The sequence below is a fragment of the Eublepharis macularius genome, chromosome 10 (assembly GCF_028583425.1).
Source record: "Eublepharis macularius isolate TG4126 chromosome 10, MPM_Emac_v1.0, whole genome shotgun sequence".
In the NCBI taxonomy this organism is placed as follows: domain Eukaryota; kingdom Metazoa; phylum Chordata; class Lepidosauria; order Squamata; family Eublepharidae; genus Eublepharis; species Eublepharis macularius.
This window is the reverse complement of record NC_072799.1, coordinates 33,995,867-34,140,045: the sequence shown is the minus strand read 5'-3', so window position 1 is coordinate 34,140,045 and position 144,179 is coordinate 33,995,867. Positions and strand designations below refer to the sequence as shown.

At 43.4% G+C, this 144,179-nt stretch overlaps 3 protein-coding genes across 6 annotated transcripts; 1 reads left to right on the top strand and 2 right to left on the bottom strand.

Moving 5' to 3' along the window:
• Positions 1–25,726: 25,726 nt before the first annotated feature.
• ALPK1 (alpha kinase 1) lies at positions 25,727–93,823 on the bottom strand. Of its 3 annotated transcripts, XM_054990250.1 has the most exons (14): positions 93,574–93,823; positions 67,196–67,386; positions 63,908–64,062; positions 44,770–44,968; positions 43,511–43,570; positions 40,539–40,625; positions 38,544–38,620; positions 37,538–37,633; positions 36,595–36,699; positions 33,723–35,799; positions 30,704–30,857; positions 29,311–29,473; positions 27,731–27,917; positions 25,727–26,464 (listed from the first exon to the last, which is right to left on the bottom strand). In XM_054990250.1, exons 2-14 carry the CDS (start codon positions 67,314–67,316, stop codon positions 26,265–26,267), a joined length of 3,681 nt encoding a protein of 1,226 aa, XP_054846225.1. In that variant the 5' UTR covers positions 67,317–67,386; positions 93,574–93,823; the 3' UTR covers positions 25,727–26,264. The 3 variants fall into 3 exon arrangements, with proteins under 3 accessions (XP_054846225.1, XP_054846227.1, XP_054846226.1); XM_054990252.1 differs by lacking the exons at positions 67,196–67,386; positions 93,574–93,823 and adding an exon at positions 65,843–65,871; XM_054990251.1 differs by lacking the exons at positions 67,196–67,386; positions 93,574–93,823 and adding an exon at positions 65,230–65,275.
• Positions 93,275–97,398, top strand: TIFA (TRAF interacting protein with forkhead associated domain). The gene is made up of 2 exons (XM_054990253.1): positions 93,275–93,416; positions 95,806–97,398. Exon 2 carries the CDS (start codon positions 95,830–95,832, stop codon positions 96,355–96,357), a length of 528 nt encoding a protein of 175 aa, XP_054846228.1. The 5' UTR covers positions 93,275–93,416; positions 95,806–95,829; the 3' UTR covers positions 96,358–97,398.
• A 6,225-nt stretch (positions 97,399–103,623) lies between these two features.
• AP1AR (adaptor related protein complex 1 associated regulatory protein) lies at positions 103,624–140,870 on the bottom strand. 2 transcript variants are annotated; one of them, XM_054989861.1, is made up of 10 exons: positions 140,516–140,870; positions 124,030–124,078; positions 122,664–122,690; positions 119,760–119,785; positions 118,989–119,085; positions 117,453–117,551; positions 114,407–114,468; positions 113,934–114,007; positions 112,858–112,986; positions 103,624–106,031 (listed from the first exon to the last, which is right to left on the bottom strand). In XM_054989861.1, exons 1-10 carry the CDS (start codon positions 140,593–140,595, stop codon positions 105,766–105,768), a joined length of 909 nt encoding a protein of 302 aa, XP_054845836.1. In that variant the 5' UTR covers positions 140,596–140,870; the 3' UTR covers positions 103,624–105,765. The 2 variants fall into 2 exon arrangements, with proteins under 2 accessions (XP_054845836.1, XP_054845837.1); XM_054989862.1 differs by lacking the exon at positions 112,858–112,986.
• Positions 140,871–144,179: the final 3,309 nt, after the last annotated feature.

Genomic DNA, 144,179 nt, shown 5'->3' with positions numbered 1-144,179 from the left:
TATAAAGAGAGGAACTAGACAGGGATGTCCTCTATCCCCAGCCCTGTTTGCACTAGCTATAGAACTACTGGCTATTGCAATTAGGAACCACCAACTTATAAGAGGTATCATATTGGGGCCTCCTCTTTTAAAATTAGCATGTTCGCTGATGACATGTTACTGTATCTTACAGATCCACACTCATCCTTATACCATCTACAGCAACTACTAACAGAATTTGGAAACATTGCAGGCCTGAAAGTCAATATCGCAAAATCTCATATTCTCTCAATTAATTTGGATAAAACAATGTGTAAACAAATCTCAAAAAATTACAAATATCAAATAGCCTTGAAGCAAATTCACTATTTAGGAGTAAACATTTCATCCAACATCAACTCACTCATTAAACTGAATCACACAGAAATAATGAAACAAATTAAACTACTTTTTAACAACTGGACCAACTTGCATCTATCATGGTACGATAGGTTACATCTAGTAAAGTCATTTGCTTTTCCCAAAATACTCTACCTGTTGAGGACCATTCCAATTGATATTCCAAGAAAACAATTACACCGATGGCAAAGTATGCTAAACAAATTTCTCTGGGAAAACAAAAGGCCGAGAACTGCCTTTGAAATACTGCGCCAGAAACGTCCGAATGGAGGCCTTAAATATCCAGACCTTTACAACTATCATACTGCAGCTAGATTGGCTAATGTACTACATATTCTCAATCAAGCAAATCCTCCAATTTGGGCTAAAATATTTCAACCTGTCTTAGGAAAATATACCATAAGTGATATAATTTGGAAACGTTCAATAGACACGTCCTAAGAAAATTTAAAAAAACAATGATTTAGCTTCCCTACTGAGAATATGGGACAAGAATAGAAAATACCTAGTTCCAGTGATATCAAGATATTCTACATTCATGCACCAACATTGGTTGCCTCAGAGTCATGATAAATCCTTTTCAGAATTTTGAAGCCAAGAAAAAATAACTAGATTAATAGATATAACCACGCATAAGGGATTAGCAGAAAAATCGTAAATAGAGAATATAATGAATCGTAAAACCCACTGGTTTAGGTACTTCCAATTACAAAATTTGGCTGATCACATCAATTTATCAAAAATAATTACCTCCCCCCAAACAGTTTGAATGCCTATTAGACTCTCCTTCTCTTCATAAAAAAGGTTTGTTATCCAAAATTTACAATATAATGATGTCCATCCAAAAACATAAATTATGGAAATTTCAAGCCCAATGGAACAAGGATTGTCAAATAGAGCAGTCTACAGAGAGATGGGGAAAAATTTGGTCTTCCAATGGCTATACCTCAAAGTCAATTGTCACTAAGATGCAAACCTATAAAATAGTTAACAGATGGTATATAACTCCAAAGAAAATAGCCCTGATCTCTTCCTCATCCTCCCCTAATTGCTGGAAATATTGTGGAGAAGAAGGAGATTTTGCCCACTGCTGGTGGAGGTGCAAGCATATAGAAACATTTTGGAAAGAAGTGCTAAAGGAAATCCAGAAAATAACAGGATATGAAATTCCTCTGGCACCAGAAATTATCCTGTTAGATCAATGGGATAATTGGCAGACCCATATTCCCACATTAAGGAGAAACCTAATAACCACCTTACTGGTAGCTGCAAAGAGTGCAATAGCTACACTTTGGAAATCTAAGGCTACCCCCTCAACTGACAACTGGCAAAAAAAAATTTGGGACCATTATATATCGGAAAAGTTGTATGATAAAATCTATCAAGTAGAACACTTCCCAATTACAACTAATTTTATGGAGAAATGGTTTCCATTTTTTGAATATCTGGAATATAACAGCTCCGTGCCCGGCCTAAAATTTTTTCATACATATGCAAATATATAAAATACCTCTTAGTTTCATAGAATATCTGGTGTACTTTGTAAGAATTCCCTCTCTTTACTAGATCAACTATAATTCCTTATATTGTAATAAGCATCACTTAGTATAATTACTACTCATTATTAACATAGACTTCTTGTGAGTTATAAATCTTTGTATATTTAATTGTTACTTATTACTTGCTTTGACTTTATGCATGTTTTTAAATTTTGTGTGCTTATTGTTTAACAGTTTATAGTTGTGTTTTAGTTTTAATAATTTTTTTTAAAAAACTTGGTTGTTCTGCATACTCCGTGAGAACCTCAAGTCAATCACAAAAGTATGGGCTTTGCAAGATTCCTGCCTCGAGACAGTTATGGAGTGTTATGAGGCCAAGACCTTAGAAAAATTAGAGCCAGTCCTGATAGGCAGACTTAACTGTATGTTTTCCCTCCCATAGTTTACTGGCTTTTTTCCTAGTATAAGATGCCAGGTCTTTGATGTTTGGTGCCCATTTGCACAGTTGATAAGACTGTTGTGCTCATTTGGACCATTGATAGAGATGAGTGACCATAATCATATTTTAGTATTATACTAAAGTGCAATAACTGACATCTTAGGAAATTTTTGTTTAATGAAAAATGTTGATCCAAGTTAGTGACATGTTAGCAAATGCTTACCTGTGGCCAGTTTGGTGTAGTGGTTAAGAGCGCAGGACTCTAATCTGGAGAACCGGGTTTGATTCCCCACTCCTCCGCTTGAAGCCAGCTGGGTGACCTGGGGTCAGTCACAGAGTCGAACTACACGATACGAATTACACGAGAATGACACGCGACAGAACTTACACGAGTCATCGACACTGCTCTCCCATACACGTGCTCGCGCCGCAAAATCTAGTACACGTGTTGGTAGGCGTTTCCTTTTTAGTCCTCCACGGCCTGTGGCAGGCATCCCATCATGCATTTCCATATGGCGCATGCTTACTGAGTTCTCCGCACCAGCACTCTGTTTCCTGAAAATCATTTGGCGATAAGGATTCATTTCAAAATTTGGACACCAGGTGGCGTTTCTTTTAAAAATCCCGAAAAGCATTTTACCAGCACTCCTCGAATGAACGACCATTGAAAATTCCCACCCACCTTTTAATGTTCTGATAGCTTCATCATTGTTCCCCGGATGATATTTCCCGCAATTCCACTTTTCTTTCCACTGCCGATGAAGCTTGACCTTTAATCAGCATGTTGGCGGTGAATGCTTAATAAAATATGTTGCAATCAACCACCGCACAGGTGCAAAACCATCATAGATGCAAGGTTTCATGCACTATGAATGGGAGTGATGGCGCTTTCATGCTTTAACGGCAAACCTGATGTGGGAATGGCAGACCATGATTCTGCGCTCTTAATGTGGCAACGGCAATGCCAACCCTGCTGTCTTTCCGTAAACAACAATATGGCACTCTAATTTCCTGTGATGCCTCAACGGAAAAATGTCACAGGAACTCAGATTGGCAGTCGCTGTCTTAATATCCTTAACAATTCTGCATGCATAGCAACGATAACAGTTAATTATTGCTTTCCCTCCAAGCGCTAATTTTTCCCATGGAAATATCTTTCAAAAGCGCAAATAATGTCTACAGAACTCATTTATGCATGGTTACTAATAACATATTATTCTTCTCTTTTCGATGTCTGAACAGAAGTTGTTTCATTCATTGGGGGAAAATATTTCGAGTGCAATGTTAGCCATGAGTTGTGCTTTTTGTCGAACTTAACTCTATGTGCTCATTGGAAAATGCTTGTAGAGGAGTAGTTACAGATAATTTGACAATTTTTAAAAAGAAAACTATTATTTTTGACTGGAATGTTGTACGCTCCCAAAAACTAAATTTGTTTTAAATATGAATGGTTTGGATGGTCGTCTGGCATTTATGATTCCATAAGTTTGTGAACAAAAAGGAAGCAGACGCACACCAGTGATGACGTCTCGTTTGAATTTCTTTTCGGCTGTATCTGTGTCTACTTGGATTTCAATTACGTCGTTTTGGGTTTCCGTGGCATGGTTGGGGTATGTCATCGGTCGCCATGGATGACTAACTCGGAATTAACATACAAGTGCAGCCTTACACAAGTTAGAGCGGGACCAAAAGTGACACCTGACATAGGTTGGACACTAGTCAGCTTCCCTCAAGTTTTGATGGGAAATGTAGGCATCCTAGTCTTGCAGCTTGACTCTCTGACTGCTGTCCAATGGACTATTCAACTGTCACTTGTCCAACATTCCGCCATTTTTTTAAGAAATGAAAACCAGTGCATGTCACCAAACAATTGTAAACTTTATTGTCAAAGAGGAACAAAGAACATATTTAATAGTAGTCAGCCGTTCAATGGCAATGAAATAAATCGCAATAAACCAGATTTCCTATAAACAATTCTAACATCATGTAACCATCAAAATCTAATCAATCTCTCATCTGTTGCACAACAGAAAAGGGAACACAACATAGTTAGCTTTTTTTTTATTGACTGAAGTGCGTCTTCTCCTCCACTTGAAAGCAAAAAAAAACACTTTGCAGTCGATGTGGTGGAGATAATGGGTTGGAAATTTGTGAGCTTAACTACATTCTGAAACGAGAGGGAAGCATTCTTTGACGCTTCCTAAACATAAAATCACGAGGGAGTGGCTCAGGATCATTGAGAATGCGAAGTTGACGTCGGGGCCGAATTGCTCGTTTTTCTGCCGCCACCTCAGGCCGATTTTCCTTCCCAGATGGATGAGGAACCTCTGCTGACTCGTTGCATGGCTGATGCACGGAGGGAGTGATTTCGGCGGCTCCCATGACAGGAACTAATGAGGCGGTTCTTGAACTGGTATCCATATGCCTGTCTGAAGGTTGGGGGATTACAGCACCTGTGTTCATGCAGGTGACCATTCTCTCCAACAGACAGTTTTGTCTTTCAAACTGTGCAACTAACATCTCTTGATTTCGTTTTAGCACTTGAACCATGTCTCGTATTCCAGCTTCAGTGTTAAGGGCATGTCGCTCGGCGGCATCTGCCGTTCGAGCTAGGATGCTCTCTTGACGCTGACGTGCCTCCTCTTCCTTAGAGTTCTGCTCCGTCAAACTCCCAAGGAAATCACGAATGTCCTGTCTTGTCGCCTCAAGAGAAACAAGTGCCTCATTTCTGGGACGCTCTCTGCGCCGAAATCGCATGTTCGCCATTCGCTCTGCTGGTGTGTAGCAGCGTGTTCTTGGCTCGGAGTCATTTGTTACTGTTTGAAAAAAACCACAAGAATGTGCTGAAACACACAGTACTCAGCTTTGTGATCATTTGCTTAATAACAGCTAAAATCAGGAGAATGAATATGATCTTGTTTCCCTTTTTTAAACAAGCAACGGCTTCTTTTTTGAGGGGAGATGCATCACGGGTGTTCAGTATGAGGACGGCATGGAGAATAAATGAGAGTGTGCTTACAACGGTGCTCTAAAATACTCATAACACAAGTTGTGATGCTAGGACCAATAAATGGTTCCTCCCAAAATTAAAAAATTCTAGAAATGTTTGAAAAGAAGGCTGAGTTCAGTTTACACGGTTGATACTCCTATGACCTCGGAAAGCAGCTACAGGATTAATGGAGGGAAAGAGTATATCATGAAACTGCATGGGAACTTCACATACAGTGATTGAACGTTATTGAACGGTGATTGCAAGTCGAAAAAAAAAAACCTATAATATCATGACTAAAATCTCAATCATCTCATTATCGTTGAATGCACACTCACCTGGTGGGTCTTGTGAGAGGACACTTGTCTCTGCGACACTATTTTCTCTTTCGGGGAGAATATCCCCTGCTGGCTCCTCAAATGTGTCTTGAGAACTCTCATCAAACATGAGTAAAGCCTGGGTCGGTGCTCCTTGCTCCTCACCGCTGGAGTTAACTCGAGCAGTCCTTCGTCTTCGATCTACCATGGTTGGAGGAACACCACTTCCAATTACCCGTGGAACCACAAGATCTTGTTCCATTCGCAAAAATTGGTTTAATGCGTCAAAGAATGGCCAAACTCTTCGACCGTGTCCAGAACGATTATTCCCATCAACGCATTCCTTGTATCCCCTTCTGAGAGACTTTGCTCTCTCTCGACACTGTTCCCAGTCTCGAGTGAATCCTCGCTGAGCCATTTCGCTGGCAATCCATTGAAATTTTCCAACATTCCTATGATTTTGGGAAAGGTAGCTTTGGACCGCGTCATCTCCCCAAATCTGTATGAATGCCCGTGTCTCCTCGTCTGTCCACGGAAGGCCCTTCGCAGGTCTCCTCCCCACATTTGAACCCTGCAGTGATATCTCAGAGGAGGTGGCGGTGAGATTGATAATCAGAGGAAGAGAACAGGAGTTCGGAGGAGTGTTGCTGTTGCAGCCAGATCCTTCGGTCGCTGGCGAGTGGTTGCCTAGTTGGTCCATTGTCGCTGTGCAGGATGAGTTTCCTTCAAGCGAGAATGGCAAGAATGGTCAACAAGTCCTCTCTTCCAGCCTGAAGTGGAAGTGATGGGACAATTTGGGCGGGAATTTTTGAAACTTGAATTGATTTCCGTTCTTTCATGGGCCTGTTAACAGGAGGCACATTTGGCGGACCAATAGGATTGAACTTGTTAGATTCAAACCTGTAATTGATATCAGCAACCTCACATATTCCTGCGGACTGCTCCAGAGTAGAACTTCACTGGCCGATAGCGTCACAATACATGGAGATGGATCGCAGTTTGGGTATTACGAGAAGAGAGACTGTTCGCAATATGGCAGTCAGAGTCGCACAGCGTTGCCTTTTGAATAGTGGAAGGATGGTCAACGAGCAGTTTCAGAATCTGAGTCTCTCTGTCATACGGATGTGTTCCTGGATACAAGAATCTAAAAATGCTATGATAAACCTGGAAATGGAGCTCCAGGGACTGCTCCCTGAAATCATGGGTGCCCGGAGGAGGGGACGCTTACGGAAGGCGCTTTCTTTCCTCCTATACCAAGTAGAGATGGCCCATGGAGCTTATCTTTTAATGAATTCAGGCAGATCTGCTTGGGTTCTATCTCGACCAGACCCATACTGGTGGCCATGGTGGATTAAGCATCAATATGATGATGAGCAATGGATGGAGCAGTTCCGAATGACACGTTCGACATTTGAATTTTTGGTGGAGGAGCTTCGTGAACACCTTGTGAGAGAGCCTACTCAGATGAGGGAGCACATTGAGCCGGAGGAGTTAGTTGCGATCACTGTGTGGAAGCTCACCATGGGAACTATTGACGCCGCACTCATTCCAGTTTTTGGAAGAGGAAAGTCCACTGTTTGTGCAGTGTTTGAAGAAGTTTGTGAGATAATCGCTGCAAAACTAACCGAAAAGTGGATAAGGGTGGATGACATTGAGTCGATTTTAAGAGGATTCCGTGATCGAGGGTTCCCACATGCATGGGGGGCCATTGATGGGACACATATTGCAGTTAGAGCCCCGCCATTCTCCGGTGAGCACTACGTGAACAGAAAGGGATACTGCTCAATGATTCTTCAAGCAGTGGTCGATTCCCGAGCACGCTTTCTAGACATCTTTGTGGGGTTTCCAGGCAAAGCACATGATGCCAGAGTGCTGAGGAATTCACCAATTTTTAGAAGAATGGAAGAGGGAACCCGGATACCACCGATAGAGGCAACTGTTGCAGGGGTAACCTTTACACCGGTGATTATTGGCGATCCCGCATATCCATTGAGGCCATGGTTGATGAAACCCTATCCTGCGCCCTCAAATGCTGCGCAACACCGGTTTAACTTCCGCCTGAGCAGTTCGAGAATGGTTGTGGAAAGGTCTTTCGGAATTCTGAAGAACAGGTGGATTTACCTCCAGAGACCCCTTTTGGTAGGTGAAAGGCTCATGACAGCAGTGATCACCACATGCTGTGTTCTGCATAATATCTGTCTGAGTCGAGGAGATGAGATATACGGTCCGTTTCCACGTGAGCCTTTGGTTGAATCTACTGATGAGAGACCTCAAATCCCTTGGTCCGAGGCCGAGGTCACCAAAAGGGCTCTCAGTATTCGCGCCGCATACTGCTCCCATTTCAGCCAAACCAGAGACCGCAGTTCAGCACACAGGTGATGGGGTGGTGAACATGACAGTTTGCTGCACATTGTCAAATAATTTGATGCCATCATAAACGGCACCGAAACTAAACATGGCATCTAATGTTAATTGTTGAGACAGGACAAGTTTTATTCTAATTTCATTACACACTTTGGTTTGGCGTTCATTAAATCGCTCATCTGTTACCTCCTGAAATTTTTCCATTAAAAAAAAATTTACTGTCGTTTCCAGAATAATTTTTTCTATTTCATCAAAATAAAAATCACCTTTTCTTCGTTCAATGTATTATAACGCTTTGTTTTCCTAATGATGAAGCACAGACATAAGAGCAGAAGTAGAAGTGACCAATGACACAGGTTGAACACTTGTCAGCTTCCCTCACGGTGTGATAAGACATTTAGGCATTCTTGTCTCGCAGCTTGTTTCCAAGAATGCTGTCCAATGTTCTTTTGAACTGTCACTTATCCAACATCCCTCGAATCACCCCTCAATTTTCGTCATGACCGGAGGGAAAATGAGCGGTGTCCAACCCGCTCAGTTTGTCAATTTTAGTTCTGCTCCTGTTCGCAACCATCCCCACACAATCATCGGTGTTGTCTCTCGAGGTGATATTGGGCTGCCCTAACCATGAACCTCTTATAAAAATTGTTGTTGTTGCATGTTGAATCTTTTGGCAACAGAACATATGGTAAAATGGTCTTCTGTGATTTTTAACTGTATTGGAACTCTTGGTTGAGCCAACGCAGAGCGCTGGAGGGATCCAATCTCCTTGATACTGTGGTGGAGTGGTTCATGTAACGATTGTCTTCAATGCCCGGTTGGATACTGAATTCCGTCAGTGTTACTGTTAGATTAAACAATTGATAAATGACACGTTGTATCAATCACCCACCTCTCTCAGGAATGATGACTTGCGTGGGGGGGTGGGTAAGTTTCACAGAGTGTGCAGTGGCGCATTAAGGTTATATCTAAGATCATAACTTGAACTGAATGAAATTATTGTGTTAATTGCCAGTATACTCGTTGAAATGAGCACACACGTGACTGCGGAACACAGTCTCTCTCTCCAGTTTTCAAGTCACATTTAAGTTTTGAGATGTGCCTTGTAACAAAAAATTTTTTTGAGGGGAATAAATATTTGACTCTTATTTTTTCCCCTCTTGACAAAATTTCTGACCACAAATAGCAAATGGACTATCACTGGAGAGGTGTTTGAGTGTGGACATTATCTGTTCATGTCGGTTTTGCCATTACCTCGCCCATCACCTCATGAATTGGTTCTCTAACATAGCATCACAAATTTGGATTACACGTCCATCACCAGTTTATTCTCCCATATTTCTATTACAATTTACCAATTTTATTTGTATGCCGTTTGCTCCACGAAATCGCAAAAAAAGTATTTATGTATGGGTTGATAAGTTCTTGCCCCGTGTAGTGGAAAAACCAAAAAAAAAAAAAAAGACACATCAAGCTGTTGACGACAGCGGAGAAATATTTTTTTCTTATCCACCGTCAATGGTTGGTCAAAGCATGTAATCATTCTCAACTTGTTTTCTATGTGTCACAATACTAAGTAGAGAAAGAAATCACAATGCATTTTGGAGCAGGTCCACCAGCTTGATCTGGTAAATAGATCACCCATTAAATCCATTTTTTAAATGTTTTTCCTCGGCAGCGGAGATAGTGGCGAGGCCACACTCCCACGTTGCTGCAGCTTGAGTCTTGAAACAGGTGCTTTTGGTAAAACGCATTCCTCACTGACCTCCGCGCCTACATTTATTTTATTTTTTTTATTATTATTTTTTTCTTTTATTTTTTCAAACCAAACAAACAAACAAAAACAATGTACAGAAGTAAAATAGAACAACAACAAGTGCCTACATTTATGGTGCATTGATGAGTTTAAAAAAATTGTTTGCGGTCATTACTGTTGTGGAAATTCCATTCTGCGAGCAACGCACAGGCGTCTTGCGCCTTTTTTTTTTGGCGTCGGATTCCAATTTTTTTTTTTTTGTTAAAAAATTGGGGCAGATCTACAGATAGCGTGATGCAGCAATTGAGAATGAATATTCTGAATTCCAATCGTGCAGAATTGACAAAAGCATATGCTATCACATATAGGGGCAGGAAGTTTTCAAATCTTATGCATGATATTCATTGCTAGACCCATGTATGAAAAAAGACGCCAGAGAATTTCCTGAACTGGAGATCTGCAAAGACCATTTTTGCTCTCGACAAGCAAATTAGCTATTGCTTCCAATCAGAATTATATTTGCTGCAACCTACATTGGAACTTTGCAGGGATTGGTTGTCCTGCGTTTGATCCCCGGGGAAACCGGGGATTGAGGAGCGCCTGCTTCTGCAGCTCCGTCCAACACCAGGGGAAACAACTTTGCAGGGCCAGAAAAAAGATGGACCCTTCCTGGCGACAATTGTTGGCTGCAGAGGTGGCGGAACTTCTCTCCACTAAAGAGCTAACGGTGCTCGAGATGGACACACTTGCAGAGGCAATGGGCCCGTCCCGTTTCGTATCTGCACAGGGGAATCCAGAATTGTCTGCAATGGTGCGAAAGTCCATAAGTAACATCGTGGAGGAGGTGGAACTAGAGTTCTTCGAAAAAGAGATCCGTGGAGAAAGACCACGCAGTAAGTTAACTTCAAACCCACTTCTCATGCACAACATATTGATTTCCACTTTTCTGAGTAAGATTACTCTTGATATGTTAATTGGGTACCCACTAATTGTATTGTTCATCTAGGCATGTTCTGCATCAGACTATACTATTATGTGCTGCAGCAAAATGTGCTCTGTCCACGCACGTGACAAAATTTTTTTTTCCTAAGCCACAGATCGAAAAAGAAGAATGGACGCAGTAGTCGAGGCCCACCAAAGGATTCATGCTGCACGTGAGACAATGGGGGGTGAGTATGAGTACTTCTACGGTGGATTGTTTGCCTCAGGACAATGTCGTGCAGATTCCTGCTTTATAAGTAAAGAAAATGCCCAAATGGAATGCCCACTGAATTGCATGGATTAACAATTTTGTCTTGCCAAATCGGACAGACAGCATCTCCTTTTGCAGTTTGTCACATATGGTGGGAGAATTGCCTTTCGCAATGCTTTAGAGACAGGAATTGACAATATAACCGTCCTTGAGGATGGCGATAGATTAGACCTAAGTTTACTCCTCTGGAGAACACGACGATAGGCGTTTCTCTGGACTGGCTCCTTCCGTGTTCTGTTGCGGTGGTTTTGTCAGGCGCCTCTCTGTTTACGTACGGAAGGGGGAGGGATAACAGGCCAGTGGAGCAGCACTTGCGACTGGGGCACCCTGGGCAAGCCATTCCACTGTGTCTGGGAGTGGAGTCTGCTGTGTTTCCAATCACAAGTTTTGAAGGACAAACGGAGCAGCATTGGATAGGCCAACCACGGGAACAGGGAGCACCACCATGGGCCCTACATGCTTAGTTTTGCTGCATAGCCAATGGCGCCGCCATCCTATATATTCGAGGAGTAAGCGGCACATGTGTGATGTGCCATGCGATGGACATCTTTTCATCTGTAGACGTGGGCCTGGGTCCCATCACTTTCTGCTCTACAAGAGCACCAGGCCTCTCCGCCAAAAAAGGGAAGCTGTTGAGTTTATTTTCAAAGTTCTGCCTATGAATGAGTATTGTGATCTGTTTGAAAGCACCTTGCGTTCCCGCTCAATAAATATTTGACCGCCATCGCACTACACCAAGATTTCTCCCCCCCCCCTTGATAGGAGCAAATAAAAAAAAAAACCGGATTTAGTTTAGGAAATAAAGCTGTAAAACCAGGGCGACTACATTTCCCAACAAAACTTGAGGGAAGCCGACTAGTGTCCAACCTGTGTAAGACGTCACTTGTAGTTTGGCTCTCACACAGTTTGGACACTTCTCAGCTTTCCCTCAAGTGTGGATGGGAAATGTGGGCATTCTGGTCTTGCAGCTGTAATGGGTAGGCCAGGTGTAAAACCACGGCGCCCACCTTTCCCATCAAAACTTGAGGAAAGCCGACTAGTGTCCAACCTGAGTGAGACGTCATTTGTAGTATGGCTCTAACTGTCAGGCCCATTGGGGGTTCTCTGTGACCCTGAAGATAGGAGAGTGATATAACAATGACAGCCACTCTGGGATATCAGAAAACCCAATTACTGCTCATTATTCAACTCCTTTTTGTATTCCACTAGAGTGGAGATCATTTCTTGCATTCTAGATATTCAAACACATTCTTACAGATCTCATCTAAGATCCAACCTTCAAGTGACATCTTCCGCAGGTCGGACACTAGTCGGCTGACCTCCAGATTTGACATGAAATGTGGCTTCCCTGGTTTAATAACTTTGCTCTCCATTACAGCCGCAAGATCTGGATGCCCACATTTCCCATCAAATCTTGAGGGAAGTCAACTAGTGTCCAACCTGTGTAAGACGTCACTTGTGGTTTGTCTCTAAAGCTTCACATGCAGTTGCCCTCTTTCTGTAGGCGCTATATTTCTCTCACAGAAATGCCTAATAATTCACAGTCAGCACACTCCTAGCCTCTCAGACTCTTATTGTAAAAATTTTTCAACATGCTCTGGCAGCACACAGCAGGCCTTTCTATCCCTGACCAAGAGCAAAACTACAAGCGACGTCTTACATTGCTTGTACACTGGTCAGCTTCCCTCAAGTTTTGATTTGAAATGTTGGCATTCAGCTGTAATGGAGATGCAAGCTGTAAATCCAAAGTGCCTACATTTCCCATCAAATCTTGAGGGAGGCTGACAACTGTCCTGCCTTTTTTAGCTTTAACTTCCAGTTCGGCTATGAGTGTCCTTTTACAAACATGAAAAATTCATTCTCCATACAGGTGGTTTTTCTCCCATGGGACACTTAAAAATGATCAGGCATCACACAGCAAGCTGTCTTTCCTCTAACTCCCAACCTTGCTCTCTGGGCTGTCAGTCAAGACTGCTTTTTATCCACCCACCCTCTCTGCCTTCAACCCATCCAATCACTCAGAGCCAAACTACAAGTGACGTCTTACACAGGTTGGACACTAGTCGGCATCCCTCAAGTTTTGTTTGGAATTGTGGGCGCCCTGGTTTTACAGCTTTGCTCTCCATTACAGCTGCAAGACCAGGATGCCTACATTTCCCATCAACACTTGAGGGAAGCTGACTAGTGTCCAACCTGTGTAAGACGTCACTTTTAGTTTGGATCTCAGTCATCCATATCCTTCACCCCCACTCTTCAACCATTCCATTCAACACTTATAGACACATTCAGCCGATCACTTGAAATCACAACAGGCACCCTTGAGACTACAAGTTACGTCTTGCACAGGTTGGACACTAGTCTGCTTCCCACAAGTTTTGAAGGGAAATGTGGCCGCCCTGCTTTTGGGGCTTGTCTCTCCATTACAGCTGCAAGACCAGAATGACTACATTTCCCATCCAAACTTGAGCGAGGCCGACCAGTGTCCAACCTGCGTAAGACGTCACTTGTAGTTTGGCTCTGACCCTTGTTATTCTCCATGGAACATAAAGCAGTCATGAAGCTCTCATCGCTGATCTCATGTTCTGTAAATGAGCTCCCTGACGAGTCACGCCGCTCTTTCAAAGGGAACTGTACCTGCTTGGTTGTTAGCTCAGCAGAAGCAATTCCACTGTCCAGGAGAGCAAAACTCTCCTGACAAGAGATACTTGCTCTGTTCAAAGGATTCCAAAGAATTAGCATTTGATCGGCCAGATCAGTGGTTCTGCATTGAATTACCATCTGAAGCACCGCAAACAACTCTGACTTGAGGGAATTCTAACATGCATCTCTGACATTATGTGTATACGCAGAAAGGATGCAGATTGAGGAGGAAGAAGAGAAGCTGGATCCCATCGACGGAGGATTGTCACCGGCCGCCATGATGGCTTCAAAATATGCATGCGGAGAATTAAGAGTTCAGTCTCAGCCAGCCTCAATGAGTGGTCCTTCTCAGGCCAAAAGACCCAACTTGATGAGTAGGGTCCCCACCTTTAGGTCTGTTCTTGGCAGGGGGAGAGGAGGACCTTCCACTTCCCAGTAAATTTTCTTACTTCCCCCCCGTCAATCATGCATCGGTTTGTAAATGTGTTTGTGTGTTGTGAGTTTTATTCACGGAAAAGTATTGACCGTTTCCATGGTTTGTGTGTCAATTGTAGTTTTGAAAGTTCAATAAAGTCGCTTTATCGTTCTTGGCATTCCATTCCGGCTCCTATGTTTTACGCACGATTTATCATTGTATGGACACCACGTGCTGCTCTCCAATCAAAGGGTGGAAATAAAGGATAATTTCATACTCCCTTTAGGAGAGGGTGCTTTGGTGCCACTTCACAGAGATACCTGCTGTCATGGCCGAATTCCAATAAAATTTAAAAAGGGGAATGAGACCAAATGAAAACTAGGAGCCTATTGTTCGATGGACACAGAACTAAGGCATGCTCCGGATAACAGAAGCCCTCCAATATTTTTTTGACAGAATAAGTTTGCTTATCACTCCAGTAATAACTATCCACAAAAATAGCTTTGACGAAAATTTTAAAGCTCAAAAACATGAACGCTGGTGGTCTCTTATCAAGTTTAATTAACACCATTAACCAATCGGAACAATACAAAAAAAAAAAACACCCAATCTGGGCATCACATTATTAAGCATTCCTCTCTTACTGCTTATTAAAGAAAATTTAAAGTTATCTATAAGAAAATAAACTTTTCTCTTATATGTTGTGAAAGTAGATTGGCACCAGGGCATGCCATCCCCCAGTTCTAATTTGAAAAGAAAAATCTAAAGCAAAGCTTTACTTTTATCCGCATTGGAATCACATTTTAAATCCCCAACAATTGTTCTAAGCGTTCAAAATGTGATCACCCACACAACCTATCTTGTCACAGTAACAAGAGCAGCAATATTTTAAACCATCACAAAGCACTTGTAACATGCATACACAGAGGTAACAAATCAAAAGTCAACATTTAACACCGTGCAACGTTTTCCTGAAGTTTGATATCTCCTTTAAAAACAAGATAAATTCAACGGTATCAATGGAATGCCCACACCAGCTTGGCAGAGTGTCTCCAACATCTTTTCATGGCCAAGTGCAGCGCTGTGAAGAGAGGAAAAGGGGGGGGGGAATCAAATTGAAAATGTGAATTTCATTTTCCCAAGAGAAACACCAATATGCAATAGCTATTTTTGTTTAAAGGCAGACTCTGAGCCAAACTACAAGTGACGTCTTACACAGGTTGGGCACTAGTCGGCTTCCCTCATGTTTTGATGGGAAATGTAGGTATCCTGGTCTTGCAGCTGTAATGGAGAGCCAAGCTGTTAAATCAGGACGCCTACATTTCCCATCAAAACTTGAGCGAAGCCGACTAGTGTCCAACCTGTGTAAGACGTCACTTGTAGTTTGGCTCTGAGGAAGAACACACCAGAAAGTAAAGGTGTCAAAGATAAGTTATTCAAAAACCAAATGATTGAAAACCAGCTTAAATCAACATAGTTAGTGACATGGCATAATGTTAATCTTTGGATCTTTAAGTTTTACTTTTTGGACAACAATTCTCAACTTCTATGTAGCGTGCAATCAGCAAATTAAATCCACACCTTATTTAACCCCTTCGCTCTCGTTTCCAGTAAGATGTCAGCCACGCCCTAGCATTGGCCAGTCTCTGCTCTGAAGTCTCTGCGTGAAATGATTGAAAAGAAAAAAAGGTCCTGTTATTTGAATGCTAAACAATTGTGTCAGGTGTCTCAAAAAGGAAAAGAACAACAAACACATTTCACATTGAATACAGTTGTGGAAGACGTCTTCACATGCACGTGATGAACTGCCAGGGGTCAAAATACAGCAAACAGTTTACATGCACGCCTGTCAATTGAGAGCCGAACTACAAGTGACGTCTTACACAGGTTGGACAGTAGTCGGCTTCCCTCAAGTTTTGATGGGTAATGTAGGCATCCTGGTCTTGCAGCTGTAGTGGAGAGCCAAGCAGCAAGACCAGGACGCCTACATTTCCCATCAAAACTTGAGGGAAGCTGACAGGTGTCCAACCTGTGTAAGGCATCACTTGTATTTTGGCTCTGAAAGGCCTAGAAAGAAAGATGCACAATTTAAGTTGAGAACAGTTACAGGTTTTTCTCAAAGTTTGTTTTTAACAGCTCAAAACGTTGAACACCACACCACAATCCTGTCAAAAATCATTCATGTCATGGGAAACATAATTCCTGTAAAAAACCTCCATTTTGAAACAGCCATTGTGTTACACTTCAGTCAACATCGCAAAGTCCAAACCACAGTACCTTTTTCCCTTGCACCCAGATCTTCCATCTCTTTCCTCCATTGAACCTCTATTCTTAGAATGATGTGAAAGAAACCATTCTCCTCCCACCATTCAGGACTGAAAACTGGTGGCTGAGCAGCCTGCTCGTTTTCTGCATGGAGATGAAAAATGGATCTTATAAAGCGCATTGCTTGTAGAAACATGAAACAAAGAAATCAGAAACACCATTTTCCCCCACAGAAACTTACCACCGTCCACCTTTTCTTTTGCATGACGATCATTAGTGTCCATTGACATCGCTTGTCAAATCTATGATTTCCCAAAATGTGAAAGGAAGGAGTTATTCAGATGTGACTTTGAAAAATTGGGAGATCACCACAACATAACCTTCTATACCACGCCCATATTGTCCCCCCTGCAGTCATTCCTAGAACATGTGATGAGTTCTATGTTCTTTCCGCCTACTTTCAGTGTGCCAGGCATGCTTAATTGCCAAAAAAACCATGCCATGTTAAATGATCAACACTCACTGCTCAATTGACCAAAGCACACCACAAATTTACAATGTTGTCCGTTCGGCGTGCGACTGGCAATGTTGATCCATCTAACCACCCCGTTCACCGTCCCCAAATAGCGATCTCGCATTTTAATTTTTTTTTAAATGGACTGCGTTCGATCTACTGAGGACTATGAGAGTAAAAGTCCGTGAACGTTCTTCGATCCAACGCTTTATCAACTTGAAAAAAGGCTGATGGTTCAGTGAATAAAATGTGGGCACATCCCACCATTCGAGAACACATGACAATCCAAAGAAACCACGGGGGTAAAGTTTTTTTGTCAGGAAAAAAACAATAGATGGAGCGCTGGTACCTTTTCCTTTAAGTTTTACAACAACAAAATTAAAACCTAAATAAAAAAAGTCCGAGCAGCTCTTGGAGACAACTCTAGCTAGTGCCGACGTGCAGTCCTTAAAAAATTCTGAGTATTCAATAACATTACAGACAACCAAACTAACCTTTGCTTGCAATTATTGACTTCTGCGTAGCAAATATGGGTGCAGGAACAGGAACACGTACCTACAGCACGCCAAGTCTGTAAACCGCCAAAAAAAAGGGCGGGCGTCTAGAAAAAATTTCCGCGGAAAGGGACCAATGGGTGGGAACAGTGTATAAGAGTGGCAGACAGCCCAACGCTAAACGAACGATTACATTGCATATGTTACAGTGCCACCTACCAGCACATGCGATAATTGCATTACTTAAGAAGAAGGCGCGCAGCGGAAACCAGCTCAGATGACGCTCTATGGTGCCGTCTTTGTGATTGATCAAGCGTACTCGTGCCAGTGCGACTGGCTGACTGGTTAGCCCGTGTTCAGAGAGGGCGCGTGTCAAGCAAGGGGGACACTGAACACGGGTAGGTAAGTGTATACAAATCCGTTGACACTCGCTTGTTCTCGTGTAATTCGTATCGTGTAGTTCGACTCACAGCTTCTCAGAGCTCTCTTAGCCCTACCCACCTCACAGGGTGTTTGTTGTGGGAATAATAAGAACATACTTTGTAAACTGCTCTGTGTGGGTGTTAAGTCGCCCTGAATGGCAGTATATAAATCAAATGTTGTTGTTGTTATTCTGCGGAATAGTTCAATTGACTCATAGGAAACTTTGTATGGACACTGAGCATGTTGCTTTCCTATGGACTGGGGACCCCAAGGAATGGCATGAGGGGGTCAGAGGTCTTCAATGGGAAGGAAATCTATAAACATTGCCCCCATTGATTCACAGAAATCCTCTGCTGGATCCAAGCCAATGAGCTGAAGACGTAAGTATATGGAATGGAGCAGGCACGGTTGACAATGTATTTCAAACCCTAACAAAAATGTAGCACAGGGCATAAAAATTTGCAGTGTGTTCCTATACAGTTACTCCAATTTAAGTCCATTGATTTTACTAGGCTTATACTGGGATAGTTTTGCATCTGATTGCAGAATTTTCCCACTCATCTAAAGGCAAGTGGCATGTACTAATCCTCTAGGCAGTCACATGGATCTGGCTCATTTGCAAGTTATCAAAAAGGAATTGCACTGTAATATAATTTACTACAAGGCAAATAATGACCTCTGAGTGAATTCAGAGCTAATGCTACCTGTATACACCTGTGGACATCTGCTTCTCATCGTAGGGTGAACTGCAGCCACTGTTTCTGGTAGCATAGCAATTCATCCCAGCACACAAACAACTATATTTGGATTCTGAAATGAGGTATGATGGGTTGGGATACTGGGCATTATTTCTGCAAGGCATCATTTCTCTGAGCCAAAGTTAACCTGGGCAACAATGGCCAGATTTTTTGGTAGCAAAACGTGTGATGCAAATGTATTATGAGCTAGAGGATTATAGTAAATTTGGTCATTTGAATGGCCCATTATCATTTTGTTCCCACATTTTGTCCTCAATAATAATAATAATCACAAAGAGTAATAATTTTTACAAACTGTGAAGAATCTTGGGAACATGCTTGCCAAAAAGCTTGGGAACATGCTTGGCACAACAAGCCAAAAGGCAAGAGCCAAAGGTTCTTGGTCCTTACCCTATGGCTCACAGTCAGCAGCCATGAATGAGCCAGTGCAGTGGATTCAAGATCAGCTCAGGAGTTGAAGTTGTACAGTATATATGTTGTGGAAAAGAGCAAGAGTCCAGTAGCATGTATAAGACTAACAAAATTAGTGGTAGGGTATGAGCTTTCGTGAGCCACAGCTCACTGCTCACAAAAGCTCATACCCTATCACTAATTTTGTTGCTACTGGACTCTTGCTCTTTTCCACTGCTACAGACAGACTAACACAGCTGCTACCCATCTTGTATATATGTTGCTATTGTTGTTTGCTTATCTAAATTATATCTCTGTGTTTGTCCGTGCAATGCTATGAGACCCCATTGGGGAGAAAGGCCAGACAGAAATACTTAAACAAATACAATGGTAACAAAAGTGGAATCTATATTTCTACCATGTCTCACTAGTAGTTTAATCACAATGGTTTGGTTACAGATGTCAGTGGTGAATTCTGCTCATGGAATGGGGCTTTCCTACCTTCTCCCTTCCTCTGAAAAAACATTCCTGATGATTGAGAAACCCTCTGGAATGGGATGGAATATAGACGGAGGCTGCAACTAGAGGACAGAATCCATGGAAATCAGTAACCGCTTGTACTAGAAGAAATATGCACCATTTGTATAAGAAGCCCTTGAAATCCCAGTCATTGTTTATGGACAGGATTAATATAATTCTAGATACATACTGAAATGTGAACTGGTCATTAATCCATCCTGGGTATATCCATACAGCAAAGTGCTTACACATGCATGCATGCGCGTGCCCCCGCCCGCGCGCACACAGAGTGTATATGTGTATGTATGTGTGTAGTGAAACAGTCACCCATCCTCTTCTCTGCCCGAGCCCAGCCTTCAAATTGTCAACTCACATTTTGGCAGGCACCCAAGGTCATGTGAAGTGGCCTTTAGACCTGTTCAAAAGAAATCTAAATGACAGGGTGGTATAAAACAGATGTCTTGTCTATAGCGGAGATCCCACCATTGTTAAGTGTGGAAAGGGGAAAAATCTAGGCTCACAATCCACTGAAAAATTCTCCTATAGCAGCCCCACTGAAATGAATGGGAGTTGTGCTACAGAATAGTGGTGCAATTTTTGCAATGCCCATTCATTTCGATTGGCAGGAGAATATACCATGGATTGTGCTCTAAGACAGAATAGCATTGCAGACATTAGAATTCTCCCCAGTAAATGTTTCGAAAATGAAAAAGCATAATTCCGCTTCTGCTTGTTTCCAGTTCTCCAGGTGGTAGCTGACAAAAGTCCAAGGAGGTCACATCCATGAATTACAAGCTTTGATCTAAAAACACAAAAGGTTGCTTCATAAGAAGTAAAAGAAAAAGCAGCAGCTGCTTTTACCCAGGGCAAGCACTGTTGACGCCTGTGGACAACACACATACCACAAAACATTCAAAGAGGACGAGTGTCAAAACCAGGAGTGGTCTGAATATATCATATAGCTGCGAGCAAGAGTGCAACACATACAGACAAAAAAAAGCCACAAATGCTATGCTAATGGTCAAAGCATCCTTCCTAGAATACAAGAATGGTAACTTGAAAGCAGTTAAATTAAACTGAAGTCCAGGCAGCTAGAATAAGAGATGTTTTGGAGTGACAGTGTCTGCTGAAAAAGGCTGGTTGATGACATATCTGGTCTGGTAGTGGAGCATATTTCTTCTCAAGATGTAATTTTGGTAGCTATACCATTTTATTTTTTAAAATGTGTAAATAATCTCTATTTCAGCCTATTTTGCATTCCAGATAAGTTTTTAATTTCCTTGTACGGTTTATTGAAGGCCAAGATGGAACTAAAGTCCCCACCAGATATTTAATTAAAAACTATACAATGGTATAGACAGCTCAGCTTGGTTCAGAAATAGCCCTTCCATGGGGTTTCTATATGTACACTGTAGCAACATTAAATGAAATGGGAAGACGAAGCCTCTTAAAACAGAACTAATACAAATGTTGACATAAACCAATGCTGATTCTCAGATGTTCTCAGTGCAGAAAGAACATTTAGCATTATCAGTCACTTGATTTGTAAGGTATTAGCGTGTTTCAGCCATAATGACAAGCCATGGTTTGGAAATGGTTTGGTCATGATCTCATCATAGTTTGTCATTCTGTCTGAACTTTCAGACCATGGATTGAGAATGAATGTCAGAACAGGATCCAAAACAGTGAATTGAAGTTGCTTTGCAAACCACAGTTTGGACAAACTGTCTCTTGGCGTTACATTGTCATAAAGCCAAGGTTTGAGATAGAACTCTGCCTTAAAAAAGGACTATAAACAAAGGAATCTCCAAATGAGCAGAAAATGAAATCACTCTGGTAGGTCTCCCTGGCAGTTCCCTGAAGTGTTCCCTTTTCCCATCCTCATCACAACTTTGACTCCACTTTCACTGCAGCTTTGTATGTTAAAGAAAATTATCTCAAGTAATTGCCAATCTTTGCAGCTCATAGGCTTCATTCAACCTCCAGCTTCTTGTTATGATGGATGGTTTCAAGTTCTGCCATTCAGGACCCTCAACCAATCACTTTTGAACTGTTGATTGTAATGCTGAAAAGGAAAAAAAAAAAAGGAGGCATTTGGCTGTCCAACTGCTGGCCTACTAACAGAATTGGGAGTTGCTGGATTTTGGTGTGAGGTCGGGTTAGGCAAAGTGTACATTAGAGACCTTAGGTATTTTCAGATAGATACATATCAGGCTCTGACTCCCTAGAGTCAGAGTACAGGTTTTCCACACCCTCCAGTATCCTTTTGAGGTAGGACATAGGTGGTGTCTTGATCACTGGGGAAGAGCAAATCAGGCCCCTCTCTCCTTTGCCCCTACCTCTTGCCTACCAGCGAGGTAGTCTGGCGCTTCCTCTTCAGCTCTCCTGAGTCTTACCTTTTGAAAGAGCTTATGGGGCTGGGACAGACCCAGCGGGGATTATCCAATACCTTGTGGCATGGGGCAGGGCTCTGTGTGGCATGGCCAATAGGTACATGTTAGGGGAGTCTGGGATTCCAAAGGGTTGGAATCCCATCCTCCCCGCTGGCCTCCTCCCTCCATATCCTGCCCTTCTTCACTGCCTCAAAAGGCCTCCTCCTTGGTCTAAGGATGCCCAGACAGGCAGGAATGCTGCTGGCCTCAACCATGGGCTTGCCAGAAAGAGTGGCTGGAGCCCCGCTTCCTTGGTGTGTTGTGTGGTGGGTGTGGCCAGCTCAAGGAATGTCACATGCCCAGCTTGCTTGGCTGTTTCTCCCTTGCCTCTGGGCAGGATCCCTGAAGATGCGGGGGCTGCCATTGTTGGAGCCCACATTGCCTGCTCGGGAGTCCCATTTGGTAGCTCCAGAGCAGGGCCTCTGACCCTGGACAGTAGGTTTTGGGTGCTGTTCCTGTCAGAAATAGGTAAAATGGTATATAGGAGCAATAATTAAATATCAGAGAAACAATATTAAGTAAGATAGTTGTTGTGGGTTTTCCGGGCTGTATTGCCGTGGTCTTGGCACTCAGTGTCACACTGTGACACTGAGAGATCTCTGTCTTTTAGTGCTACACCTCTGAAGATGCCAGCCACAGCTGCTGGCGAAACGTCAGGAACTACAATGCCAAGACCACGGCAATACAGCCCGGAAAACCCACAACAACCATCGTTCTCTGGCCGTGAAAGCCTTCGACAATATTAAGTAAAGTTTTCCCATTTTAATTTCTGTTTAAGGCAACAGCTGAATGAGCAGTACCAGAAGATAAAAAATAAAAATAGTTTAAAGGGGGGGCTATCTGCTGCGTGTTATAAAGGTTTGACTGCTCTTCCTGATAAAAACAGTTAAAAGCCTTCCTGTCCCATGTTATAAGTCTGAATCAGCCAAATAAGAAACCTACTTTTTAACTGTTGCATTTTCTTAGTACCCAGCTTTCTAGAAACTTTATTACTGTAATACGGAGAATGCTGGAGAAAAGGAAAACAAGGAAACAACTAAGTTGTGCGAACTGCTGACATAAATCTCTTTCTCAGTTGTTTTAATCAAGTTTGGCTCCTTCCAGCCTACATTCCCCTCATAACAGGCCAAGTGAATGCTGGGTGGCACTCTGAGTCAGGGCATTGCCTTCACTGATGACTACAAGGTTAAATGGTCCCCAAAACCTCAGTTATAAAAATAAAAGTATAAAAAGAAGAAGTTTATAGGGTGTGAATTTTAAGTCTCTAGTTTCTAGGTCTGGAGATGTTGTTGGGAAGCCCAATCCTAAGGGATGTGTGTGTAAAATTCACAGGGAGAGAACTAAGGCTTGCGCGGGCGTAAATGGCTCTTACATGGATGTACTCCCATCTCCACCAGCGCCTGCCTGAGGTGCGCTACTGTGCCGGGGCCGCTGCTGGCAGGGACCTTTGGCAGCCGGGCAGAGGGGTGAGGCACAAGGTCCTGCACCGGTGCTGGAGGTAGCGGGGCAGGGGGCGGGCTGCAAGTTAATTGGCTTCCTAAGCTGCCCCAGGCCTGGGAACACCCCCTGCAGCGGTGGTAAGTCACGCCATGAAAAACAGGCATAGCCCATAGGCACCCAAGGAACGGAAAAACTTGGGCCCCTCTCCCGGTGCTCAGTCCTGCCACACGGCCCGAATGGGGCATAGGATAGCAACTACCATGGAGTCCAATCTACGTGCACTTCTGGGGTGGGCGAGCCCCCCCTCCCCATGCCCAATCACCTGCCCAGGCACCCTACAAAACCTCTGGCTGTGACTCATGCTCAGGTAAGTGGGCAGGCAGCCGGAGACTCTGCCTGTCAACCTGCTGCTGTGGGGACTTTGTGCGCAAGGCGGGAGAGTGAATGTTCACAGTGGAGGGCCATGAGTGCACTGGAGGGACTTAGCAGAAAATTGGGAGCACTTTACACTCACTCATGGGAAGAGGAGCAAAGTCCAGAATGTCTGACTAACAATAATCACCCAAGTCCCCTTGCAGGTTATCTGACTCTGGAGTCCCAGTTCAGGAAGGTGAGAGGGAGCACTGATAGGCAAGAAGGAGCTGGGGCAGCAACTAATCTGGCTCGCTGATTTGTGTCAGCCACCCTCCCCCTCACCTGACCGCCAGCTTCTGCAGGTGAGGCTCGGCTGGTGAGGGGGCGGTGGCGGTGGCGGTAGCCCCTGCCTGCCACAGAGGCAGTTGCCCAGAGAACTACTCTTGACACAGCCATTCCGGGAGGGGAGGTGGCTACCCATTTGGGATCTCTGTTCAGACTCCCTCAGCCAAGGCCCCTCCCAGCAGAGGAGGAAGTGGAAGAAGCAAAGCTGCGGGTCGGGTTGACTGGGTGTTCGTAACTCCGTTGCTGGAGGGTGCTCAGCTCCTTTCTCCCTCACAGGATAAGATCATCCCAAGGCACTTTCTCGCCAGAGGGTCATGCATCATCTGGTTGCGAGCTGCACCTGTGGAGCTGCCGTTGCTGCTCCCAACCATGGACATCTTCCCAGACGTTGCAGACTGGGCTGGGTCACTTGCAACATGTGACTGTTTCCCTTGCAGGCAGGTCACAACTTGTCCGGGAGACCACGGAGCATGGCTGTTTCAGCCCCCGGTAATCCTCCGCGAGTGCCATTCAGGTCCAGCCCAGGGAGCAGTTTCCCAAGGCAGCCCACGTCAGCCTCGCCCCTGCAAGGGCAGGATGAGGGATGGATTCTGCGGCTCTGACTGCCGTGCAAACTACCTTTGCTCCCTTTCCAGCTGAAGAACATTGGCAGGAAACATGTCCAGAGAACCTCTGCACTTTTTCCAGTTTAATAAAGTATGTGTTGAAAAACAACAAACTGCTGTCTGCCTGCTTGCTTGCCTGGCATTGACAGTAGCTGCCCCCCCCCCCCCCGCAACTCCCTGTCCGGAAGCCTTCTCACACATCCCTAAAAATGTTTCCTGGCTTAGGGTTGGGATGGATGGAGTGGGCTCTGCTGCCACGAGGAGCAGGTGTCAAGTGGCACCCCCAGCTTCCCTGCCCCTTTCCCCCTCAATGTAACTTTAGGCAGTGGGGTGGGAATTGAAGTGTGGCCCATGAATGTCTACTGAAGACTTTCATTCTCTGATAGACTAAGCTGCTGGCATCTGATAAGCCAGGTAGATGATCGCTGCATGTGGGGGAAGAAGGCAGTTGCTGCCGGGAGGTGGGGGATGTGGAATGACATTTTGGGATCTCCGAAGCTCCTCCTCTGGGAGGGTGAACCACCCTCCTTTTCAGAGTTTGTGGAAGCAGGGATGGACTTGGGAAATCTGGCATCAGGAGAGGTGGACGACGGCCCCTGGAGCAGTTTCTCTGCTCCTGTAGGCAGTCAGTCTACTCTGGGGGGCATCACCCCAAGACCGGGCCATGGCTCTCGAGGTCCAACCTACGTTCTCGCATTGTTGTGATGCACTGATGTGTTCAAATGGCCCCGCCACAAGTCTCTAGGCACTTTTCAGCGGGGATCATGGCCTCCCCATTGGCTGCGCTGCTGCTTACCCCTCACATGCCTGTCAGGGGAGCGGTGCAGCAATTGGCTGGTGTAGGTGGGGTTGTCAGGGGATCGGCGGGTGGGTGCTCTTGTTGGTGGCTGCGCCTCGCTTTGCCGAGCTCTCATACCGGCGTGGCTTTTCTGCAAAAGTCCATAGGGAGTGGTGGAGCAGCACCACATTTATGTTGATGCATGGGTGGGGGTGCTGACTCAGGGCTTAGGATTGCACAGTTAGTCACACCCCTCCAAATAATTTATTCTGGAATGCAGTTACATGGGGAGACTATAGTTTGAACTCAGCCATTGTCTGATGATTATAGTAATAACTCAAACACACACATACAAACAAGTGGACTCCATAACTAAGTATTTATTGTCTAGCAAGAAGACTGTATAAAACTAATAGATATGATAGAACAGCAGGTTCCACATAACCAGCAACAGAGAGATGGATCATACCAGCTTTCTGCTGGATCTTGCCTGATTTTTCTCCTCACTTCAGCCCTTGTCACACTTGAATTTTGTCCTCATGAAACCCATGAGCCTTGACACAGACTTTGGGATGTGTGTGTGCTCGTTAAACAGTTTTCTTCCTCTTTCACCAGCTGAACCCAGAGAAACATCAGGGAAGATTTGTTTAGACACATTCAAATATATATAATATATTTGCACCTTTTAAAAAAAATCAGAGGACTGTATCCTGTGGTTTTTGGTCCTGGGGATGTTGCCTCTGCCATTTGAGAGTAGCAATAATGGTATCGCTAAGAATATTACAATGTTATATATTAGAACAACACGATTAAAGGTTGACTATCATGGTGTAGAGGCAGGCAACCCAAAACATAATAGAAATGTTTCTTGGGGAAAATTCTCAATCTTTACTCAGTGTCAGCTTGGCTTCTCCACAGTAGGTCTTGCCAATGAAAGACAATGGCAGATTTCATTACATTCTGTGTGCTGATTATTGAAGAAATAGTAAATCCCTTTCTTCCCAAAGTTCATCAGGCATGACACCTCCTTCTGAGAAAGGGAATGGATTTGGGGATCAGTTAAGTAGATGAGGCCTTTTCCATTGCCAGTCACCCAACCTGTCAAAATAACAAAAAATCCCTGATCAAAAACTACACACAAGATGCGTCATTTTCACAGACTTACTAACTGAACAGGCAACATTCCTGTCATTCCGGTAGAGGAAACACTCCTGCTTCTTCCATTTGGCATACCCAATAGCTGTAACTGGCCCTCCTCCCTGGTTTTGGTGTTGTGTGTTGCTGTATTTATATACTCTGATTGAATATTTTTATATATTATTTTAAATCCTGTTTTAATGTTCAAATGTTTTAACGTTTTTCTGTTTGCTGCCTTGGGTGGCAAGTTGGCATAAAAATGTTTTAAATAAATAAAACAAATTTAGGTATCAATGCAAGGAAGAACAAGATTGAGGCATTTTTTTTTGTCTTTAGATGAAGTTATGATTTCAATACCTGACCAAAAAAAGCTGGTTATGACAAGAAGAATGGAAATTAGCAAATTTGCATTACAGATCAGAAACTAGTTTCAGGTGGGTAGCCATGTTGGTCTGTAGTAGAAGAGCAAGATTCGAGTCCACTGGCACATTAAAGAGCAACTATATTTCCATGGTATTTGTTTTTGAGAGCCAGAACTCCCTTTGTCAGATACTCTGGAAATCTAGTTGGTCTTTAAGGTGCTACTGGACCTGAATCTTGATCAGAAACTGTTTGCTGTGTTACTGCAAACTGCCAGGGCATTATCAGGCTAGCAAGTCCATTTATTAAAAGCTTGGTGTAACAAAACGACTTCCAAAAATGCAATCAACAACTACACCCCTGTTCCAATTCAATAGAGAGTGCGTGCAGCAGTTGAGTAAAAGGTTGAATCCCAGCAACCTGGTTTATGGGGAAGAGCAGAGGGGCAGGGGAAGGGGGTAAAATTGTTCCTTTTTTCCTCTTTTATCAATGGAGCTCTGCTCATGCAAAAGGCATGAAAGAGAGATTCTACCTCTTTTCCTCCCCTCTCAGCCTCCTGACATATGTGGCTATTACTCCATGGGGGTCCTGTGATCCTAGGAAGAAACCTGCCTGAGGTTGGAAAGGAAAACTGGGAGGAAGGGAAAACGGGGAAGATTGGCAACCCACAGTGCTTTCCACCGATGGATCATGCGATCCAACTCACTGGGTTTTCAGTTGCCATTTCCATGTACCTTTCAGCCTTTTAAACTCCAGCAATGAATGAACATGCCCCAAAGAGGAATTTTCTAAGGTTTGGAAAAACGGAACCACTCATTAGTCCAATAAAAGACGGCATCTCAAAATTTCAGGCCTTGCAGTACAAACCTTGTAAATCAACGACCACATCTGAGCCTTGAGAAAAGTCATAGCAGAAATGGCCATAGGCCAGTCCATATTCGGTGGCTTTGTACTCTGATTTTACAACTTTGGTGTTATTGGATAACTTCACAAACTCTCCCAGGATATAAGGCTCCGTGCTTATACATCCTTGTATAGATTTACCTTCTAGTATCTGGGAACAAAAGATGATCATGGGAATAACATTTCAGTTTCCACATTGTTGAAGACAGAACAATTCTGTTATTCCTAAGTTATGTTAAGCCATGGTTTAATATTATGTGACAGTGCCCCAGACTCACGCACTCAAGGTATCACTGAAAAGCTTACAAGACAACAGCCATGCTGAAGCTAAGTAAATAAATACTATAATAGTTCTAGGTGTGGTCCCTTCCTGGACAGTTCTTGGGAATCCTATATATATTGTCCTTAAACAATAAAGAAGACAAGCTGCATAGGAATGCAATAAATAATAATAATGTTGTCTTCTCCGTTCGCTCATGCTCTGGAATCCCCTGCCAGATTTGTGGCAACCACAGTTTGCTATTATACCAGAACCAGCAAATGGCACTTACCCTCCAAATCAGACATGGGAACTGGGGCATGAGTGCGGTTTTCAATTCTGGTTTGAAGGGCAAGCACAAACCATAGGGTTGTATTTAGACTAATGATTCCATTGATGCCAGGACTGCTGCCTGCCTAGCGTGATTTCGCCCCTCCCTTTCCCATGGCAGCCCCCCCAAATGCCCCCCAATCCCATTCCTGAGGGAGAGGGGATCCCTGGGAACAGGATTTGGAGGGCATTATAGGCTGACACAAGCGGGGAGGTGTTGGGTTTAGTTAAGGATGGCTGAACCAGTCAGATAGCCCTTCCTTTCCTTATTAACAGAGTGCTCCTCCTGAGCTTCAGCGCAGCAGCGTGGCTTAAACGAATATTTACCACACTATCTTACAAACTGCACAGAGAGAGCCTCTCCCTTGAGTTAAAGAACCAATAATTGTCTATTTATTTATAGAAGTACATTAACTTAAGTACGGTGGAGAGAAAAAATGACTAACTAATCTAGTTAACAAGAATGGCTTCAGATTGATAACAGGCCATCTGCTTCATTTGTCCCAGGAGGAGATACCATGACTCATGGAGGGAAGAAGGAAGGAAGTTCCCTTAGACTACATTCTACCAATCAGAGAAAGTGAGAAATAGCAGAGTAGGCAGGAAGGAAACTGATACTAGCCTCTCTATCTGTCTTACTCTATGGTTCTTGTCTTGAAGATTTGAGCCAGAGACATCGCCAGTCCCTTTTTCTAACAGGAGGCAGGAAATTCATGCTTGTGCCTTTGGAGGTGTCTAGCCTGGATCTGAATTAGAGTTTGTTGGGAGGGAAAGGGAGTGAGTGAAGTGCAGCATGAAGGGAGGAGGTAGCATAAGAGCCCGAGACTCACTCATGTGATAACCAAACCATGATTTGGCCTTAAACATGAACCAAGACTATTGATCCTAAGAGGTCCCAAGCTTACTCATCGTCTTTCACCTGATAGGTTCCTTTGAATGCCTTGCAGCTCCTTACCAAGAGTACTGCTGATGGGATGTAAAAGATTTGTGTGGGGATGTTTTGCTCATACAGCCTTTTATTGAACTCCGTCACATAGTACTGCGCAGTCATTTGCCGTTCCACATCATTGAAATGGTGGAGGAGCCCCTTCTCTTCTTTGTACTCTTTCCCAACGTACCTACGCAGAATATAAAACACGACACCACACACCTGTGTAACTTCTTTGGGAAACTTATTCACTGCTCTTCTTCAGCAGGAGTCAATGCGATGCATGCTTACATGAAATTATACAATACAATCCTAAAGACTGCCAAATTGCAGGGCTGGTCTTAACTGTAAGCTTCCTTAGGCTTTTAAAATAAATAAATAAAATGTGTACTTAGCCCCATTCTTTTCAGTCGTAGAACTAATCACGGAAGAAAGCCAATGATTATTTTTCACCAAAGGGGAGCAATTTTCACCAACTACCCCCTCACACTTGGCCCCCCCCTGCCCTTCCTGAGGATTCCTGTTTCACAAAAGCTGTTTTTTGAGCTCAGCGAACTACAGTGAGAAAGAAGGATTGGTGAAAATCACACCCCTTCCACAGGCTGTGCTTACAATGGCAGGAAATTGCCTTTGGATTCAACTCCATGTGTGGGTACCCCTACTACTGAAATCAATGAAACAAACAGTTCAAACTAGAGGTTGGCTCCAAACACTGCCAGCACAACACATAGCTAACAGAACGGGACTTCTCTGCCTCCCTTCTCTGTCCTGCTGCAGTGTACTGACCTCTTCACATTTTGTACTTGAAGTCAAGGAACCCTTCAGAACAGCATTGGGGGCTATGTGGGAGTCTGTAGTGCGAAAGGAGAATCAGCAAAAATTGCCCTCCCCTCTTCTACTGTTCTGCCAGCATAACAGCCCTATGGATCCAACCCTATGTTTCTTTGACTGTAAGTTCCAATACATTCACTGGGAATTCTCCTTAGCAGGACTGCAGCCTTAAAAATGCTTAACTAGGACTCATGATAAAGTGAACTTACTGTAGCTAAGCAGGCCTGGATATGGTCAGTGCTTGGATGGGAGACCACTTGGGAGCTAAATACATGCCATCTTGAGTTCCATGGTGGAAGAAAGGTGGGGTATACATCTATATTATAAATAAGTAAATGACCTTTGGCTGAATCTTGATTAAAAGATAATTTTAAAAACTGGTAGAGCAGCTAAGCTTTAACCAGCCTGCAAAAATCTAGTGGCGCTGTAGCTTGGTGGGCCTTCACCAGGCACTTCAGAGCTCTGGTACCATTGCTGAGAATGGCCTGCCCTGCCAAAGTCCCTTAAGGAGTGATAGTCGAGAGACAATTCCCACCATGTTCACTGTGCATCTGGACTGATCAACATTTCACGTTGGCTTGAGAAATACCTTCCCAAAGTCTCTTCCTGGTGTAGAAAGTGTATCCAAAAAGCATTCCTTTGCTTGCCTTTCTTTGCCACGCTTAAGTTGTTTCCAATATATACAGCTGTCTCCTGGCCTGTCCATAGCCCAGATTTCTTAGAGTATTTCAAAAGAAGAGCATCTAGCGGAGACAAGGAGACAAACGAATTGAACATTTCTTCGGCAAGGTTGTATTAGGTTTTAGTTAAGGCATGTTAACTAAACAAACTGCATGCAGAAAGCTCTCATCCAAGTTAGAGAACCAACAACTGTTTATTTGACTAAAGAAATATATTTACATAAGTTTAGTGGAGAGAAAGAACTAGTAATTAATCTAACTGGCTAGGATGGCTTTAGATTGTAAGCAGGACATCTCTCTCCGGAGGAGACACCATGCTGCCTCTCCTGGTGTATGCAAGGGAGAAGAGAGAGAGGAGGAGAGAAGGGAAGGAAGGAAGTTCCCCTGGCAGGAAGGAGACTGATAGCAGCCTATCTATCTAACTGACTCTATGGTTGTTGCCTTCCTTTTTCTTGGCTGGCAGTCCTGAAGGCCTGAGCTAGAGACATCGCTGGTCTGTTCTTCTAACAGGTTGTTCTATGCAAGTAACCAAGAGTAGCATGGCAGAGTTGACATGTTTTCTTTTAAGATCTATACCCTTTCTCAAATACAGTCCCAAGACAGTGATACTATGTTTTAACTCCCTAACCCACAAAAAGCTGTATTCATTGTTACAGAATAATATCATAATCAGATTTACTTATAAACAGAAACATGCAATGTGGCAAAGGAAAGTGAATTTGCTGCAGTATGGGAAGACGTTTCTCAAATATATGTTGTATAATAAGAGAAGCTATAACCAGAAGAGTACAAAGAAAAAAGATATTCACGGAAAGGGCTGAAACAAAAACATCTGCTGTGAACTACTTACTAAACAAGCACTTACGAAGCCTTATTCTATATTAATACCAATAAGCATCACTTTATCAAATTGATAAAGTGATGTTTATTGATATTATTTAATATAGAATAAAGTTTCATAAGTGCTTGTTTAGTAAGTAGTTCACGGCAGATGTCGTAACCAGAAGGATGGGAAACTCAAAAACGAAAGTGCTGTTTTATTACTAAGATGATGACAAGGACACCGAGCCATGTTAATAGTATAATCTGCCCTTGGTTCTATTCCACTGTTGTCAACGGGGCAAACAGTGCAATCCTGAGTATTTGTATGTTTTAATTTTGCTTCATTTTACCTCACCTTTATCCTCAGTGGGGCCCCAAAGCTGCTTACGTCATTCCCCTCTCCTCCATTTTTCCTCATAAAAATCCTGTGAGGTAAGTGAGGCTGAGAGTAAGTGATTGACCCAAGGTCACCAGTAAGCTTCCATGGCAAAGGGGGCAATCGAACACAGATCGCTCAGATCCTAGTCCGCCACTAGCCGGTGCACCACGCTGGCTATACCTTAAGAGCAACACCCTGGGTTCACTGAATTCAAGTGGCTTAGAAGAGTGTAATTCATTTTAGGACTGTCTAATGAACCATGAAGAACTTTGGCAGGATGTATAACTCAAAATGGAAAATCATGACAGTAACAATCTCATGTTTGTAAATGCATATCTCTTAGAGTTAAACTTGCCACCACTCTGAGCTTTCCTGCAGGAAACACTTACACTAATCCCAGGAGAAGTTATACAATTCTAGGACAGGGTCAAGTTTAAAAAAATACTCAACATTGGTATGGCAGCTAGACTGTGGGCCTGGATTTGGGGGAAATGCAGCGACCAATCCCTATCCAGATACTGAGTGAGCTGGCAGGTATCACACATATCCTGTATTTCACAGATAGACTAACTCACAGATGTGGTGTGAGGTTAAAATATTACTCTAATGAAGAAAAAAAATAATTTGCAAGCAAAGGAAAATCACTAAATATTGTACTATGTATCAACACTTTCCCCATATATTCCAGTCAATTTTTATTTCTTTTATCCAACATTTTGAATGTTTATCTTTGATTACATTGTAATAAGCTTTCGATATACATCCAAAAAGAAATAAAGGGCAGCAGGGGGTTTGGTAGGGTGGAGTGGAACGGACTAACATTAAAATATTCACTTGTCTAAATAAGAAGGTTGAAAACAATTTGGTGCTTGAGAGTCTCTACACAATACATCTTACATGGGGATGCTCAAGTGTAGGGAGATGCAATGTTAGCTGGGAAGCGTAGTTTAAAAAGCCAGAGCTGGCAGAGATCGCTCCTTAGAGGGTATGTTAAGTGAAGTTGATAGAGCCTTCCTGGAGGTGAAGATGAAATTAACAAACCTTCTAAGGAGCAATCTCTGCTGGCTCTGTCTTTTAAAACTACCCTCCTGTAGAGAGGTGAACGTGAAAGAGCCTTCTGCTCTGTCTTTTTAAACTACACTTCCCAGCTAACATTGTGTCTCCTTATACTTGAGCGTCCCAGTGTAAGATGTCTCGTGTAGAGAGACTCTTAAGGCAGAACCTTCAAATGGCAAGATGTTAAAAAGTAATAAATTAAAGCTGTCATCTACCAAATTTTTATGCCTGCTTTTCCTCCAGGAAGCATACCAGTTCTCTTCTCCCCCGTTTTATCTTTACAGCAACCTTCTCTCAGGTTGAGAGAGAATGAGTAGTTCAAGGACACTCAGGAATCTTCATAACTGGGGGGAGGATATGAAACTGTGGTTGCTTCCAAAGAGCAAGGATTCTCTGTGCTGCTTTCCTGAGAACGCAGAGGTATTGTGTTGGTCACACATGGGAATTTTCTGTGCCCTTTCTTCAACCTTTGTTTTTGATTTCCCCCTTCCACGTGTGCTTTTTCTTGCAGCTAATAATCATCATGGTTGGGGGATGGAAAGAGCAGATTAAACACCTGAATGCTTGATGTGGCAAAAAAATGTTAGAATGTAGTTTCCCTCCATCTTTTAGCACAAACTTTCTGTAATGAGGTGATTATATACAGATACATTTTAGAAAGTTGTACTTACAGTATGCTTTATGGAGAAGTTTTGGCTTAAAGAGCCCGGTATTCTTCAGCCTCTCCACTAGCCAAGTATGTTCAACCCCTGACAAAAGCCTCTCATAGTCATTGTTGCTCAGATCGCGAGCTTGGAGGACTTGTTCTTTGGTCCTTCCTATAAAGCTGAAAGAGCTCCCACTGGAGTCCAAAAACAAAGGACTCTCCAGTTCAGAAAAACTGCTGGAAAACTGGGATGATTTGTACCATGATTTCAGAGAACTGGAGCTGTGGGTCAAAATGGGTCTTCGTTTTTCACCTTCATCTTCTTCAGTGGTGGTACAGTCACTAAACTGATTTACTAAAGATTTGTTCCTCCTTGACAGAGTCTCCGGCCCATGACTTGGCCGATCCCTCATGATGTTCATGTCAGTACAAGAACCCACAAACTGCCTTCCACTACCAGAAACAACTTCCCAGTCGTCTACTGTAACTCCTTGGGTGTCAACTTCAGGCATTTCAAATGAGGCCCCTGAAGCCCCTGTTATAACAGATTTATTAATCCAATTTTGTACAAAATTGTCACGTTCTGCTTTGATCGCACTGTTTATGGAAGCAGATGTCATGCAGTCTCCAGGCAGATGTGAACTCACTGGTGCGTCTTCGGTTTCTCCTTCTGGGTCAACCAATGGGCAGTGATTTATTGATCCTGGATCTATAACTGGTTTGCCACTGTCAGGATCTCTTGTGCTTCCTTTCCTACAGCTGGAATCATTTATGGAAGAGAAGTCAGACATTCCAAACTGATCTTGTTTAGAAGGTCTATTAGAAGAAGGAATTATTAAATCACTTGAAGAATCACAGTCATTCTTGTAGCTGGTGTTATTGGCTTCCGCAAGTGAGTGTTTTAAATTATTCTCTTCATGTTCTGTTCCCTCCAAATGCCCTTCTTTGAAATTTGGGTATAATTCTGATTGACTACTAGCTGAAGTTGTGTTTTTCTTAAAAGAGCCTCTACAGTTGGTTTGATTATCTTGAAGAGAGAGATTATGAGCTTCGGAAGACAACAAATCAAGGTTGCAATCTTCAACATTTTCTTCGGCACCCTCAGTCAAGGCTGCAGAGAGATGCTGACTCTCACCTGTGAAGCCTTTTCTTTTTGTTGCCTTTTCTTGGAGCATTTCATTTTCATTGTCCATTTCTTCCCAACTAGTACAAGAACTAGATTTGGATAATTTACTCCACGATCGCAGAGAGCTAGACACTTCTTCACTCTTGCTTCGAGATGGGCTTGAACCACCATCAGCACTGCTTTGAGCCCCTTCGGATGGTTCATTCTCTGTCTCTTCATCAAGGGAGAGATCCACTGCAGGTACTTTAGATAATTTCTTTCGGATTGGACCCTTCAGACCCTCATGACCTTTCCCCATCTTTTGGGAAACTGAAATCTTCACAGGGCCCTTTCTATGATGTGACCTTTCTTCTGTTGTGCACACAGTGTCTACATTTCTAGTTTCAGTTTTCAAAGCTGTTATACAGGGTCCCATTTTGCCTTCCTTTTTTCTCATTTTATGGCTCTTGCAAGCACTTTCAAAAACTTCACAGATTGATGCATGATGCTGGGAATACATTTTGAGGATTTGTTCAAAGCTTTGTTCACCATTCACAATCTGCTTTTCTACTGCCTTTTTGTAGCTATCTGGAACATAAGACTTGGGGTCTGAATTAGGGACAGTCGGCACTTGCAGTTGCTCCTTAACAGATATAACCAGGCACATGATTTGCTTGGCAAGAATTTCTTTGTCTTGTTCTTCTGGGCGTGGTGAATACCCATAAGCATACATCTTCTCCAAGGCTTCCTGGCATAACTGGCTTACTTGAACAAGTGTAATATTTTCTCCATAGAGCTGCTGATGCACTTTTGTAAGACAGAAAGCTGCCTTGACAAAACTGTGAAGTTCCTGTTTGCTAGTGACTAGCTCTTTATCCTTCTTACTAAGGAGGCCAATTTCAAAGGACTCCTTGGCTTCTGACAAATAGAACTTTCGCTTCTCTGATGGGCATGCATTTGAGTAGCTATAAGATAGCAAACACATTCCACGGATATTCTAGAAAACAAAGACAAATGAAACGAATAAAGTCTTTCTTGTGTCTTATCTGAAGTTCAGATCCTTTGAAGAATCTGAATTCACAGTGCTGGAAAACTTTAATATTACCATTAATTTTGATTAGGATAACCTTGTTATACATTAACATTTCCTCCCAACTGCAAACCTTCTCTTTCTCACTTTCTCATTCACAGTTTCTGCATCATTCTCCTCTCCTCCATTTTATCTTCACAATATCAACCCTGTGAGGACCGTAAGGCTGAGAGTGTGTGACTGGCCCAAAGTCACCCAGCAAGCTTCCCTGGCAGAGGGGGCCTTCAAACCTGAGTCCTCTAGATCCTAGTTCAACACTACACCACTCCTGTTACAGACAACAGGAATCAGAGGAGTTAGCCATGTTAGTCTGTAGTTGCAAAACAGTAAAAAGTCCAGTAGCACCTTTAAGACTAACCAACTTTATTGAGGCATAAGCTTTCGAGAACCACAGCTCTCATGCATCTGACAAAGAGAGCTGTGGTTCTCGAAAGCTTATGCCTCAATAAAGTTGGTTAGTCTTAAAGGTGCTACTGGACTTTTTACTATTAGACAACAGGAAATAGTTTATAGCAAGCATTTGTCCCAAATAACGCACTCCAGAAGAGTGAAATCTTAATTATAGTTCACTCGAACCATTTAAATTCATTTATTTCACCTGAAACTGGAATTTAGACTCAAATATGGTATCAGATTGCAACCATAGATGAAAAAGATTTTCCAGCGCTAAGAAGCAACAGTAACGGGGCGTATTGTACTTACCGTGGCTGTGAGCACGAACAGTGGTGTGAACTGGCTAAAGGCAGCTGCCAGCTTGCAGGCTTCAGCAGCAGACAATAAACGATGGTCAAACTCTTTAAGAAGGTTCTGTTGAAAGTTAAATTAAAACAGGTTTTTTTTATTTATTTGTACAAGCATCTTATAGATTAGAATCAAAAAGAACAATCTGAGAAATTATAATCAACACCAGACCTAATGGGGTGGTCTCGCCCAGTTCTGCTTCTACAGCCACCCACCCAATGGCTTTTGTCCATTCAGATCCCAGATCCTCAGCATAGTCTTGTAGGTGATCAAAGGGGGCCTCCCATTCAAGGGGGGACTTGGACAGAAAAATGCCCCCCCATGGCTTACTTGGCCCCATTCCGCTGAGGGAGGGAGGGAGGGGCAGCCTGTCTGCCCAAGCCCAGTCCCACATCCCCAAAGGAGGGAGGGAGGGAGAGGGGGCCACCTGCCAAACAAGCCTCCTCTTTTAACGCCCCCCCCTCCCGGCTTGGGAGGGCTGGGAACATCACGTGTGGGCATTGTCTGGGCTGAGTGTTACTTCCGTCTGGCTGGGTGGACTCATGTGAGCTGGATGTCATCTCTCTTGTGTAGGGTGAGTGTTACCTTCCACCAGCTGGGCAGGCCTCATAAGGGCCAGGTGCCACCTTCCCTCAAATGGGCAGGCCTTGGACAGGCCAGATGCCACCTCCCCCTCAATCACGTGGGCCTCGTGTGGGCTGAGTGCAACTTCCTTTCTGGCCATGCAGACTTCGGGGTGGTCTTTGATGGGCTGGTTGCCACCTCTCCCTAGCCATGCGAGCCTTGTGCAAGCTGGGCACTGCCCCTTGGCTGGCTAGTATTTTTTTTATCTTTTTGGGGGGGGGTTCTGGTACACTGACAATTTGGGATTAATTAAATGATGTTCGTCTACACAAATAGTTACCAGGTCAACCTGAGAGTTCATTTTGAAACTGTTGTAATCGTTTTCACTCATGGAGACAAAGATGTCAGCCAAAATACCCAATGATGAAGCAATCCCCTGCATGAAAAACACACAGAGAAAGAGAGAGAGAGAAAGGGAGAGAGAGGATTATCAGCTGGAAGAAGATGAACATCCAGCCTCATGAACAGTTCTGGAGAACTCAAAAGCTTGTACACTGTTTTGCATCATTTGGGGTGGTGTTTATCAACGGTGTTGCATGGATTTAGTACATAAGAATTCCAGCTGAGGGAGGGAGGGAGGGAGAGGCAGCCTGTCTGCCCAAGCCCATTTCCTACCCCTAAGCATTTCTTCCCTGCTCTAATCAAGCTGATTACATTTTGCATTGTACTTTTGCATCCCGACTCCCTTGTTTGCAACACCCCACTCACCTTCTGCCTGGGATATAAGGGCTCAGGGATCTCCATTTCTACTTGTATCTGACAAAGGGAGCTTGACTTTTGAAAGCGTATACCCTGGAAATTAAGGTTCTACTGGACTCATATCTTGATTTCTACTGCAGAATAACATGGCTACCCTCCTGAAACCATTCTTGGTTATTATTTCTTTGGGGAGGCTTATTTTAAATGCATTATATAAAGAGAACTAGAAGCACAATGTAAGTCTGTTTGCACACCTTCTGACCAGGACAGCTAACTTTTCTACTGGTTGGGCAGGAATGATTGAAATAGTATGAGCAGCCCTTTCTCATTGGAGAAGCTACACAATTGGTCCATCCCCACATAATAATTGGCTTTCAGGCAAGCTTTGTTCTCTTTCTTTGCAAGAAGATCTGTTGTGGAGATAAATTTAAATTTAGGCATAACAATCCAGGAGAACAAACAGTGCAGACCTCTTTGCAGGGAGTCAGCCCCATTGAGTAGACCTGAGTTTAGGATTGCTCTCAAAATGAATTCTATAGACAGTACACCAGCAAAGCCAGATTACTTTTTAAAAATGAAAGCATTACCTTTTTATCTGGTTGTGGAAGTGTGAAAAAACCTACAAACGAGGCCCAAATCAGCTCTGCTGCTTCATACCACATTCCTGAAATACAGAGGAGGTGGGGAGTGGAGAGAAGGTCCCAAGTATTTTAAGAATAAATGTTCTTATAAGACTTCTTTAACCCTGTAGTTTTCACCTAATCTGATTTAGCAGATTTTTTTGAGAAATACTTTTTATTTTATTAATAAGATTAAAAGTCCAATAAAAGGGCAGAGAAATAGAAAACGTAAAGAAAAAAGAATACAAAAAGAGAAAAAGAATAAAAATTGAAAATAACATATTTCATTTTCCATTTTTCTTAACAACACCTATCATATTTTAACAAACATTATACATTTAGTTTTAGTATCTCCAAAATTTACCTTTTCAATACTGCCCCCTTCTATTTATTTCCCCCCAAATTTAACGTCTTAGAAATCAAAACCACAGATCACCAGTTCTTTTTTCCTCGTCTCACGCAGAAGGTCAATAAGGGATTTCCAGTTAACCATAAAGGTAGACAATGATTTAGGCAATACTGTACTTTTCCATTTTTGCGCATATAAAAGCCTAGCTGCTGTGGTCATATATAGAAATAAGATACCATGTTTATTTTCAAACTGTTTGTCCATTAGTCCCAACAAAAAGGCTTCTGGTTTAAATTGTATATTGATCTTCAACATTTTTTGTATTATCATATGAATTTGTGACCAAATTTTTTTTTGCTTTAGGGCAAGTCCACCAAAGGTGATAAAATGTTCCTTCATGTTGCTCACATTTTCAACATTTGTTTGACATACTTTTACTCATTTTTGCTAATTTATCAGGAGAGATATACCGTTGATACATCATTTTATAGACATTTTCTTTGGGGAACTCAAAGTGAATTTGAGCCGCTCATTTCTAAGAAACATCCATTCCTTCATCCACATTGGATATATGGCAGCATAATACACCTTCAAATCTGGTAAACCTAGGCCGCCTCTCTCCTTCGCATCTTATAGAATTTTATATTTAACTCTTGGGTTTTCTCTTTGCCATATAAATGTTGAAATATCCTTTTGCCACTGTTTAAATGGCATCTATTCATTAATAGTGGTTAACTATTCATTAATAATCTTTGATTTCATGATAACTATTTTTTCAAAAAGAGAGGATATCTGTTAGGGAAAGATCTTAATGACAGTTCACAAGATTGAGTAATAATCATAAGACTGAGTAATAATAGAAATCAAAAATTTTATGGTGCAAACCATTAGCTATCATATGATTATTGATTTACCATCACTACCCAGACTGCCTATTTGTTATCAATGAGCTGACATAATATGGACTTGTCCAGAACAGCAATTGTCACATGATCTACTATAGAAAATCATTCAAGGAATTTAGATTCTAGTAAGGAATTTGGTATTCTTCTGAGAATCTCAGCCTTTCTTCCTTGTGTTTTTTTAAAGCAAGTTTCTGATATACATGGTTCTGGTAGAAAGTTTAGAACTACATGAGCTATATCAGAACAAGGCTCAGAAACTGGATGGGGCTCTCATGGTCAATTGGAGAAGTTTCAGTCTCTCAAGACATCTTTGCAGTCTGCTTTCTGCTAGCCACCCAGCCACAATCTCCATGCTATTTTCTTGCTCCATTCCTTGTCTTTCTTGTCCTATGCAAACCAAACTCATCTTGGCAAACATGGTTTTCAAACATTAATTTATAAAATGGAATAAATTATATAAAGCAATTTAAGACAAGTATACTGAATTAGTATATGGCAGAGTATTTGGGATAAACTAGTTCAGCATTTATATTTGTTTTTTTTTAAATTATGTATTGCTCTGTACAAGCTAGGCGTGTAGCCACATGGGAAATCTTTTAATGATCAAGAATATTTGTCGGCCAGAAAACAGTTATAAAGCCATATATACCACTGGTACATTAGGTGAAACCACAGAAATCACTACATGATTCCAATGAAAAAACCTACCCAGCTTCTGTAGAATTTGTCCTCTGATTTGCATACAGACGGATTGAACAAGAATTCTATCACTTTCCTGAGCATACTTCCACACTCCTGAAATATAAAAGTAAAAGATTGGTTAAATACTCAGTGAAGTTAGTTTGATACACATCTCTGTATTATTTTATTGCAGGTGTGGACTGCAAGACATTCTGTTTGCAGTCCTCCCCCCCAAAAGTCCCCCATAGGACTGTCAATTTCATTACCTCCTTTACTAAATAGACCACAACAAGGAAACATGGCAAACGGGTAGTTTTCAGCAGAAAGTTAAAGGTTTGTTTATGGGCATTCAGTCACTGTAAGAGTAGGAAAATGAGAGGGATGCAGCTGGGGTGGGGGGTAGGGGCAGGCAGTATGCCTATGCCTGTTGTGGAGCTCTCCTGCTAGGTAGGCTGCAGCCATTTTGGAAATCAGTAGGGATAAGTGCAGCTGTGCAGAGAGGAACCTACTTTGAGGGTCTGTAAAATCAAGCCCCTTTGTTCAATCTGCTTGTAATTTAGGAAGACTTTAGATCAGAGGGAGGATTGTGTTCTGGGCAAATTTGGTGCCATTATCTTTACAAACAGCTGCCCCAGACCCTTGAATAGATTGCTTATTGAAAATAATGGTCCTGAAGGGGGGGGGGATCACAGATTTGACTCCCAAACTGGTAATATTCTACCCAGAAATAAGCAATAAATTTCCTCTTGAAGTCTGGATCAGAAATTATAACAAAAAATTTTCTCAATGCATGTCCCTATTAGGTAATTGGTGGTTTGGGCGATAGTCAGTTGATAAGTATTTGTGCACGTGCAGAAGTGCGTATTGGCTATTGATCATAATAGTAACATTCTGGGTCAGAGCCAAGCTACAAGAGATGAATTACATGAGGAGGAGCACGTGAAGGGAGTCGCAATGTTAGCCGGGAATCTGAGTTTTAAGAGATTGGAAGGCTTTGTCAATCCAGGGATATGGCTGCGCATAGAGTTTGTTAATGTCCTCTTTGCCTCCAGAAGGCTCTGTCAGTTTCACCTCAGCTTCTAAGAAGTGAAGAGGAAATAAACAAACCTTCTGAGCAGGGATCTCCCTGGCTCTGTAGAGAGGGGAAATTGACAAAGCCTTCCAATCTCTTTTAAAACTCAGCTTCCTGGCTAACATTGCGATTCCCTTCAGGTGTTCCTCCTTGTGTAATTCGTCACTTGTAGCTTAGCTCTCAGAAACGCAGCAACTTTACATGACCCAAAGCTAAAAATGACAGACACAAAAGTACTCCAAAGACCCTATCATATGGATTTCTGGGTAAGTTTTGAGAAGTGCAAAGCTTGTGATTCGCAGAAGGGATCCAGAAGTGACTTTTCTTTAAATGACCTTTTAAAAAATCATTATTCTTAATAGATCCATTGTGTCTCATTAATTAGCAATTCTGTTGCCACAGTCAACTCGTTAGCCTGAAATTTTACATGTAGCTTGGATGATTAAATGCCATTGACTTCAGGGAGATTCAAACAGCCTCTTGGTGCATAGGTTACAGCCATAGTACATGTACACATAAATATACATTAGTTGCTACAATCTCTGGCTGCTATAGCAGATGCACAGATAGCACAATGACATGGCTAAGGCTAATTACATGAGCTCTTCCGATGGATCTGGCTAATTTCAGAAAGAACGACACAATTGACTCAAAGCATCTCCTTTTGATAGTATCATATAAATGTCTAGAGTGTGGGATCATACCATGTTGAAGTGTGGGTGAATAGCACATGTGTATTTATGGTGTCATGAACTAGTTGTTTTTTTTTGCCTTTCCGCTCATAATTTAAACTTTCCCTCAATCTATTCTTCCTCACAGGTTTTTGCTAGGATAAATAAAGCTACCATTTCAGGATGGAAACAGTAAACTAATGGAACTCTGCCATTACAACAGTTATATATTAATAAATGGAACAGCCAAATTTGAGAGCTGACCATAATGGAAAAATCAACATTCCAATTTAAATAATCACAAAGCTTTTTAAAAACAGATGATGGCAATATTTTAAAAAATGGTCCTATTTATTTCATTTTGGGATGATGATTCTGATGTCCCTATTTCCTCAGCTCAACAAAACATCTGGTGTTTTTTCCCCCATTATTTCATAAAAACTCTGGCTTAGATCCTTCTGCACATGTTAGGATGCCTCTGCAGTGCAGCACGTTTCTTCCTCCATTAGCACTTCCGTGTGAGCAAGAGCTCATTGAAAGCTGTTGACCTTGCATAAGACGAAGCTCTCTCCGTGGCAGAGGCTTACACATGCTGAACTCTTTCATAGGATCTAAGCCTTTATGTTTTGCATTTATTCCAGTTATTATTGATATATGCGCGTAACAATAATATGCCATTTTATTCTATACTCTTACCTTTTTTCTTTAGTTAACTGTAACTAGTTAACTTTAGTTAATTAATTTTTGTCCTGGATGTTGCATTTTTTTTGTTCTTTGTCATTTTGTAGAAAAACCCCAATCAAACTTTTTTTAAAAAAATGCTTATATATTGATGTCATTTATTGACCAAGCTGAAAATTCAGCTACTAGAATGTCAATTTGGATGTCTACAGCTAGTTTACAGCTGATGGCTCCAAATGATAAAATGTACTGGGATATGTAGCAAGCCATGGACTGACAAGCAATTGTCAGTAATGTATAACACAGTCTATAATGTCTGTATAATGGATGCTCAAACCATTGTGTACATGAATCCAAATTAATTGTCATAGGTATCCTGAAGCCATTCTTACTTCATTGTGCACCAAATGGCCTTACAATCTAGGAAAGTTCCTTTAATCTAATACTTCCACACAGCTAAAGGTTACCTCCCTCAGACTCAAAATAAGTTGAAAATAGCTCTGCTTGGATGAAGGCAGTTAATACATTCAATTGTTATAGTTAAAAGATCAGTAAAAATCTTAATCAATAGATACCTGTTGCACCGTTGTCATTAATAAGACTGCTAAGGATATATTCGGCCTTTAATAGTTTACCTGGAAATAGAAAAGAGACATTAAAAAAAAAGACCTGTAAAATGTTCCTCACAAAATGAAGGCCTCTACTGTACCTTTGTTTCCTCATTCCCAATGTTCCTTACTTTCAGTTATGTCATCTAGGAAAAACATTTAGCTAGTACAACTTGATAAGTTATACATATCTATTCAAAAAAGGTTGGTTTAGAGAGGCTGGGCTTCATCCCCTAGGCCTGGTTTTGCTCTGAATTCCAGGATGACAGTTAACCAAACAGGTCTAGTGAGGAATTTAATGGACATGTGTCACTACTCTTGGCCAGAGACACATGAGCCAAATGATAAAGCTACTTCCAAATGTTCTGGGCATTCACAAAGTTTGGAATTAATTGCAGGAGTAATTATTTCATTCACTGGGAGAAAGGCAAGTGACTAATCTGGGACCAAGTTCTTTTACATGCCCAATCTTCTTTTTACATGATTCAACAAGTAATTGCAAGATTAGATACTAGTATTTACAAATGGAGATGAGAACGTTAGAATTGCCTAACATTTCTGAGATGTACTCATTGAAAACAGATGGCAAATTTATTTATTTTATGCAAGCCCCCACCCCATGTAAGCTGTATTTTAATATCAATTTATATCTGACTTTTCTTTACTAAATTATCAGAAATATAAGTATACTGGTCTTTTAAAACAGCCCAGTACTATCCATGCCTTTCTTATAATAAAAGGATGAAACAAAACAAAACAAAAACCCCTTAGGTTTGTCAGATGTATTCTTTGCATGGTCAAGTGGCCGGAGGGTTTAGGGTTTTTTTTTAAAAAAGGGACTGCACATAGAAAATGCCAAGATTGTAAGCTACTGTTTAGAGGCTCTTGCTTAGAAGTACAGCAATTCACATATCCCCGTTTGAAACAGCAGGGCAGATTTGTTAAGAGACAAAAGCGCCAATTAGTATTTTCCACACCCCTTCACAATTTTCTCTCCTGCTTTTCCCTCAGAAACCTTTTATGCCAGGCACTTTGTGCAGGAAAGAAGAGGTGGGAGGGATGTTGCGGGAGGCTTCAGGGAGGGCAAGAGCAGGGTGTCAGTTTAGAAAGATGGTACTGGGATCACAAGAATGTCATCTCTGGAATAGGACAAAGTATCCTCTTGAAAGTCAAGTAGCGCCTAATTGGAACTCAGCTGAGAGGGCCTGCAACGAGTGTTTCATTACCTGCATTTACAGAGACGCGAGCTTGGCGAATCACCAGCTGAGGGGCAATTGGTGTTGTAGGGTGAAGCTTGTGCAGTCTTTTGGCAATCTGAAGGAGCTGGCTGGAGCCATCAACCCAATACAAGAATCGGTCAATGAGGAACACAATAGCAGCGGCTGTTGCATAGTCTCTGACAGTAATGGAGCTTTTTAAATAAACCTGGAAAGAATACCACAAACATGTGATGGTGAGGAACAGGCAGTCCCCAAATTGTGACTGTTTCTAAGGGACCATCCATAAAGTATGTTGCTCATCAAAAGGAGGGAGGGAATAGCAAAGCTGGGACAAAGGAAGGATGTGACATCCATGAAAAATAGGGCAGCATGTGACATGAGGGGAAGGGGGACTTAAAAGGTCTTTTAAAATTGTGACATTTTATGGATGATCCCTAGGTTGATACATTCTGCCAGGTGTTTTAGCCTGCTTTGCAATGAGCAAAATTTCCCTACATCTCCCTGGTTTTGCTCATGCTCAGTTTCTAAACAAAAAAGTGCCAGGTCTGAAGGCTGTATTGCACAATGCGACTCATGCCACTTGTGTACACTGGTACAAAAGACCTTCATCTAATTGCAAAGTCCGCCCTGAGCCCGCCTGGAAGGGAGGGCAGACTAAAAATCTAATATAATAATAATAATAATAAGATATGTTGGTTGGTTTGATTTCATTGCATTTCGTGAAAAGGGTTTCTTTCTCTGTGTCTCTGCATATACCCTCTCATGTTCGTTGCCTGAATTCAAGGTTACTCAAATCAAGCCATGCTAAAACAACTCTATACCACTTTAGAGGACAAAGAAATAGTTGCATATTATAGGCAACTTGCTTCCTAATACATTTCTTGATAAATTGCAGTGACAGTTTGTTCCTTAGTGGCACATTCACTTCTTACCTATTGCAGTTAGCAGCAATTTTGCTTAGCCATTCATTTTTAAGCATAACCCCAAAGTCAGTGATCCATCTTCCATCAGCTGCTTGTTGATGGACACGTGACCATGGTGACCTATTAGATATGCATAGTGCCACAGATCTGTTAAAATCTGGTTGTGTTTTAATATATAGCCAAGTGCCTTGATCTGCTGACTCCATGCACCAAGAACTGCAATTATTCACTGAATTGGTCCCATCCAATCTTTATTTTCCTCATATACAGATTCTAAAAGCACTGGATAAGTTGGAGCCCTGTATGTGCTGCTGAAGCACATAGACATCAATGGGTTTTCTTCTTAATTTCAAAGGATAGGGAAAGCCATCTGCACATAAAGGAATGTGGATGCTAAAAAATATCAAAAAAGGGCATGATTTCAAAAATATATGGCCTGCTATTGTCCTCTAACATCCCTAACAATTTTAATTATCAAACTAAATGGCATAAAGATCTTAATGAAGTACTGACATTAGACAACTGGGAGAAAGTATGGGCATCAAAATTAAATAAATCCTCAACTATATTAACTAAAATACAAAGCTATAAAATTATACATAGGTGGTACCTAACACCCCAAAAAATCTTAATTTATTCTTCAGCATTGCCCTCTTGTTGGAAGAAATGCAATAATGAGGGTAATTTTGCTCACTGTTGGTGGGAATGTCCCTTGATACCTCGATTTTGGTAAGAAACACTAAATATTATTAAGGAAATAACAGGGTACTGTGTCCCTATGTCACCAAAAGTAATCTTCTTGGGACTGTGGGATCAGACATCAATCCCAAATGTTAGAAGAGACCTTATCAACTCTCTCCTGGTGACAGCTAGGAGTGCAATAGCAACCAAATGGAAAGACCAATCTCCGCCTACTACAGAACTTTGGTTTACAAAAATCTGGAACCATTTGATAATGGAAAAAATAACTGACAATCTACATCAGACGGAATATCAATCTTCGGGATCAAACTTCTGGGAAAAATGGATCCCATTTTACGAATTCATAGAAGCAAGAGATCTGCAACCTCCCTCTTCACACCACTCATTGTTAATGTATTAAAGTTGAAGCACTGTGTTAATATTTGTAAATGCAATGTATTATATTGGTTTGTTGTTTGATTATTGTTACAGTTCTAAAATTGAATAAAAATATTTTTTTAAAAAAGGAATGCAGGCACAGAACTGCTCTCTCCATCGAAATTAATGGGGAAACCCCAGTCAATGGAGCCCTGTGGTCACAGAGGAGATTTGAAGCGTTTATTAGATCAAAGTGTTTAACCTGGAAATAAGACTTCCTGATTTAAGTGAAATGGACTTCTGATTAAGTATCTTAGATGGTGTCTGTCTGTGTTTTAAAAAAGTAAAATGAAATATACCTGCTACAGTCATTCCTGAAAAGCAGACGAGCATTCATTCTATTTTCAGAAATTATCAACATTTAAAATTTGTTTTTAGTTTAAAAGGGACTGCAGATGTGTTATTATTGTCTTTTCCCTTCTGGTTCCCAAAGGAGCCCAAGGCTCCCCTGGGGTCCATCAAGCCCTAAACATCAACAAGTTGCATTATTATAGGAGACCAGATCAAACATTCCTTTGTACATCATAGAGAAGCAACTAGGTCACCAATCCAATGTTTTCTCTTTGCAGGCAGCCTTTAATGATTTTAGAAATGGTATTAACTCCACAGGTATCCCCTTCAGTGGCTGATCCATTTTACTGGCATGGAGAATAAGCAGAGCTTATGAAGGAACACACAGTTACGAAAGAAGATAAGCCAGCAGGTCAGCTGTGTGGAGGTACAGAGCCTTCTTGGGTATTCAGAAATCCCCATGGAAGCTGTAACATCTGTCTAAATGCCCTGTACCTTGGGAGAAATGGGGTGGGCAGTATCCAGCTTTCTTCTTCTCATTGAAGGGAAAAATGAAAATGAAAATCCCACAAGCTGGAACCCAAGATTTTCTCTGCTAAATCTTTACATTGGTTAGTAAATATATGAAATGTGGATTTAATTGAGAGAATGTTCATTTCAATTATTTGTGATTGTATACCACATCTACTACAGGAAGCCCAGTTCTCTAAAAGGACGGTGTAGTTTTCGTGCACACAAAGGGCATCACTACAAGTGACACAGCTTTCTGTCCATCCTGGGCCCCATAAATAAGACGTTCTGAACATGAAACCTCCAGCAATGTTTGAAAATTATTTTTCACGTACATAGGGTACAATTCAGCTCAGAACCATGGCACATGGAGAGAAGGTGATTAAGGCTACCCCCTCCATGCCGTTTGTTTTCCAACCTGAAATCATCCCTAATGAGCTACATGCAAGTTTTCCCAACAGGTCAAGCAGCAATTCCTTGAGGCCGTTTCAGATCAGGCAAACATGCAGGGAGAAGGCTTAGACCACCTCTCCACACACGCCACCCCTCCAATCTGAACTGGACCTCCTGAGAACTGTTTCAACATGGAAATCCAAATGCATGCCTGGTTTATGCAATGGAACCTTTGCAAGGCTTTTACTTTTTTTAGCAGCTCAATAGCAGAGGCAAATACTGTTGGCGTGAGCTTTTATGTTGCTCTATTTCTCTCTCACATTTGACGACTTAACTGGGGAAAAGCAAAGGGCCTAGAAGTCAGCTTTTTATGCCCACTCACACCCCGAGGGAGAAGGTGACAGGTTGTGATAATGCAACGGTGAAACAAAGACATTCTTTTTGTTAGTTCATCTGCAAGGCCAGGGAACACAAGCGATTCACATGCACATGCTGAAATCCTCTCAAATGGAACATCATCCGTCACCAAAGTTTCTGCAGAAAGGCACATCAGCTGAATAGAGGTGAAGGGGGCAGGGCCCCCCTGTAGAACGGGCATGGGGGGGTGGAGTCAGTTTGTTACAGAACTGAATTTTTTGCATTTGAAAACTCACATTTTCTCCCTGGTTTTGCTTCAGTGTCCAAAGCTGTATGGTTATCTGCATACAGACATGTGTCCATGCAACACCTGTCTGCCATGTCTCATATATAGTTACATATCCCCTCTTGCCAGGTGAACTGTGAACTGGCTCACAGACCAGCATAACAAGGAGCTGTCCATTGGGATCCTAAACATGACAGTGCTGAACCTGACCAGAAGTCCTGAGGACCTTGCACGATTAGATACTGGAGGACAGTACCACAGATCTCACAGAGGAGTGGCCTGGCACTCCAGGGCTGAAAGTCCACAGGACTCACATTCTGGCCTAGGAAACAACTGCCCACCCTCCTGTCCTCTTCAAAAACAGCTTCTATTCATTTGTTTGTTTATTGAAACATTTCTAGTCTATTTTCTTGCCACAAACTGTGACATCTGTTTTTTTTAAAAAATCAAGCATTAAATCAGCTCTATTTGGGGCTGATCTGGAAATGACTGTCATTTAAAAACACTTGTATAAGAAGCAGAACAATTCTTGATTGTGCTGTGGCTTGAATCAGGAGAAATGCTTCTTGACACCAGCAGCAATACAAAACACATAAAGGAATGTACAAACCAGCTGTAAACAAAAAGAACTGCCAGAAACAAAGACATCATCTAAAAAGAAAAGAAGAAAATTTTGAGTAGTTACTTTTTTTGTCTATAGTCTTTATCTTGACCTCTCTGTTGTCCAGAGAATCAAATCCAGAAAATGCATTATATTCCAGGGTAACTCAATTTCAACACAACAGTTCACAGTTACAATAGTACAGGTATTGTAAAGGCTGGTTTGCGTGATAGTAGCCTTACGTGGAACAAGTTATTCTGTATGAACAAATGAGACTGTTCTCATCCTGACCTCCTTATGGGAGTGTTTCCATTGCTGCTTCCTCAAGCCCTCAGTTCATATATTGAGTCTACCCATTTCATATTTTCTAAATAATCTCAGAGGTCTCTAAGGCAGGAGTCCCTGTATGACATAAGAATAGGCCTCCATGTGAGAAATGTCTTGTTTCAAATGCAAAGACAGGTATTTCAGATCAAAGCATTTGCCCTACTAATCAGGCAAGGAAAAGCGAGTAACGAGCAAATGATTATGTACCTTTCTTTAAGGTACTTGGGGTGAGAAAGGAGAGGTTTCAGTCCTACTGAGAACAGAAGTCCAAAGCTAGTACACTGGTCAGCTCAGCATTGTCTTCTCTTGCTAGCAGTTACTTTCTAGGTTGGGTTGCTACCCTTCAGGTGGGACATGGAGTTCTCCCAGAATTTCAACTGATCTGCAGATGGCGGCGATTAGTTCCCCCGGAGAAAATTATGGCTTCGATGGTGGACTCTATGGCACCACATCCCTGCTAAACTCTCATCTTTCCCCAGACTCTGATCTCCTGAGACACCATCTGCAAATCTCCAGAAATTTCCCACCCCTGAGCTAGCAACCCTAGCCACCAGGAAGGTCTTTCTGAAGCTGATTCTGAAGATACAAGAGACTGAGCTTGGGAACTTTAGCACACCAAGCAAGTGCTCTGCCACTGAGCAAGCACCCCTTCCCCAAAGTGTGGGGTGCACGCCTGCTAATGCACTTATCAAGAGACAGTAAATTAGCACTTTGTCTTCAGGCCAGTCAAACATATACTGGCAGGGCTAGTTCTTGCCTGTCAACAAGCCCCTGAGATTGCCTTATACATTGGAAACCATTGTTCTATGGAGTTGGAAGTAGTCATGAGGCCATGAGATAACGCCAATCAGAAGTCAAAATGAACTTCTGGCAACTAATTGCTTGTGCATCATTCTGCCCCCCCGCCCCGATAAGCAAGTGAAGGATCTCTCTCTCTCTCTCTCTCTCTCTCTCTCTCTCTCTCTCTCTCTCTCTCTCTCTCTCACGCACACACACACACACCCCCCCCCCTAATCTCTGATGTCATGATAATAAAGTGTTAGGAGCTGCCATATCTAGTTAGGTAAATAGGCCTCTGACTGGCTTATCTTAGTACTGAATGGAGCTTTTGCTACTTGAAGTCCTTTAAACTGCCGATGCCAGGAATGAGCAGCGTAATCCTAAACAGAGTTACACCCTTCTAAGACCACCGACTTCGAAAGGACTCAGAAGGGTGTAATTTAGAAGGACAGCACTGCAAGTCTAGGATTCCATACACAGCACATGCTCGATCCCTGATTTCTCACAGAAAATGAGAAGTAGCAAGATGTGGGAAAACATTCCTGAGATTATTAATCATAACATCAGAGGCAAACTCAAGGTACTCACATTAGAGAGAAAAGACTTATGTCCTATGCCTAGTTCCAAACCATTTCAGTTTGGTCTGTGCCCCTCAGAAACTGAAGCAGCCCTACTACAGACTGTGTGGATGGCAATTCGAAATACATATCTAACAACATAAGACAAGGGTGTCAATTGCTAATACTATATTCTTCAATTTAAGCATGGTTCAAAAACTGGTTCATTTTTGGCACAAGGACATTGTCCTAGAAAGGACAGCATGTGAAAAGCATTCCTATTCTCTGTGCACTTCTCGACAATGGAGGAATCCTCATCTTTAAGCACCCGCAAACTACCACTGCCAACTACAAATCCTTCTCACTACTCCTGAAGGCACCACATATTTAAGCATCGAGCCATTGCCTAATGTATTTCCCCCTCCCCTCTGCTTCGTCTTCCTTTAAGAGACTGGAACACAAAAACATGAGAGAGGGTGACCCACCAAACAAAAGAGCCTTTGAGTTCCTAGGAAAAGTAGACTTGGAGGAGGATGGAAAGAATCCAAGTGGCCCTATTATTTCCACTTGCACTAATTAGACATTTTTCTGTCAGCTATTGAGCACCGCTGAGAGGCCAAACTCACTGAATTCATTTCTAAAGTGTTTACAGAAGTTTGCATCTGTTTGTGTCTCTTCAGGAGGAAAATAAGCACTTCAATAGCATTGTGAAAAATCTAAACCAAGTATCCTATTCTGGAGGGCCTGGCAGCTGCATAATTTAACTCTCCTGTTCAATGCCGAAACCTCTTGTGTCCCTCTCCAAAACCAAATGGACACAAAATGGAGAAAAGTCAAAACAGGGCAAGAATATCATCTTCCCCCACTCCTTCTCCTTAACAGAAGATGGCATGCTGTGTCACGCACTCATAAATTTAACTTGGTGTCAATTGCTGCAGCTATGACCCTGGTTTTTTCCCTTTCTAACAGTATTCTTAGAAATAATACCCAAGATGTTCACCGGCTGCCAAACAGCACAATGGTTACCAGTGCACAAAAAATACTGGTATCTTAATGTAAAATGTGGCCCAAGAATTACCTTCACTAACATGTTTTACTGCAAGAATGTGGATTAACTTCAGTAGCTGTGGAATAAAATCCTGGATGCTCCGACGTACAATCATAATTCCAGAGGGGGAACCCCTATTAGTCTTGCAGCAAAATCAATCAGTAATCCAGTGGCACCTTAAAGACTAACAATGTTTTATTTCAGCATAAGCTTTTCTGAGTCACCTCTTTGAATACATGGAGAATATATCTGTAGAAGATATATGCTCCTTGAAACTATGTATAAATAGAGCTCCTTTTGATGAGTACTTCATGTATCTGAAGAGGTGAACTCTGACTCACAAAAGCTGGTGCTGAAATCAATTTTCTTAGCCTTTAAGGTGCCACTGGACTCCTGTTTGTTTCTCCAGGGTGTAAGAATTACTTCAACATGCCCTGCCCCCTCTCCCAAGAGAGATGAAGGCAATAGGAAAGAGCCATTATTGCCAATATTTACTACAACTCATCTTCATGTCTTCTCTTCTGTTACAGTTTTTTAAAACTTGTCTGACCAGCCTTAACATGTTCTACACGTCTACCCGGTAATACCCAGGGTGCAAGTTCAAAGCATGTTTGCAAATTCATTCTGCTCTGAAGTGGCACTGCTTTTACTGTTTTATACAGCACCAAGATGAATTTGGAAATGTGCTGTCATGCTGCCGATATGCACCATCTCTGCACATGCGTAGATGGTACAAAATACAAAGACTGATACATCTGCAGTGCTGAGGTGGTCTCCGTAATTATGGGGCTCTGGACCGTGATTCAACAACAACATCATTTGATTTATATACCACACTTCAGGACAACTTAACACCCACTCAGAACAGTTTACAAAGTATGTTATTATTATCCCCACAACAATCACCCTGTGAGGTGGGTGCCTCTGCCATGTCTACCCCTCGTTACTGGGATCCAAGCCAGGGGTGTCCAATGGGAAGGGAAGCTGCTTCTGCTATGTAAAGCAGCTGCCAGAGCCTTGGATGGGGTGGGTATGAGCATGGCGGCATGGGTAGCCACGGTCCCTCTCAGTGTGTGGCTTGGGGTGGCTGCCCCCTGTTGCCCTTTGCTTAAGACCAGCCCTGTGGAGTGCATGTGCAAAGTTGTCCTTAGAAAAGAGTGCCAATGTGCTTCAAAATCGACTGGAAATTTTGATCTCGAAAATATATACAACTCTTACAGTCTTAAACAAAATAAAGAATTGGTATAGTCTCTCCCACGTGGCAGATTTGGTTAGATTGACTAGTTTTTATTTGATGTGTGCTTGGGGTCATCATGAACAAGAAAATGCTATTCACGTGTCATTATGCAGTCTCTCTTGACTCACCCCTCCCAGATTTCTCTGTGCAAAAGTTAGTAATTCTTGTCCCTTACATTCATCTGGACAATATCTGCTAAGGGCCCATTCCTCCTTATTATAGTTCTTTCCCTTTAATTTTGGTAAAATTTATTTTGTTATTATCTATTATGGAAACTCACTTATTATTCTGCTAATTTTCATTTTTGAAAGACTGGATTTCTGACCTTGTACGATTCCAGTTTCCCAAGGTCACCCTTTTTTGTCTACCCCACATAAAAGCTATTTGCCTGTATAAGTGTGCATAGCTGCATCTGCCCTGAGTTCCCACAATTTATAATAAAACAACCAAAACTGACTATCCAGAGAGTAAAATGCACATATATATCATAAAGGTACTAAGAGCAAACAGAGACAATGAGGGTCTTGATGGATCAAGCCTAAAGTAACCAAAAAATAAAGATCTGCAAGGGGAAGGGGGCTATATACTCCGGATATATTCTTGGGGGAGATCTATGTCTAGAAAGGAGACAGAAAAAATTGTACTTTGCCCGAACATCTGTTTCCACGATGTCAAATGTGTATGTGTAATTGAGTTTAAGAGTACAAAAGGAACTTCATGGCTGGGAAGCAGAGTCAGGTGAAGACAGAATTAGATTTGCAATGGATTTCTATACACCAATTAAAGGGTGGATGGAACGGGAGGGTGGGATGCAAAATAGCTTTTATTGAAGGGCCTTTGCTTGGAAGCACTGAGTGGATGAGTGTGCTGTTTTCATGGTTTCCCACATTAGTGATCGAGCTCCTCCAGTATTACACCTTACATTTGGGTCCTAGCTTTAGGTTCAATGCCAGGACACCTTGATGTGCTGACAACTACAGCTGCTCCCAGGAAGGGAGAAAACTCTTTATTAGAGCCATCTGCTGCGCATCTTTGATAGAAAATGTGCAACTAGGAAGTTGCTTGCACACAGTGCCTTAGGAAGATGATCAAAACCGAAGATGGTGGAGGAATTTGCAATAAGCCAGAAATAGGATGATTAGTAAGTGCGCCTATGGAATCTTTGGGCATTTACTGGGAAACAGACAATTTGATCTGATTCTTTACATTTTCCTGGGTGATGGCTACTCTTTCTAATATACAGTCCATATTGTTAAGTGGTTGTTACAAGAAAATCAATGGGGCAATGGTTTGTGCAGGATGTTTGACACAGGAGTAAGTTTGCTTGAACAGAGAAAGGGGATTCTCTGGATTTCTCTCCATGTGCTTTGCTGGCTTTTTCAGGGAACTTAACTCAGTAAGAAGCATTGCACTTGTACCACTTTGCAAGTCACTATTTAAACAAAATCAATTATGATTTTTATGCTCATGATTTTAAATATCTGAGATAGTATATTTTGCTAGGTAACAGGACTGAGTTCTACGCACTAAAGAGAGAGCATCCAAATGCAATATATGGCCGTTTTCACACTGCTTACCGGCCACGGAACATGATTTTGCGTGAGAACAGTAGTTTTCGCGCGAAATCATGCCAGGAAGACGCTGTCGTTCTGGGAGCTCGGCGCGATGTTCCGTGGGTGTCAAGCAGTGTGAAAACGGCCTATATCACAGTTATTCCTCCCTTCCTCCAATGATTTCAGGTAGACGGTTCTCCCTTTCCATTTTATCAACAACCTTGTGAAGTAGTGAGGTTGAGAGTATATAACTGGCCTAGGTTACCAGTGAATATCACAGCAGTGCAGGGGTTTGAACTTGGGTCTCCCAGTCTTAGCTCAACTCTGTAACCTAGAATAAACTGATTCACGATACCACGCGAGGGATTAACTAGTCAGAGGATGGGCCACTGCGCCCTCTTTTTGCAAACAGTGTGGCTTGGGATCCTACAACATGATTAAAGAGAAGTCATTACTGTTGCCTGAAATGTAAATAATGAAAGAATCCAGACCCACTAGATACTCTTGAGTAAATGGATAGGGATACAAATATGTTTTTGTTCTGTGCAGAAAATGATTTGTTGGTGCAAAAAGTCACCACACACGGGGTGGGAAAAGCAGGTGATTTGACTGAATCCACGTGTACCTACTATGCACAAGATCAACACTGTTGCATTCCTTTGTATGGGGAGATGAGAACAGCACTGTCTGAACTGACAACGCCAACCATCTGTTCAGAGAGAAGAGACTCTCCTGTGGCTCTGAACCTGTCTTTTCACTGATTTCAGATGTGAGGAAAACACAACTGCGAGAAACATATACAGCTTGCATCCATTACTAGCAAAGTATGGATCAGTAGCCAATTCCCCCCCCCCAACCAATATGTGTTTCCTCACCTCTGCCATGCCCCCTCCCCTAGTTTTCCTTCTCTCTTTAGAGTTTAGTGTTACTCACGTGCAAAGTGCTCAGCTACCTGCAGTCTGGAGCTCCCCCTCCTGCAACTATCCCAACAGGCAGGGGAAGCTGGAATGGTCAGTGCTGAGTTTCAGCACTTGGTTTTCCTTCTCCTCACAAGGAAAACCAAGGAAGCTTTAAGATTTGAGAGTTAACAACCTCTATCTCAATAAACTTGGAAGACAAAAAGAAACAACCTAGGCAGCTCTGATACAAGAAAACTCTTGCCTTCAAGCAAGCAGCTATACTCTACTTCTTTGATTCATCCAAGGCTCTTTCTCCTTTTCCGACAGACTCTCTTAGACTGTTCTTTGGGCCTTGTCCCTTTCCCTTCACTTCTTCAGATCCTCTTCCCAAGATTGAACCCTAACTTCCTCTTCCTCTTCTGTGTTCTGCCTGCCCCCTCTGTCTCTAGGATCTGAGCAGCTCAACCAGTGGAAGCCAAAGGCCTCTTGGCTGCTCAGCCCCTCTATGATTTCAGGGCAGCTCAGCCAAGTTTTTGCCAGAAGCTTTTGTTACCACCAGATCTGAGTAGGGGTGCAATTTCTGCACCATCACTTAGCATGTTACTTTTTAGTTTTACATTTGGTCCCTGCATGAACAATTCTGCCAGGTTCATACCTATAAAAGGTATCACAATTGGATATACAAGTGACTATCAAGATTGCTTCCAAACAGATTCAAATAAATCAAAGAAATGTTGGATAAAGCTTTCTTCAAAGTGTGACATTCATAAGCATCCATACCCCCCTCTAAATTACTCTTGAGTCATAACCAGGAGATCCACAAAAAATCAATAATAAGAGGAACATCAATAGAATCATAATTCTATTCCATTGTTTAGGGAAGTCTTTGCAATCTGAATTGCTTTTCATATTTTGCAATCCACCTTGAATCTCAGTGAAAAAGGCTGGCTCTAAATGAAGACGGTGATGATAATATTCATCATAAACAATAGCAAAAACAATATTTGGCATTGCTGTGTGATGACTGAGTTTCCCATTAAATCTGGCAGATTTGGATTCCCCTCCTCCCCACACTTCCTTTTATGAGCATTTTTCTCTTTTGGCTATTTTGTACAATAGGTTCCAGCAGCCAATGCTTAGCTGAACTGTTTAAAAGGATGATGTCAGTAGCATCCGTTGTTTTGCATACTCCACAGAGCAACAGCCTGCAAACAAAGCATGGTTTGTAACAATGTGAGACTAAGTCATACTTTCAGACTGGGGACCCAAGTGCTCTCTTACAGACACTTGGAGATCAGTGAAACTACTCCATAAGAAAGATGCTGTACACTGTGAATAAGGATCACAAAATCTGGCCAGCCTGAATAATAAACACTCCATTCAAGGATCCCAAAGCACTTTATAAATATGGGCTCATTCCACTGGAGAGCTTATTCTCAACTCGCCACTTTAGAATAAACTCAGATGAAACATGTTAAAAGTTTCCCCTAAACAATATCAACAAAGGATTATTTCTCTTTCAGAGGGAATTAAAGTAAATCTTTCAACACCCCCTGCTTTGTGAAAAGAGAAAGTTCAGAATTTCATCCTTCCCCATCTATCCATAAACTCTTCAGCATAATTTCCATCTCGATCAAAGTTCTGAATAAACTTTTTACTCTGCCTTGAAATTTTAGTTTAAAAAATGGGAAAGAAAGAGCAGGGGTAACCCTTTTCTAGACTAATACTAATAATATGGGTCAAAGTGTCAGTCAATCTACAATTAAATGGAAAACAAAAAGTGGGTATCCCTTTTTTCTCACAGTACAATAGAGCTGGAATATAAATTACCAAGGAAGATGAAATAATAGTTCAAAGCACATCGGGAAAAGGGAGTGCTGTAGTTAGAAAGTATTTTTTATGGTGTGATGAAACATTGCAGATTGAGGGTAACCCATGGACTTTGGGATGTGTTGCTGAATAGTATCAAACTAGCATGAGGTAGGATTGTAGGGCCCTATAGTCTGTGACCCCATGATATGCTTTGTTTCGCTGGGGCAGCTGCAGTTATCAACAGATGTTTCGGCAATAAATAATTGGTATCATCTCAGAGAAGGCTCATCTACCTGGGGTGAGAGGATAATGCTTGCAAACACTGCTCTGCTATTACAGCCACATTAATCTCCCATCTATCCAGGTTTCTTGGGGAGTTTACTGCAGGTGTTTATCCTGGGAGAGAGCAGACAAATGCGCTCCACTCTGAATGCTTTGTGGGCATTGTAAAAAGGGTCAGCCTCTACCATAAATTTCTGTCTGAGGCCACACACACCAAAAAGGAAAGGGGAGGGGGGAAAGGGGGGGAGAGATACACCCAAACAAATTCAGAATCACAATAAAACTCCACTTAGTGCTGGAATTTGTGTAAAAACAAACCCGCCTACTTTATCATGAGTGTGTAAGGGGCAAGTAAGGAAGTAGAAAAGAAGGGCTTTTTACAAAGTCCCCATACGGCAGACCTCTATGCAGTTTTGCAGCTGGGGAAATTACACCTGGCAGGAACCCAGGCAGTCACCTATTTACTAAAAATGTCCAAATATACATCCTTGGGGGTTTCTTTTAGTCTTTGAATGCATTCCTTGTGAGATTTTTTGTGCCACACTCATTTTCTTTGCTAGTTTTCTCATTTCTGTTTGTTTCTTTGGCAGCATTTTCACATAGAGTGCTGGTGTTTAGGGTGTTGGACAAAAGGTCTGAGAGACTTGGATTCAAAACCTTATTCTGCAATGAAGCTTCCTTGGTAACCCTGGGCCTGTCTCTTGCTCTCAGTCTTACCTATCACCCCATTTGCAGCAGGTTGTGTGAACGTGTTTTAGCATCCACACTACATCCTTGTGCAGTTGTCCACCTTCTGGGTTTCCGCTGCTTCACAATATCTTTATTTTTAACCTACTTCTGGCCACTGTATCTCAAAAAGGATATTGCAGGGCTGGAAAAAGTACAAAGGAGGGGAACCAAGTTTATTAAGGTGTCGAAGCACATTTCCTATGAAGCGAAGCTGAAGAGTCTGGGACTTTTCTATCTAAAAAAGAGGCAGCTTGGAGAGACATAATAGAGGTTTATAAAATTATGCATGGGCTGGACAAAGTGGACAGAGGGAGCCTTTTCCCCTCTCCCATAATACTAGAACTCAGGGGTACTCAATGAAATTTTTGGCAGATAGGTTCAGGACAGACACAAGGAAATAGTTCTTTACTCAACAAAGAATTAAATGCGGACTTCACTGCCAGTGGAGTAGTGATTGTTGGCAGAGGCAGGGCCATAGTGAGGCTCACTGGCCCCGGGGGCACTTCCAGGACTGTTGCCGCCCCCGTGCATGCATCTGGACTGCATGATGACATCACTGTGCATGATGTCATCATGCAGGGAACACCGCCCCTGGGAGCACACACAAATTCCATGTGCTCCCTGGCCAGCAGCTGCGAGCCGGCCACCCCATTGGCATGGCAGGCAGCCGGAGCGGTGCATAGGCGGCCTCCCAGCCCTCCCGCTCAGTTGCCCCGCACGCTGCTCTAGCCTCCTGCCACGACTGGCCTGCAGCTGTTGCGCCCGACCGGGAGCGTGTGCTGGTGGCGGTAGCGTGGGGCAACTGAGCGGGAGGGCTGGGAGGCCCTCAGTTGCCCCACGTTGCCTATGCTGCCACCGCCAGCGCATGGTCCTGGCCAGGTGCAACAGCTGCAGGCCAGGCGCAGCCGTCGGTCCAGTAGGCAGCCAGGGCAGTGCGTGGGCAGCTTCCCAGCCCTCCCATTCAGCTGCCCACGCTGCTGCCGCCAGCTCCACAGTGCGTGCTCCCAGCCGGCAGCTGCACCTGGTGCCCCCTCTTTGTTGGCGCTGGGGCAGGCAACCCCCTGCCCCCCCTAGATCCGGCCCTGGGCAGAGGGCTTATGTAGTAGTCAAGACATTGAACTGATTGAGAGTAACAAAAGCTTTCTTTATGGAACTCACAAACTGGATAGGAAAGAGAATTTAGCCACTTTGCTCGTGGAGAGAATTTTAGAGAGTTCTTAGAAGGAAAAGGGAGCTTACCCTTGAGGGCAGCATGCTGCAGACAGACAAGGGGGAAGAACGCCTCATTAGAAAGTGCTTGCTCTACAGTCTTAACTAGACCTTGCTGCCCTCTGTAGAATCCTCTTCTTTCTACATGTTTTGCTATAGTGATGCCCACCTGCATAGATACCTTAAAAGGGGGTTAGACAGATTAATGGAGGAGAGGTTGTAAGCAGTTGGCCCAGCCTCCGCCATCTTTAATAAGCCATTTAACATGGCTACCTGTGATATAAAAATCACAAGGCCCCTGGATTTAAAATGGCAGTTTGTATTGTAGCCAGGGGAATTCCAGCTACCGTTGCTGAGTCCTGCCCAGGAGACCCAGGCATGAATGGAATGCCACACAGGAATGCAGAGTGATCAGCGGTGATTGGATTTGCAGTCCCTCCAGCTCCGGGAGGAGTCCAGCACAACAAAGGTCTCGCAGAGTCATCCCTACTTAACACATTCCATTCCCTTCTCCCATGATGAGATTTCCTGTCCTTGATTGAGGAGCTAATCAAATGGCATTCATAAGTATTTATAACTCACTCCTGGGAAGGTACATTCCCCAACTAAAGTAATCAACTTAGCTCTGGTGGACTTCATTAACAAACTGCCCTTTTGTGCAGTGCTAGAACAAATTTTGCATTCTCTTTCACACACCCTGGCAGCTACCAATCAAGGTAATCAAACCTTTTGTTACTCCCAGGAACTGACCATTGGAGCCTTTGTTCCAACAGCAGGGTGGACTCTCCCACCTCAGAGCACGTTTTGCCCTGTAAGAAGCATGCCTTGGCAGCGCTCAAATTGAGCATGTGTACTGGATCCTAAGCGCTGTTCCCTTCAGGTTACCCCAAGCCTCTTGCTCTCTCCATTGGCCGAGAACGCTGGACATTTGAAGCTACTCTGTTCTCCTGTGGATTGGACTACTCTTCAGGATAGGTAGATATACTTATTCCCCTCTCTCTATCCCAACTTCCGGCTAGCTTACTAGGACTCTATATGTGTGTAACCATTTTCCCCAGCATTTCTCTGTGTGTGTGTGCATGCATTTTTCCTTTCTAATAAAAGATAGTTAATCCAACTTAAGCATCAGCCTTGTTTGCTATTTCAGAAGAGACCCTGTAAACATTGGTGAACAAGATCCCGTAATTACCAATCTTTTGCATAGCTATCTTCCTTGCTTGCTAATTCCCCCCACAAATTCTCTTAATTGCAAGGAGACCAATTCTGGTAACAAGGTCCCTTAATGGCTACTAGTCATGGTGTCTGAAGGCAGCCTCCGTATGCATAGGCAGCAAGCCTCTGAATTCCAGTGCTGGGAGGCAGAAACAAGGAAGGGCTTCAGCTCCTGTGACCTCTTTGTTTGGTCCTCAAGTGCAACTGGTTGGCCAATGTGTGAAGCAGAATGCTGGACTAGATGGACCAGTGGTTTGATTCAACAAGCTTTTTCATTTTATGTACTTAAATATACTTTGGTGTATTTAGAGGGTTCAGTTACTATGTAGCTAGAAAGGCTCAGGTTTTTTTACTTCATCCACATCTAGCACAATTTTTTCTCCATGGGTCCTTGCGACTGCCCAGCATCATCACTACTGACAGGCTTTCTGCCAGCTTTTTAAAAAATCAGTAGTAGGCCCGGCCATCAAAAAGCACTCTGGTGGTGGTAGTGGTGGGAATGGTGGGCTTGCAGGGGTACCACAGAGAATACCCCTGTGCGGACCCTCTGTTGCTGCTATGAATGCCTCTGCCTTGCAGCAGGAATGAAAGCACCATGTGCTCTGATGTGCATATGCATAGGAGCCCTCTTATTCCAGAGCATCATGAGTACATTTCAACATGCCTGTGTGTTTCTGATTTTAATGATCTATATCAGATCAAGACCTGCATACTGTCTGCAATGTGGTGGTGGAAAGTGCTGTCAAGTCGCAGCCAACATATGTCAATCCTATAAGGATTTCAGGGCAAGAGACATTCAGAGATGTTTTGCCATTGCCTGTCTCTGCATAGCAGCCCTGGACTTCCTTGGTGGTCCCTCATCCAAATACTGACCAGGGACGATGTTGCTTAGCTTCCAATCTGATGAGACTGGGTTGGCCTGGGCAATACAAGTAAGGGCATATTTGTTTATATTTATGAATTCACAAGATTTGTATTCCATCTTTTTGTCCAATAATGGCCAACAAGGCAGATAACAGTTAAATAAGACATAATAAAAACACTGAAATTAAAATATTAATAATAAAAAACAAAACAAAAATACCTACGTCAAAACACAGTAATTAAAACATTAGGCAGGAAAGAGGAATGATTGAGGTATCACCAGATCCCTCCCTGCCGAACCTGCAGGTGAAAGACAGTGACATGCAGGGACAGATAAATATCCCTGGGGAGAGAGACCCATAGTTTTGTTGCCATGGATCTGCAGGTCCTCTCTTGGATTTCCACATTGTTCCAGTGTTCATCTCCTCACACTTATCTAAATCGAACTTCCTTTGCCACACTGCTGCCTACTCACCCAATTTATGAAGATCCTCCTGGAGATCTTCACAGTTGGCCTTGGTTTTCACCATCCTGGGCAAGCATTGGCCCCTACACTGCTCACCCCCAGTTCCAGATCGTTTATGAACAAATTAAATAGCCCCAACCTCAGTGCCAATCCTCGAGGGATCTTGCTGCTTTCTTCCCTCCATTGTGAGAACTGTCTGTTTATTCCTACTCTGTGCTTCCTTTCATTTGGTGGTGAGGTGGAAAATGCCATCAGGTAATAGCTTGCTTATGACGACTCCTAATAGGATTGTCATTTCACCAATTTTTAATTCATAAAAGGACCTCTCCTCATATCCTATGGCAGCTAAGCTTACTCAGGAGTCTTCGGTGAGGCACCTTGTCAAAACCTTTTTGAAATTCAAGTATATAATGGTATCTACATCTTTCTCTAACCAAAGATTTAATAGCATTTTTTTAGGTTCTCCTTTCCTTTTCTTGGATGTTAGGCAGCTACATGCATGGCATTTTGCTGCACAGAGGGATCAATGGATGTAATCTTTATATCTGGGAGGAAGAACATCCATTAATTCACTTGCATACCCAGAACTGACTGTTTCACCCTTCCTTCCACCTGCAATAAATGGAGAAACTCATTCATGTGTGCGTAGGAACTCAAGCACCACCAGAAATAGTTGGTGCAGTGCAGCCTGTAGAGTGTGTGTAAGAGTGAGACATTATGGCGAATTGGTTGGAGGATGAATTGATAGCAGGGTTTTATTGGCCACGGAAGCCATCCGGAAAAAATCTTGAGGGACTGATAGCTGGGGGGGCTACCACTCCTGTCCATGAGCACCCTGGCTCCGACCAAGAGGGTGGCAATGAGCCCGTGGTTGCCATGTCCCCCTTGCAGAGCAAGTGAGCTGCCACCACAAGCATACTAGCTGCCCTGGGCCTGCAAGAGGCCAGAGTAACTGGCTCGCTCACAGCAGCCGCTCACCCACCCCACACAGGGCTGGGGCATCTGGCTTGCTCACAGTAGCTGCACAGAGCTGGGACAGCCAGCGTGCTCATTTTCTGGCACAGAAACTATGGGTTGTGCTGGGGAGCAATTCACTAAAAATTGCCCCCAAACACTACATTTGGAGATGATTTTTTAGCAAACCTCCTCCAGTGTGACTCATAGCTTCCACATCACACTGTAAAATGATGTCATTTTCCAGCATGATGGGTGGGTGCAGGAGGTAAATTCCTACTACCCCTCCACTCTCAGTTTGGCCCCTGAGGGACCTGGCAGCCCTACCTTGCTCTGGTTGACAGGGTTGGCAACCCAGGCTATCTCTCAGGGTTGTTGTGAGGATAAAATGGGGATAATCTCTGAGCTCAGAGAAAAGACAGGCTAAAAATGCTCTAGAGAGATGTCTTATGCGATATGCCATATGCCATTTCACAATATATATAGTAGAACATTTTTACATGTCCTATAATAAGTCTCCAATTTTAGCAACAATTTTACTGTCACATGTCATTATTTTGGTTGAGGGAAAAGAAATCAAATGTGTGTCTTGAGTGCACTCCGCAACTGGGGTGGAGTGCAACTGTCCTTTGGCAGAAGCAACAGTTGAAGAATGGGGGTCATTTGCATAACAGGGAAACTTGCCCTTGGTTAGCTCACTGTACATCCCAACACAAGTTTTAAGAGATGTCATACCAGTAACTCATGCAGTCTTGGATTGATCACATCTTTTAGGTTTGTTTTGTCTTCAAGGTCGATGGCTTGTTTGTACTGCCACTTTTCTGGCACGAAAGGCCACTTCATTTCCTTTGCCTCTTCGATGAGGGTCTTCAGATCATCAGGGAGCAAAGCTACAAAGGTCAAAGTGCAGATAAAGTGATTTGGTCTCTAAGGTTACAAGGTGGCACCCAACCCTAACCTGGCCCCCCAAGCAGTCTCTTCCCCACTTTGTTTCTCAGTGGCTACAAGCTGTTGTTTCTCCCAAGGTTAGAGTAATAATGAGAGACTGTCATCAGGCAATCTCCTCTGCTGTGCCCTGCAGGTAAACTGGAGCTGTCTACCATGAAAATAAGGTGTTTGGCAGGAAGAGAAACACTGCAACTGCTTTGTGAAAAACAGGAGACAGAAAGGAAAGGGGGAAAGGCATTTCTTAGGAATTTGGGCTGAGTATGCAAAAGTAGCAGCTTAACAGCTTGGTTTTTCTTAGCATGAAATAAATGTTGAGTATTTTATCTGTTACATTTACATCCAACTTTTCTTTTAGGAATCCTTAGCAGATTTTGGTATCACAACAACCTTGTGAAGTAGGTTATGGCCACAGAAAATGAGGCTAATCCATGGCCATTAGTTGTTGTGGGATCTAAACAGAACCTCCAAGTACAGTGGCAGTTTATCTTTGAATAGCAGATGCTGGAGGCAAACAGAAAGGGGGAAGGTTACTGGGTTAGATCTAATCAGCTTTCCCATTGGTTAAAAGAGGAGGAGCATTTTGACCACCAAAAATGTTCTGCTGAAATTTATGGGACCTCCATGGACAAAAGCCATGGGGGATGGGGGCTGTAGTAAGGAGGGAAATTGAGTGAGATTGAGTGGGAAATCTGACTGGATCCAACCCCTTGTCTTCTTGCCCTCCTTGTAAGTTGCCCACAGGTATCTGGCTGGCTACTGTTGAAAACAGAATTCAAAACTAGATGAATCTTTGCTCAAATCCAGAATAGTTTTTTGTGTGTTCTTTTGACAGCCAGAAAGGAGCCACAGAGGAATATGAATGAAGAGAACAGATGTGTAGTCCTGATGTTAAAACACATTCTGCAAAGAGGAAATGTGCAAAGTCAATGATCATACCAGGACAGTAAGAATGGGATGCAGACCTATCAGAGATGAACAAACATAAAATAATTTGGATAATCTTTTCAATTCTTTTACAATGAAAAATACATTATAATTTGGTGAAGACAATATGTGGGAAACAAGACAACCTTCAGGGCTTCAAGTTTGAAAATGGTTTAAACCCCTACCACAGCCAGCTTTATCCTCATGGTACACTGTCATAAGCATATGTAGCTTTGGTGATTCTGATAGGCTTTTTAAAAAGCACCTGTGAGGAAAAAAGATGTCTTAGCCACTCTCTTTTAACTTCCTCCAGAATAAGCACAGATCATGGAATTCTACATGGATTATGATGTTATCAATATTATGGCCTCGCTGTCTAAAAGCACAGAGATTTTCACCCCCTTGCTTTAGCTAAGGGCAGTGGATCCTAGGAAAACCCTGAGCCTCTGATCCTTTACTTCCTGAAGCAGTTTACCTGAAGGGCCATGGCTAATCTAGTGATTATTAGGGCACTGATGTACCTTATCTGGAACTAAACCGATTATTTATCATGCTCTGTAGCGTTTAATAGGAGAAAATGAAGCAGAAGAAAGGGCTACCTGATTAGAAGCTCAATAGCCCATTCTAAAGAGTGATAATAAAGCTGAAAGGAATTTGTGACATGGAAACAAAAGTGCCCTTTGTGGTTTGAAATGAAAGGAAATCTAAAAGAGACACACACCCGCCTTCACATATAAACTATATTCACAAACTTCTGAGTGCCATAGACAGTGAAGGCCAGAGCCAAAGTGAACTAACCATAAGTAGAATACACCTCACAGGCAGTAGAAATGAATGGCTCAGGTTTTGTTAGGATTTATGAACCTATGGAAAGAGGCAGAAGTGATTCAGACTAGTAACAGAACTGTGCAGGGAATAGATCATCATGCAATTTGCCTGACAGGAAGAATATTGCAGGTATTTCAGGCTGGCTTTCAACTAGCTAGAGAACAGCATTCAGATGCATTGATTTAACGGATAATAATCTTCTTAACAAAGAACTGTTCTACCTGACCAGTAAAAGGTAGAGGAGGAGGATAGGTGAAACCACCAGCAACTTAATGTTCCAAATGCAAAATTTTGACAGCACAAGACTGCATTTTGGATCCTTCATATCTCTTGTGCTAATGGTGATATTTTCCTCCTGTGGAAGGATACAAGATGGAAGACACAAGACGGAAAGTGCTGCCATTCGTGGACTGGATGTCGGGGTTCCAACCCACTGAACTCAAAACATCTTGCACACATAACGAAACTGTTTCATGTTACTATTAACATGCTGAGAGAACTTCATCTTTCTTAAATAATGGATTCTATAACAGCCATGGTATTCCTCTTCTGAAATCAAGAGTCTTGAGGAACTGTAAAAATTAAGGCATTTCTTGCATAATGAGATGACCTTTCATAAGCAAGCACTTATTTAATCAGATAACAAAAGTTATCTGATAACACAAGTTTAATCAGATAACACAAGTTATGAAAAAGGCAACGTTTTTTAAAAGGTCATCTCATTTTTAAACAAATGTTGCCTTTTTCATAGCATGGTTAAAAACCAAATTCGTTGTACTGTACAACTAACATTTATCTTTGTTCAAAGTATCAAATTCCAGAGAATGTTTCTTCAACATGCACACTACAGTATTTTAGTTTCAAAACAATGTTTTGAATGTGCTAAGCGATTTGAATTCTCTATCTTGTATATGCAAAAATCTGTTTTGGGAGAAGCTGTCAAAAACTTTAGTGATGGGGATGGACTTCAGATAAAGGAAAACAAATAACAGCCAGCATTCAGAAGTTGCATTAATTTTTTGTTTTATAATTGAAATTTATGTGCATCACCAAACTTTGGAAGCATTGTTCTCTCAAACGAAAACCGCTCCTTACAGCCTCATGTTTACTGAAGCTTTAAATGAGAAGTGACAGCAATTCACTGGTACAAAGTAGGCTTCCTACCCTGCCTGCCTTCTAGCTCACATCCCATTCATGTCCTAGAAATCCAGTAATCTTTTGACACTTGTCTGCTACGAGACAAAAAAATAGGGCATGGTGGGGATGGCGGAAGCTCTGTGCAACTGGCTCTCTGGCACCTGGTGCCCTTCACTGGTCCCTCACCTCTGTTCTGCTGATGCTTGCTCTCAACTCTCTCGGATTGGTCCTCCACCTCCAGGGAGAGCTGGTCCAGCTCTTGCTTGCATTCCTGCAACAGCGTGGCCACCATTTTTTGATTATTCATGACGCTTGCTCCCACTCCACTGAGAATCTCTGTGTGGGGGGTTGTCCCTGGGCGTGCAGCGATCAATTACCTAGAAGAAGACAGAGATTCAAAATGAAAAGGATCTTTTTCAGGCCGAGCTACCTGGTGAACAAAAGAAAAGGGGAAGATGATTAACGAAAGCATCATCAATTATCTGTGAGGCTCAAGCAGGGAGAGATAATAGGGGAAGTACATGACAGCCTCAGAGGACTTTATTAGAGAAGGGTGTGAAATTACTCCAGGGTCCATGTGACAATCTGTGCAAGATAAACATCTCCCAGAGACCGGAGCGTGAAGAGACAACGGGTTTGCTTCTCAAGACAGCTGTAAAGTCCCAAACAGTGAAGTGGCCAGCCAGGGGGTGTATAAAAATCCTTTGCATGCATGCAGACAAGTGCTTAAAGCCAGAACCCTAATGGTAAAAGGACCTTTTAACCTCAAACTGCAGTGAAGCATCATGATTTTAGAAATACTAGCTGTGTTACATCATATATTCTTTCTGGAGACGGTAGGAAGCACTTGGAGAACAAGCACCACGATATTTTTACACACAACATGGTAGAAGGAACAAGATCATTCCCTGTTAACTCCCCAGCCAACAAACAGACTCTGCCCAGGACCACACTACTGTCATCTGTACGAAGGAGCCCACGCCTCTGCAACAGAGCACATTCTTCGCCTGCAGAAGGGTTCAGTTCCCTGACAGCTCCAGTTAAAAGATTTAAGATAATGTCCGAGAGTGAAACTAAAGCGGTTCAGTGAAAATGGAATCCATATGTTCAGTTCTTTCCCCGTAACATAAGTGGAACTCTCTGAAGAACACGATGTCATCACGCCACAAGTTCCCCTAGCAAAGGTTCTCAGGAAATCCACACGCATCATGTCACATGGGTGTCTTTCACGAGATCCTTTGGGGAACCAGGAGAAGGCACAACTCTGAAATGTAATTGTTGGAGATTGCTCTGGATCTTCTGTAATGACTACCTCTGTCCTAAGGAAGTGTTACAAAGAAAGCAGTGCAGATATGTGCGCAAAATTTCAGGAGTGCATCAGTTTTTGCCAAAGAAAATCAGTTTCGTATCTGTGACCTGACAGGATCATCTCTCTCCATATCCTTGCTGGCAAAGAGAGAGAGTTCCTTGTCTCTCCTTTTTAATGCCCTATCTTCTACAATTTCCTCCAACCAAATCAAACTGTACCTTGTAACAGTTTCAGGTAGATAGCAGTGTTGGTTTGCAGCAAAACAGCAGGATTTGAGTCCAGTGGCACCTTAGACACCAACAAGATTTCCAGGGTATAAGTTTTTGAGATTCAAATCTCCTTTCTTCAAGTATTCTTCAGATACCCTACAATATAAATTTCCTATGTCAAGATGTTCTTCAGAAAGTTATGACTTTCCTGCTCTCATTTGCAAGCACAGCTTCTGCATTGAAGCTGCTGACTCAGCATCCAGGTCATCTGTCTTTAGACTAAAGGATCATGCACAGCTTGTGAGGGAAAACCAGGAACATCTGGAATAACTGGTAGATTTAAAGCATTAGTATATTGGTGGTACTTTCCACCACGAGAGTGGCAAAAATATGAAGCTCATGAAAGAACATTTTCCCATAAGTATTTCTTTCTATTTTTACCACAGAACAAAATTTCATGGAAACCATGAATGGAATGAGGTTCTTGTTTGGCTTCTTTTTCACATTATTCATCAGCAAACTGGATTTCCCTCCGATAGCCTGTCTTGGCTCTCTGGAAAGTGCGTGTATGATATACGTATATGTTTGCAGACACATTTTCACACTTCTCAAGCTTAGGTGTGTTACACCTGATGGGATCTGTGTGGGTGCATGTGTCTTGGATAGGATTACATGGGGGCTTCTGCCTGGAGCCCCTGGGCAACTGGTGGGAAGGTGGGGAGAGGACAGTAGCACATACTGGTGGGAGGGGATGGTGGTGGTGGACGGCAACACATACTTACCCATACAATATACTCCCGTATGATGACATCATTTCTCATGTGACTAGAAGTGACAGCATAACATCACAGCATTTCCATTCTATTTGGACTGATTCTTAAAGAATTGGTTCTGGTGCTATGTACCAGAAATGACGTCTTCAGGTGCGGTATAGGAGCATATCCGCAGCCCGGGCTGCCTGCCAATGGTAGGCAATCTCTTGGCAGCCTGCCTCCTTCCACTGATCATTCGTGATTGGTAAGCAGAGAGGTGAATTGCCGGGAGTTTGTTCATCACTGGTAGGCATCTGGCAATCTGGTAGGCATCTGGTAGGCATCTGGCAATGATAATCTGAGAGGGCCAGCCTCCAACAACTGACTAAAAAGCCAACTGTTTTTTCCAACTGACAAGGCTCTGTGGCTGTGGAATCTTCACTGGATGTATCCCCTACACATGACTAGAGATCGGCATGAACAGCAATACGAACTTTAAAAAAGCCACGAACAGCCCAATCAGCTGTTCGTGAACAAGCTGTTTGTGAGGCCCCATTCTAAATGAACAGGTGGTCATTGCAAGCCTCGTTTGTTGCTGTTTGTCAAGCCAGACAATCTGGCACCTGCAATCAATTCCCTTGGCAACCGGAGGCAGGGACTGCCTGAACTCTGTCTGAACTCCTGCTGTTGCCCTGGAAACCCCAATCTAAGCCCAATTTAGCTTGATAGGCAGGTCTTCCTTTCAAGTGTGGAGCTCCAAATTTGTTACAAGGAAGCAAAGAACAGGGGGAGGGGGTCTCCCAGCTCTGGTATTGCAGACAGTGAGGGAGAAACAGATGCTGTTGGCATTTTGAGAGAGACAGGGAGAGTGCATTGGAGCTTGAATTTTCTTTGTGTGTGGTGGGATAGGGATCTACCTCTTCAAGTTCCAGGGCTGCTGCCTGGTTCTGGGCCAAGCTATTATTTATTACTGGTACCTTTCCTGCTGCCTGTTCAGGTAAGGTTTCTGGGAGTGGTGTAGTAGAGATCTACCCCTTCAAGTTCCAGGGCTGCTGCCAGGTTCTGGGCCAAGCTATTATTTATTACTGGTACCTTTCCTGCTGTCTGCTCAGGTAGGGTTTCTGGGAGTGGTGTGGTAGGGATCTTGATGGCTGGAGGAGAGCCTGCTGGCCCCCACGAACAACGAACATGTTCATGAACAGGTCATGTTCATCAACGTTCGTGGATGGCAATGAACAATGAACAGTGTTTGTTTGTTTTTCTGTTTGTGCCCATGTCTACTCATGACACTGGCCTAAGATCCCCAGTAAGCTTCCATGGCAGAGTATGGAGTGGGGATTTGAACCTGGGTCTCCCAGACCTCAGCTTAACATGCAGGCTCTTACTTTTCCAGTGAGATGTTAGGTATTCTGAGCTAGATGAAGGATCTGTAAGTATAATTAGGAATTATAACAAAACTGACTCAGTCTGAAACATGTTACATGAGTTATGTACTTGGTTTTGCAGAATTATTATTTTGCTTTTAAAAAATGCAAAAACTACAATGCAAACAAAAATGCAAAGCAACAAGTATATACATGTGCTTCCTTATCTTTCATAAATCTGAGGAACTGGATGCATAATCAAAGCAATGTTCACAATATGAAATTCTGAACAACCAATTAAAAACCCTAAGCCCTTTACCTCAAAAAAAAAAGGGTATTATTCTAATTTTGATCTTCAGGCTATGCTACAATTCCAGGGAGACCAATGAAGGGGAAGCAAAGACCTTATGAGTTCCATGTGGAAGCGGCATTTATGGATTAATCCCAACAGAGAACAAATAAAGCTCATCCCAGGAGTGTTCAGTGGGGACTTAGCACAGTCAATTGAAAGAAACAATCATTATTTATGGCCAGTGCTGTTTTGACTTTCAAATAAACATTTTAATTATTTTAAGTGCTATGCTGAAACTTCTCCTTTCTCTGGGTGGAAATTCATGGTGGCCCTTGAATGGATACAGTGATCATTATACAAGTCTTTTTGTCATGTTAGGAACCCTTTGCAAACCCAAGGGGGAATGAGGGAGGCTTGAATTACCTGGGGACCTGGCAGGAAGCACAGACCTCATTAAGGACTTTCCTTATTTCCCATTGGGGCTCCCCTTAATGTACATGAGGGGGAAAAAGGACCAGCAAAAAGACCTTCCATCACAAACACCCTCCCCCCCCCCAAATAATTAAAAAAAATGATGCATACAGGCTTTAGGATCCACCAGTCTTCTAGCCTGGGCTCCAATAAAAATACAAAATCTTGAGTCCTGCATTATGCATATATACATCCATCCATCCAATGAACTGATTAGGTATTCCAGGAATGTATTAGAGCGACTATTCCTAAGAATATCATTTGGTCTCTAAGAGATATGTTCCATTGGACTCAGTGAAATTCACTTACCAGAAAGATACATGGGATGATGTAGTACAAGCATTCAGACACAAAAATGACACTATTTGAGAGCTAGGATAGTGTAGTGGGTCTAGAAGACTCAGGTTAAAATGCTTGCTCTGCCATAGAAGTTTGATGGGTGACCTTGGGGCAGTTGCTCTCTCCCAGTCTAACCTACTACACGGGATTGTTCTTGTGAGATACTTCTGTATTTAAAAAAGGGAACTTTGAGCCTCGAAAACCCGTATCCTGAAAATCTTGTTTTTTTAAGTTGCCACTGGATTAAAATTCTGTTCTACAGCAGACCAAAATGGCTACCTACCTGAAACTTTTGTTGCAGATGGCAGGGAAGATGTGATGGTCTCTTTTGACAGTTCAGGAATGTATGATATCCTGCTCTGACTAACAGTCCTATTCAGCTGCCATATTGGGCAATACAGCCATAGCAAATGTAAAACAGCCCAAGTCTAAAGGAATTATAATCTTATAAATGTCTCTAGATGTATTGCCAGGTACATAGTCAGATGAGGGATTTTTGGAAAAGTATCTTTAGAGGAAAATATATCATTATATAAATATGTTCAACCTTAGCAGGTTTATTCAGAAGTAAACGATACTGCATTCAGTGGGGCTTGCTACTGAGTAAGTGCTCAGAATTGTAGCCTTAGAGAAGGATTTTCAGATGATATACAGAATTTAGAGCCGATCAAACACTGCTTTTTCTCTATAGCACTTTGAAGTAACATGCTTGTTAAAATGGCTTGTGAAGCCATGTCATTAAGCAAAATGGTATTTTGCTCCCTTGGTCCTGCAAGGAGGAGCAAGGCCCAGGGTGAGGGCCAAATGCCGGGCTTTTTAAAGGGTCAGATTTCAACCAAGATGATGAGGGTTTTTTCCCCCTTTCTCAAAATGAGAGATTATTCTGTATCGACACTTGGATGTTTCTGATTTATTAAAAAATCATTAGATAACAAAGTATGATCCAGAAAATAAAACACGTAACTGGTTTAAACATTTAGGGTGGTGGCAGGTTGGACTACTATGGATAGGGATTATGGCTGCCAAATGCTTGGTGAAAAAGTGTGATTCCACACACGTTGGAGAATGAACTTCCAATCCTCTTTATAGATCATTTGGAACAGATTTTTTTGTGCGCGGAACAAAAAATCCACCTCAAACGATTGATAAAGTGCATTGAAAGTGCATTATCTAACGTGTGCGGAATCAGCCATTGTCTTATACCTTTAATAGAGGCTTTAAGGGATGTTATATACTAGGTGATGTTATTTACCTTCATGTTATGGAAAGCTCCACACATTAAGCCTCTGTTAAAGAGGCAGGACTTTTTTCTCCAGGCCGGTTGATAACACCAACTATTAAACGCTATACCTACTTTTATCTGCTGAGCACTTGGGCTTTAGCAGGGAGAACTGTCTTGTATAAATCATCAGAAAATTGTCAGGTTTACGGGTATTAATATTATCTCAAGTTGAAGCTAAATCCTGCCCCCTTAAATATTCTTTCAGAGTTACTGTGCTTGTAAGATTTTATTGGTTTAAAACAATGAGACAACAGACGTGGCTATCTGCACGAGGCTCAATTTCCACCTTCCTCTTTCTGGTGTAAAGATTAAGCGCTCTCTTTTTTTGTAAAGCTTGGTCTACCAAATGGCACAGGGCTGTATTAAAATAAGGAAAGCCCTTACTCAAGGAAAGCCTCTCCTTAGGCAAGCTCTCTTCTTAATATTCACCCACATGAAAGGGGTTCTTTTCTCCTATACAACTACAGTGTGTGTGTGTAAATTGCAGGGGGCTCATTGGCATAAATCTCGGCTGCGACCTCTGAGGTAAACGGGATTTACATTACTTTCTGACAAGAATTAAATGAAGGCCTTGTGGATATATGAACAGCCTTCTAGACGGCAACAGATGGGCATGAATGTGCTCCCAAGGCAAACTACCAGTGACATCTGCGTCCTCCAAATTCTGGTGGTCTCAGCCAATTAACAGGCAAAATGGAAAAAGGGGGAGGGGGTGAGGAGGGCCAGTCCCTGCACAGCTCCCCCCACCCCAGCAAAAGCTGAAGCAGAAGTGCTTGTGTTTAGAAATGAGATCAAGAATAGCCTGGAGCAGTGAGGAGATTGTTTTTAGAATCTATAGTGATAAGCTTTATGGAAGAACTTGGGTTATATTAAGTATTAGTAAAGCACTGTACACATAGTAAAAAAAAATTCTTTAGGAAGCAGATTCTTCGCTTTCACCATTATTTGTGAAGGGGAAAACCCCCTCAAAACATCGAGAGTTTTATTCTGGATTTACAGAAAAGTGATAAGGTGTGGGATCTGGCTTGCCTTGTATGATTGTGGGAAGACACAAAGCAAAGTTCTCAAGATTCCTAAAATCTGGCAGAACACTTTCTGTTCCTAAATTAATTTTTGCAAGTGCCTATGTGCTGGAAAAGTTTTATCTGAAAGGCTTTATCACAATACATTTCCTTGAAAGGAATCTATGGTCCTGCTTATGGAAGTGCCTGCAGAACAGTTAGATGGGCAATACAGCCTAGAATATCTTTCCAGAAACGTAGAAATATTGAGATGGAAGAGATCCCAAGGGTCATCTAGTCCAACCCCCTGCACAGTGCAAGAAATTCACAGTCATCTCCTCACCCCCTGAACCCAGTGACCCCTGCTCTATGCCCACAGGAAGGCAAAAAGCCTCCAGGAAACCCAGCTAATCTGGCCTGCCCCCAAAGTAGCAATTGTGTTACTCTGAGCATGTAAAAAAAGGGTCACAAGAGCCTAGTACTGGCTCATCATTTTATGCCCTCCCTCTCTCAATCTGTGTACATTCATATTGAATGTTCATAGAATCATCATTGCTGTCTGTTGGCCATCTAGTCTCTTCTTAAATACCTCCAAAGAAGGAGAGTCACCACCTCCTAAGGAAGCCTGTTCCACCGAGGAACTGCTCTGTCAGGAAGTTCTTCCTAATATTTAGCTGAAAACCCTTTTCTTTTAATTTTAATCCATTGTTTCTGGTCTGGCCCTCTGGAGCAACAGAAAACAACTCTGCTCCATCCTCTATGTGACAGCCCTTCAAATATTTGAAGAGGGCTATCATATCACCTCTCAGTTGCCGCCTCCTCTCCAGGATAAACACTCCCAGCTCTTTCAACCTTTCCTCACAGTACTTGGTCTCCCAGACCCTTTGCCATCTTTGTTGCCCAGAGAACCAGAGTGATATAATATTAAGACTGTCAGACCAGGGTGGCAAAATGACTTGGGGGGGGGGGGGGGAATCCTATCCCTTTAATAGAGGCTTCATGTGTGGAAATAGACATCTGAAGGTTTCCCATGGCATGGAGTCAGATAACATCGCCTGGTAAATAACCACATGATTTGAGGATAAAATGCAGGAGAACAAAGTACACGGCCCTCAGCTTCATGGAAGAAGAGCAGGATCATGAGGCAGGCTTACTGACAAGGTCATATTGAAAGGCTATACCCTATGTGCAGGATCACAGTTAAATTTTTAAAAGAATATAAACCATGTTTGAATTCCACGTTACTTACAAATGCTATCTATAAGATAATTTCATTCTTAAATGTACAGTGAGTTCTGAGGAACAGCAAGGATTTTAACATGATTATAGATTTTTAATTACTCCACCTTCATTACTCCACATCTGTTTTTCTCTAAGAACTCATCTTGATCTTTCTTCTATAGCCCTCTCTTGGATTAAATTAAATACTAGGACTTTATCAGCAGATTCCACTCCTAAAAAACCCTATTAAGTTGTAAATACTTAACTATATTCTGTACCCCATTCATCAGGACTATCTTCTACATACTTCTATCAAAAGGAATGGATGCACCCAAAGGATTTTATGCAAGTCTCATTTATTTAACAACAAACAAGCAAACGGCTGCAGAAGGCATTCCTGGTGGATCATGCCGTTGGAAAGCTGCAAGGGCTCACCCAAGATCTGAGAAAGGGATAAAATCCTACACTCCCCCCAAATAACACAAGATGAGTTGGCTGCGGTTAGATGCAATACAGGGCAAACTAGATACCAGAATATAGAACTGTGAACACCTCTGTTTCCAAATACAATGGAGTGTTATAGCTCCCGTTAGTATTGACATGGCCCCTCATTCTCTATCATCTAAAAAGATGTACTTAGGTACCTGTACATGTACACTTAAGGAAAATCAGTACCTGAACAAAACAGAGCAGTGCTATGACAGCTGCTAGTCTTTGGTTGGGCAGAAGCACCAATTACCAGTACCCAGTGATTCTCATCTTTATAAGCTTTCTTCTAGATAGTTGGCAGCTTCTGTTCTTGGAGCTCAGCCTGGGGAAAATGGGTTAAAAGTGGCTGAAGGGGGCATTACTTACCACCCATTGATTGTCCCCTTCAAATCCCCCCTCCCTATATGTACATTAGTATTATGAAGCAAAGCTTGTCCTTGGCTGGGAACATGTAGCTCCACTCTCAGTATGTGTTTTCATGTAAACTGCAGAAGTCACCATTTGGCCTTGGCAGGCAAAGCCTGGTCTTCAGCTACATAGTTCTGAAGATGTAGGCATACTTAAGTGTTTAAGATTCCCCACTCACCACCACCAGCCCTGTTTTAACCCTTGTGCTGTATCTGAAGTTCTACTAAACCTCAGGCATAAAATTTCAGGGTCGTACTCAGTGGACTGCAGCAAGAGGGGGAAAATCTTTGGAAATCAATGTCTCCATACGCAAATGTAAATGCTCATAAATCTTCAGAATGGTGTGACTAAAGACAGGCCAAAGAAAGTATACGTCGCTTAGCTGCATTCAGTAGCCATTTCCTGTACTAAGAGAATAAGAACAATATCATTCATTAACATTTTAAAGGATTTTCAGAAAAATTAAAAGCATTCATTTGCCACTACATCTTGACTTCTGTTAGTGTTGGCTACAATTTCTTACTGGCCATAAAGACCAGTTTTCCTTGGCCTGTAACCTACAGGTCACCTCTGTTCCAGTGTAGGACATGTTTGGACTTTAAGCCACCACAGCCTTTCCTTTTTCTCCCCAGAGATGGAATTGGCTTGCAGATGAATCAACACCTACAAGGAAGAAAATCAGGATAGTACGGGCTAAATTTTAATTGCAGTCTGTGGGGTGCTACATTGGCCACCCTTGCTGCAAATGTGTTAGTGCTCTGTACCCACATCAAACCTGGACCTTATGAGAAAGTCAGGATCGGCTGGAAGAAGAGCTAATGCACATAAGCTTAATGCAACCCCCCCCCATTTTTCTTATTATGCTTGCAGTGATGAATTCTTCTATTCATTCTCTTAACTGCTGCAATCCCCACATCTTCTCTGCCCCTCAGAATGCAATTCCATTATGGCAGGATAGTTTTACTAAGTAAGAAATATGTGGCCAAAGGCAGGATCTTGAGAGACTCACAATTTTAGGGAACAAAAGCACCTGTTGTCTTTCTGTAATGATGTCCTTAAAAGTACAAGTTTTGGGCTCTTTTTTAAAAAATGACCCAACTCATAAACCATGGCTTAATGCAGAAAAGAAAGGAATATAGTTGACATAAAAAGCAATAAATTTCAAAAAGCTCATTAAAAAGACATAATGAATTTGGTACACCACATATTTCTAGATCAAAGATACCTTTGAAGTGACCAAACTTTAATTTATGAACAAGTAGAAACTACTTCCTTTCTGTTCTAATCTTACTTGGTGGTGTCCAATAAAACCGAAGTTAAGGAAATTGTTGTTATCTGAATATGACCAGAAGAAGCCATCTCTGAATGACAGCCTTGTTACAAAACAACAATTGAGGGGGGATCATTAGGAAGGCAAGGCCACGTGACACAAGGAATAAGATTGTTGTTTGTGCTAATCTTGTCTTGCAGCCGTCGTCGTCATCCGCAAGTCCCTTCCACTTGCTGTGTGAAACAGCTTAGTCTTTGTCAATGTTAACAGGGTCTGGGAAGACTTCTTTTTCATGAATATGTATCATCAGCCCTCCATGTCTACAGAGACAAACCCTTCAACACTGCAATAAAAAAAACCCCTCACCAACCAACCAACCACCAAAATCCTCAGCTATTGGTTTGAGAGAACTGAAATGCTAGTAAGTAATGTGAGCTCACGCTTTCAAAATGAACCAGAGGAACCCTCTGTTCTGAACCTTTCTTAGGATTCGATGAAGCCTATAGAACACTTTAATTCTTCATGTGCAAATGTCCAAAACCTGCAATGACCTCTCAAGGGAAGAGAGATTATTATACATTCTGTAGTGCTAGCATCATGCATGCATACCGAACAGCTCTCCAAACTGACTGCACATGTAGCAAGTCCTGAGTTGCACTTATCGAGTGAACGGGTTATTAATTTCCAAGCTGTAGGTTACAGAGACCAAATTTCTATTCAGATCTCGTCTGAATAGGTCTACTCATGCGACTAAAGTCTATTGGCACATCAACATATTTAGTCCATTTCATAATAGTAGGCATGAACATTGTAGACAATGAGTGGTGTTTAATATATATATTATTTGTTATATATTATATGAGCTTAAAATGGTTAAGAATCATCATATGTAGTTTGTATTTTGGTATGAGCTGATAACTTAGTTCCATCCTGAGACACTTTAAGGAGGCCTAATTTTTATAAGCATGGTCCTTCTCTGATCAAAGATTTTTAACATAGAATGTGTTCATCATCTTGGATTTTCTCCTTACTGTTACAACGCCCTTCTTACCATCTGTGCAAGGAAAGGCACAATAAAACCAGCTAACGCGTAAATCCAAAGTAATTTAAATGATGTGAATACATTCTGAGGCACTGTCTGGGTTCTGACCCCATCTGGCAAGAAAGGGGCTTGTTGAATCTCATTGTATTTTTCCTCCTCCGCTCCACAGGCACTTCCTACTCTGCCCGGAGGTGACCCATCTCTTCCTCCTTGGCCTGGCTTCCTGCTTCCTTTTTATCCCAGCTGGTTCATCCTCATAGGCCCTGAGAGTGGTCCCAGCCTCTTATGAGGGTATCACTCCTTTCGGGAGTGCTGGTTCTAGTCTCCCTGGTTCTAGGGCTGGTTCTAGTCTCCCTGCACTGCAAAGTCCTCACCTGTGGCTCTACCCCCTCCCTATTGCCAGAAGGATGACTGGCCTGTTCCGCTGCACTGTGGTCTTTAAAAGGCCAGTCTGCTTCTATGGCTGCACAGGTGTTTGGTGGTGCTGCGGAAGTAGGCCCCCTACCCTTATTGCCAAACTAGATGGCAGTTTTGGCCAGGCCCTCTTCATGAGGGTCTGGTGAGGGTAGGCTCACATGCTGGTGGTAGGCAATCTCCCAGAGGTTTGCCTGGTTGTTCACTGATCGCTGGTGATCAAGAGCAAGTTGCGACCCCCTCCCCCCCAACAATCACCCGCCTCCAGAAGGCAACCCAGGAAAGTGTGCACTGGGCGAGCTTCTGGCAGGGCATGATGACATCACTTCCTAAAGTAACATCATTGTGCTAGCCACAGACATGCTCCTGAGCTTCATTGGGGCCAATTTTAGTAAGAGATGGTGTCATAATGAGCTATAATCTCAAGAGTTCCAAGAAAGCTACCATTATGTGGGTCACTGGTCAGATTATTATCTCCTTGGAATGCTAAGTCTTGAAGTAAGGAATAAGGTAACATCCAACATTTCTTTCCAACTTGTAGCTTAACAACAACAACATTAAATTTATATACCGCCTTTCAGGACAACTTAACGCCCACTCAGTGCGGTTTACAAAGTATGCTATTATTATCCCCACAACAATCAGCCTGTGAGGTGGGTGGGGCTGAGAGAGCTCTGAGACAGCTGTGTCTTGCCCAAGGTCACCCTGCTGGCTGCAAGTGGAATGAGGAATCAAACTCGGTTCTCCAGAAGAGTCCTGCTGCTCTTAACCACTACACCAAACTGGCTTCTGTTAATATTTGTTTTTGAATCTCACTGTCTACTCCACATCTACCTGTGACAGCCATAATTGCTTCCATTGGCAATGGCAAGTTTTATATCCTTCTATGCCTTTTTCATGTTCAGGAAATTTAGTTTGCCATTTTTTCACAATTGGTGAATACCCTTGCTTTTATGTCAGCATACTGCATTACACCTCCTGTCAGGAAACAGCTAATATGGAAAACAATACAGTGCTTGGTGGGTAGCACACCAAGCAAGCCAGTCTCTTGTAAACTTTTCTCTCCTGTTGGTAGTTGTAGAGTTCAGAAGAAATTCAGGAAAAAGGCCCATCAGCATCTACTGGCAATGATTCCGCTAGTTTCTACAGATCTTCAAAAGTCAGGGTATCTGCTAGAACATTTTTTTGATGGATAGAATCTGTAATGTTTTCAGGCCACAAGCTTGCGCCTTTGAAAATAAAATAATCAGATAATGTAGAACTACTCTCTCCCGTTTTTTTGAAAACCTTCTGAATGTGGTGGTGGGCTACTTGACTATCTTTAATCATTCATTATATTTAGGGAACTTACCTTGCATGTGCGAGCTCTGGAGTTCTTTCTTGTTGCACCAAGAATTATGTCATTCCTGGTGCAGCAAGGAAGAGCTCAGGAGAGCACTCCTTGATGGACAGAACTGCTGGGCCCATTCCTTGTGCTTTCCTCACTCCTCCACCAGCCAGGTGACTGATGGCTATGGTTTCCAGATCCCTATACTCTCTCTGTGGTAGGGAGAGGACTTGGCACTTACCTCGTGCCTCCTGGTAGTGTTCTTTTCCGGGAAGTGGTCTTGAGATTTGCATGGGGCAAATTCAGCCTGTTGGGGACCAAAATTGGTCCCAGCAAAGTGTAGGCTACAGTCTGTGCAACACAGTTATTTTGGGAAGTGACACTGTCACGCCTCGCTAGGGGTGTGCCTGGTGCGCGCTTTCCTGAATTGCATGTGGGTGATCAGTGATCACTGAGGGAGCTGCCACCTCCCATCTATCACCGAATTCCCTGCTCCCACCAGGAGACTGGTAACCCTAGTTATATCGGACTCACATGATGCATATTCTGGCAGCTTTTCCTTGTCATCTGTTGCCAGTGCCTTAGACTCAGTATCTATAGTGATCTTGATTTTGTTTATTTGCTTCCCAGTTACTGTATTGTTGCCTGACTGCAGAAAGACCTTTTCTAATTCAGGGCTGGATCTAGGGTTGCTGCCGCCCAGGGCAACCCAAGCTCGGCCTCCCCCCTTCCTGCGCACGTGCAGTGCGCGTGCGCTCCTGGCACTTTGTGATGACATCACTTCTGTGACATCATCATGCAGGGGCAGGAGGCGTGCTGCTCGAGCAGCAAGCTGGCTGCCCCAGTGTACGGTGTGCCATGGAGATGGCGGCGGCAGGTGGCTGATAGGAGGAATGGGAGGCCACCTGCACCATTCACCTGCCCCACTGATGGGGTAGCTGGCTTGCTGCGCGCATGCCGTCAGCAGGGCAGGCTTGCTGTGCGCGTCCCGTCAGTGGGGCAGGCAAATGGCGCGGGCAGCCTCCCAGCCCTCTGCTCAGCCGCCCAAACGCTCCTGGCAGCTGCGCCCGGTGCCCCCTCTTTGGTGGCACTGGGGGCAGACTACCCCCCCCCCCCAGTTGATCAGGCCCTGGTCTAATTTGAAAAACCGGAGGACAGTTTTGTGTTCTTTAGCTTCTTTTTGTTCCCTTTCTTTTACCTCCTTACATTTCTGGCTGCCTGATTTGTATTTATAGCCACCACCACACATGGCAGAATGGAGCATGTGTAATGGTGACTGTGAGTGAATTAGACACTTACTCATATCCAGGGATTTTTTTCTGGGAAAACAGGTGGTGGAACTTTCAAGAGGGAAATGAGGGAGAAACACACGGGATTCTTTGAAATCATATTATTTTCAAGCACTATTGCCGAGTATTTTCAAGAGGTGCCGGAGCTCCGTTCCCCCGCGTTCCCCCTGAAAAAAGCCCTGCTCATATCTCATATGTATTTTGGGCCTGCAAATCCTATCAGAAGATGCAGCAGCATTGGCTCCCAATGTCTTATGGTGCTTTACCCTTCCCACCATGCATTTCCTCCCTCTCTTCCTATGCACAAGGAACTCTGGGACTTGTAGTTCTTGACATGATAGACCTAGGAGACCCTGCAATTCAGAAAGTTGCTTGAGACTGCTGTTGTAACACTGCTTCTGATTGGCTCCACCAAATTTCACAAGATCAGGACAATAAATACATAGATACAAGTAAATAAATTTGTAGAAATATCCTCAGGCATAATTTTCTCTTCATGGTAAAGCGCTTTACAGTCTGTGCCAGGCCCTTCTGGCCCCAGTAAAATGTACCCTTTCTCTCCCTGTTCAGTCCTAAGCAGAGTTATATCCTTCTAAATCCTCTGAGGCCACTTTGTTTTAAAATGGTACAACTAGGGTTCCCAGGTGCCGGGCAGTGGCGGGCAAACTCCCGGGGATTTGCCCCCTCGTCCACCAATCGCCCAGTGATTGGTGCAAAGGGGGCAAACTCCCGGTGCTTGCCCGCCACCGGCATGCACCTCAGGAGCGTGCACTGTGCGTGTGCTCCCACTCAGCATGGAGACATCACTTCCATAAGCGACGTCATTGCGCCGGCTGCAGGAGCATCCCTGTGCTCCGTTTGAGTCCAATTTAGGCCCCAAACTGGCCGAATTGGAGCCATGCGGAGCGCAGAAGCACTCCTGCAGCTGGTGCAACAATGTCACTTATGGAAGTGACGTCACCACGCACCCGGTGTAATGATGTCACTTCCGGAAGTGAGGTTATCACTTCCCCTCCTGGAATTAGGCCTGAATCAGGCCGGTGCAAAGCACAGGAGCACTCCAAGGCTTCTCGCCCTGCGTGGCAGTATTCCTGTATGCTGTAGCAGCCCAATTCAGGTTGGATTCGGGCTGAATTGGGCTGCTGAGGTGTGCAGCAGTTCTCCTGCACTACGCAGTGGCCTGATTTGACCCCCTGCTGAGCGATGACATCACATCTCGGACATGACATCATTGTGCAGGCTGGGAGCACATGCACACACGAGGAGAGATCGCAAGATAAGTGCCAGGCCTCCCATCTCTCACCCAGGGGGTAGGGGGACCTGGCAACCCTAGCATGTGATGAACACAAGATTCTAGTTATGGATATTATACAAATATACTCCCCAGATGGTCAAAATTCTGTATTTGCTACTATGCAACTTGTGAGGTGGCCAGGACTGTGGCCGAGGAAGAAAGCACCTGCTTTATATGCAGACGGTCCCATGTTCAGTACCTGGTATCTCCAGTTAAAGTATCTCAGAGGACAAGTATAGCCTTTATTTGTCTGAGATCTCGAGAGCCACTGCCAGTTACAGTTGACAATAATGAGCTAGATAAACTAATAATCTAATAGTCAACTTCGTAAGTGACCTTCTGATGTGCATTTGGCTGAAAACCGACTTCACAATTGGAACTGATAATGTAGCACTTTATCATATTCAAAGCACTTCACAAATCTCAAGAATCCTCATAGCGCTATCCTCACATGGCTCTTCAGTGCAATCCTAAGAGTAAAATCATTCTAAACCTATTGACTTCAGAAGGGTGTAACTATTTACACCCCATTCTAAACCTATTGACTTACACTCAGAAGGGTGTAACTATTTAGGACTGCACTCTAAGTCCTCCAGTTGAATAAATGGCTGAGGTATGATTTGTTGCACCGGGGCTTTCCCAGCTCAGACAGATAAGGAGAAAGATAGAAACATTTAAAACTATAGCATGTTGCTTCTTTCTCAAGGAACTTCCAAAATAACGTCATTCCTAGATAATAAATTCACCTCAGGATGTTTGCTGCCATTACATCGACTGTAAGGTAAAACAAAACCAAATGAAAAATACAAGTTGTCTTTTCATAATGAGGGGAGAACAACTCCTATAATTTATCTCTGAAGAGGTATTATTGTCAACACAAAACTCTTACACTTTCTCCTCTCCTCTGAAATTAACATTAAGATAAAGAAATTTGTCTCTAACGGTGGACTATCAAGGCACTAAGCTCAGTTTCAAGGGTTTATGTTATCCTGCAATGTTTGCTGTAGACATTTCCATCTCATTAGCATATTCTGCTTTACATGAGACCCAGTGATGAATACTCCCCCTGATCTGAAGCTAATCCTCTTTAAAGAGCTACAGGCTATGTTGCATGTAGCCACGGCTGCAGTTATGCCACAGCTGAATTGCTTTGAAGCCTATTGAACACTGTTCTCTTGTGAGACCATGCACAGGCCTATGAACCAGTGCTCATTCCATCTTGTAAAATCCCACTGTGTTCAGGAGGAAGAATTTTTATAAGCGGACAGAAACTACCCCCACCCCCGGTAAACAAGGTCACACCAATACTGAGAGAAAGAAGCTGTTACACTGGGTTCACTTCTTCTAAGAGTTAATTCATAAGTTGTAGCATACAAAATTTAAGTACATTTTCTGTATTCAGACACTGGTTATGCATGGGAAATAGCTGACTGTGAATAGTTCATTTAGCAACATATTGGAAAATTCATTAATTTGTACAAAAATCAGCTTTCTGGGGATATCAGGGATTTATATCCATTTTAGTATGCACTTTATCATGGGAAAAATAAAATAGGTATTTTGTCAGGTTCTTTTCTACAAAGCGAAGGCTCCGTTCAGTAAATATGTACGATATTTTTATCTGTTGACGTTGAGAAAGACTAATTTTAAGAAAGGCTTGATTATGGTGAACTACTTTTACGAATGCTTCAGCACATGCAAAGACGCTTTCCGAAGATTTAAAAAGTGTTGGGTCACCATGTGGAAGCATCTATATAGCTACCTGTGTATATGTAATGACGTTCTGAGAAAGACCAAGCCCCTTCCTTGTCCAACAAATGCATTATCATGCATTACCTGAGCTCCACGCACAGGTAACAGACTCAGAATTCACAATGATGATTTCTTGTCGATAGAATAAAAAGAAGCCGTTCTCTATTCAAGAGCTTCCTCACTTGCCACGTGACACAGCTTATGTTGCAGAACTAGATTGTACAGAAGGGACAGGCAGCCCTCTGTGAGACAAACCCTAGATCTGCTAATTCCAGGATTCGATTTATTTTACTACCTTTATACCCCACCTTTCTCCTCTCTTCAATTTAATCCTCACAACAATCCTGTAATGTAGGTCAAGCTGAGAGTGTGACTTTACTGGGTGACTCTGAGACTGGCTCAAAGTCTCCCAGCAAATTTCCATGGCAGAAGAGAGATTCAAACCTAAGTTTCCCAGATTTTAGTCTGACACTCTACCCACTACACCACTCTGGCATGCCAAGCCCCCTGAAAAATAAAGTTATATTGGTTTCACCATTTATGTGTTGAACGAACGAACCAACGAACAAAAACAAACAAACAAACAAACAAACAAACAAACAGTTGCAGTGCAGCTTATATAAAGATAGGTCTGCATTCAGAATGATTGTCTGTACACTCCAGGATGGACCATCAGAGTGGACTGCTGAACCTGTCTTCTTCTTGGTTGCTTCCCTTTCCCTTCCATACTTTATGTCAACTACCAAGCTGCCGCTCTACTATTATTTTTCCCAATTTACCAATTAAAGTGATTTGTGAAACACAGATATGGACACTAAAGTATTCTCTTGCTCCCTCAGTTCTCCAGAATAAACAATTATATTCCTGTTTTGCAGATGGAGAACTGAGATAGAAAGAAAATGACTTTATCAGATAACCTGTTGAATTCACTACTGGGCAGCCTCGCCAAGTTTCACACTCTGTTCATGGGCTCACCTTGCTTCTCAGCCAGTTGTTCTTTCTTTCACAATCACAAAATGAATAACGTCTCTCATCCAATTCCCAGGGCTTGGTTGACTCCTTAGTGTCATATCATTAACCTGTAAAACTGATGCGTTGCTAGTTCTAAAACAAAAGTTGCAAAAGGGACCTACGTGGGCCCCTAATAACCAGCCTGAAATTCTGTTCGGGAACAAAGCAGTAGGTGAAATGCAGCAGCCACCCAAATTCTTCCCTGCTGCTTTCTGGATTAGCCCATGTAACAGGATGAGGAGAGATGGGTGCTGATGGCAGGGGAGCAGCTCTCCCTGGGCTCGTGTATGCGTGCATGTGCGTGTGACTGAGGTGGTAGACGCTGGGTGGAGGGCAACAGAACGGGTGCAGAATTCATTGTGACCCTGCAGAAAAAGTTTGTGATGTTTACATTTTTGGACTTCTAGTTTAGTAGTAGTGCTCTGTTAAGAGGCACAAGTTAAAACTTTCCAGTAGCACCTTTAAGACTAACCAATTTTACTGTAGCATAAGCTTTCGAGAATCAAGTACCATGCATCTGACGAAGAGAACTTGATTCTCGAAAGCTTATGCTACAATAAAATTGGTTAGTCTTAAAGGTGCTACTGGACTCTTTTTGATTTTGCTACCACAGACTAACACGGCTAATTCCTCTGCAAGTTAAAACTTCGTAATTAAACTGCTTTGACTCATTTCTGTCCAGCTCTTCTGAAAATTCTTTTGTATCCTCCCTCTCCTGTCCCGCACTTCAGCCTCCTTTGAATCAGCAATGCATTGATGTCTTATGCCTTTATTTTCAATTTTATCCTACATCCTTGTTAAAAGTCGGGGCTGTTTCGGCTCACTGTGCTCTGAATGACTGCGGCCCAACCCTCACCATTCACACCACTTTTCTTGATGTGTAATCCCTCCATTCTGGTACTTCCAAACTCAGAAACAATGCTAGCCACAGTCTCGCTATTTGGCTTGCTGGAGAATGAAGAAGACGCTTGTGCTGCATCTGCTCTTGTCGCCTCTGCACCTGCTGGAGGGGCAAACAGAGGATTTAGTCCTCTGTGATTGCCAGTCCAGGACTTTCAAATCTCATCCTGTCAAATCACAGGCACGTGAGTAGTTCTGTCAAGCTCAGTGAGATTACTCATGTGCATAAAAACACTCACGTGCAGAAACCCTAACAGGATCAGTTTCTTATTAAGAAAGAAATCCCTCAAAAGAACAAAACAAACAAAGCACTGATAGAGGTTCTATGCTGGTCATGTATATGTATGATGCAACAGTGCCACCTAGAGACTGGAAAGCAAAATGCTTGCGATCAGGAGATGGGTTTGGCACAGAGTGGATGAAAACGATCTTTTCGTTCTGATTTAATTTCATTTTTTGTAGCTCACCTGTTCCTCAGGTGAAGTGTGGTGCTTTAAAATGTGAAAAGTATGTAAAAATCTTTGTGCTTGAGGAGCTACGTTTGCTGGTTGCTGAAAGTGAAGGCTTTTCATTTTCATATGTTCTAGGGTTGGATCCAACCAGCTATTCTGCGGGTGAGAGAGGTCCCCTTTTAACACCAACAAAGGTTATACTGGGATCGTGGAGCCAGGATACACAAAAGCCATAGAGGAGGGGCTGCAGCAAGGAGGGGAAATGGGCAAAACTGAATGAAAAAGTTGACCAGACCCAACTCTGGCCGAATCCACACTTCCCTACCTTCCACTTTTCATATGCAATAATTGCACTGGATTCTGTCCCACACTGTCCCAGTCTGTGTTCACATCCCCTCTCTTACTGTGGCAGCATTGCGCTCTACACTGCCCATATCCCTTGGAGAATCGCACATTAGGGGGCGGGTTTAGATCCGCCATAGCTGATGACATCGTGTTTTTAAAAATTTTATACTAGATTTCCGCTATAGCGATTTTTTGCTAAATTGCTATGGAGAGGCCACATACCCCTTTCTGTGATAAACCACACAATGAAGCATCGCACACTCAGGCCAAGAGAAGCAGTGTTTTCTGATAGTCATAGAGCCCCAGGAGAGAACAATGGGTCACTGGGAAAGATTGCGGGAGGTTGGTGCTGGCCACTTAGCACAGACTTCTTATTTAACGCTAAAATGTTATTGTCATGCCCCCCCCAAGTTTCCACGGGCACCCCACTTCAGGGTGAAATTGATGGACGGGATTGACAATAGCGCTAGGAATGCCCACTTTAAAAAAAAAAGGAATGGGGGGGGGCGGGGCGGGTGTGCCACAGACAGAATTAGAAACCATAATAATTGCACAGCAAAGAGGGATGGTATTCCAGAAAAGATATAAACAAGGAAGTGGGGGTGGTTAAAAGGGGGCGGTCCCTTTGTGAACTGCTTCTATTTGTTCACATCCATGGTGAGAACTGCACAAGAGAAGCGTTAGAAAGTGCGCCAAACTCATCTGAGGCACAAAGCAACAGATGCGAAAGAATGGTGGGATTGAGGTGAGAGTATGTGAACAGCCCTCTGAGAAGCACATAAATGGCGGGGATGGGGGGAAGCGGCAAACTTGAGATGTGTGGATTCGGCCTCTGTAACACAGAACAGTGATAGCTCAGGTCCACCAGATTCTCCCTGTTTCTCCTCAAATCTTTTCCTGTTGACTTCCTTGCTCATGAATAGAAGTTTACATTAGAAACATTGAGTTTTTAAAAAATATGAGGATTGAAGTGAGGCATTATTAAATAGAAGAAAGCAAAATGTATATTATAACTATCTATTCAAACAATGTACTAGTCCCCCCACTTTAGTTACAAGGAGCAATGCGCAGTCAGTATGTTTCCCCTTATACTTCTTCAAACAAAAGGGTTAGAAACTTACTTTCTAAAAAAATAGAAAAGAATGAAAGCTGGGAACACATGCATTGTTGCAATAGACCACTATAATACTGTAATAATACAGCTTGACTTTTTTAAAATCCTAAAAAAGCCCTCCAGAAATGGCTACTCCAGGACTGAGGTAAGGAAAATGGCACCAATATGGCCAGGACATGAAAAATGCACACCTTCCTGTCCACCTGACATCCAAACACTTTGACTGCTATCTTTCTAAAAAAGATCATATTAAACCAGATTTGGGAAAGATTTCAGCACAGTGGGGGAAACAGAGAAATAGGGTAAACAGAGGACAACCTCATGTTGATGCTTCCAAAAACAGTGCCTCCAAAAGTGCTTTGAGAGACATAATAGCAGCATTGCGCCTTCCTGGTGGAATCCTTTATACTTAATCCAGGGACTGCTGTGAGTAGAGATGTAAAATTTCTGAGATGTCTAAAGCCTTAGGAGAAAAGACTGGGTATTACTTGAGGAGGGGGTAGCACAGATAGTTTAGCAAAAAATAAATGTATAAGGAATACTTACTTTATATTGTCGAAGGCTTTCACAGCCAGAGAACGATGGTTGTTGTGGATTTTCCGGGCTGTATAGCCGTGGTCTTGGCATTGTAGTTCCTGATGTTTCGCCAGCAGCTGTGACTGGCATCTTCAGAGGTGTAGCACCAAAAGACAGAGATCTCTCAGTGTCACAGTGTGGAGATGTTGGCAGGTAATTTATATCTACTCAGGAAGGTGGATTTGGGCTGAGTCATCCTGTAAGAGTTTCCCAGGGTGTGGAATGCTAATGGAGGGAGGCATCACTATATCCTGAGGAGGTTCTTTTGCATATGAATTGGTGCTTGATAGGCTAATCTTCTCTGCAAGGCTATTGTAGGGTGTAGAGTATTTTGTTAGCTTGGTGTTTTTCAGGACTGGAAACCATGCTCTATTCATTCTTAAAGTCTCTTCTTTCCTGTTGAAATTGTGCTTATGCTTATGAATTTCAATGGCTTCCCTGTACAATCTGACGAAGTAGTTGGAAGTGTTGTCAAGTATTTTAGTGTCCTGGAATAGGATACTGTGTCCTGTTTGAGTTAGGCTATGTTCAGCCACTACTGATTTTTCCGGATGGCCAAGTCTGCAGTGTCTTTCATGTTCTTTTATTCTTGTCTGGATGCTATGCTGTGTGGTCCCGGGGCCTTTAAGAATTTAAGGTGGCTATTTACATCTAGGCTCAGTTGCAAGTTGGCACCAAGACTGCTGGAAATTTCACTCTTGTGTAATCTCTGTTAGCAACAGTGTTTGCCTTCTTCAACTTGTTTTTCACAGTCTTCTCAAATTCTGCACTTGATTTCAATAAACTGATGAGCTTACAAGAAATGTATATTCTTCCAGTAAGGAGGAAGTGACTTGAAATTTTTTTAAATTTATTATATTGTTGGTATCTATTGAGCCAAGACAGTTTCGGTCATGTACAGTACAGTAACATCTGTGTAAATCCATTGGTTGAACTATGATTGTACTGTATGTCTCTTTTATCTTACATATCTCTTTGTATATCTCTTTTTATCTTGTATCCTCCTTTTCTGCCACGTATCTCTACTTACAGAAGAGGAAGGAGCAATTTTGCCCTCTTCCCCCTCCCTACTGCAACCTCTCAACCCTTGCGGCTATTACTCCACATGGGTCTAGTGGAATAAACTTTCTCAAGGTCAGAAAGTGAGGAAGATCCATGCTGACAGATGTATCCAACGCAAAGTCAAAAACATATTGGTAGCTATGGGATGGGGTAATAAATCAATAACTCCTTGTAAGATAAAAGGAGTTTATTGAGGAAATCAAGTGCAGAATTTGAGAAGACTGTGAAAAACAAGTTGGAGGAGGCAAACACTGTTGCTGACAGAGATTACACAAGAGTGAAATTTCCAGCAGTCTTGGTGCCAACTTGCAACTGAGCCTAGATGTAAATAGCCACCCCCCTGACTGGTGCACAGGATTCTGAGAGTTGCAGGATGCTGAAGGAAAATCCCCTTCTTTCAGTTATATAAAATCTTTCCTCAGATATTTACATTTAAAACTCTGGTGAAAACTCTCTCTCTAATTCAATCTTCTCTCTAAAACTAAACTGCAGAGGCCTAGCTACTTATTACAAAGTCTTTGGGTCCAGTTCACGTGCATTGTGAGTTCTCCACTGGGAACTCACTTCCAAGGTGCATGGAGGCTTGGTTCAGCAGGGCACTTGGACATGAGGTGACAGCAACTTTATGCCTTCTCCTATGCAATTTTCCCATGTGAAATGGCACTGGAGAGCATTAGGGGCTCCACATATACTGAAGGGTAAGCATAGGTTTTAAACCTATACTTGACAGGGTGCATTTTCAAACTGTTCTTTGCAGCCCAAACGGTTGGAAAATGAAAGCTGAAATTCTCAGGATGTTGAAATGCTTGTCCAAATTGGGGGCATGCACAAAATTGTGGCCTGCACACAATTTGGCATTAGCATGATTTGTTCTAAGCTGGAGGGATATTGAAAAAAAAACCCTCTCATCTTAGTACTGCTTCCCATATTTTAATTTTAATTAGATTCATGGTGTGTGTGTGTGCACTAGAACTGTAATGTGTGAATCACATATATAATACCATACTGGTGCACTTGAATCTTGAAACTTGTGATGGGTTGCCTGAAGACTTTTTCATCCTTCCCTGCAGCATGTTGTCTGTTGTTTTATACTGTACAGTATTTTTTAAAAAATCCAAATCCAACCCAGTGAGCAGATATCAGCTCTATTAATCAACATGAGGAAAGGAAAAGGTATCCTGCAGAGACGGCACACATGAAACACAAGTGTGGGCTGTGGCAGAACACATGCAGAAAGACCCAGTCCCAGTCCCTGGCATCTGTAGCTAAAGGATCTGAGGTAGCAGGATGGGCCCTTCTCCATCTGAGCCCTTGGAGAATTGCTGCCAATCAGAACAGACAACACTGAGCTAGGCAGACCAATAGTCTGTCCTGGTATAAGACACGTTGATATTCATGTATGTTCAAGCAGATTTCACTTTAGACAGACAGACAGACAGACAGATGTGGGGGACCCACAAGGGCTTATGAAGGGCATCTCATTTCCTCCCCCCACTATTTCCTCTTTTCCTTCCCAGAAGGCCCCCGTAGAATCTCCCTTTTCCTGCTTCCTTCTCTCCTTTCCTCCTCTGGGTAGCCTCTCCCCAGGAAAACTCTGGTCCAGCTGCCCAGTCTGGCTAGGCCCAGTTGCATGGTGCTGGCTGCTGGGCCCAGTTGCATGGCGGGGAACTCAGAAAGACTTGTGTGTGTGGGGGGGGGGGACACATCACTTTCCTCTGTATCCCAGTCCCCAAACTATTTCTTCTTTTCTTGTCCTGGCAGCTCCCATATCTTCATAAAAACCTTTCCTTGTTTCCCTCTCTCCCCACCTACTAAGATGGGGCCTTTTATCTGCCCTGCCCCCTACCATCTTCAGCTATATTTACTATTTACTTCATTTATACCCCGCCTTTCTTCGTAATAGGGACCCAAAGCAGCTCACATCAATCTTTCCCATTTTTCCCAACAATTCTGTGATGTAGGCTAGGCTGAGTGTGTGTGACTGGCCCAAGGTCACTCAACAATCTTCTATAGCAGAGTGGAGATTTCAGCCTGGGTTTCCCAGATTCTAGTCTGAAACTCTAACCACTACATTATTCTGGCTTTTGTTGGGTGGTTTTTGTTGAACAGTAATGAGCAGCCTGGCCTGGGGGGCAACAATTCACCCTATGCTTGCTTCCAGGCCTGGCCCCAATGAGTCCTCTCTCAAAGCCTAAAACAACCATGGGCAGGAATCTGTCCCCTCCTCCTGCCTGTTACTGACGGAAACCAAGGCTTGAAGGCTGGCAATACTGTTGTGGTTGCCCAGCAAACTCCACAATGAGTACCTTTCTTGCTGAGACTCAAGGCGAATTACAGGATAGGTAGATTTAGTGCCAAAATGAATAAAGGAGTGCTTAGACATCTGATATCCACTACAGACAGCTGGCTATACATCTCAGCCAAATGACCACCACACTTCTTATGGCTGATTTCAAGGAAGGTGTGTTTCAAAAATAAGACTGCCCAAAACACACTCTCTCCTCCTCAAGATTTTAACACGAGCTTCTCTTCTCTCAAGCATTCCTGACAATATCTTTCTAAACTTTCATTGAGATGCCAACTCATGCTTGGGAAAGACTTCAGCAGGGTATAATACCAGAGCCTATTCTCCAAAGCAGCCATTCTCTCCAGGTGAACTGTTGGCTAGCTATCAGTTGTAATTCCAGATCTCCAGCCCCCACCTGGAGGGTGGCAACACTAAATTCAATGTTCAGAGAAACAATGATCATGCAAGGTTTGGCTCTAGTAGCACCTTAAAGACCAACTAAATTTCCAGCCTATGAGTTTTCAAAAGGCAAGGCTCCCTTAGGAGCGGGAAAAGGAAGGAGTCCTTATAATCCAGGCAAACGGTGGGAAGGGTATTGCGTATTAGGGCGTCAGGAAGCTGGCTATAATACATGTCGTAACAAGTTCGATAGAACAGGGATGCGAAATGCAGAAAATTGGCATCTGTCACAAACACCCACAAATATTCAACAAGGGGGAAACGATGGTAGTGCCTGGCTCAGTTACATTTAGCAGAATTACTAATGGAAACGTGTTTTAGCACCAGTGCGTTCGGGGCAATATGTTTTTTCGTCTACATTTTGGCTCTCAAGGCTCTGTTTAGAAAATTGCCTCAAGAAGCCCTCTCGCCCCCTCCCTTTCCTCCAGAAGGGAAGTCCATAGTCAGCACAAATACGCAGCTGCAACGGGTTTTCCCCCGTCACCCTTCCCTGTCGCTCCTCCCTCCTTTGGGGCGGGAAGAAGGGAAGGGAGGGCGCGTTACGGGGGGCGCCTCAACAGTAACATTTAAAGCCACCTGGGAAGCAGTAACTGAGGTCCTTCTGCACTCTCAGGGGGCCTCTTCGCCAAGATACGGTGAGGATCTCTTGCGGCGCTTTGCAGACCCGTTCGCAAAGGTAAGGCGCGGGGCAGAAAGCGATGTTTTCAAACCAATCTCCGTTTCAGATGCGGAGAAGGAGAGATAAATGCGGGGCAAGCAGGCGGCGCTCGTCGCCCGCCCGCCCGCTAGGGCCCGGGCCCAACAGCATAACAAACAGCAGCTCCCGGGCTTACCTCGCTCTGTCGCCGCGGCTGTTCGGCAAGCGTCTTCGGCAGGCGAGGTGGGGCAGGAGACCAACCAGCTTTCTGGCTCTCGGCGCCGTAGGGAAGCGGGCCGCGCTCTCGGCCGGCCAGAAGCGAAAATGAAAGTCTTCCGCGCCCGGGTTGTATCTGTGGGGCTGGCCTCTCAGCAAGTTGCACAAGCACGACGGAACTGGTGAGGCCCAGACGTGAGTCACGTTCAGCAAACTTCTCCGGACGAGCAGTGCGGTGCCTTGCGACTCCAACCTCCAGGTGGTGGCTGGAGATCTCCCGGGATTACAACTGTTCTTCAGGCGACAGAAATCAGTTCCGCTGAAGAAAATGACTGCTTTGAAGGGGGACTCTATGGCATTATGCCTTGTGCCCATCGTCCCCCAAGCCCCACCGTCTCCAGGCTCTGCCCTCCAAGGCTCCGGGATTTTCCCAGCCTGGAGTTGGCAAGCCTAGCCTCTGTGGGATCAGTACAACTCTCAGTCCCCGCCTACCCCCCCCCCAAGAGGTAGGAGGAGGGAAAAGATGTCTTTATGGCAGGGTGAGCACCCCTTCCTTCACCTGCATTTGTGGAGTGTATGCAAGATGTGGTGGAGGCTTCCTTGGCACTGGGGAGCAGAAGAAAAATGTGGCTGCCTTTATATTAACAAGCTGGAGGTTAACTTTAGGTTATGTCATGTGTATAGAAGCCGCTACAGCCAAATTGGGTACACTCTCTTAGCCTGATCTACCTTGCAGGGTTGTTGAGAGGATAATTCAGATATAGGGAAAATGTTCGGAGCCACTTTAGAGGATTCCTGTTGGGGAGAAAAATGTGGTGTAAATAATATATTTGCCTTTGAGATGCCTCTCCCTTTAGCCACCAAGCCAAAATATTTCTCTTTACCTAGTCTTTTAACCAAGGAAGCCTTCTTCTTAGCTGTTTTATGGTATGCTCCTAGCAGGAGAACTGTTTTTATCAATATGATTATAGACTGCTCTGTTTGTATTATGCTTTTATGCCCTGACATGTTTTTTACTGACTTGTTTTAAAAAACTTGGCGTATTTTTATTGACTTGTTGATACTGTTTTATTGTCTTAGTGGCGAGTTGCCTTGTGAATTCTGAATTCCCAAATACGTGGAAGCAAACTCTGGTTGAGTGGCTGTGCTAATTTGGTGCTTGTGGATCTATGTCCCTGTACTTAAGGCTAACTTAGAAACATGTCAAAAATCATCAGGTTCATATGGAGATAATTATTTACAACCGTTTTAAATATTGTAACTGCGGTAACCCATAAGAGTACATCAAAGGCATCATGAGAACCTTTCTTTTTTCCAAATGAAGTGGGTTACATCTGTAGGGTAGTTATTAGTGTGCAATGTCTTACCATGTAGATAAGGCAAGGGTTTTTTTGGAGGGGGGGAGACCATAAAAATGAGTATATCATCATGGCTTGGAAAAAACTAGGATGATTGTGGTAGTAAGTGCATACCACATGGCTCACTGCTCTGTGAAGACGGGCAAATGAAGCGAACGGCAGCAATGTATGTAGTGGTCCAAAGTTTAGTGGTGAATGGGGGGAGAACTTTTGTGGTTTACCACAATGTTAGTGAGTGTGGTATGTGATGTAATTAATCTGTATGAAATGAACCTGAATAGATGTGATGAGAAACGTACTGAATCTTGCCTCCTCCATTTCAGTAATACATCTCTGGTTCCAAAAATGCACAGCTTCTTGTAGGGCTAAATACACTAAGATGTACTTTCTGTATACATATATACATAGCAGTATGCATTACAATGTAGTTTTTATTAAAACGAAGCAGATAATGGGAGCAGTCCTAAGCAGACCTACTCAGAAGTCCCATTTTCTACCAGTGAAGCTTTTTTAGGATTGTAGCCAATGCCAGGATGTTAACGCAGTGCTCTGAAAGTATCCCTTCTATTTCACTACTTGAACATTTTAATCAAATAATTTGATTCTTTCCAGCACAGTCAGTTGATGCCTCCAAATTTTGAAATGGGAAACTTACAATATAAGAACTGAACAGCACGTCGATTTCAACAGACATAGAAGGATGCAACTTTGCTTAGGTTTATACTGGTATTCATACAAAGATTGGTGTTCTTCTGCTATCTTTCTCAAATAGACTATATGTGACCTTGCAAAGATCTGCAAATGTGTCCAGTAGGGTTTTTAAGTGTATAATATTGTGATTAATTTTCTTGCAGGATTTTCTGTGGATTGGTACTGCCATGTCATCTGAAGAAACTGAAGAAACTCTCACTTGTCTCCGCATCACCCTTCATCATCCTGAACAGAAAGAAAAACAAGTATTTCGTGACTTGAGCTTTTGTGAAAACCAGCGAATGAGAGTAGATGATGTGGTGAAGTTTGGCAGGGACGTTAATGTCTGCCATTTTACCTTGACAGATAAACGTGTGTCCCGCATCCAGTTTGCTCTGCAGTTCTTCAAACCGTTCAACAGGTCGGAGTTTGGTTTTGAGATAAAGAATCTGAGCAAAAAGACTGATCTAATTGTGAACAACATTGAACTGTCCTACCTAAATAAGGTTGACCTGCCAGAGAGGTGCATCATTTGCTTTGGAGAATACCAGATACTGATGGAAAAACAAGGAGGACAATCAAAAGATTACTTCGAAATTTGCTTTGAATTGGCCAGTACTTCATTGTTGCTGGAAAATTTATCTTTCCATCAACCTGTACCTGAAAGTGGCATTTCATATACTGAATCTCCAACAGAGACAGATGAGAATGATTAATGGGGAAACTCTCACAAAGACCAAACAGCCTAGTTTAAGTACCATAACATTCAGTACCTACTTTTTTGGCCATTGTTCCATACGGAATTGTCATAATAACCCATATTTGTAGAATTATACACTATAAGCAACTTGGTATTATCCTTTGTAGCTGGCTACTTGACTCCCTCTTTGTGGAATATTTAGAGATTAAAAAAGCTAAGCTTGGTATTGCAGACCCTGTCTGTTTGTAAATGGTATGGAAGAGCATGCCTCAGATTTTCAGTAACCGTGTTTATTTCTTGGTGTTAAATACCTCTGAATCTCAGATTTGCATTGAATAAGACAATCTAATCTTTCTTGACACACTTAGAAATTGTATTTTATCTTTTAAATTTAAGATACATAGGATAAGAAATCACATACATGCTTTTCTATTTATGGTTTCCTTGACATACAAGTTTTTTTTGTATCATTGTGATTCTTATATCTGATAATTTCAAGTATTTTATCTTAAATAAAAACCTTAAGATAGCATTGAGTGATCTTTGGCTGGGACACAAGGTTTTCACTTGACACTTGGAATAAATAAACTTTTGAATTCTGTCCAGTCAGAATAATATTCGATTTATATATCGCCCTTCAGGACAACTTAACGCCCACTCAGAGCAGTCTACAAAGTATGTTATTATCCCCACAACAGTATGTTATTATCCCCACAACGAACACCCTGTGAGGTCAGTGGGGCTGAGAGAGCTCCTAGAAGTTGTGACTGACCCCAGTATGTTGTTATCCCCACAACAAACACCCTGTGGGGTGGGTGGGGCTGAGAGAGCTCCTAGCAGCTGTGACTGATCCAAGGTCACCCAGCTGGCTTCAAGCGGAAGAGTGGGTTCTCCAGATTAGAGTTCTGCGCTCTTAACCATGACACCAAACTGGCTCCCAGAGGGCTGTTACCTGTGGAAAGATTGGTCTATTCAGTACAGCCATGTGGTTTAGTGGTTAATGTGTTGCTTTAGAATGCACAAAGACTTTCCTGTATCCACAGTAGAAATGAGCAAGAGTCCAGTAGCACCTATAACAAAATTTGTGGTTGGGTATGAACTTTCGTGACTCACAAAAGCTCATACCTTACCACAATTGTTAGTCTTATAGGTGCTACTGAACTCTTGCTCTTGGCTACCTATATTGATCTATCTCTGTATCCCCATGTCTGCTTTTATAGGAATGCTTCCTCACAATGAGTGGGAGATGAAGCCCCATAATGGGTTGGATCCAGCTGCGATAATGTCAGCTTACTCAACTACTTCTACAAAGGTGAACTTGATGGAGGGTAGAAGTTGCTAACTATTAATCCTTAAGCATCTGCCATAATCGTGAAGCTGGCCCTGATCTTATTTTTATTAAACATGATTTTATAATTGAACAGGCATGGTGTATATCTAGTTTTAATTTTAACATAGTGTCGCATGTACTCAACCTTGAAGGAATGGCTGATACAAAAAAAAATTGACAATAAATCTGTCCTATAAATGTATTTTCCCTAAGCTTTTAAAAATGTGTAATGTTCTGTGTGTAATGTATTTAATTTGTATTTTATTTCTGTTTACTAATAGGGGGTTATGACGTACCTCCTTTCGCTCCTCCACTCTGAGGCAGATTTTCCCACCAAAATCCAAGTTTGCCCGCTTTGGCTGAGCAGCCCGATAAAAGCGATGGTTGCAGTTTTGATAGGCATGTCTAGATTCAGCCACAGGGGTTTTAAATTTTTTTACTGAGCGTTTAAATGCAGGCCTCAAAATAATTTTCCACACAGGCTTCACTAACAGTAAACTCTTTTCGCATACACACAGATGAAGATTCACTCAGGCCTTTCCTCACAGCTTGCCTAACTTAAATAGAATGTTCTCGCTCTCAGATATACACAGATTGACCCCAGAGCACTCACAATTTGTCTGACTCCTTAGGACACAGCTACCATCCAATCACAGCCGATTCAATTCATCCATCCAGCCCCACCCCCCTCAGAGGCCCCTGCCTTGTTATCCAATTACTAGTTTTACTTAGGAGTAAAGATGGGCACAAAACGAACTACGGAACAAAATTCCATACAGAACAGCCAGTTCGTAGCCAAAGAACCACGCGTTCCGTGGGACAGCGTTTTCCCGAACCAAACGAACTTTTCTTACTGTTTCATTGCCAGTTTGGACACTTTTGGCACCAAACACTCCCTTGTCCAGGCAACGGTGGCAGTCTTTAGCTTGTCCCCAATCTGAGGCCTCCAGGCTTGATTGGCAGCTGTCCCTGCCAACTAGAGAGGTCCCCCTCTGGGCTATCCGGCCAGGAAAAGGGGGAGGAGGGTTAGAATCTCCAAGGCAACTGAGGAGATGGGCCTTCAGCGGCCATGGTAACATCAATCTCTTCTCTCCAAAACCATGTTAGGCAGGTTTCTCTGCCAACCAGAGTGCTCCTATGTTGTTCTATCTCTTGGCTTTTTCCATAAATAGGGGAAGCTGTGTGATTCCTGGTTTCAGTTTCTCCAGAGTGGGAGAGAGAGAGGAAGGAGAGCTTGCTGGCTGTAGTGTTGGGAACTTGGGAGGGATCTTTGGCCTGCACTTCTGGCTGCTGGAAAAGGGGCTGAAAAGCCTCTTTTCTCTTGCTGCCTTTCTTACTGAGGTGGTGTTTGGGAAAAGCATGTTTTTTCCTTTCTCCCCCCCCCATCCTAGTCTTAACCAATATAAACCGGCTGTTAACCAACATGGAGAAGCTTGTGGTGGGTGTCTATCACAGACCTCTGCCCATGCCCTTTTGCTTTGCTTCTGGCTCTATCTGATGAGAAGGACTGAAGCTTCATCTTTTGCTTTGGCTATTTTGTGGACCCTTTACCAGGATTTTTGCTTGCTATGCTTGAGAAACCAACTTGCTTTGTCTCCTAAGAATTCACTGTGTTATGTAGAGCGTACTGCTGTAGATCTTTTTTTTTTGTACTCACTTTGTGTCTTATGTGTGATAACCCTGCACCTTGAATCAATAAACCTTTCTATTTTTACCTTGTGTGGGTTATTAAGACTCTGAAGCCTCACTGTTATAAAACCTTTGTTGAACTCACCCTGTGTGTGCTTGAGATCCACCTACCAAACAACTATTCTTTGGCTGTGAACTCTGCCTGCAAGCTTACCCTTGCAAGGTAGACTTTGCTTTGGCTAAATTCCCTAACTCCTTAGCCTAGGGATAGACTGGGGAGCTGGTGGCAGCTTATCTGGTTTGCTATTTGCAACAGGACCTTCCAGGCAGCCTGTGTCCCTTCCCTTTAGCTGGGCTGGGGCCCAGGGGTCTGGAACTCCTTGACAACATCTGTCTCCTTTGCCACGGCTGGCAGGTGGGTCGGTGATTTCCATGTCCAACACTCCTCGGCACGAGGGATGACTTGCACATATAGTTGTACAGGATTGTGGGAGGAGTCCCATTCAACGGGACAGGCTGTCGCCTCCGCGCCAGGGGGAAGGGGTTCCTTCTGTGCCGCCACATCTGGCGGGTGGGCCATTCAGGTGACTGCCTCCAGTGTTCCATGATGCTGCTTTTCCAGGTTCGGCCTCGTCTGGGCCAATTATTTTGTGCAGCCTGTCCAGTTGGCAGGCACCCCTCCATGCGAGGGAGGGGAGCACACATCGCTTTGCTGCTCTTCTCTCCCGCAGGGGGAAGGCCTGGTTGCCCCTTCCTTGATAGGGACCTACTGCCATGGCCGGCGGGGGGGGGCATGTTTGTGGCTGCATCCTTTGAAACTTCCCATATGGGCCTGCGGTGTCCTCTGCACCAGGGGGAAGGGGTTCCTTTGTTGCCGACACATCTGGCAAGTGGGACATGGCAGTACTGATTATCTGGGATGAGGGCCTGTCTGTAGGCATGTTCTGTGCTCTGGCCTCCACCCTTGGAAGCACTGGAAAAGGCCTACGTCAAGGGTCCTGTTTGCCTGCTGCCTGTGAGCTGCCCTTGCTCCTGCTGGGATGCGGACCAGGAAGGGCAGTAGGACTTAGAACTGCCTCCCCCCAAGGAGGGGGAGGCATCCTTCTCCTTTGCCACGGCCGGCAGGTGGGTCAGAGTCAGTGGTGTCAGACTATTGGCGCCCATGTCCAACGCTCCTCTTAACAAGGGACGGCTTTGCAAATGTGCTTGTATATGATGGTGCCAGGTCCCCTGATCCATGGGACCTGCAGTCTCCTTTGCACAAGGGAGAAGGGGTTCTATCAGTCCTTGTCGCCACGTCCGGCAGGTGGGTCATGCCTGTGGCTACTGCTTCTCTGCATAAGGGGCAGTGTTGCACATAAAATTGTATGATATGGTTTCAGGGGCCCCAGTCAATGGAACTTACTGTCTCCTCTGCGCCGGGGAAAGGGGTACCTTCATTTCCACCATGGCCGGTGGGAGGGAAATGGTCTCCCCCTTCCCTGACCGTGACACGCCACCTCTGGCAGGTGGGTCCGGGTCTTTCCGCCACGTCCAGCGGGTGGGACTTTCAGGTGACTGCCCCATCTCTTCCACACCTGCATGACGCCATACGCTGTTGTTGCTGGTTCCTGAGGCAGCCTTGTACGAGCCACTTATTTTGTGCTGCCTGTACAGCCCCATTTCCCCTCCACGCGAGGGGAGGAAAGCATATGATGTCATTTCGCAGCTGTGTTCTCCTATGGAGGGAGGGCCAGGTTGCCCCACACCCTGACTGCGACCTGCCATCTCTGGCGGGTGGGTCACGCTCGCGGCCTCTGTTCCCCTGCACGAGGGATGGCGTCATACTGCTACACTAGCGTGCTGCTCTTCTGGGTCTGTCCTTGTCCGGGCCGCTTATTTGGTGCACCCTCTACAGCCAGTCTGTCACCCCTCCATGCAAGGGAGGCAAGCATACAATGTCTCCCCCTTCCCTGAGTGCGACCAGTCACGTCCGGTGGGTGGGTCAGGGTCCAAGGACTTTCTGTCATGTCCGGTGGGTGGGTCATGCCCGCAGCCACCGCTCCTCTGCACAAGGGACAGTGTCATGCTGGCACGCTAGTGCGCTGTTCTTCCAGGTCCATCCCCATCCGGGTCCCTTATTTTGTGATGCTTGTCCGGAGGGTGTGTGTGTTTCCTCTCCATGCGTGACAGAGGCATGCATGGTCTCCCCCTGCCCTGATCGCAACACACTACATCTGGCGGGTGAGTTATGCCCATGGCCAATGCTCCTTTACATGAGGGACGGTGTCATGCTGCCGTGCTAGTGCTCTGCTCTTTCAGGCCTGTCCCCGTCCGGGCTGCTTATTTTGTGCTGCCTGTCCAGCTGGAAGATGTTTCCCCTCCATGCGGGGCAGAGACATGCACCATGTTTCCCCCTTCCCTGGCCATGACCCATAGGGCCATGCGGGTGGGCACAAGGGGGTGCTGCCGGGGGGGCCAGACCCCTGCCCCGAGTCGGGAGGCGGCCGGACACCTCCCCACCCAAGCGTACCTGTGAGGAGTGGGCAGCCACAGACATGACCCATACACCAGACCGGTTGCCCCTAGGGCCGTGCAGTCGAGCACAGTGGGTGCTGCCAGGGGGTGGCCAGACCCCCCGCCCTGAGTTGGGAGGTGGCCGGATACTTCCCTGCCCGAGCCTGCCCGTGAGGAAGGGGCAGCCACAGACATGACCCACAGCGCCAGACGTCCGGTTGCCCCTAGAGCTGTGCTGGCGGGCCTGGGGGTGGTTCCGCGGGGGGGGGGGGCAGCCAGGCCTCCCACCTGGAGTCAGGAGGCGGCCAGATGCCTCCCTGCCCAAGAGGAGGGGGCAGCCGCTGACATGACCCACAGCGCCAGACGTCCGGTTGCCCCTAGGGTTGTGCAGGGGGGCAAGGGGGGGGGTTCTGCGGAGGGGATGGCCAGGCCCCCTGTCTGGAGTTGGGAGGTGGCCAGACGCCTCCCCACCTGAGCCCACTTGCGAGGAGGGGGCAGCCGCCGACATGACCCATACACCAGACGTCCAGTTGCCCCTAGGGTTGTGCGGGTGGGCACAGGGGGGTGCCTCCGGGAGGCAGGCAGCCAGACCCCCCGGCTGGAGTTGGGAGGTGGCAGGACGCCTCCCTGAGCCCGCCTGCAAGGAGGGGGCAGCCACAGACATGACCCACGTCTGGGGCTCCATCACTTCAAATGGAGGCATACGGCAATTGCCATTGATGTCTCCATTTGTGAATTTCCTGGGGGCACCAGCTTTGGGGCTCTGTAACTTGGAGATCCGTATTGCAATCTTCATCAAACTTGGAGGATGGCTGGAGGAGAGCCTACTGAAAACTCCCTGCGAGTTCCCTGAGCATGAAGGGGGCTGTCCTGGGCCCCCTGGATCAGTTCGGAAATCGGGTGAGCTCGTTAAATTCGTGTTCCATGGAAACTGACGAACCACGAATTGAGCAGTTTGGTTTTTTTTTTTGTTCCCTGCCCATTTCTACTCAGGAGGCTTTGCCTCTGGATTTTGTAAAAAGCTTTCTGGAATTCTTAAATGCTGGTAGCTTTTCTCTGGGCCACAAAAACTCTGGCTACACAACCACACTGTTGAAAACAGGAGTTTCAGGAAGAGGGTGGTAAATTGGCAATTTACTCATCCTGCAGTAGAGCAAAGGTGCAGCAAGCAGTTCCTGCAATAACCAGGGGCTGGGTAGCAGAACATACACAAGACAGAGCTTCAGTGTGGTACAGTTGCCAGCCTCCAGGTGGTGGCTGGAGATTTCCTGGAATTACAACTGATCTCCAGGTGACAAAGATAAGTTCCCCTGGAGAAAATGGCTGTTTTGCAGGGTGGTCCCTATGGAATTATACCCGTGATTCCTTTCCTCCCCAACTCCACCATCTCCAGGCACCACACTTCAAATCTCCAAGAATTTTACAATCTGGTGTTGGCAACCCATGGTAAGTCTAGAGGGGCCTTCCCACACAGGAAATTTCTACAAAGGTCCAGATGGCCAGCAGGTACCAGGGAAAAGGTACCCTCTGGGGGTTGAGAGGAACTGAGCAGGTGGCATGTGCCTGGCATGGACTTAGACTGCCGCTGGTTAATCCCCAGATGCTTCAGAGGGCAAGAAAGGTCAGTGGGACTGTTCCACCATATTTGGGTGGGTTTGAATCTTGCTGTTATCTTGCAGGTCAACATGGCTACCCACCTGACACCAACCACTCCAAGAACATGGTAACAAAACCAAGGTTCTACACATGCTACACAGCTCTTTTCTTAAAAGCATGAAATAATAATAAAGTTTTTCAATATAAGCAGTAGAAAGATAGGTTATGAAGTGTGTGAAGTGTGTATAAAATTTATTAACAGCTTGAGAAATTTAAGAGCTGATAACATGAAAAAGTTGATACACAGTAGCTTATGTCAAACCCAAAATATACATTTTAAGTGTACAAACCTTATAAAGCATGTTACAGGCATTGCAAGTGTATAGTTTCACATGTAAAGTACTTTTAGGAATAAAGCTTCAGATTAAGAAATGCAATACATTAAGAAAGGTTATGCTGTTTAAGGTGTCATATGTACATGGTCATAATGGTCAACAGCTGTCTTAAACAAAAGGCACGGGGGGAATCAGTCTACTATGATCTGGTATATTACACAGGTTAAGACCGTAAACATTTCATAATTCTTTAATGCCACTAACCATTGATCCATAGTATATCATTTGGGGCAGTGACTGATACGTATAAAAAGTAAACATTCTGAATCTGGAATGAAGTTAATGCAGACTTAATCAAGTTTGGAAATTGTGAGAGCCAAACCAAAATTAAAACTATCAGAGAGACAAGAAAAGAGCTTACTCTCACTGTACAACTCGTTAATTATGGGTGGATGTCAGTCTGAGAGATGGAAGTTAAAGATGAATAAACATCAAAACTAAATCCTTATGCAGCTGATACGTCAGTGTGTTCACTTACCACATGGGGAAGCAGAACAGGCATGAGCATGCTGCCCTGCCCCCTCCCCGCAAGTGATCAGAGTACATGCGGGGAGGAACTGCCTGTGTATATGCTCCTCCTTGTAATCAGCAACACTGCTTTTGCAACACAACTGATCACAGGGAGAGGTACTTCCTCTGCATATTCACCCTATGCAGACAACTTAGCAACTGTGTGGAGGCCAGCACAATCATTAGCCCCCGTAGAAGCTTATGCAGGAGTTGTATAGCTGCTCCTAAGACTCCATATGCTGCCCTATTCACATTCCGAGCTGCTGCCACCCCTCCCCATCAACTAACAGAAGTTACTACCATGAGCCATGATCCTGTTTATTCATAACTGCACAGCTTCAACTTTGTATCTCCTGCAATAAATTTCTCTCCTCCAATTCCCCAAAAGGGGAACAGAAGACTGTACAATTGGCAGAGGACAGCATGCAGCCCAGCAGCCTCCAACAGTGATCACACAAAGCAAGTACTCTCCTGCTCATTGATCTACTGTGTTCTCCAACATTCAAATTTAGTATACATCAAAAGTTTGAGTGGCAAACACATGCCCAGATGTAGCAGTATTACTGAAAAGCAAGCTTGAGAAATATATGCCTTCTGCATATAAAACACACTAGATGTTCTGAGCTTTAGCAATTAACATCAGCTCTCATTAAAATTAGTGTGTGGAACAAAATTAATTTTGTTTTTCTTAAATACATATGCAACTAAAATCCTTATACTTAGCAGCATTTGGCATTTCACAGTTGGGAGGAAAATGGAAACTTTGGTTCTCTCAACGTTTGATCTTCAAAAACTTATACTGCAGTTTCCAGTTATTTAAATAAATGTTCAAAATGTTTCAGCCTATGACTGTTCATAGTTCATTATTTTACAATATAAAATGTTGCCTTTTATGATGCTTTTAATATACTTAAGCGTGAGATGCATTGTGCTGGAGATCTGACTTTCTGTTAAAGTAAATAAATACATAGAAAGGGTATTTCAGTTTTACATATATATAGTTTCCTTACTGATTTTCACAACAAAAGAAAATTTATAAAGTTGTTCTCTAGTTTAAACATTCAAGTATTATTAAATTGAAGTTATTACTCCAATGTTAATAGTTAAACAAATCAGAAATACAGCTCTAAAAATATGTAGCTGTGATGATTCAATTAGTGCAGATAGATGTATACTAAAATCCAAACACAGACACAACAGAATCACTCCAGAACTTCCATGTAAGTTTTGAAGGCTGATGATAAAATTGCACTTAAAATTCTGAATTCGGACGGCAAGCCACACTCTTATTTTGTAACTGGTGGACATTATCACATGGTTTCCTTTGCTGTCTAGAAGAAATCTGGGTCTTAGTTAATTAAGTATCATCAATGTGCAACTTCCTTATTTTAAAGGAAGTTGTGCAGCAGCAATGACTTGCACACAATACAGAACCGGAGATTTTTGTCCAACTTCAACCATGACTTCATTATCTGTCTTGCTGATCAGCATCAGATGTCTTTTTGTCAGATGCAGACAGTTCTAAGACAGGGTTTACAAATCCAGCATACTCAGAGTTACCATTATCATCCATTTCAGCACTAACAAAGTCATTCTCCCATTCCAAACCATTAGAGTCGTCAGAGGCAGAAGTTGGGTTACTTCCAGTTTTCTTGCCACTAAATTTTAGTGCTGCCCGGAGTATATCCTCTTCAGTTTTTGAACGCTCCCGCAATGGAATCATTCTGTTCATACCTGTAATGTAAGAAGTTTCTTTTAAAAATCACATTTTAGGTTCTCTCAAATTTGTATTTCAACAGTTTTGGGATTAAAAGAGAGTCATGCTCCCCCCCACCTCGCAAGAAAGCTTCCTGGTATGCTACACTTACTATTTTTTTAAAGAAATATCAAGTGGATAGGAAACCTATTCAATTATTTAAACATATTTCTCCATCAAATGGTGGTACAACATGCTTGCAATTTTTATCCTCAAAGCAGACATGCAATTGTTTGCAATCTTAAAACTGAATTATTTCCCATTCAAATGAACAGATGCTGCTTAGTGGTTACAAAATTTGAATTGAACTGAATAGAATTTTTGCTATTCTTTTTTTATCTATGCATATCTATTCCCTATACATAGTTATTAATATTTATTAATATTTATTCCCTTTAATAGATGTAGAATTCAGTGAATGCTTCCAAGGACTAGAGGAAAATGGCCTCATTTGGAATGGAGAATCAAGCTGAAATATAGACTAGCTGTTGCTTACCCTTTTCCATTCTTTAAAATACCTTAACTGTCCAGCTTGTTAGACAATAATGTTACCATTTACTTTTTTTTTTGAAGTGTGGGAATCACATTAAGTGCAATTTCATATATCATGATTCCAACAACAGTACTGAGAACACTGGGATTATTGTGAAGACAGGGTTAACATACCTGTAACTTATGTTCATCGAGTTCTTCTGTGCCGACACACATGGGTACTGCGCACGCGCAGGCCAGCCGCCGGAAGATTTTTTATCGCTTTCCCAGCTCCGAAGGGGCCGTTTGCCGCGCGCCTCAGCGACCGTTTCCCGCCCAAACGGTCACATGCTCCTCCAGCGGCCAACGGCCCCTTCCCTCAGTTCTCCCTTGCCGCCGCTCATCCAATACACAGAGCCATAACCCCGATAAAGACTAGAGCCATAGCCCAGCCATAGTACAGCAATCTGCGTTGGAGTTCACAGCGGGGTAGGAGGGAGGGTTGTGTGTCGGCACAGAAGAACTCGATGAACATAAGTTACAGGTATGTTAACCCTGTCTTCATCTTCGTTCTTCTGTGCCTCCACACATGGGAGAGTACCAAGCTTCACACAATAAGGAAGGTGGGGTGAAATCCAACTCAATTTTATTATACAACAGGAAAACAAGACAACATATATACACATATACATATGTGGCAAAAGAAAACATACCAACCCCACAACATCCAGTAAGTATAAATATATATATATATATAATATACACCATATACAGCGCCTCCACCTCCCCCATTGGAGCATATTAACCAGCATACTCCTAGGGAAACAAGGAATGGAGGACGGCCCTAGCAACAGCTACATCTTCATTGGCATTTACATCCACAGCGTAATGCCGTACAAAGGTATCGGCGGACGACCAAGTTGCCGCCCTGCAAATATTAGCTAAAGGTATACCCTTGAGCAGTGCCGAAGATGCCGCCTGGGACCGTGTGGAGTGAGCCCTGACACCCAAAGGACAGTCCACCTTAGCCGTGGCGTAGGCCTTCACAATGGCTGTCACAATCCAACGGGACACCGTCTGTGCAGACGCCCTGCGGCCCTTGTCCTTCGCCCCGAAACATACAAAAAGGTAGGGACTGTTCCTGAACACCCTTGTCCTCTCCAAATAAAAAGCCAAAGCCCTCCGCAGATCCAAACTGTGGAGGGCCTTTTCCCCCTTAGTAGAAGCTTCAGGGAAAAATACAGGCAGAGAAATCTCTTGTGAAAGGTGGAAGGTTGACACCACCTTGGGCAGGAACGAAAGACACGGTCGCAAGACCACCTTATTCGCATGAAAGCGAAGGAACGGGGGATCTGCCCTAAGAGCAGCCAGTTCGCTGACCCGTCTGGCAGAAGTGATCGCCACGAGGAATGCCACCTTGTAGGAGAGCAAGTCCAGAGGGCACGTAGCCAAAGGCTCAAAAGGGGGCAACATCAACCTAGCCAGGACCAGGGAGAGAGACCACTGGGGCACAGGGGGTGACACAGGCGGGTAAAGATTAAGCATCCCCTTCAAAAACTGGCGGGACTTCTGGTGAGAGAAAACCGTGCAGCCATCCACCCGATCATGGAACGCAGAGATGGCCGCAAGGTGCACTTTCAGAGATGCTACACTAAGGCCCTGGTCCTTCAGCTCGCAAAGATAATCCAAGACCATCCCCAAGGGGCTATCCAGAGGCGCCACCTTCCTAGAGGCGGCCCAAGCCTCAAACCTACTCCACTTCGCCTTGTAGGCACGCCGTGTGGAGGGCTTCCTAGCGTTCAGTAGGACCTTCTCGACTGGCTCAGAGAAGCCTAGGGACGGGGCCGAATCCGCCAAGCGGTCAGGTGTAGTTTCCTGGGCTCGTGGTGGAAGAGCTTCCCGTGTAGGAGGAGATCCCTCCGGGGCGGAAGGGCCACGTAAGCTCGGCCGGACATCTCCAGCAGCTTCGGGAACCAGAGCTGCCGTGGCCAGAACGGAGCCACTAAGATGCAGTCCGTGTTGTCCCTCTCCACCTTGCACAGCACTCTGGGTATGAGAGGGAAGGGCGGAAACATGTAATGTAGTCCCCGGGCCCAAGTAAATTGGAAGGCATCCCCAATAGAAAGGGGGTCGCTTCCTGCCCGAGAACAAAAGATCCCGGCCTTGGTGTTCGCCGATGTCGCAAACACGTCTATGCTCGGGCGACCCCATTTCCGAAAGATCGGCCCAACGTACTTTGCGTTGAGCCCCCACTCGTGATTCAGCATGTGCACCCTGCTGAGAGTGTCCGCCTGCACATTGTCCGACCCAGCTACATGAATGGCGCGAAGCGTCACCCCATTCCTGATTGCCCATTCCCAAATGAGCGTGGCCTCCCTGCAGAGGATCATGGACACCGTGCCGCCCTGTTGGTTCAGGTAATACATAGCGGTAGTGTTGTCCGTCTGCACCAGCACCTGATGGTTCTGCAAGATTGCTGTGAACGACATAAGTGCAAAACGAACAGCCCTCAGTTCAAGCACATTAATATGGAGACCCTTTTCTCTCTCAGACCACACATCCTGAACACATAGCTCCCCACAGAAAGCCCCCCACCCTTGCAGAGAGGCGTCCGTGGTTACGGAGAACTCGGGATGATGGAAACCAAATGGGGTCCCTTTAAACAAATTAATATCCGACAACCACCAGTCAAGAGAGGATATAACGGCTCTGGGAACAGAGAATTTAGCAGTCGGAGGATGCTGTAAAGCATTGTATCTCCTCACAAACCAATTCTGGAGCGGGCGCATCCGCAGCCTCGCAAAAGGGACCACCGGGGTGGCAGCAGCCATATGCCCTAGCAAGCATTGAATCATGCGCACTGGCTGAAAACGATTCCGTTTAAACAAGGCCACCAGTCTCTTCAAGGAACGTGCCCGCTCCGGAGGCAATAAAGCCTTGGCCTCCAATGAGTCGAACACTGCCCCAATATAAGGCACAACACGGCTAGGTGTCAGCTTAGATTTTTCAAAGTTAACCAGGAGGCCCAAGCGTTCGCAAGTGTCTAGCACCAATGCCACATCTTGCAGCAGCTTAACCTCCGAGCCCGCTGTTATAAGCCAATCATCGAGATAGGGGTAGATGGTACAGCCCCGCTCTCGAAGAAAGGAAACCACAGGAGCCACGCACTTAGTAAACACACGTGGGGCTGTGGAAAGGCCGAAGGGGAGAACCTTGTAACGGAATACCCGCTGCTTGTAAACGAAGCACAGAAATCTCCTGTGCTCCTCCAAGATCCCCACGTGGAAATACGCGTCCTTTAAATCCAGGACAGCGAACCAATCCCCCCTCTTCAAAAGGGCAATTACAGCAGGCAGTGTGATCATCCTAAACTTAGTGACCCTTAGAAAGGCATTTAGGCCCCTAAGATCCAAAATGGGACGTAGACCCCCATCCTTCTTAGGGACCAGGAAGAACCGGGAAAAGAAACCCTTCTCAGACTCCACAAATGGCACCTCTTCCACAGCACCCTTAGCCAAGAGGGACCTAATTTCATCCTCCAGCTCAACCAAGGTATTATTCACCGCACTCAGCGGTGAAGTACACATCGGCAGTTCAGTGAATTCCAGCCCGTACCCCTTATCAACAATCGTTAAGACCCATGAGTCAGATGTTATTGACTCCCATTCAGACAAAAAAGGATTGATTCTGTCCGAAAAGTTCAGGGCTGCCGCAGGGCCGGGTCTTCAGAACTGCCTTCCAGCCCCTTGCGGATCTTTTTGCTGGTGTGGAGGTTGAGACGAGCGGGGCTTGAATGGCCTACGCCTCCTGCCCTGGTGTTGCGCTGGGGTATACTGGCGCTGCGAGGTAGGGTACTGCTGATAGTACGGACGGGGTTGATATCTGCTGCGGTACTGGTAGGGATTATACCTCGACGAGTACCGAGGCTTGAACGTGGACCTGTCCGCCGGAGTGACTCCCAGGGAGCGTGCCGTCTGCCGGTCCTCCTTCTTCTTTTTAAGCGCCTCGTCGGTGGTGGTAGAGAAGAGGGAGTCACCCTCGAAGGGCAGACGTTCAATCTTGGCCTTCACCTCCTGCGGGAGGGCAGTCGACCGCAACCACGAGTGCCTCCTCAGAAGCACCGCTGACGCCATACCCCGAGCAGCCGTGTCAGCCGCATGACTCCCGGCATTCATCTGTTGCTTCGATAATCGTACTGCCTCCGTCTGCAGCAACGACACCACCGCCTTCTTGTCAGCAGGGAGGTCAGTGACATAGTTCGCCAGCTTTTCCCATAGGTAGAGCTGATAGCCCGCCATAATCGTTTGACAGTTGGCTATCCGGAGGGCTAAAGCAGCAACTGAGTACTGACGTCTACCCAGTGCGTCCATCTTCTTTCCCTCCTTATCCGGTGGGATGGAGGAGGACCCCGACCTCTTGTGCTGAATCTCCTCGGCTATCAGGGATGACGGTGGAGGGTGCTTGATGAGAGACTGCCACGTCCCCTGTTTGATCTTATACATCTGTTCGATGCGTTTGGACGTGGCAGGCAGGTCAGATGGTGACTTCCAGACCTTGTCGATGATCTCCTCCAAGCCCTCCAACATAGGAAAACCTACTGTAGCCGGGTTCTCCCCATAGATTCTGCACAGCAACTTGTCCTTCGTCTTCGGGACCACAGAAGACATGTCAATCTCCAAGGCCTTGGACATGCGGGCCATTTGGTCTGCATAAATCCGCAGGTCCTCGAAGGGAGAGCTGGTGGAAGGGCCGACATTGTCGTCCGGAGATGGCTCGGAGAGCGATTCAGAGCGGTAGCCGGACCCCGCATCCTCGTCATCCTCATCAGACGCAAGTGCTGACACTTCGTCTCCTGGGAAGGGTGGAGGCAACCACTCACGACGGCTAGACGACGACGGCCCCGGATCCGATGACCTGAAGCCAGGTGGAGCCCCTTTCCACTGGCACCGATAGGCCTCTGGTAGACCTGTAGCCTGTTGGTGACGCGCAGCCACGGACCGCTCGGATCCGACTCGCTCGGATCCGACACTCCCCTCCGACCAACACCGCTGGCTACGGGCAGACTGTGCAGGCGACGGATCCCTGGTCGTCTCTCGGATCCGACGACGCGGAGCCGGGCTCGATTCCGGAGTTGGCGAACGCCGTCCACTCGACAGGACCACATAGGCCCCCGGATCCGGCATCTCTTCCTCAAGGAGGGGACGGTCAGGGGAGTCCAGGTGTGGTGATGGCGTAGGTGGAGACACCAGGACCACCTCTTCTGTAGACCGGCGCCGAGGGGACCGAGAGCGATGCTTGGTCTTCTTAGCCTTCTTCTTCGGAACCGATTCGGAGGAAGCTTTCGGAACCGATGTCTTCTTGGTCGACGCCTTCCGTGCAGCCTCCGGTCCCGGGACTGCCACAGGCCCTTCGATCGAAGCCGGGGCTGACCGTATCGGATCCGACTCGCCCGGTTCCGGCCTCGGAGCCGACCTCCCCGGTTCCGACCTCACCGACGCCGACTTGTGCGGGGACTTCGCAGACCTCGCCACCGAGCTTGCCCTCGACGCCGGCTTGTCCGCCGGGCGGGATGTAGCCACCGATTTGGAAGAGGTTACAGAGCCCGCTCGAGACCGGCTTCCGGCATGGGTGGGGGTTCGGCCAGCCTTCTCCGCGGCCCCGGGTTTCTCCGCCTCGGAGGGCCCAGGGGCGTCCAAGACCTGCTGCCACAGTGAAGCCTTGAGGCGGGCGGACCGCTCCTGCCTGGCTTTATGCGTAAAGCCCTGGCAGATCTTGCAAGTGGGGACTACATGTTCCTCCCCCAGGCAAAGCAGGCAAAGGCTATGGCCATCCGTCTGAGCCATTTTAGCACGGCACTGGGCACAGTGCTTAAACAGGGCCGTAGAAGCCATTCCGAGGGGCAAAAAACAAACGCGAAGTCAAAAACAGTCCGGGCCAAATACTCTACCAAGATCAGTCCGTCCAAATCAGTAAGCAGAAGAGAAGTCAAATCCAGATCCAAGTCAGTCACGAGAAAGCAATCCAAAGACACAAATAAGCACGGAGCTACAAGCGAACGTTCTCCTCAAGCGGCGGCAAGAAGAGAACTGAGGGAAGGGGCCATTGGCCGCTGGAGGAGCATGTGACCGTTTGGGCGGGAAACGGTCGCTGAGGCGCGCGGCAAACGGCCCCTTCGGAGCTGGGAAAGCGATAAAAAATCTTCCGGCGGCTGGCCTGCGCGTGCGCAGTACCCATGTGTGGAGGCACAGAAGAACGAAGATGAACCATTATTCCATGTTTTCATGTGACTTGTTTTTTTCCATAAATTGCTGCAAAGCAATTCACAACAAATACCTTCTTCATCTTCCCACTCTAAATCTAAGGAGTTACTATCATCATTTCCACTGGTTGACTTCGTTTTGGTCATTAAGTCGCAACTGCTCTCTGTATTTGGTGTCAGAACAGTAGCATCAGATGAGAGCCCTGTAATCAAAAGACATTTTTATCCTTCAGCTATTCCATCCCTCTTAGACACTAGCTCAACAGCACCTTTCAATTTAAGCTTTAGTAACACCAAGAAACCCAAGTATGCCTATTGTCTGTTTTGCTCTTTGGAATATATAACAGCTTTTACACATGGCAGAAGCATCAAGGAGCACAGAGCGCTATTAGCTTTAAGGAGAAAGCATATGGCCTTTTGAAACTAGCAGCAGTAGGCCTTAACTAAAAAAAAGAGATACACACGATGATGCGTAAATAAGATAAACAAGGCTAGCCACCACAAGACAGAACATATTTGGGACATAAAGAAAATTATGAATTATTGGCATGCACCAATCCTCATCTATCTCCTATATATTTGTACACACAACTGCTAATGGTTGGTTTGTTTACCCAGTACACTATAGCTGAAGATTCCCTTTGATGGTAAAACTAAACAGGTGGGGCCTTCTAGGTGTACAGCACCAGCAACTGACATTGGCAAAGATGCATTAACAAGGACCTGCTGCCTCTACAGTGCAACATTTGATGACCTCAGCAGGAGCAGGGCATCTAATAGATCTACTGTATGGGTCTTGGCCCCACAGAGAAGAAATTCAGCACAAGTCTCTGCCAGCCTCAGGCAAAAATGGGAATGAGGTGCTGTCAAGCATGTAGAACATAAAAAAAAACGCTCCGAGCACAGGATCCTACCGAAGTTAGCATTTCTGATTAGGATGTAATTTAAAAAATCTGAGAGGAAAATGAGTTCTTAGCTACAATCTAACAGAGTAAGGTACACCTAAACCTACTGAAGTCAGCAGGCTTAAGAATGCCTGATGCTATGCTGCAATGCAACTATTCAAATTTTTTTTATTCCACAGTTTGCTTGGTAGCTGAATAAACTCTAAAGTAGTGCAGTTTGAGGCAAAAAAATCATAAAAACCTACTGCTACTCCGAAAAGCTTCGTATTGTAGTTTTACATTTCTCAAGTAAGTATCAAAGTCCTCTTCTGTCACTGAACTGTAAGAGAACAAATTACACCAAATTCAGAAGACTAGCTTGAGATCAATCTAAGCTTACTTAGACTGTAACAGAATTTCCTGTAATTTTTTAAAGATTTTTTTAGAATTATCCAACAGGACTACAAGAAATTCACTTCCAGATATTTAGAAGTGTGGATGAATATTTTCATAAGAAAATTTAATGTAATTTAATGCCTAGTATATTTAGCTCAATTTAGCTAATGTTATTTCTCATTTTTTCTTTAGTCCATTCATTGTTATCAACTAACACATCTGGATGAGAACTGGTATGACGGCACATTATTTTGCGCTTTTAAGTTATTACAAAATTCAAGGGACTTCTTTGTTAAAGAAAACAGTTCTTTGAGAAATTACAAGTTTTGGCTGTACATCTTACCTTTGATTATCTCCACTGTTTCCCAAGTGTGCTCTTTGTGTTATCCTCTGCAGCCTTTGTTGCTAACAAAGAACAAATGTTTCAAGAAACTGCTAAGCAAGTCACAGTATAGCATTTATTCCATGGCAAGAAATAATAAGAATAGTAGCTCACATATCAGTTTCATATACCCAGTGATCAAGAAGGTAATGCCATGCTCAGTATCATGTATTTCAGGGTGCTCAAGTACAACTAACAAGACTGATGCGCACACAATCTTTTTGTGCAATTAAAGACCTTATGTCTCTAATCTGACTCTGCTTCCCAATTTCAGATTTACAGAAACAAATTTCATCCTGCTTTGTGGTCTGTTCCACATCCAATATCTGAATATTTTACAGTGGTTCTTACACATTCAAGAAGTCTAAGACAATTTGATCAACAGAAAACAGAAACATCAACAAGCTCTTACACTCTTGATCTCCTCTTCTTCAGGGGTGGAAACTAGTCAAAGGGTAAAAATTACTGGTTTTGCTGACCAATTTTTTTAAAAAAACTGGCCAAATACTGACATAAACTGACAAATTACTGAACAATTTAACTTCTGCCTATAGATAAATTAGCATTTTAAAAGTAAAACTTGGACTTCATTAAAAATTATTATTATCTGGCCTCCAACATCCCCATAGCCAGCCATCGCACACCTTTTTATTGAAAAAAATATATGATAGGACAATGTTTCCATTATTGTACAAAATTTAAGGCAAAAAAACCCCTTTAAAAATAATCACATACTGCAGATAATAAAACAGCAGAACATTAAAATCATACATAAAATAATCATTATGAGAACAAAACATAATTACTGTAAGGTAAGATTTGTCTTTGTTTTTACTTTATATTTGGTTTTTTGCTGAAAAGAGAAGTTATTAATTAACTCTTTCATTTCTCAACAGTTTTCTACACTGCATACACAAGCATTTTGTTGTCCTCTTCCATTACTTTCTTCACTCCTTCTAGCATGAGCCAAATCCCACCATATCCTTTTTCTCAGCAGCCTCCTTTACATGTTTGGTTGCATCACTTAGCAATCCTTTTCACTGTCTAGCTTCATAAACCTTTCTAAGTCCTCTGCCTTTTCCCTCTTCTTTTCTTTTTGCTCCTTCTCTCTAATGGCATGCTGTTCATTTCATCTTCAAATCTAAGAAGTTTCCATTCATCCGCAATCATGTTTAGTGGAATATCCATTAGGAGTGCTGCTGCTACTTTAATTATATACTTGTGGGTTCCTTTCTTGACTCACCATGCTGGAGCTAAACATTGAAGATTTCTTAGGATGGGGTTGTCCAAAGATGACTAAAGTAAAAGGTGTTTGCAGGCTGTTATGAAATGTTTTTGCTCCTGTTAAAAAGGGTAGCTGTTCCTTTTCAGAAAGTTTTTTCAGTTCGTCACTGGGAAGTAATCATGTTTTCCCCAAAATGCAGTAATGAAAACAAAAAAACTACAAATTGCATTCACAAAAACAAAGAAATACTGACTTTACCATTACCAACCAATTTTTAAAAAACTAACAAATGACCCAGATGAAAAAACTGACTTTTACTGACCATTTTCCACTCGTTTCTCTTCCTTTGATAAAGCTGTCCCAAAATTGCAATAATACAGGAAGTTCTTGACAAAGTCTAGAATATACTTGGTATCATGCTCTCACACTTCTTATGAAGAATGTGGCAATGAGTCAGAATATCCTTAACAACTGGATCATAGGGCTGACCTCTTAAAGCTGATCTTAGCATGCTCTACTGTCATTTATGAAATTATTATGTCGCTGTTACTTTTATGTAGTAGGTCCTGTTCAGTTCCATGGCCCATGAAGTCAGGGTGGAGGAGGAGGTAGAAGCACTCTAATGCAATATAGTGGGAAGATTCCTTTCACAGAAGTTGCCAATACTGCTTAGGTATATGAAAATCTATTCACCTTTAATTTGTATCCCCCTGTTCCAAAATAAGTTAAACCTAAGGCTAAAATCTCCAGTGTTGAATTTCATAACTCCATCTGCTACATGGAATCACTGAAACATTTCCTCCCATAAATCAAGGGATGAAAGGAAGACTTATGATTACATTTAACATGGATTTCTAATGCATGCAGCTCAATCTTCAACATCTCTGCAATATGTATGAGGCACACTTCTCACTGAAGGAAGGCTGCTGGGGTGGGGTGACAAGTCAAAATTGAAGCAAGACAGAAAAAAATGATGAATTAAAAAAATAAGCACAAGGCAGATAGGGAAGAAGTCCATTTTAAAAGTCATATGAAATAATTAAAATTATCAGCAGGAATAATCGTTAAAAGACCTACCCTTGACGACATCCCATCAAGCCTCTTTTGTCTCTTCCTTTTGGTTTCCTCTACTGCACACTTACTAGTTCAAGACAAACGCCACATCCTAGATTTTAGCATGCAGTTTCCCTTCTCCTATCCTATACTTTCCAGTATGCTCAGACACACTGAAAATTTTGTCCCAGAATACACTGACTAAAGAGTGGTAAAAATTCAAATCTCATCTTTTGTCCATTGTTAATATTATGGATTAGATCCAATGAAGAATTTCTGTGGACAGAAGGAATTCTCTCCACAGAGTTTGACTTTTTTTGTCTGCTCCTTGCTGTGGCCCCAAATGATGCTGGCGGGAGGGAAGGAGTTGCTCTGCAGACGGAAAAGCTCTGCAGATGGAAACATTCCATTGGATCTGAGAGTCTATGTCAGTGTAACTGACACTCACTGTAGTCCTCTGCAAAATAAACTATTGTAAGGTTAATGTCTCATGAATGTTTTTAGGTGACTGGACAAATGTTACCCATCCAAAGTTCAATAATAACATTTTGAAACACGGATATCTATGCCCTACATATGCTAGCTGCTACTCAACATCAGAGATTACAAGGAAACAAACTACTACACACCAAGCTTCATTGTAGAGGCCAAGTAAAACTATGAGTGAGATACATAAGAGAGGCTCTGATAAACAAATACTAATATACAGACGGGGTCATTTCCCCTCACCTCCAAGAGCTTTTTCTGCTTTGCTGCCCTGGCTGCTTCACGCTGCGCAGCATATAAAGTCTCCTCTTCTATTCTTAACTTCTCCTCTTGTATGGCTAACTGTATATGAACAAAATAGTAAGGGTTAACAAAAGAGAACCTAGCTATCTTTCCTACAAAAATAAGTGCACTAAATTTTAAAGCAAAAGTTATCAATTAAACAAAATTAAAACAAAATGTACCAATTAGTTTTAAAAAAGGAAAATACTGTCATACAGTCTTCCAATATTAATTTGTTTTGAATTACACTTATTATCTAAAAAGATCATTGAAAAACAATCCTACTTCTAGGTTATTTCACAGGTCAAAGAATGGCTTCTGACATAAACTTTTATTTGAGATGCAATCACTGCCTAACTATGTAAACAATTAATATACATAAAAGCTAGAGAGAAAACTGACAATTAATTTTCATAACACACTCCCTACTAACAACACAGCACTGATTTTGACCCATTATATGCTGCCTGAATGCATTTGTTCCTTAAATGGAGGCTGGTCACTCAGAGCTTACTACACTACGTTCTTTGGAGACTATTTAAAAGCTATTCTTTTCCCAATGACAAGTCCTCTCTTAGCCTGAAATTAACAGAGAATTGGCACTTCTTACAACATTATTTCTTAGTCCAAAAGAAAAAAACTGGTGTTGTGTAGTGGTTAGTGTCAGACTAGGACCTGTGCCATGGAAGCTTGCTGGGTGACCTTGGGCCAGTCTCAGCCTAACCTACCTCACAAGGTTGACATGAGGAGAAAATGGAGGAGAGTACGATATAAGCTGCTTTAAGTCCCCATCAAGGAGAAAGGTGAGGTATAAATGAAATAAAGAATAAATAAAAATAAAGGACTGCTTCACAAATATATGGATTGCAGTAACATATGAAGCAGCTCTTAGCCATCCAAATTAGAACTTATTTTTCTTGCATATCCCTATTGTAAAAATAGGATTGCAGACCTTTTATTTTTATTATTTTTTTAAAACTTTCCCATACTATGGGGATTTGGATATTACAAAAAACCCACATGACTTACGTATCTTTTATTTATTCTTCCATTTTAATGTCCAAATCAGCATTTATGTACTGCCATCAAAAAGAGACACATGAACTCTAGAGCACACCTTTCTCCACAGAGAAAATGTATCCTTCACCACTTCAGATATTATAATGGAATATCAAAGCAGGATTCACAAGTCACCAGCTCACTGGTTTAGCAGGTATTTTTTGTAACATCTAAAAAAACTGCCAAATTGTTGCCCCAATTTTTTCTCTTAATTGGATTTCTCCATTTCTATAGAAAGAGCTCAAAGCACAGTTCTTGCTGCCTCAATTATCACATTTTCCCTCTCTTTTTTCCTCCTTAATACCCTCTCCTTTCAACTCTGATAGGGTTATTCACAGTTCTGTTTACCCCACTGGCCCAAGCTTTCACCCATCTAGCCAATTATAAGACTATAATTTGTATTACAACTGCTCATGTTCAAACTGTTACTACTCTTACCTCTGACTGAAGCTTATAATCTAGTGTTCTTTGTTTTTCAGCAATGGAATTATAATGCCTTGCTCTCAGAGCAGCAATTTCTTCTTCTGTTAAAGGCCTGAAGAAAAAGAGGGAGAAAGAGTTGGCTTGTTACCTTGATCCAGCACAGGGCAGTGTGTGTTGGTACTCCTTGTAACAACCAAAACATTGCCAACATTCTGTTGCCAGTTTCTATGCATTATCTCCAAACAGGTCTTGCACATATATGCCCCCTTTTTCTGATCCAACAACATGGAGCTCCTTCAGAAAAGTTAAAACCCATCCAATGAGTTGTTTAGGAGAAAGGAAAGCACCCCCAATGCTCAGCACCCACCTTCACAATCACCTTACTTTCCCTCCCAGCAGCCTTTGCCCACCAATGCATTTTGGGGGTTGCTTGGTAGGCAGACCTGAATTAATATACTAGTAGGATATACGATAGAAAACTGAAAAATATTTTGTTTTCACCTGTGTATAAGGAGAAAAAATTATGACCCAAGTAATGTTAGCATGATTTACACATCATAAGAAGAATAACGTACTAAGCAGAGTACGATAATCAAATAATTTATCTACTCAAGCGGTTTAAATGTGTTTGGGGAAAAAACAAAACAAAACAAAAAAAATTGATCAAAAATCAGGTTATTGCCAAGTTGAATGAGATGTGAAAAGTAGGATATAGAGAAAAAGAGAACAATGCAAAAGAGGGACTAGAGATAAAGGGGAAAGTGTATTATATGCACCATCTCTTACCTTTGGCTGCTTCCTGGACTTTCACCCTGTTAATTAAGAATAAAATTATATGCTTCATCCAAGTAAGAACAATTTGGTTACCAAATTATCTTCAAAACCATACAGCTGATGCGAATTAACAACAAAAAAAGTCAGAGCCATCAGACGATTAAAGGTGGTTACACCACCTGTAACCCAAGAATGTCATGAGGGAGGGAATATTAGCCTCTATTACTGATCTAAAAGGAACACGGATAGCAAAGGCTGCAAGGAACTCTGCACCAAGACAGAGGCCACCTAGGGACTCTTCCCAGGAACATACCCCCTCCTTGTGTAGGCAACCCCTATCCTATACAGAAGTAGACAGAAGTAGCTGATAAAACTCTGCAGCACAATTCAGAGAAATAATTTTAAGTCAAAACTGCAAGACCAAGTATTTACAAATGAAGTATAAGGCCCACCCATCCATGAGATGGTGGTGTCTTGGTATCATATATTCCCCAATTATTTTTAGGTCTTTAAAGTACTCCTTTGCTTTAATGCCCTATTTAACTTATGGCAGCAAACCTATCTGTTCAATCCTAAATTCACCCAGTCACATATAAAATATGGTTAAGACCTCCTGATTTTTAGAATAAAAGGGGCACATGGGTTTTAGTTACCACTTCTTGACTACAGATCACCTTCTCATACTCTGTCCCTCCAGGGAATTTTCTACTCAGTCAGACTCCAATACCAGAAATAAGCTTAGCTGGGAAAAGAACATTGAGGGAAGAAGCTAGTCGGGCTTAAGAAAAATTCACTCACTCATCCACCTCTTTTTTGCAAAATGGGAGAACAAACTGGGTTCAATTAAAGATGATGATTACCTTTAAAGCCCTTCAGAATCTGTGGCACAGGACTCTAAGGGACCTCCTCTTCTAGTATAAACCCACCATGCGTACACTAAGGACATCTCATCTGTTCCCACTGACTCCCATTCGCCTTGGATGATCCATTGCCAGCTTTGCTTTCACTGCAGTCATCTTCAGGGCTAGATGAGTGACAATCTGAGAAAGGATGTTCTCAGTTGTGGCACCAAAATTATGCAATTCCCTCTCCGAAGAGATCAGACCCTTCCTCACACTGAAAGGGCAGTTTATGAATATGGCAATATCATGAACCCCCGTTCCTCATGTACCCTGAGCACAAGAAATGCTGCCTGGCTAGGCAGAACAGTTCCCAACCTAGTTGGAGTTGGAGAATCCCTGGAATGTGAGTCATGAGGCAAGACTGGCTAGCTGCCCCATACCCCAGAGATGTGTGAAGACTTAAGACAAAAGAAGTCCTTCAGGAGTTCCTGAGTTAATCTTATTCACACCCTTCTGAACGTCCCCCTTTCACCTTCCCAATCAGTTATTTAGCGACCTGATTAACTCTTCCCTTCCACTAATTGCAAGTAATCAATCACCTTTTTAACCTATAGTTCCACCCAGATATGCTCAATCAAGCCTTTCTTAATTTATTGTTTCCCCTCTGGAGACAGCCATCAAGTCATTGTTGACGGGAGCAAGATGTCAGTTTTGCCCCAGCATACGTTTTGCTATATAACTGGGCTGTCCAGTCATGTACTCAGTGTGTGTTCTGAACCCATGAATGCACCCTCAGATAAGTCTAAGCCTTCCCCTCTTCTCTCTGTGAAGCGCTGGTCACCTTTGCTGCTGCCTCCATGGAACCTTCCTCATCAAAACTGGTAACTATAGCCCTCCTTGAAACTGCTTTTCCATTTCCTCGCTATTTTCTTAATTAGCTCTGTGTGTATGCTGCACTGGATTTTCTGTATGCTTGCCTTTTATTTCTCTGATAATTAAAGAAACCTTTCCTGTAGAACATTTGCCTGTTTTTATTTGAAAGTTTTCTAAGGGAATGATCTTGGTATACATTAGTGGAGATCCAGTTACCCTCTCTCATTGCATCTCCTTGAATGCTAATTCCCCCAACTCACTAGGAGACTCCTCTATTAGTGTAATAAAAGTTTCTTTAATGTTTTGGATTATTCACTGCCTTGGAGACCCTAAGCTGGGTGAAAATGTGGCACAGAAATGTTTTAAATAAGTAAATAAAACTTTTAAATCAATTGAAAAGAATGTTTCATTTAACCTGAATGTTTGGTTTGGAGGGTACAAATATTTTAAATGAATAAATAAGAAATAAAAATTGGCATGCCTATCACCTTGCATGACCCAGATTTAAACGAGTTTGCCACTATCTTGTCTACCTTGATCCTCAAAGACAATAACAACATAATAATAACATTCAATTTATATACCGCCCTTCAGGACAACTTAATGCCCACTCAGAGCGGTTTACAAAGTATGTCATTTTTATCCCCACAACAAAACACCCTGTGAGGTGGCTGGGGCTGAGAGAGATCCAGAGAGCTGTGACTAGCTCAAGGTCACCCAGCTGGCTTTAAGTGGAAAAGTGGGGAATCAAATTCGGCTCTCCAGATTAGAGTCCCATGCTCTTAACCACTACACCATACTGGCTCAACAACAATAACATGCCGTGTTAGCCGTTTTCCTTTACCAGGACATCTATTCAGCTCAGCAGTATATTAAAAAAATGGTTCCAGGCTGCACTGTGCCACATTGCTTATTTACAAAATCAGTAACAGTATGGCTCAACTCTCACATAAAAGCAGACAGGATTTTGATTACAATAGCAATAATGACGTAGAAGATTTTCTTACATCTATCCTGTCTTATAGGAGCACTGTGGATACACAGCTGGCAATATGAGAAAAAATCCATTATTTAAAAGGTTGTAAAAAACAGTCACTATTAATATTATCCTTCTTTCATGTCATTTTGATACATATATGGGCAGTTCATGATCCTGCTGCATACTTTCCTATTTGGGTTTTGGTCATCAGAAATCACTTACCTCATCACTTTCAACCAGATTTTCAAACTGCAAAGATACAATAATATTTTAATTAAACAAAGAATTACACCTGCCAACTAGCATGTAATTTACTCATATATACTGTATAATAGTTATTTTGCATTATTCAAATAGCTGTGAAAGCATGAGATAAAACACAAGTTCTACAAACAAAACTTCAGCATTTTTACCAAAATGTCCACATAGAACAACATGAATGTACAACAGATAAATCACATGATTTCATTCAATTTGGTTTTGAAAATGTAGCCAAATAAGTACCCTCTTCTATTTCCTTGTGCATGTGGAAAATATGCTGGAGATTCAAATATGCTTTCACTCTGAGCAGACACCAAGGAGGAATTTTATTGTTTCTGTGCTTTAGTGGAACTGTTGCTCATGGGGAAATCTTCCATGGAATCCAACTCAAAGGTTAGATGGGAACTATGGCTTAGGCAACAGAAATGACATGTTGAAGTCAAGCAGAAGAAAGCACAACAAGCTTCGCAAAGTACGTTGTGAATACGGTTGTCCATTCATTTTTTCAAAAGAATTTCACTCAGTCCATGGAGGTCCCCAGGCACCTCATCACTTGCGTTACTTGTTAATGTAATCACGAATCTGATATAAATACTCTCTAATATTGCATTGCTAATGCATCAATTCATTGTTGTTCATTTATGAAACGTATAATTAGAAATGTATGTATAATAAATGGAATTTTTTTTCTGGGGGAAAAATAAAGCACTAGAATATGTTCCACTCTACATCTCTGTTTAAAAAGCAGGTCAAAATTTTTTGAAATAAACACAACTAAACTGGGACAAAAGAACATGTCCACATCCCAGGAAGCACTACATCCCAAAGCACATTAAACTCTCTTAAAAGCTAATGGTCTGTTTTCAGCCTTAGCCTTGGGGATATTTATTTTGAATTTTTCCAGAGTATCTGCATAATGTTAACTGCAGGGAAAGAAACCGCTGCCAAGTCCAGAATAATAAGTTAATTTACTTACTGTTAATAGCGTCTATTTTCAGCACTGAAGTTTTCTTTCTATTCTCCCCAAGTCAAAAAAATTCAGTATTGTACAGTGTTTCAGCTTGTTGCTTCACCTCTGATAGTAGATATATTAGTAGTTATTGTGTGAGTAAAACAGACCCAAACATGCCTGAACATCAACTTCAACTTCTAAGGACTTGCTCCTGTTCAGTAAGGTGAGGGGGCTTTCTATATTTGTAGAAAGCTTGTTTACCATATTACCCTTGGCTTCTGCATAATGCTTCAGAAAGCACAACCAATTTTTTTTTTATTTAAGAAAGACAAACAAGAAACATCATACATTTTGGAACATGGCCCCTGATCTCACCTCTATTGTGAAATGTTCTCCTGTAGAACACGTCCTGAAGTACTTTGATCTAGAAAAAAGACAACAATGTCACCAATAGTGTTGTAAATCAGGAATTCTCTGAATATTTTTCCCCATCAGAACCTTTGAGTTTAAGTGGTCTGTGCTGCTTCAGTATCGTAAGAGAATTTGGATAGGTGTAGCTTTCATACCTCTTTACAGTCACACAAGCTCTACTTGGTAAAATTTATTCTTCCACACAATTACTGAAAATACCTAAGCTATTTCATTAGCTTGGCCCTATCTGTTTTATACAAACAACACAAAGTAACATGAAATGAGGTCTCATGATTCTCAAATTGTGTGAGGACTCATGAGCATAGTAATTGTCTTCACATTAGGGGTAAGGAATGAGGCCAATCGCAAAGACCTATGCCACTTGCAGTGGTGCAAAGGTACAGCCTCTCATCTGTGAGCAACTTTCTATGGATGGCAAATGAAGCACTTAGCTCTGCTCCCTACCATGTATAGCAATTAACAGAGATGCAAAGTGCCAAGAGCAAAGCAGTTTTCCTCCTTCTACTGGGACCACAAGGCTACAAGACTGTGGGCAACCTTATTTGCCCTTTATTCCTAATAATATTGTACCATCTTGCAGGGAAAAGGCAGATTTATTTAAGAATAAATCTCTGCCCCAATCCTGAAATTGATACAATATTAAAATAAAAACAAGAATGCTTCTCAATGCTTGCAGTACAATACTGTTTCGACTGCAATAAAGTTAAAAAGAAAGAACAACCTTTGCACACAGATCCTTCTGTCTTAAGCAGCACATGACTAACAGTAGCTTGTACACAGCTCATTGATTCTTTTAAACAAACAATATCACTCAGTGATCAAAATCATACCTGATTTTCCTGTTCTACCTGCAGATGCTTTAGGCAGATCAATTTATTCATTTCCCAGTTGCAACGTAATATGCAGCTATATTGTAGAACAAATCAAACCTGAATTCTCTCCAGAAGCTAAAATGACTAAACTGAGACTATTGTACTTTGTTCACATCATGAAGAAAAGACTCTCTGGAAAATAAAATAAGGCTGGGAAAAGTTGAAGGCATTATGAAAAGAGAAAGACTCAAAATGTGATGGCTTTACTCAATAAAGAAAGCCACGGCCTTCCGTGTGCAGGATCTGAGCAAGGTTGTTAATAATAGGATGTCTGGGTGACTGTTAATTTATAGGATCACCATTAGGGATGTGCGCTTCGGGTTTCAGCAATCCGAAGCAAACCCAGATCAACCCCGATTCGGGTTGATCTGTGTTTCCCAAATCGGCCCCAGCAGAGCTGCCCCGATTTGGGAAACCCGAAGCAGAGCAACTCGAAGTGATTTGGGTTGCTTCGGATTGCTCTGTGTAGCCTTTTTCCCTTGCCATGGCCAGCAGCTCTTCATTTCCCGATTGGTGATTCTCTGGGATGACATTGTGATTCTCTAGGAGGATATTGTTTTTCAGATTCTTTTTTAAAATGCTGCTGCAGTGAGTGGCTGGTTTGAATTGAGGGCTTGTGCAACTTAAGCCATAAATTGGCAAGCTTGCAGTGCTTAAGCCATGTGCTTGCCTTTCTCTGGGCTGGCTGTGCTGCTGCTGAGTGATTACTCCTGCTGCTGAGTGACCTGCTGCTTCTGCTTCTGCTGCTGGACCAACTGAATTTTACTGGGCTATCCTGGTGGACCTAGACTGGACTGTCTGCAACAGGTTAGAAAGTCATTGACTCATTTTTTTTCCTATTTGGGGGAGAGTGGTGGTTGATTCTCTAGTCTTGGTGGCTTGAAGGAGGGGAAATTGTGGGTAAATTCTCTGATTATTGCTTCTTAAATACTGCTTTTGTTTAATCATTGCTGTGTGTGTGCTGGGAAGGGGGCTGAATTTTAGCCTTGTTCTGTGCCTTGATTCTCCTGTTGCTGCATTTTAATCAAACTCTGCTGAGCAACTGGGAGGGAAGCACACTTTTTACTGCTGCTGTGCTGATTGTTGTTGCTGTTAGATGTTCTTGTTATACGGGTGTGAGGACAGGGGATGAAGTGAGGGTTGGTGCCAGCTGATGATGAAGGCTAGACCCCAACACTGCCTCATAGACAGTTTTCAGCCTGAAGCTGGCAGGGGGGAGGGGATCCTCTGCAACTGTGCTCCGCAAATGCCATTGTGTTGTGCTTGCTTGTGTCTGGGTATTTTCTTGTTCTGCTCTGTAGTGTTTCCCCACTGGCAGAACTTAAGAGCCTGACTGCAGGAAATGACAATGGATTTGCTGGACTAAGTTGCAAGAGTGTCCCGATTGAGTTTGGTTTGGGTGGAATGGATGTGACACTATGGTGCAGTTCCTGTTGAGACACTTGTGGGGAGGGTGGGGCAGAAATCCGAGAAATAAAATTTAAACAAAATTATTTTTGGTGTGTTTTTGGTTGTGTTCTTGGTGTGTTTTTGATTCTCTGGTGTGATGGTGGGGGTTGATTTAATCTAGGACTGTAGATTGTAATTAAACATTGATGTGATGTTTTTAATGAAACTTGGGAGGCCGTTGGAGGAGGGTTGGGAGAGGGCCCCCTGAAGGTTTGGTGATTTTTGCTTCCAAAATTCTACCCCCAGCCTCCTAGAACTGCCCATTTGATTTGGAATGAATTCAATGGATGATTCTCTGGAGTGAACTTGATCCCCTTTCATCAGTTTGGCTGTATCGAGGGAGGCTGATCATTTGTTCACTTCCAGTTGCTCACTCATTTCATATGCTTTTGTGTATTTTTAATCAATTTCTTCTTCCTGTGATTCTCTAGTGGTCCTCATAGGGAATAATGCCGCAGGGGGGACCTTCTTTGGTGGTCATAACTTGGTCCCCCCCAAGTCCAATCTCGATGAAACTTGGGAGGCTGGGGGAGGAGGGTTGGGAGAGGGTCCCATGAAGGTTTGGTGAATTTTGCTTGCAAAATGCCACCCCCAGCCCCCTAGGAACCTTCCCCCTGGTTTTTCCCATAGGAAAGAATAGAGAGAGGCAGCAGCTGGGGGGACCTTCTTTGGGGGGCCATAACATGGCCCCTGAAGTCCAATCTCCCTGAAACTTGGGTGGCCATGAGAGGAGGGGTGGGCAAGGGTCCCCTGAAAATTTATTGCAAATAGGGAAGAAAATGCCCCCCAGGCCCCCGGATAGCCAGGAGCAGTGTTTCCCATTGGAAACAATGGCCGAATCGTCCCTAATAAACCCGAATCTGCTTGAATACCCGAGCCCAAATCAGCTTGCTGCTTCAGGTTTTGGGTTTACCCAATTCCCCCCCCCCCCGCTCTGGGTAAACCAGAAGCAGGAAACCCGAATCTTTTGTGGGTGCACACCCCTAGTCACCATACATCAGATGCAACCTGATGGCACATAACACACAAACAATCCTCAGGAACAGAACCAGACAAGTAACTTAAGGAGTTCCAGAGCCAAGATGCCACCACTGGAAAGGCCCTATTCTTATGGACCACCAGCCTCACCTCTGAAGTGCAGAGATACATGTAGGGGCTTTTCAGAAGAATTTGACTGCCAGGGAGATTCATGTGGAAGCAACTGGATCTTAAGAAATTCTGGCCTCAGAGCATTTAGGTCTAATAGTTGTGGTGGCACGGGCGCCTGCTCTGTTTGGGCAACTGAGCCGCCGTCGTTGGCCTGCAAGCCCCGCTATCTGCCTCCCACCATCCCTGGTGGGTGTAGCTCACTCTCTCCGTCGCTTCCACCACTCACTGGTTTGTACACTGCCTGACTGAGGGACAGTGAGATCCCTCTGGCTGAATTCCTTACTGGGAAGTGAATTACCAAATCTTCGGTTGGGCCCTGGAGAATTGGCAACCCCCCCCAAAGGTCTCGCCTTCTCAGTTTTCCCGGGCTCCCTCCCTTCTTGTAGCGTGCTAAGTGGGAGAGGTTACGTAGTGAGAGCACCACAAGGGTCTTTATATTAAAAAAACCTACAATTCACTAACTATATACAGAACACTTACAAACAAAGCAGGTAAAGGCACAAAACTTAGATGTAGACCATTCTTTGCAGAACCCATAGGGCATAAGATTAAACAGAAGAGAACTGCCGTCTGCTTTCCCTACCACACTGTCCCCTAGTCTACCTTAAGGGGGTCGTAGTCTCAGGGAAGGTTCACCCTTTTTCTTTCCTGCTGCCTCCCAGGCCCTCCACATTGGGCCTAGGCACCCTGGTTTCACCCAGCAGCAGGAGCCTCTCCTTCCTCAATCAAGAAGGTGACTGACTCCCCCTCAGGATGGGCTGGGTATATTTATTGAGGCTGCTCCACCCCTTATTCCCCCCCCGCACTTTCTTGGCCCGGGGCAGCTGGGAGTTGTAGTCCAGAAAGAAGGGCGTCCCCCACCAAGACTCCTGCAGGCCCCTCCCTGGCCCTACAGCCCATTAACCCTCCTGGGAATTCCAGATCCGTTTCAAGGTGTTGGTTTTAACCTTTAAAGCCCTAAATGGATTGGGACCAGCATACCTAAGGGACCGTCTCTCCCCGTATGTGCCCCGGAGAGCACTTCGTTCAGCAGGTAAGAACTTACTGGTGATCCCTAGCCTTAGGGAGGCTCGTTTGGCCTCGACCAGGGCCAGGGCCTTTTCAGTCCTGGCCCCAACCTGGTGGAACTCTCTGTCTGAAAACACTCAGGCCCGCCAGGATCTTGTATCATTTCGGCAGGCCTGCAAGACAGAGATGTTCCACTAGGCTCACAGTTGAGGCCAGCGTCAGGACCATCACTGAGCCTCCCACCGGTCTCCGGTATTCGAGTACAGCTCGTGTGTCTGACTGTCTCCTCTTTGTATGCTAGGGACAGGAATGTGTAGCCAACTATATCAGGTTTTTGTATATATATAATTTTAATTGCTGAATTTTATTGTAGAATCTGCTATGTAATTGTATTTTATGACTGTTGTACCCCGTCCTGAGCCCACTTGTGGAGAGGACAGGTTAAACACGGAATAAACTAAACTAACTAAACTAAACTGGGGAAACATTTTTTTAAAAAAAACCAGATTAACTGCAACCAGCACCCAATTCAGCCCTTGTAACCATTTCGTTACAGTAGTCACCACCACTTTCAATGAGACCCAGAAACAATTGCTAAGAACTCCTAGCTGGTAATCTTGGGGCCACCTTTTGCAGCAATTAAAGCTTTCAAATGATCTTCAGAGGCAGTATAACATAGGATCTTCTGAATATAGTGTCCAAAACTCTCACAGGCCATTTCCACACGTCTCCCCCTCCCGAAAAATAGCGCAAAACTTATGTAACGATGCACCTTCATGGCGCAATTTTCCATCATGACTTTGCTTTGTGGCGCATTTTCTGATGTCATTGCGCCACGAACCAAGTTAGAACCTGCCTAAGGAATCATGGTAACAATTCAGAGGCTGTAACGGAGAGTCTCTCTACAGAAGACATCTTATACGGGGATGCTCAAGTGACTTAATTTCTGTGTGGCCTTATATTCAAGTGTATTCTGTCTCCCTAACAGTGCCTGTGTATCCACAATGGGAGAACAAGCATAAGATCTTTCATATGAGCTTCCCTGTTAGACATCTTGCGTAGAGAGACTCTGAGAAAAAGGAAGTTGTAAAAGGAGGCCAAATAGCAGAGTTCAGTAGCACCTTTAAGACTAACCAACTTTATTGTAGCATAAGCTTTCAAGCGCCACAGGTATCTTTGTCAGATGCACACAGAGAGATAAAGAGAGCCACAGCTCTCTTTGTCAGGTAAAAGACCTACATCCTTACAATACTTGCTAATTTTAGGGTAAAATGGACAGAGCTAGTTACTGGAAAATCCTCAGGGAAGTGTGTAGCCAGAATTCATAAACGCATAACTCGCCCCTTCACTCTCCCCACTATGAGGCAGATTTTCCCACCAAAATCCAGTTTCCCTTCTTTGACTGAGCAGCCCCAAGTAGCATGTTCATATTTGTGGTTTTGAAAGTCTGTTTTTCCCATCCTGACACACAAATACAATTTTGGCTTTTTAGACCAGCCCAGAAACTTGATGGGGAAAAACAGGAACCCACTTCCTTTTTGTTTGAAATAGCACTAGAGGCTGGATAATATTCAAAAAGTAACAACTTTATTTAACAGGCAGGAATTAAGTAAGAGTAGTCAGGGGATGGAAATGTGGATAGAAAATTTTGTAACAAGCAAAATACTATCCTTGAAGCTTATTTTCATACTAGCAACAAAGCCAGTCGTGGCAAAAAATACAACATGCTCTAGAAAGGGCAGAGGGGCTGGACCGGCCATTGCTGCCTCCCCGTGCCCTGATCCTGGCCGGGAGAGGTCAGGGCAGCCTGGACAGGCATGGACGGCTCCCCTGTGTCCCGATCACGGTGGGAGGAGGGCAAGGAGGCCGGGCCGAGCATTGCCGCCTCCCCTGCGCACTGACCCCAGCCAGGGGAGGGCAGGGCAGCCGGGCATGGACACCTTCCAATCGCAGCTGGGAGGCGGTGTTGCCTGTCCCACTGCCTCCTCGCTCCAAGCCAGCTGCGGAGGACCATGCAGGCAGGTGGGCCCTTCTGCCCGCTGGCCAATTGTGGTGGCGAAGGGCTGGGAGGCACGCCCACCTGTCCTGCCACTTGCCCAACCCTGATCCAGCTGTGGAGGGCTTTGCAGGCAGGCGGGCCCTTCCCTCTGCTGGCTGATTGTGGTGGAAAAGGGCTGGGAGGCGCACCTTCCCTGCCTGCCCCGATCCGGGCACGGGGGCTTTGCAGGCGGGAGGCCCCTTCCCTCTGCTGGCCAATCATGGTGGTGAAGGGCTGGGATGTGCACCCACTCGTCCTGCTGCCTGTCCACCCTGATCTGGATGCAGGGGCTTTGCAGGCAGGCGGGCCCTTCCCTCCACCAGCCAATTGTGGTGGGAAAGGGCTGGGAGGCGGGCTGTCCTTCCTGCAGTCGCGCAGACTGCACCTGCACTGCATAAAAGGTAAGTTGTTATCAATACGGCTCACCTTTTACGTTTAAGTATATTCTTGGTTACTAACAGTGAGAGGTTTTCCTTAATAATTTAGGCACAGAAACAATGTTTCTTCAGGAAGTTTCCTATGACAGTTCAGGTTTCCTGGGGCTCGTTTAAAACACTTTTCCCTTCATAACAGACCTGAAGTTTTCCTCAGAGACAACCCCACCCCCTAGAAACTGGGTAGGAATTAATCTTCTTCTCAGAAGATATAACCCTTCTTTTTGGGGGTTGAAAGGGAATCTCGACACACTACCCAATCACTCTTGCCAAAACACACTCCCAGTTCTCTAGTGTCTGTGTAAAGTGTACTTCAGCTTATGTTGACACTTAAGACTTCCCCTCCCAGCTCTTTGATTTTGTTGCACTTCGGAAATTTGCTGTTAAATGCAGACCATCACAGGTTTCTCTACATAAGTATCTGAAAACAGGGGAATATCTATAGCAATAATCAGCAATATATACAGTATGAAGATGGAACAAGAGTTGTTAAGAAGAACTTCTTGCTTAAGCTTTTTCTTCATATGTACATGAGAAAGTAAGCTCATCTTCAACAAGATATGGGCATATCAAGTTCAGAAAAGACAGTTACAAGGAGATAACAACAACAACAACGCTTATATACCACTCTTCTAAACAGATTAGTGCCTCACTCAGAGCGGTGAACAAGTCAGTGTTGTTATTATACCAATACAGCTGGGGCTGAGAGGAGTGGCTTACCCAAGGCCACTTACTGAGCTCATGGCAGTAGCGCAATTTAAACCAGTAGAGTGCTGATTTGCAGCCGAACCACTTAACTACTGTATAGCTGAGCTCTGACCTGCCCATAAAATGCAAACAGAAACATTTTTCATTAGATACTAACCCTCTGACAAGAGAAAGATTCTGACAACAGAAAGATACTATCTCAAGATATGCAGCTTGTTTCTACACAGTCCAACCGCAGCAAGAACAATGCTAGGCACAACCAAGAGTGCCAGCTTCTTTAGACTAGCTGTCTCCCTACCCCTGAGGCAATCAGTTAGCCACCCTGCAGCTTCAGCTGGTATCCTTAATTCCTAATACTGAAGTAATATTATAGTATTACTTCATTCATATCATATGTTGTAATGCTTTTCTTTAATTTTATGCTATTGTACGTAAGAAACCAGTTTGATGTGTAAATCTAACCAGTTATCAATTGTGAGCATGGCTGGTTGTGTTGCTGTCCAGCGGTGATGGGCAGCCGGATGAGGCAGGGAGCGATGGCGAACAAATAACACGTACACAGCAGATGGAGTTAACAAAGGCCACAACTTTATTGATTACAGTGACAGGAGCATTGGCCCGCATGGGGATCGGATCCCACATCGGCTGACCCGCCTGCCAGCCGATGCCCTCCAGCCCCCACAGGCCCTGCTGTGGGAGGGAAAACCGAGGGATGGCAGTTAGCGGGGTCAATTGGGTGTACACCCCTTATTGTACCCCTGCCAGCAGGGAGTGAGCCGTTGTAGGCAGGGCCCCCGAGCTGGGCCCCACCCCCTGGCCTCCCTCCCTGGATTCCTTATGGGAATCCCCTATAAATGGGGTTCGATGTGGCCTCAGGCCCCATCTCCCCCCCAGAGGGATCGGATCCCAATGCCAAGCTGCCCCCAAAAGAAGTTGTGACGGAAACCGAAACCTAAAATAACACTGAACCAACAACCAGAAAAGGGAGTGGAGGGTGGGACTTCGCTCGCCTGAACTCAACTGGGGCCCCGGTGTGGCTGCCTTGCTTAAGTAAAAAATAGGCAGACCAGAGGGAAGACTGGTTTCCCTTGGTCGGCCCCCCGCGCCCCGCCCACCTGGCGCAACGGCTCCCCGGCCAGAGCCGATTGGCTGGGGAGGTTTGAATCCTATTGGGCCGAGGTGCGCAAGGCAGCCTGGGCAGCAACGCGGCCGCCGCGCTTCCTGCCTTCCCCGGCCGCCCCGTGGACAGCAAACCGGCCGCCCAGGTGAGTCTGGGGGCCGATGCATCTCATTAGAATCCTGAAAAGAACCTGCACCACTGTGAATTATACAATCTAATAAAGCTATCACATAAAAACCTTATTATGTGCTTCTAATTGTTATTCCATAGTGAGTAACAATAAAGTCAGTCTCACAAAACTCTTATATAAATGCCGAATACAGAATGATATCAAAGCCTCCAGCTTAACAAGATTCCATAAACAACTCTACTTGGCTCATGAGTAAACCAAGTTGATAATGTGCTTGTGCAAAGGAAACATATCCTTACTATATAAGAGAGTCCATTCATAAGTTCATTCATGCCCAAATAGGTCCATAAGAATCTTGAAACAACTTAAACCAGCAGGAATGAAAATGAAGTGTCTCTGTGCAGTCAATTCATTCAAAGAAATAAGTCCATTTATAAATATTCAGTAATTCAAAACCTGCTGGAACTACTGTCTCAAAAGTTGGTCCAGAAAACTTTTTGAAATGAGAGGGATTTGGTTGTGATCATGTCTCTCTGATGGGTTGTCCAGATCGCTTTTCCCATCTCAATCGCTTCTTCTTCAAAGTAGTCACAGACTATCAACAACATATGCTCAGAGAATAAAGAATTGTCCCAGTTCTGCTCAGGCAAGAGGCTGAGTGATAAGCCTGACTGGCACTAGCAGGGCAAACATGAGTGTGAAGGTATTGTGCTTTGCTTCCTGCAGCATCCCATGAAAAAATAGTTGTCAGGGGATGTTGCAGGGGAGTATTCAGGAGAGGCACCAGCAGGGCAACATCCTTTGCCTTCTCCCTCTAGATGGCAAATCTCAACCACTGCCACTTGCTCATAAAGTGAATGAACAGTTGACCAGCAATGAGGAACAACAGGGGACACCAGGGCAGCCTAGCAGTGTGGCAGCAGCAAGGGAACACTCGTCCAAACTAATGACAGCAGCCACTTCTGGGCTAGTCAGAGACAGCTTGTTGGGGAGTGGCACAAGGGCAACTTGTATGTGTGAGTTGCTCATTATCAGTGATGCCATCAGCACTGGTCATTCATGTACACTGCCACGGCATAATATTGACAGATTAAAATAACTGCAAGGGTTTAAAGGGATAAACTCACTGTTTCAAGTGCATTATTAGATACTGGAGATGTTTTAAAATATTTATACAAAGAACTGCCAACTTAAAGAGGTTGACTTGCCACTTAAGCCAGTGAGACTTAACTGGTTTTCTGCCATTCATCTTATGGATCACAGAACGTATCAATATTATACTGGGCACAGAATTCCTAGTATTCAACTGTCATCTGAAGCTGTAAATAAACTATAAAAGTTTGGAATACAGTTGCTGATATATTTGTACACTATCTATGAATTATTAAAAAACTGTATGCATAATAAATATATTGCTTTATGTGACACTAGAGACAGAAGTGTGCTGACTTTAATTATTCTCCAGATACAGTAACAGAATAAGCTCGGAGTTCTAATTATATTTATTCCTAGAGGCTTGCTAAGAATGATGTTGTGATCCCTCTAGGAATAAAACAAAGTTGACAATTGAGGTCACTGAAAATAGTCCTGACCCACTTTCTAATAATGACTGTGGCATATAACCAACAGACCTTCACAACAAACAGAAATTTCTAGAATGACATTCAAACACTTGTCAAAAATTTAACTTATGTACTAGATCAACTTTTAACAAGAAAAAAATAGATTAAGTTCAGGAATCATTTAATTATTCTAATAGTTCACACTATAGTTCAAATAAATACAATATATAAATAACTTTTAAACAGTTTGGTAAATCCCACGATGGAAAATGTATATTAGAGAAAAGCTTGGAGATTCAGAGAGCATTAAGGAGCAACATATATGTAGACTGTTTCAGTCAACCCTAACATACTTATAAATTATAGCAGTAAGTTCCTCATATAAGTTTGGATGAAATACAGTTGGACAGGTTATGTGGTCTAAGGTGCTGATATAAACACAATTACAGGTTCTAGGCATTAAAACTAAGAGGCACTGTGATGCAGGTTCAAATCCCCACACTAACATAAAGCCTTGGGCAAGTCATCGCCTTCCAGTTTCATCTACCTCACAGGATTGTTGAGGGGATTAAATAGGAATGAGAGACTCACACATGACACCCTGAGCTCCTTGGAAGAATGACAGGATAAAAACATACCAGGTAACATGTAAAGTATGCTAGTACAAATTAATTGCGGCCCATTTGTCCGTGGCCCATAATAAATTTCCACTGTGACCTTTCACTGCTAACCACAAGAGATTAAAACAGTTTCAGAACTGTCTTACTTTTACTCCAATTAGAGAAATACCACAGAAATAAAATGCTTTACACATCATGCAAAGCATGTACCTTTTTAGAATGGGAAGAGGAAGGGTGGAAGACTTATATGCCTGCCACTTAAAACATTCACTACTGATGCAACCTCAGAGCCAAACTACAAGTGACGTCTTACACAGGTTGGACACTAGTCGGCTTCCCTCAAGTTTTGATGGGAAATGTAGGCGCCCTGGTTTTACAGCTTGGCTCTCCATTACAGCTGCAAGACCAGGATGCCTACATTTCCCATCAAAACTTGAGGGAAGCCAACTAGTGTCCAACCTGTGTAAGACGTCACTTGTAGTTTGGCTCTCATTCTTCTCTCTGTCCAATCACAACACTAACTTGGCTTCTTTGCCCCTGTTGTTCTTGATTACGCCTTCCATTCTTCAGTATGCTTCATAGAGATGGAAAAATTCAAGCTACCTGAAAATGTTAACTGTAATTCAAACACTGGATACTTAAAATAGTGGGTGCTAAATTACAGCATGGAGCTGTCTAAAACATCCTTGTACATTTTTTCTCCTTTTGATGGCTGCTTCAATAAGCTAGACAGTTCTCACACACAATTTTTTTTGTTCAGAATATATTAATGCATTTTATGAGAATTTTAATACTGACATTCTACGCTATTCCTTAGTTAATAAACACTGTATGCTTCTTGACTTCTTTCTCTGATTACCTGCTTTCTCAGTCTCTTAGTAGATCAATGTCTGGCACTTGGTGCTGCATCTAAAATTCAACATCCTAGCTGTTTTCCTTGTTTGCTTGCCAGTACATAAAACAAATTTAGTGATATAAGCAAAAACATGTTTCCTTCATGAAAAAGCATCTAAATTCTGTTCCACAGATTCTTGCATATTCTTGCTGACCTAACAGAAGGAAGATTGTCTATTGGGAGAGTCTGATAAACCAATTGAAGCTCCTTTTCTTCGAAGACAAGTTTTCTTTTGACTACATTAAACAGTCCTATATCACTATGATGAAAAGTATTCACTTTTCTGAAGCAACATTTAACATTGCTTAACCACTGAATATAGTATGAAGCTTATCATCAGTTTCTATAGCACAGTATTGAATGGCAACTAAACGTAGATGCTTTGAATGTCATTAACTTCACTTACAACTATGCTTCTCTTCTCTGATCGTTTAATCTTGCTGTGAACATATTAAATAATTTAATAATCTGTGATTAAGGGGACAACCACTGCTCTGCCAGGGGATATTCTCAAGAGACATATATCCAGGAGTATCTTTTATCTGGGATATTCTGCTGCATCTTTGTAACTATTAAAGCTCTTTATAATTGGGAAGTGCAAAAACTAGCAGCATAAAGGTAGAAGTAGCTTGCCAAAGCCAGCTTGAATATTGTAACAGTCAAGATCCATATTATTCATGTTAATTGTTTGCATAAGACATACTCTATTTCATTTTAAGATTAAATACTGATAATTATGTACATTTCCAAAAAAATTATACTTTCTCCAGGCAATTAAAACATATTTTCTTCTGCTTCACTTATTCATGTGAAAGTTTTAATGCCGAATGGAAAGCATTTTGCCATCTAGAAGATGGGTTAAAGGCCTTCTTCAGATGCAATAGCAGAAGTTATTTTGTAATTAGACAATATTGGAACAGAATTATTATACCCTCTTTCAGTAAGACTGTCTTCATCTCAGAATACATCAAACTATTTTATAGTTTCATAGGGGATTGTACAACAAGACACAGAGACTGTTCAGAGGTAGGAAGTCAGCCAATATAGCACTACACTCATTTGGCTGCTCTTGCGGACCCCTCAGCACTTCCAGTCTTGACAGCATAGAAGGAATTCCTCACTTCTGTATTCGTGGTCTAGCATTACGACACCTCTATTTGTTCTTCTTTGCTTTCTGAACCCTGCAGCATGACAGAAGAGAGGGGCACACCATTATACTATACTGCTATCTTTTCCCATCAGGAAGTACGTTTGCATATTATGTCTCTATCAAGAGTGAACAAGCACGAGTGGTTGTATGTGCAGATGGCACAGGATGCTGCTTCATCTCTCTGCTGTATAAATGTAGGGAACTACTGTGATTTCCATGCCACCATTTTCTATTCCAGCTGTAGGGCTCTAACAAGTTGGATATGCCTGCATCCTTTAGGCTTAGAATTACCCATTCTGGAGTGGCATCTGAAAATATGCTAGCTCCTAATTAAAAAGTCATCTTCATGTTCATCTGATCAAACAGCTGAACCTGTTCATTTACACCCAAAATGACCATTTTTGAAAACTTAATACAACATCCCTTAGTCTTCTGGGCCATTAGAGGTGCAGAGATGGCACACATTATGCAGAGTACCATTCTGTAGTGGCTGTATAGGGAAAACAATTCCCAGCACTAGCGTTTATTTTCAAGGTTTCTAGTAGGATTCAGATTCTGTAACTGATTTGTTTCTATGCCCTTAGAAAAGTAATTATATAATTGCATTGATGCTCCTTGTATAAATGTCACAGTGACTGTAATAGACCATTAATAGCAAGACCTGCTGTAGTACAGTGGTTAAGTGGTTCGGCTGCAAATCAGCACTCTACTGGTTCGAATCCCACTACTGCCATGAGCTCAGTGGGTGGCTCTGGGCAAGCCACTCCTCAACCCCAGCTCCCCAGCTGTATTGGGGGATAATAACAATACTAACTTGTTCATTGCTGTGAGTCGGGCACTAATCTGTCTAGAAGAGCAGTTATTTATTACTATTACTATTATGAAGAAGAAGAAATGGGAGTTTCAAACTGGAAAGGCTATAGAACAGACCTTCAGGTCTACATTCTGTATGAAACAAATATTTCTTTACTCTTTACCTCTCTTTAGTTATTGTCTTCACAGACACAAATAAAACAGTGCTAAACTATGAGACCAAATTATCCAAGCTTTTCCTATGCCAAAATCTCATCTATACCAGGCTAGCCTTTTCATAGATGATACTGTTAAAGAGGTGATAAAATGACCCCTTTTAGGACTAGCTAAAAGGTTAAAAAGAAATGAGCCTGTTTTCACATTCATTAAAACTCTTCATCGGGTGGAATATTAAGCAAAAAACAAAACAAGGGGTGAAAACAAAGTGAACAAAACAAAACTAAGGGTTGAAAACAAAGTGCATGATTACAAAGTCCAAGCCTCCAACACTCTTGAAGAGTAATAGGAGAACTGTTACAGAAACTTAATTAAGCTGGTTTGTATTTTATATGAAACAATTTTAAGATGCACAAAAGCAAAAAGGAAGAGAAGAGCATGGCTTCCATCCTTCTGAAAATGTAAAAGCCAGCAAATATTTGGTTCTGTCCTTAGACTTAATTGAAGCACATGGCTTGCTGAGAAGCAGAAGAAATACATGGTTGCCTTAAGAAAAGAAGGGTGGAGAGGCACTTCTGGAAGGCAACCTATCAACATTATAAGTGACGTTGGTATCTCTGTCAATACCTTTCAGTGAAGGAGGAATAATTGTTTAATAAGCTTTTATACTATCCTATTATCACTACAGTTTAGAAATTCACTTAACCTTAATTTACTCTTCCTGCCTCATACTGCAGGAACTCAGAAAAATCTACCACAAAATAAACCCAACAACACTGAATAACAACCCTCTACTCCCCCCCACCACTCCTCATACAAGCAGAGATGTGGTATTTACTGGGTTGACTCCAACCAGCTTATCTGTTGTCAAATAAAAGGAACACTTTCCTGTGAGCACCAAAATAGGCTGTGTTGGAGACCTGAATACACAAAAGCTATTTGGGATGGGGGACTGTAATAAGAGAACTGGGTGAGATTGAGTGAAAAAGACGGCTGGATCCAACCCATAAAAATTCAGGCTTCCATATGCCATAATGATTCATCACAATTCAGATCTGTGCGGCAGGAAAAATTCCAGGACACCTGCATATCACGTGGGGACTATAGACTAGCGAATTCATTTCCTGGTTTCTCCAATACAAAAACATAAGAAGATTCCTCTTGGATCAGATCAAGGGCCCATTTACTTCCACATCCTGTTTCCAACAATATGATTTGGAGGGCTTTAAATCAACAGCTCCTCCCTCCCATCAGGGCTCAGAGGCATTAGGTATTATCACTGATAGCTGCCAAGAGATCTCTCTTTCCATGAATAATAACAAGCATTTATACAGCAGGTTTGCATGCATAAATCATTCCACATATAATATACTTTGATATGATCCTCCTCACTACAAAGGGGTCAGCATTAGGATGCACTTCTTTTATATTTCTACCCAACCCGCCCTCCAAGAATCCAAGAGTGATATGTGTGGTTCTCCCTTCCTCCACCTTACCCTTACAGCAGGCCTTGGAGGACAAACCACAGAAGAAGCAAAATCAAAACCCAGAACCTCACAGATCAAAGCCATCAATCAATACCCTACACTAAAGTCCCCTTTTAAAGTAGCAGGCACCAACCTCTCTTGTGGCAGTGAGTTCCAGAAGTTAATTATGCGATATGCAAACAAACACCCCTTCTTCCCTTCCTGAAAGCGCTACCCATCCATTTAAAAGCTCTGACATTGAAAAGGGTCTAACCCTTTGAATGAAAGCTCTGTGCTCCTCATAACTTTAAACAGGAGTAAAGGGGCAATCCTCCCTTCCCCACCACCAGGAGCCTGCCTGGCAACAGTGTGGGCTGCCACGACTATGGGGTAAAATCAGCATAGGATTACCAACTCCCGGATGGAAAATTCTTGCGAGATTTTGGGATTGGGCCTGGGGAGGGACCTCAGTGGGGTCCAATGCCACAAAGTCCACCCTTCAAAGCAGCCACTTGCTCTAGGGGAACTATAGGCTGGATATCAGTTGTAATTCTGGAAGATCTCCATCCTCCACTTGGAAGTTGGCAACCCTATTTGTTGTTAGAAGGGCTGTCAGTTCTGGAAATTAATGGAAATCCAAGGAGGGTGACGTTTGGGGACGGAGTTCAGTGGGGTTGTGATGACAGACTCTGCCCTACAAAACAGCCACTTTCTCCAAGGAATTTGAGAGCTATAATCTAAAGAGCAGTTGTAATTCCGGGAGAGCTCCAGGCCCCACCGGGAGTCCAGCAACCCTCCAAGCTACCCCTCCCCAAGGGCGGAGCCCAGACAGGCCAGGCCCGTGGCCTCCCTCGCTTACCCTCCTCCTCGTTGGAGCCGTCCCGTTTCCCGCCTCGGGAAGAGCCAGCAGCACCACTGCGCCGCCCAGCCGTTCCCCATGGCATGCTGGGGGCGGGGAGCGAGCGAACGAGCGAGGGCGCGCGGGGGAAGGGGTAGCACGGCAGTTAAGCACCAACCGCCGCAGCAGCGCCGGACCTCAATGGCGGTCCCTGTGCGGCGCAAGCCAACAGCAGCGGCATCCACGGCCTCGAGCGGGGCGACGGGGGGTGAGGGGGAGGTAGGGCCGCGGCGGCTACAGCGCCAGAGAGTTCCGGCCAGACGAAGCGCCTCTCCGCCAGCCTCGTGGCCCCGCCGCGTCCCCTCAGGTTGGGACCGCCCGCCCCACTGTCGCACGCGAGCCTGAAGCCCCGCCCGCTGGCCCCTTTAGGCCACGCTCACTTTCTCATTCGGGGTTCCGAGTGAGGAAGAGCGGTAGGAGCATGCGCAGTGAGGCAAGTTCTAGCCCAGCCCCTTGCTTCCTACATCAGGGTTACCGACGAGAAATTGGTAATGTTGTCTGTGGAGTGGGAATCCGGATAACGATTACAACGACTGGGTGGTGGTTGCGGGGAAGGCCTGAACGAGGAATGGTGCGAGTGGTGTGCGCAGATGGCGCCAGGATTCCCAGGGGGCAGACCCGGAATAGATTTCCAGCTCCGATGCTCAACCCTATGCTTTTATCTGACCGTCCCAAATCCAGAGGTCTCGATTATGCAGCGATGGCTGGTCCAACCGTCCATTACAGCAGAATGTCTAGAAAGACGAATGGTTGCGGGGTGTTTTGGTGCATTTAAGTGGAACCCCCAGCTACCCTTCTAGTTTCAGCTTTCAGTTCCAAGGGGCTTAATTGATGCTGTTATTTTGACCTTGCTGTGTTTATTGTTGGTATTGTATTTTATAGTCCTCGTTGCTAGCACCTATAGATTGAAAGGCTTCAATATTTGAAATCCTGTTAAACTGCTAAAATATTGCAGTTGCTTAAATTCCATTACTGTTCTATCTTGAGCAAGATTCGAGTCCAGTTGCACCGTAGAGATCAACTAGATTTCTAGGGTATAAGCTTTCAAGAGTCAAAATTCTAGAAATCTAGTTGGTCTCTAAGGTGCTACTGGACTCGAATCTTGCTCTTCTGCAGCAGACCTGAAATTGTCCTGCTGTGGTGTGACCTCCTTCGGCCTCTTGAAAAGTCTGTGCACAGACGGAGCATGGTTATCTAATGATATGCTAGCCACAGGTATATCTGTGGTTTGATCTCATCCTGATTAGATTACTATAGTTCAGTCTATAGGGGTGCCCACCGAAGCTTATCTGGAAGCAACAGTTGGTCAGAATACACTTGAAAGATTGCTAGTTGGTAAAATTACAACACATGAATCAGGAAAAGAATAACATACTGGTGAATGTTGAGATGGAATTTTTCCCATGATGATATTTGCAAAGAAAGGCACATTTCAGATAGTTGATGAGCACATTTTCTGCAAGGGGAAACTGTAACTGTCAGATATTATAAATTGCAAGAGGTCCCCAAAGAAAATTTAAGAGCAAAATTTATCCGTATATTATCTAGCATGTTTCAAAACAATTGCAGTTTTCACCGTTTATGGAAGTGCCTTGTTTATTTTTGTATAAATATGATATTATTGTTATTTATATTTATATCCTGCCCTCCCTGCAAGCGGGCTCAGGGCGGGTCACAAGAGAAGAAAAATATACAAGATAAAATCACAATCAATTAACAGCTTTCTAGGATTTCCAGGATTTGTATTTCTGCCTTCAGATCAACAGTGATGAGAACCACCCGGCCCCCACTAGCCCGACCTTAGTAGCTGGGACTGGGAAGGTCCTATAACCCTGAATAGATGGAGAGGTGGAATCTTCCACCCATGTTTCCTGTAAACAAAAAATGTCAAATTTGCATAAAAAGATTAAGAATTCAGGGTCATAAAGTTTGTTCCCCCACCCTCCCACATTCCAAGATAAAACATTTGTCAATCACCCTTGGAAATTTGCTCTAGATCTCCATTTAAATCTTGGAAGAGACAGCCATTTTTTAATGCCCTCTTCGTATTTGCGGAGCTAGTAGAGGACTTGTCCTGCTGTATCAACTCGCAAATGCCAGGATCAGTTGGTTTAAATGTCTCTGGATTGGAGAAAATGAGATCCATGGGATATTCCACGGCATTATTCCAACAAGGGGTTATTGTCTCATGAGTCTGACTGAGGGTTGCTATCTCAGAGTTCTTGGATACCTGTAGTTTTTGTTTCATGTATTCCAGCCTTTCATTGATAGCTTTCTAATAAAACACCTGCTCACCATATAAAAAAACATACAGCATCTGACGGAGGTGGAGGTGGTCGCGTGGTCGCTCATATATGGGGGGGTAGATGGTCAATACCCCTTATATTGTCCAGTACATATTTCAGATAAGAACATGTTGGCTCTGAAAATAAAAGTATATTTATATTGAGACATCTTGTTCCAGACATTAGCATTATCTTGCATTTACTTATATTGAGAATACATATGCTAAATCAAATTGCAAATGAGAGGGTCTTGTTTAAAAAAGACATTTTAAAAAGACCTCAAAGTTACAGATGAAAAATTCTTTTGAGAGGGGCATCTTTTTCTAGCCACAGCTGTTCAGGAGGACCTCTTTCAAAAGATATTCAAGGGGTGAGTATGGGTTAGGCTGCTCTTTGGGTGCAACCACCCTCCTTCCTGTGCCAGTACTGTTTGACTGTTAGCAAGTTCCACCTACAAACACACATACTTAGACTATTTATTCCCTGCTGTTCTCCCTGAAGGGATCTAATACGATTTGCAACAATTTAAAAATAAAATTGAGAAACAATACATTAAAGTAAGGAAACAGTAACCAACTATATCGGGTAGGGCTGAGATTCAGTGGGCCAGCTCATCCAAGAACATGAACTAAGAGTGAAGAGCCCTTTGGATTTTGCTTCTGGCCACACCCACACTTTATACCTGGATACAGGAAGAGCAAATAAAACCACAGCTTGGATATTACAGCTGGCACCAATGTTCTTCCCAGTGTGCTCTGTCTGCTATGTGCTGGTGCAGTTTAATTGTTTTACTAGTTCCACCCACTTTAATTCAAACCTTACTTACCCATGGGACTTTGCACTAGCACAGTTTTTTAAAAAAAACTAGCACAGTTTTTTTTAAAACTCTGCATGTTTAGTTAGCGTTCTATAGACTGGTGGGTCAGTCTTGTGCTAATCGCTCACCCATAGCTTCTTTACACAAAGTGTAGAGGTACCATCATGTTCCTGCCTCCACCCTCCATCGTAGTATGCCATTTTTTAAAAAAGTGAGCTCAAGTTTAGAGTGGTGTGTCTGTTGTCACTTTGTCTCTTTGTTTCAGGTATGAAAACATTTAAGGCCAGTACTGTAGGGCAGGAGAGAAACAACGGGTGCTCTCCTTCCTAGCCATGTCATCAACCTCAAGCTGTAATGATTTATTACTCTCATTATACAAATGTGTACTTAATAGCACAGACTGCTTTGTCATTGCACACAAGATCAAAGTAAGATTTTCAGTCATTTGTTCTTTCAATGTCTTAATGGATTTTGGAGAACAAATTATTTCTAGGACTTTCCACAGGCAATGACTGCATAAGGT

Coding starts and splice junctions, on each gene's coding strand:
- ALPK1 (XM_054990250.1), bottom strand. CDS start 67,316: ATGAATAATCAAAAAATGGTGGCCACGCTGTTGCAGGAATGCAAGCAA. Junction 37,634..38,543: donor TTCCACAACCAGATAAAAAG/GTAATGCTTTCA, acceptor TTTTTCATGCAG/GGGATTGCTTCATCATTGGG. Junction 30,858..33,722: donor ACTTCTCCATAAAGCATACT/GTAAGTACAACT, acceptor TGTCTCCGCTAG/ATGCTCTTCTTTTGAAATAC.
- TIFA (XM_054990253.1), top strand. CDS start 95,830: ATGTCATCTGAAGAAACTGAAGAAACTCTCACTTGTCTCCGCATCACC.
- AP1AR (XM_054989861.1), bottom strand. CDS start 140,595: ATGGGGAACGGCTGGGCGGCGCAGTGGTGCTGCTGGCTCTTCCCGAGG. Junction 119,086..119,759: donor AGTCCAGGAAGCAGCCAAAG/GTAAGAGATGGT, acceptor CTTTTTCTTCAG/GCCTTTAACAGAAGAAGAAA. Junction 114,469..117,452: donor AGCAGAAAAAGCTCTTGGAG/GTGAGGGGAAAT, acceptor GTTCTTTGTTAG/CAACAAAGGCTGCAGAGGAT.